At 43.8% G+C, this 121140-nt stretch overlaps 2 protein-coding genes and 1 non-coding gene across 5 annotated transcripts; 1 reads left to right on the top strand and 2 right to left on the bottom strand.

The window, feature by feature from the left end:
- Nucleotides 1–2696: 2696 nt before the first annotated feature.
- Nucleotides 2697–38167, bottom strand: Cd101 (CD101 molecule). 3 transcript variants are annotated; one of them, XM_048814567.1, is made up of 10 exons: nt 38028–38167; nt 28816–29196; nt 26994–27410; nt 25043–25429; nt 20910–21287; nt 19822–20226; nt 16174–16584; nt 13034–13429; nt 5020–5308; nt 2697–4984 (listed from the first exon to the last, which is right to left on the bottom strand). In XM_048814567.1, the coding sequence occupies exons 1-9, from the start codon at nt 38068–38070 to the stop codon at nt 5067–5069; spliced, it is 3060 nt and encodes a 1019-aa protein (XP_048670524.1). In that variant the 5' UTR covers nt 38071–38167; the 3' UTR covers nt 2697–4984; nt 5020–5066. The 3 variants fall into 3 exon arrangements, with proteins under 3 accessions (XP_048670524.1, XP_048670523.1, XP_048670525.1); XM_048814566.1 differs by having other exon boundaries at nt 2697–5308; XM_048814568.1 differs by lacking the exon at nt 13034–13429 and having other exon boundaries at nt 2697–5308.
- Trnaa-ggc lies at nt 7840–7912 on the top strand. Its single transcript has one exon. It is a non-coding gene; the product is annotated as a tRNA-Ala (tRNA).
- Nucleotides 38168–50711: 12544 nt separating the features above from the next.
- Ptgfrn (prostaglandin F2 receptor inhibitor) lies at nt 50712–91328 on the bottom strand. The gene is made up of 8 exons (XM_015502153.2): nt 90872–91328; nt 87811–88224; nt 83106–83486; nt 69660–70085; nt 64928–65347; nt 57922–58029; nt 53969–54274; nt 50712–52477 (listed from the first exon to the last, which is right to left on the bottom strand). The coding sequence occupies exons 1-8, from the start codon at nt 91311–91313 to the stop codon at nt 52311–52313; spliced, it is 2664 nt and encodes an 887-aa protein (XP_015357639.1). The 5' UTR covers nt 91314–91328; the 3' UTR covers nt 50712–52310.
- Nucleotides 91329–121140: the final 29812 nt, after the last annotated feature.

Below are 121140 nucleotides of genomic sequence, written 5' to 3'. Positions count from 1 at the left end.
CTCCACCTTCCCACCCACCACCACTGTTGACTTTGAAGGAGCAATACATTTGGATTTTCATATACTGGTTAATTACAGCATACAGACTTCTTAATCACTATCCTTACCCAATGTGTTCTTTTATCTCCATGAATGGTTTAATGTGATAATCATGCTTCTAGTCAAAACATCTCTATTTGGCAGTCAGAGCTCACCCAGAAGGAGACTTGGATTCAGAGGTGACCTGGTAGCAACTTCAAATTTCTAACAAGTAAATTAAAATAAAAACAAGTATCAAAAATATAAACAGAGAGCTAGTTAAGATAGTGAATATATGTAACTTTCTTACCTCTATACCTATCTGTAGAAAATTAGGTTAAAAATTTTTGAACACAAGAGGAATCTCATAATATGTGTTATTGTATTTAATATATAATTGTACATATAAATCTACTTCTATAAACCTGATAGCATGCTCAAAACTGTCTTATAATTTTGTGCTATACTCAAACACTTGCAAAATTAGTGTCATTTCCATTATACAAAGCAGGAAAGTAAAAGTTGTTCTCCAGCTGGCTGTCCAATCTCACTTTGACATTTCCACCTTCCTCAGCCTAACCCCATCCAATATCTGTGCTGTTATTTTTTATTCTCCTAAGCCACAGCTTCCCCTTCCCTATTAAATAATATTCAGTGGCTCACCATTGCCTACCACATAAAGTCCATGTTCTTCTACATGTTCAAGATCTGTCCTCCTGGCCCTTTCCACCACCCCCAAATTTTGCTCGAACTCCCTTTCCTGATTTACCTCCTAGATCACACACTTAAATCAAACCAAAGTTATTGTATGCACTGCATTGTACTTTTCATTGCAAAATTTTCCTAGACCATTTACTCTAATTGGTCCTATTATTCTATTTCCTTACTTTTAAAGCCCAATTCAAATATCTCCTTGTGAAGTTTTCTCTCATTTCTAAATGCCTAAGAAGTTAGTGCACATGTTCCTGGGATCAGAGAATGAGAAATGGAGAGATTAGCCTGAAGTCTGTCTCCCAGTCTGATCCCAGTTGGTGTCTGGACTCTACAAAGGAAGGAGACGTTGGGCAAAAGTTAGTAGTCATTTTAACAAGAGAATACTTAAGAGACATAAAGCACAAGCAATCTTGGATTCATTCCCCTATAGCAGAGCATAAAGCAAAGGCAGAATGAGAGTAAGATGTTACCTCTGAACACGTGCAGACTAATATCTAGTTCTCCTCCCTTCCAGCTGCAATGAGCCTGTTGGAACCCACAGAGCTAGAGAGAGTAGCAAAGAATTATGTGGGAGTGACCTTGTTTTTGAGCTCATATGAATTCTCAGAATCTTCAGGAATCCCCAGAAATATTTGAAGGACACTGTACATGGCTGTTATGATTTAGATATAATGTGTCTCTCAAAAGCTCCAGCCTTAATGCAAGAACATTCAAAGGTAAACTGATTGGATTATGAGAGCTGTAACCTACTCAGTCCATCCTGGTTCGAACCGACTAATTGGGTGGTAACTGTAGGCAGGTGGAACATGGCTGGAAGAAGTGGGTGTCTGGGAGCATGTTCTGGAAGGGTCCATCTTCCCCCACTTCCCCTCTCTATCTCTCTGCTTCCTGGCCACCATGGAACAGTGCTCCTCCACCACCTGCTTCCACCATGATGTGCTAACTCCATTGTTCTGGGCCTTACCTCTGACCCAGAGCAAGGGAGTTAGCACACCAGGGACTGAACCTCTGAAACCATGAGCCTAAATAAACTTTTCTTCCTCTAAGTTGTTCTTTTTGAGTATTTTGGTCACAGCAATGAAAAGCTGACTAATACAATGGGCAAGACCCTGCGTAAGCAACCTGTGACTAAAACCTATAGAATATGAATTACTATTATTGATATCATTTCATTTATGATTGATATAATTTCATTTATGTGCACAGGCAGTTAAGACCTGGAAAAACATGGGTTACACTGACATTCACTTACAATTTTTTTTTTTAAAGAGAGAGTGACAGAGAGAGAGAGAGAGAAAGAGAGAGAAAATTTTAAATTTTCGGTGGACACAACATCTTTATTTGTATGTGGTGCTGAGGATCGAACCCGGGCCGCACGCATGCCAGGCGAGCGCGCTACCGCTTGAGTCACATCCCCAGCCCCATTCACTTACAATTTGACATGGTTTAAAACTTATCTCCACATAAGAACCTGATCTTATGTGGAGATAAGTTTTAAACACACACGTGAGGAGGTATTATTACCACCAGGTTTTCCCCATAGTGCTTATTGTGGAGAGAGTCCAGAACTTGTTAGCAGACCTAAATTTTGGCTCTTACTTTTTTGCATACGGTTGGGGGACCCTGGATAAATCCCAGCTTCTTTGAGCTTCAATTCCTTACTTGTAGAACAGGAATAATGATCCCTTCTAGAAGGGGATTCCATAAGACTCTGAGATGATGAAGGAATCCTGTTCAAGTATGAGAAATAATTATGGCAGGTGACTTTCTTGCATTACATTCATTTTCTGCCTTGCCTCAATAGACTGAAAATAATGAAAGGGTCAACCATGGCTTTCTGGTCTTGACAGAGTATGTTCACAGTATGATGGTGTGGAATACTGCGGAGGTAGTGAGCTGTCCATCTCTAGGATGAGCCTGGTGGGGAAGATTCAAAAGGCAGAAAGTCTTAGACTTGACACTGGTCCTCAGAACCTAAGATTATTTATTAAGTCAGTCAGGTTCAAAACAGATTCAGATATAACAGGTCAAATCAAGCTTCCCAGGAACAAAATACATGGGTAAAATGGACAGAATATTAACTATCAGGATGAAAAAGTTGAAATCAATGCGTTGAAAGTGAAGGTTTCCATTATACTTTGAACATTAAAGTTTGAACATTAAACTGGAAAGAGGTTTCATGTAAAATATTTGTTGAATTGGATCAAAGCAAATTTTATTCTAGAAGTTCAAAAGTTAAAAAAAAAAAAGGAAGTAGAAGGTAACTTTGGGGTTTTAGTTGCCTGACAACTCACTATGGGACAATAGTGTGATGTAGCTTCTAAGAAAATCGAGGTCCCATTTATGGCAGAGAGCATCTGCAGAAACAAGGCAATGGTCCCAGGGGCACAAGGCCATGTTTGAATCATCACTTGGGCCCTGTGTGCCTGTTACAGTGGCTGGCAAGCTGCAAGGGCTTGCTGGGAATCCTTCCTTGGCTTAGTGCTCAGTTTGATAGCACAGTCTCTCTCTGTGCAAGCCCTGTGCTGAGTTCACTGTGCTGGGTTCAAATGTGAAGGAATGGTATTTGGGCCAAGAAAGTTGTATCCAGGTGAAGAGAGGTGGGACAGAGGAAGGGAGCTCCGGGCAGCCGGGCAGATCCACTGTCTATTCTGTGATTCTCTGGCTGGGGCTCAACTGTACTTTCTTTCCTTCCCAAATCCCAATTAAAATACAAGTTTCTGGGGGAAAAAATGCAGGGAAAGGGTTCATCAGACTTTCTAAGAAGTCTTTATTTCTGTTTTGTTTTCAGTAAAAATATGCTCCCTCACCTGGGAGAGAAGTAGTAAAAGTATTGACACGTTTAAGAAAATATTTGGAGTATTTCAAATGAGGCTAAAAAAGGAGATGAATTTAAGAAACCTGCAGGTCTAGAGTAAAGGTTCTCATAGCCACCCATAATCTGCTTGCAAAGGAGCAAAGGAACTAATTAAATTTGGAGAGGATCACGCGCCTGATAAAATAATTAAAAATAAATTGCTCTCCTTGGAAATGCAAATTGCTAAGCCATAAAGCAACCCTGTTGGTCACATTGACAATAAATAGACGTATTTTCTCAGGTCTTTTAGGTGGCATTGATTGATTTCCAATTCTGGATAAAACAGGGCCTGAGCAGCTTTTGAAACAAAGGTGAGAAGACCCCAGGCCTGAGGGGGACAGCCTTTGAAAGCCTCAAGCCTTAAATCCCCCCACCTTTGGAATTTTCCAGGCAGAGATTAGGGGATCCCCAGGAATCAGACTTGACCTGCTGCTTGCCTTGAGAACATAGGAGGACCTAGTGGCACTACTGACCCCTCCTCCTCCACACGTTACCACAATGTTTTCCTGCTGCCCAGAATTGTCAGGTCATGGGAAAGATGCCCTGGAGCCAATGGATGGGTCCTTTGGTGGGGGAAGAAGGGGAGCCGGCCTTGGGGGCCTAAGTGTAGCACTACTGCATGAAACAGAAAAAGCTTTTTCTCAGCAATGACTTAGTAAATCTTATGGCATAAAAGCAAACACCCTCCCCCTTTCCTCCCCAAATCCTCAAGCTACAAAATGTTTTATAGAACCAGTATTGATTCACCTACTCTTAAGCTCTTGAGTAGGGATTTGTAGATGGGATAGGGGGAAAAAAATTGGATTTCTGGTCTAGAAAGATGTTACATTCTGGTTGGGAGGCAGTCTTTAGGTAAATGAATGAATGTTCCCAATTCTTTCTGCCTTGCTGACGTTGGGCTCTTTCCTGTACCTCTTACCTGGAAGAAAGAGATTACCTCAAGCCAATGTTAACTGGGCTACCAGTGTTTCCAGGAAATTAGTAATGAAGAGAAGACCCAAGAAGAGGGAGAGGGGAAGGGAAAGGGCAAGGAAGGGTTGGACCCACCCAGGACTCCACCATCAGGGCTCATCTGACCCTCCAATCTGTGTGAGGGAGGCACTTCTCTACCTACAACCTCTAGGGGGCGTGGTCAGGGAGAGCCTGAGTAATGATGATGCTATCTGCGTCTGAAAGTTGCAAGGGGTAAATAACCTGGCACCATATAGTTTTAATTTCTTTCTCCATTACTGCTAAGGTTGTTGAACATTTTTTTCATGTATTTGTTGACCATTTTTATTTCTTCTTTGAAAAAAACAAAAAAATGTATATTTAAGAAAAAAAAAGTGCTCATTAAATGTTCCCTCTGATTCCCAGGCAACTTGCCCAAGGCCACAGCTGTAGGGAAGGACAGGACCAGGATTTGTTCACACCCAGGTAAGTTCACTTCAAAAGTCCCCATGTGCTCCTTCCACCAGATGCAGGTGCCTCTCAGGAGTCAGTTGTCTTCATCTTCCTCTTGGTGCTTCCTCCTATCTGTGGTCCAGCCTTCAGCTCCGTTCAGACCCACCCAAAGAGACTTGTCTTTCTGCGCTCTGAGACTCAGCTGCGACAGCTTTTTGGCTTTCCAGGATAAGCAGAGGAGGGAAATGAGCAGAAGAACAAACATGACCAAGGGACAGATGACAAGAAAGTAGAGTAAAGGTGTCGAGGAGCAGATCCGGGAAGGAAACGTGGTCTCTGCAATGAAAGGGAGGAAAATACAGAGAATGTCATTCTCCCACCTATCTGGACTAACCAGTCATGCACATTTCTCAATTTAATGTTACAGGCAAATATATGTAAACACAAAGGGGTCAAGTGACATGTGGGAGCCCAGGACAGGGTGCTTGCTGGGAGAGGCCTTTGGAATGCACAGCTCTGCTCACCTAATGCTCGCAACTCCCCCTTGCCCAGCAATTTCCAACCACTGGAGTTTCCAATGACCTACTTAAAACTACCAGCACAAACCAAAGACAAAACAAAAAGAAAAAGAAAACCTCTCCTTTAATCTTCCTTCCTCAGAAAAGATATCTATAATTCAGCCCTCGTTCTCAACTATGTTGCCAGCCCTGAATTTTTAACTGAGTTATTCCCACTGCTGCTTCTGAAACACATACCACACTGCACTGTCCTCGTAAACATCTGAGCCTGCAGAGAGAAGCACTTCCCTCCCTGACCCATACCTGGCCTCCAAGCAGAACCCTCTTGGGCTCCTTTTCTGGGCTGCTCAATTGTCCCTCCCTGTACCTAATTCTCCAGGTCCTTCCTGCCTAGCCAGATCACTCTTCCTTTCCTGGTGCTCCTACCTGGCCTTGGGCACAGGTCTCTGCTTATTCCCCTCTCACACAGCCCTTTGTTTAGACCTCTTTCCTCCCCTTTAACCCATCTCTTTGTTTTATTACAGCTATCGAATACATCTGATAGTGTCATGTGTTTCTACACCCCCTACAGTGCCTAGGACACATGTTCAATAACTTCTGCTGATCTGAATTAAATCAGGTTGACTGCAACCACCCAGGCCAAAGATACTATATAAAGTCGTGCTGAAGTATGTGATCCTCCCACAGCTGCAGTCCACAGGGAAGCACCATCAGCAGACAGACACGTGGAGCACGCACAAGCAGCCTCAGAGTGGCTCCTGGCCGCTCGCTCGGTCAAGGGAGCAAAGAGGAGAGGATTGCAAACACCACAGGTTCCAGCAAATGATGCCCTGAGCTACAACCGGTCAAAAGACCACGTTTACAGACTCTTGAAGCAGAAAGTCATAGGCTTAAAGACATACCGACCACTAATTATAGCCTACCAACTGCATTTATTTATGACATGATATTTGAAATCAGGGCCATTCAGAAAAAATCGCATGCTATCAATAGCTGTGCTTTTCTTGGAAAATTGTAACGACATAAGCAATCTCTTCTTCAAAGGTTAAGCTATAGGATTCATAGAATTATAGACTCTTCGAGATGAAAACAGGTTTATAGGTCATTATGACCCATCTCCTGCTGTAAGAATTCCATTTTGGGCATTGCTAATGCATTTTACATGTTGAAAAAAAATGAGAAAGAATCTGGACATTTGCTCAAGTGCTGTATTGTGTGTTCCTTGAAGGTAAGGCCTGTGTCTTATGAGTCTTTTTATCTTGTGCAGCACTTTATCCACAGGACCTCAATGGAGCCTAATGAATGCAGTATTGTATGAATGCATTTCACAAGGGAACAAGGGGCAGCCGCCATTGTATTATGAAAAGTAAGGATCCTCCTGAACTTGAGGCTGGCAGCTCTGAATGGGCTGGCAAAGAGCTACAGGGGTTTGTGGCCGGGATTTTTTCTGGTCTCACTTGCATTCTCCATGCTATTTTTTTTTTCTTTTTGGAAGTATGAGCAATGGCAGTGCCAGATTTTGAATTCTTTACCATCTCCTCTCCACATTCTACCAGCTCCTCTCCCAAATGATCCAGCTTGATTACAGTTATTGTCCCAGGTCTCATCTGAGCACACTGAAGCCATGGTTAAAAGGAAGCATAGATAATGCTGAAAGAGAATGGAGCCGGGACTAGGTGCAGAGGTCACTGGCCATGGGCATTCATGCAGAGTAACGAATGAGCACCTACTATATTTCAGAGAGCTGGGTTCAAATCATTATGCTTCAACTTACTGGAAGTTACTTATCCTCTCTAATCATTAGTTTCCTCATCAGACAAACAGGGATAATAATGTCTAGAGTTATGATGTGATAATGCACAATACAACATTTAACATAATGCTTAATAGCATTTGTTGACTCAGAAAACAATCAATATTAGTTAGAGTGCTACTGAGAAAGCTGAGAAAAATTGCAGACAACTTACTCTCAAAAGACTATATAGAGGATTCCTGTTGCTTCCTCATTCAGGCATCACATGTGCCATAGTTTGGATCTGGAATGTCCCCCAAAAGCTAATGTGTTAAAGGCTTGGTCCTTAGCTTGGCACTACTAGAAGCTGGTACAACCTTTAAGAGGGGGATCTATTGGAAGATCTTAGGTCACTGTGGGTATGCCCTCAAAGAGGATCATGGGACACCAGTCTCTTCCTTTTTCTTTGCTTCTTGGATGCTATGAGGTGAGCAGCTTTCTCTGCTGCACACTCCTGCCATAATGTACTGCCTCCCAACAGGTCCAAAACAATGGACCAACTGATTATGAACTGAAATCTCTAAAACTATGAATCAAGAGAAAACTTTCTTGGGGCTGGGAATGTGGCTCAGTGGTAGAGTGTCTGCCTGGCATGCACAAGGCCCTGGGTTCAACCCCCAGCACCACACACACAAAAAAGATAAACAAAGGTTTATCTGAGGTATTTTGTCACAGAGATGGAAAGCCAGTTAACATGACAGTCTTGGCCAAGTTCTTCTACCAGCTAAATTCTCTTCAATCTCATCCTTAGCCCCAAACCTGGGCAACCTTCAGCTAAAAGGCTCTGGCTTCCTTTCTAGTCACGGGAGGCCGAGAATTTGAGGTGGGAGTTGGCTGTACCAAGTCTCACAGTTGCTAAGATGGTGGTATGATGATGGTGAGATGGGGCTGGCACATGGGTGGTGGGAAAAAGAAATCTGGTACTGAACTTCTTTGCCCCTGGGACTGTAATCTTCTGCATGAAGGGACTGCCAGAGGCCTTGATGGTCTTAATGGGGAGGAGGATGCTCTGCTTAGAGCAATCTGCTATCAAAGGACGGCAAAGTGCACTCCTCACAGCGCTGAATTAGCCAGCAGCTACCAACTGTCAGCTCCAGTGCTTCTAAATTACCTCTCCTGGGAGGGCAGTGTTTTCTCTGGATCCCACATCACCATTTCCCACCATCTGCCTCTCACCCATATTTGGATTAGAATTGGTGACACTCAAAACCATCAGGGTTTGGCATTTTGAGTCAATCAAAGTGTCCAATGCTCAAAGTACAAGCCCTGCAAAACAGAGCCAAAAAATTTAATGAGAATACTTTATCATGAGGCTTAGTTTATAACTTGCTCCTCCCACAGCCATAGGGAGCCTCCTTTTGGATACTATCTCAGAAACACTGACTTCTGAGAAGTGTAGGATGATAAGGGGGCTCCCAATTCCTCTCCACCCCTCAATCCAAAACTTGGGCAATTGGCTATACCACACATGCAAGAGTGGTTCCTGCCAAGAAATAAAAGTGGGGGAAGGCCTTCTGATATCAGGTGCATCTCAGAATCAGTAACACCCTGTCAGCATTCCATTTCAACTTAATGGAAGACTTGCTCATTCTTTGATCAAGCATGTGTTGAGTGCTATGTGCCAGGCCTCATTGAAGGCAGGGGTGAGAGGTAAACAAATGACATGACCTCTCCAGGAACATCAGTGTGGTAGGATGTGTGTCTCCTTTAAGAATCCACCTTCTCAATAAATCCTCACCCCAAAAGAGCTGGGAAATGGCTACAAGTACTACACTACTAAAATAATCCAGTCCCCAGAAAGCCTTACAACCTGGCCTATCAATTAATCCAGACCATTCTTCAAAAAATAAAGAACTTCATATGTAGGGCCTGAGGATGAGGCAAACAGACTCAGGCAGCTGTAAGCCCTGTCCTGGCTTGGCCATTGGTAAGGAAGTAAGATGGAGAAGAAAAGGTAAGGTCCGTTCTCCCAGGGAATGCCTCTTAATTATTCTGCCTTCACTGGAGTTCCCTGCTCCACGACTCTAATGTGTAAAACTAACCCAACCCGGGGTGCCCATAGAGGGGGTGGAAAGCCACTGAGAAGTGACAATTAGCAGTATATTATATGTGACCTGGGTACTTTTTAACACATGGAACTGGTACTCTCCAGGAATGGGATTGTGACTCAGTAAGTATCTGAGCATCTCTTGCATGCCAGATGGAGCCAGATGGGGACAAGACACGCATAGTCTTTGTCTGCTCAGAGGGTCAGTCTAGCAGTGGTGGTGGGTGAATGTGGTCGTGATGACTAAGAGAGCAAGGTGGCTCACGGTGACAGCAGCAGCTCAGTTGGTGGGTGAAAGATTAGAGGTTGACCAGGGAAGAAGGTGTGGAGGGGGCCGTGAGGCACTACCAGTGCCGGGTGTCAGCCGTGTCTAGTCTCTTCTGCACTTCGCCTTCTTCCTCTCTACAGTGTGAATGTGCTCAAGTTCCTACCATCTTTGAAGCAACACAGAAATAAAGCAGAACGAAAATGCTCTCCCTGACACCTCTTGCTATGTTTGTGGTCTTCTCTCTTTCCCGTTATAGCTCTTGAGAGAGTCATCTGTACTTGATGGGCTGCTTGCTCATTTCTAGACCAGTGCAATCTGACTTCTCTCTTTACTGTTCTGCAATTGTCCTCCTATCTTGTCAAATCCATGGAAACGCCATTCTTAGCTAAGATTTCTTTGCACTGTCCAGCACGTTGCCTCTCCCTTCCCTCTTGATGCCCTCTCTGTCCTGGGTTTCTGTGATAGCACTGAATTCCAATTTTCCTCCTACTTCCCAGCCATCACAGTCAATCTCCTCCTTCACAGTCTGCTTCTCTGTTCTCCTGATCAATAGTGATATGTCTCAGGGACCCATCTCTGAGCATCATCAGTTATAAATTAATAGCCCCTAATGTACAACTCTGCTGCATATTCCATTTAGAAGCCCCCATGACTATCAGACATATTATTTTTGATAATTCACACATAATCCAAACTCAATGCCAGCTCCATTTACTCAAAATTGAACTAATCTCCCCCTATAAACCTTGCTCCTGTGTTACCTTGCTTGGTCAGTGACATCACTGTTCACCTAAGCCAGCATCCAAATAGTCATCCTCGATTTTCCCCTTCCACTCATTGCCCACATATATCTAATCAGTATCTAAATCCTGAAGATTAGGCCTCCTAATGCCTCATGCTGTCCTTCTCTCAGTCTCACTGGCACTGCCTTAATTCATCTTGTCTCATCGGGTTCCTACAATTTCAGATGATTCTCCCTGCTCTGTCTGCCTTTGCTCCAATTGATCAGAAATACTACTGCCAGTGGGAACTTTCTATAAAATGCAGATCTGATGCTGTCACTTCCCTCTTTGGACTTTTTCAGCAACACCCCATAACTGCATGATAAAGTGCCCTTCCTTAGCTTCAGATACCAGATGTACCCAAGATCTGTGCCTTCCTCATCTCACTGGTCTCAGCTGTCACCATTGTAGCACAGTCCTTATACCTAGGGGACCCTCCCAGATCTCCTTCCTACCCTGCCCTCACCTAGCTCAGTTGTTCCTTTAACACCCTGAGAATGCTTCTTCAACAACACCTGTCATGTTGGACTTGACTTCCCACTCTGGACTCCAAGTCCTGTATATACCTCGTAATATACATTTTTTTTGTATTCTCAGAACCTCATGTAAATTTAATTATTGAACAAATGAAATTATTTTGTCAGGGGATGTAGCTCAGTGGTAGAGCACTTGCCTAGCATGCGTGAGGCCCTGGGTTCCATCCCTAGCATCACAAAAGAAAAAGAACTTGTCACATAGGTGTACATACAACTATGTATATATGTGCATATATGAATTATATACATACATGTGTGTAACATGTTTGGAGGCATAAGAGGAAAAGGAGTTAGCATTTGTTTAGCACCTGTAATGTGCCAGGGATTATACTGGGTACTTTAAAACACATTTACATTTTGATCTTCATTTTACAAGAAAGCTGAAGCTCACAGAAGTCACGTACCTATGGTATGATTTCATGGCTCATAGGTGGCAGAGCTGTGATCTGAGCCCAGGCTTATCTGACTTCAACCCCTGGGAACTTTTCATCACCCAGACTGTCTCCCCAACCACCAGAGAGGAACAGTGAGGCGGAGGATTCAAGGTGCTATATTATAAGGATTTCCTTGAGAATCCTTGACATTAGTCACGCTGAAAATCCTCAGTTGGTCATGGCACAGGCTTTTGAGCTTTTTCAGTTGTGAAGAATATAAATACCACTAAATTTTTAATGTTTCCTTTCCAGAGTTTGTCTTTTTAAAACTTTACACCTGTTTTACAAGGATTCCACTGAGATTAACAACATATATATGCTATGAAGGATCTCGACTGCCCCAGAGGAGCTGTGCTTTCTAGTCACAGAATATGTACTTTTTACTGTTATTATCTATTTATTCTACTGAAAAAATTGCTGATTCTACAAAGCCTTAGAATTCCAGTGGGAAAACATGTATGGAATGTGCTCAGGGGTTGTGGGACCTCCTATAAATGTTGGAACAAAGGGCTAATAAGAAAAAAAGTTCTATCTGGACATTTGAGAGAAAAAAAAAATCTGAAGAAGGGACAGGGGTTGAGGATGATGGAGCCCTGGGAGTAATCACATCACTTTGACTTCCACTTTAGAGCCCGGCTGTGGCTGAGATGCAACTGTCCTAATTCTGAGAGTTGCCTTATGTTCTCGATAGCAACTTTCTCTCCTACAGAGCATCACTAAAGCAGCTTTACCTTATTGATCATTTCCATTTATCCTCCCTGGTGTGGGGTCCCCATCTATACCTCTACTTCTCCAATGGCCCTTTCCCATGCTAAGTTTATTTCACAGTTCACCTCTCACCTGCTTCTTGAACCTCACTGGAAAGAAGTGGCTAAGAGAATGAGCTGCACATGTTGTACCCAGCCATCGAACACCAGCGTCTAGTTTTTATTATGAACACATGCTTAATAAGTGACTATCATATGCTGAACTGTACTAGGTTGTGCATAGAAAATGGTCAGTCCCTGACCAAGGGTTTTTGAGTGGCTGCCCTCCTTTCTGGAACCTGTAAATAAGTTCTATAGGGCACACTTTTTTCCTTGATGCCTTTCAAGGGACAACAAGAAGGAGCACACCAAATGACCATTGCTACAGTTTGGGTCTGAAAGTGTTCCCCAAGTGTCCGTGTGGTGAAGGCCCCTCCAGCTTGGTGCTCTTGGGAGGGGGTGGAGCCTTTAGGAGGTGGAGCCTAGTAGGAGGTCTTTAGGTTACTGGCAGTGTGCCAAAGGGGAGAGTGGGACAATAGTCCCTTTATCATTTTCTCTTTCACTTCCTGGTCACTAGATGAGCAGTTTTGCTCTGCCATATGCTCCTGCCATGATGTACCACTATAGACCCAAAGCATCTGATCATCTGACTAAAATCTCTAAAGCTTTAGGCCAAGTTATACCTTTCCTCTTTATAAGTTGGTTATCTCAGGTCTTTGTTACAGTAATGAAAAGCGTTAACGTGACCTTCATGATCAAAGTCCCAGTGGTTTGTTACCACTGAGAGTTATTAATGAGAGATAGTGAAGTCATCTTCTTTAGGAAATCTGAGAAATGCCTTCAGCCTGAAGGAGGAGCAAGACAGCTGGGAGAGAAAGCACAAATGGAGAGCCAAATATTCTCAGGACACCAGCCCACGGAAGATCAACCCCTGTTACCTGAAGGCAGCACCCTGAGCACTATTTGCTGCGACTCGTCCGATGCTTGGCTGACCCACTTGCCTGGGTGACCATAAAGTTGCCATTCGGCCACCCTGCACCAGTACATGCCGGCGTCCTCCATCTCCACTGCATGAAGCTTCAGGACAAAGTCTGTAGGGGAAGCACGGGCACAGTGCAGGTGCCCCCTGCGCCCCTCTTCTCCATACTCCAGCAAGCCGTCATGGTGCAGGTGCACCAGCATCTGGCTCCCCGTGTCTCCTCTGCTCCTGAACCACGTCACAGAGTACAGGGAGGCCTCGCTGCCCCAGCTCTCCAGGCTGCAGCTGAGGGCCACCTCCCTGTGCTCGGTAGCATTTTCCGTGTGGTGAACTTTGGAGACTTGAACCTTACTTCCTAGAGGACGAAAGGGCAATAGGTTAGAGAAGAACACAGACTTCTAGGTTGGATGCCTCCTCTGGAAAATCCAGTTTTTGCTGGAAGGATCCTATCTGGTATTCTTTAGACACCAGACTCATTCTTCACCTTTAATATTTTTCCTTGATCTCTGCCCTTTCCTTCACAACTGCGGGAACATTCTCGGGCGTGAATCAAGCCAACCACTTCCCTTCTTATTCCTGCCGCTAGCCTGGTGGACCCTGCTATGGAAAACCACCCGGCTGCCGCCAGGCCCTTATGGCTGCTGCTTTCACTTCCCCTTGGTCAACATCTGACTCAAATTCCCAGAGGGGCTATTCAAAGCTGCCAGCTCCCCTTCAAATTGCCTGTCACACCATTAGCCCTCATTCTCAGCAAACTGCCTTCCTCTGAAACACCCAGGAATCACTCAGGTATAGACACAGAGAGAAGAGGCCATTTGAGAGACCGACATTTTGATACAAGTGGTAGGATACCACCCAAGGGAGCTATTTAAGTTATTTGATTAGACTATGGTTTAAAAAGATTTTGATGTTTTTCTCTCCCTTCCCACTCACCAGCAGGTAAGGATTAGGAATGATATAATTACAAAAACTAATATTAATCAAGAAATTATAGTGTGCGTTACATTTTCAACTCCCCTCTCAATGCACTTATTAAGCTATTTAAAGAACAACTTTGTCTGATATCAGACACTTGTAACTGTCTTTGCTCTCCCCTTTCCTACATGGAAAAGCATGTAAAATATTAGTTTATGTGAAACTGTTTCCTCGCTGACTCCCTAATTGATTACAATCTGACTTCCAGTTCCATCACTACACTTGTGGTGGGGCCCAGTTTCCCAGCTCAAGGGACCCTCCAGTGTTTTTCTGTTCTCTCTGTGGTTTTATCACTAAAATCTATTTTCTTCAAAAATATTTTTCTTCCTTGGCCTCAGAGAAAGTTTTCTTCCAACAAGGCTGACTGTCCTTCTGAATATCTTTTTTGTTTTGTTTTGTTTTTTGTTTTTAGCTTTGTCTTGGTTTTCTTTTTTTGATATTGTGAATTGAACCCAGGGGTGCTCTACCACTGAGTTACATCTCCAGCTCTTTTTATTTTTTATTTTGAGACAAGTTCTTGCTAAGTTGCTGAGGCTGGCCTTGAAGTTTCGGTCCTCCTGCCTCAAGCCTCCAAATCATTGGGATCACAGGCATGCACCCCTGCACTTGGCCTTCTCGATATCTTTTCTTGAGGTTCTTCTTTAATTTATTTTCCTAAGCCAGGATGCATAATCGCAACCCACAATCACACCTAACCCGCAAAGAGGCTTTATTTGACACCTTCAGTATTTTAAAAGAATTTGAATAGTTGTAAATGTTCTCAAACTGGGAGATATCAAAAAAGACTGTGGAAATTTTTTTATATACTAAAAAGTCTAACGACACTGACCCCACATTTCCACACAGAAAGTACTGGCTCAAGACAAGAGGTGTCTGCCTCCTTGAAAGGGGCATACACACACTGTTCAGATTTGGACCAGGACATCTGGGAGGCAGTGATGTCAGTCACACAGATTCCAAATGCAGAAAAATGTCTGAGTCTTGTGGGTTGGCAGAGAGGAGAAGTGCAACTGGGGCAGGCTGAGGTTGGAGGTTTCTGGGGTAACCAAGTAGAAACGTACAGCTGGCAGCTGGGTCTAAAGGCCCAGAGCTCGGGAGATCAGGGCTAAGCATAAAGGCTTAGAGTTATCACCCTGAGGTGGCAATTAGAACCAGGGCAGTTTAGAAAGTTCTGAGGAAAGCAGAGAATAAGAAGCAAAAGGGCCCAGAGTGTATCCCTGAGGAACTCTCATGCTTAGCAGGGAGAGGAAGAGGGGCCCAAAGAAGGAGACAGGGATCCAGAGCAGCAGGAAGAAATCCTGCTACCAAGCTATCCCCTGCTGCTCCCACAGACTGTGAGCTCCTTAAGAGCTGTGCTTTACTTATCTTTTCTTTCCCATTGCTTAATCTATAGTAATCTTCGATTTTAGTCTTATTTTTGATGTTACCTCGAGAATAGTCTTTTGAGCACCCAGTTAGCTTGACTTATCTGCATTATGCTATATGGATCTGGTCAAGTTCCCAAACTTTAGCTGTGACATTCATTTTAATCAACAGTGGAGGTGACCTAACCAATGCCAAGAGAGCCAATCAAGCCTGTCCACAGTTATACAGCAACACTCTTAGACCAGTGTAAATGGATGGAACTTCCATTACATTTTTAAAGATCTCCCGAGGAAGAGGAGATTCCCTCAGTCAGCCATTCCAACAGTTAACTACTCTTATTTGCCTTATGTTTAGGCAGCCAAATGTTGAAAAGCAATTTCTCCACACATCCCCATAGAGTTGTACAGTTTCTGTTCACAGTGGGAGAAATATGCTTTGCATTACTCTTTCTCTGCCAAATTACAGTAGAGCCCCACTGGAGTGACACAGCTTGTTATTATAGAGATCTGGAGATACGATGCCCTGGGTAGCTGCATAGACCAGGCTGCCAGGCTGATAAGCAAACCAATCGCAGGGATCTTGTTCCTGTCTGAGCTCCTCAAAACCTCAGACTGCCTTAAGTGACCTCCCCTGGCAGACACTATTCCTATGACTTTAGGTCATATTTCTACTTCCACATAATCATTTCATAGAAGAACTGCCTAAGAGAAGGTGGCAATCTTACAGAAAGACATGCGTCAACACATTCACAAGAATTACCTGTGGGCCTGAGCTTCAGTTCTGTTAGTCCTGACTTCTTTCCTCCCAGCTTCTTCCAGGTACCATCTGTAGACAAGAGCCATTCCTCCACGGCACAGTAATATCTGCCCTGATCACTGTCTTCCACACTTAGAATATGTAGCTGAAACAAGTCTTGGGAAACTTTCTCCATATGAAATTTTTGTTTTTTCTGTGGGGTATGAAATTCATTCCCATATTTTACAACACTGGTTTGGTCCATCTCCAGGATCCTGAGCCAGGATGCATTAGAAGAAATGGGAGAAAAATACCAAATAATTGCTAACTGAAGGTTTCCAATTGTCCGAGATAAGATGTTACATTCTATATTGGTGTTGGAGATGATGGAAATCTCTTGGGATTGATTCCTTGAGTTCACTTTTAGCTTGCTCTCTGAATGAAAAGAATGAAAACAGTTACTTTGCTAGAAAACAGAATTTTCAGGTAGAAGGGATATTAGAAGTCAATGAGGCCAACCCTCCTGTGACCGTCATATGTGAGAATTCCCTCTCAGCGGCCACATGACCTGCTCATTCAGCCTTTGAACAATTCTCCAATGATGCAGATCATTCCATCTGGGAACAACTATGCCACTGGAGAATTCTGTCTGATATCAACTTGAGTTTTCTCTCTTTGTAACTTGCACCCACTGGTCCTAATTCTTCCCTTACTGGGTGGGGAAGGGAAGTATCATATAGAAAAGCTCATTCTCTTTCCAACATGATGATGCTTTAGTGTTTCAGCACAGACACCCCTTCTACAGCATTTTGTGTTTCAAATTAAAGAAAGCGGCATTCCTAATGCTCTGTGTGCTTGCTATCCAGAGTATTTCTGGTTTCACAATTTGTCAAAGTCTAGTTATTGCTGCCTTCAAACATGGGTAAACAAAAGGAAATTGTGCAGCCACTCCACAGCGAAGCATCCAATAATATGGAGTCCATCTCCTTTAACCTCTCCTTTCTGCTTTGTCAGAAAGATGCATGATAAACTTCTTTTCAAATCTTATTTTAACTGATGTCACTGAGCCTACTTTTATAACTGCTTGTTGATGTTGCCAGTCCCTGTTATGGTTTGGATGTTAGGTGTCTCCCAAAAGCTCATGTGTGAGACAATGCAAGATGGTTCAGGGGAGAAATGACTGGGATATGACAGCCTTAACCCAATCAAGTGAATCAATCACCTGATGGGATTAATTGAGTGGTAACTGAAGGCAGATAGGGTGTGGGCATTGGGGGGTGTATATATTTTGGAGTATATATTTTGTATTTGGTGAGTGGAGTCTCTCCCTCTCTGCTTTCTGATCATCATGTGAGCTGCTTCCCTCCACCACACTCTTCCACCACAATATTCTGCCTCACCTCAAGCCCTAAGGAATAGAGCCAGCTGTCTATAGACTGTCTATAGACTAAGACCTATGAAACTGAAACCAAATAAACTTCTCCTCTAAAATTGTTCTTGTTAGGTCTTTTGGTCAAAGCAATGAAAAAGATGATTAAAACGACCCCTTTACTCTGTTTCACCAAACATTTATTTATCACATACTGTATGGCATGCAAAACTATTCCAGGTTCTATGGGTACTGCTCCTTGGTGGCTCACTTTTAGAGAGAAAGGGACAAATACAGGGACAGAGGGTTATAGATCATAGCAGGTGTTACCTATGTGGGAAGTACTCAAAGTATCAGAGCATCCAGGAGCCCACCTAACCCACATGTAGGAGTGAGGGGAGACTTTTTGGAGGAGACCACTGTGAGCTAAGTCTTAAGGGTTTACAGGAATGATCCTGATGATGAAAAGGCAAAGGAATTCCACATAAAAAAGGAACTTGAATGAAGAAAATTTAAAATGAGAGAGAACATGGATTATTGAGGAACTGCAAGTAATTTGGTATGACTTGAGCTCAAACCCAGGATGGAAAGTAAAAGGAGATGATGCTGAGAACACATAAATGTCTTTTATTATAAAGGACCTTGCATGTCACGCCATGAGAATTTGAACATGTGGAGGGCATAGAGGATTGTGAATGACTCAGGTTTCCAAATTGGGCCACTGGTAGGTGGTGGGGACACAGGGCACAATGTGGAAGGAGTAGCTTCAGATGATAGTGGTGAGTTTATGTTTTGACACAGTGAGTGTAGACATGGCTTGGAGGCAATTAGGTGTGAGTCTGGAGATCAGAAGAGAACTCTTTCAGGATAGCGGACTTGGGAGTTGTCAACATATAGGTATAATTATAGGTAGGGTTGAATCTAACTCCAGAGAAAGTGTAGCATCATGGGAAGAGAGTAATCCAAAGGAAGAATTGTCTTTAAAGAATAAATCGGTGGAGGAGGAAAACCGTGTAAAAGAAATTGGTAAGGAACAGTCAGTGTTAGGAAAGAAAGGAAGAAAATCTTCTGTCATAGGAACAAGAAAAAAAGAAGTTTCAAGAAAAAAGGTTTTGGGCAACAGTAAAGGAAGGCATGATTTAATAAACAAGAAGATCATTACTTTTATGGAGAGTATTGCTCAACAGCAGAAAGAACATGACAGCTACTGTGTTTGAGCATCTGCTTGGTATATCAGGCACTGTGCTAGGCACATTATATATGTCACCACATTTAAGTTGCACATGAGCAAATTAGAGAAGAGGAAACTAAAACTTGGACTGATTAAGTGACTTGTCTGAAGCCAAGCTTTTATCTAGTGCTTGTCAGATCTAAATTCCTTGTCCTAAGACAATGCGAATAATAAGGAGAAGATACACAACATAACAGAATTTTTTCCAGGTTGTGTCTTACCTTTAACCTCTGTTTTTATCAGCAATTGATGAGGTGGATTATATTTCACTGTAATCATAAATTCTTTGACTCATATATGTTTTTAAAATATTTTGTTTTAGTTGTAGTTGGACACATACTTTTATTTCATTTTTATTTTTATGTGCTGAGGATCGAAGATCCACACATGCTAGGCGAGTGCTCTGCCTTTGAGATACAACCCCAGCCCCTTGACTCATACATGAATACATTAAAAAGAAGTAGATCAGTGTTGTTGTTGTTGTTTTTTCCCCAGTGCTGGAGGTTGAACCCAGAGCCTCACACATGCCGGACTAATGCTCTACCACTGAGCTACATCCCCAGCCCAGGTCAGGGTATTATAATGGAATTTACATGGTCCCTACCACTAGGAAAGACATTCCAAACATTTAATAACTGCTAGGACATGGGAAGAGACCTACCAAAAAGATTGCCTCTCTTCTGGAGCTTAGCCCTCCAGGTCCCTGCTATGGTAGGCAGTACCCTTTAGTTTCTGGGTGGGAGAAACTTTTGGGCAGTTGGGGAAAGAGCCCAGAGCAGTGGTTATCAACTGGTGTGGAGTAGTTCAGTGATTTGACAGCCAAAATGGCCACCCTGTGCATATTAACTTAATGTCCTCTCATTTTAGGTAAGTTGGAGAAATACACATAAAGAACCCTGTCCCCATATCTGTACTGTATAAGTAAGAACCCTATGTTGGGGTAGCGCTCAACATATGGTTCTCACTTATACAGTGCAAATATGGGGACAGGGTTCTTTATGTGTATTTCTCCAACTTACCTAAAATGAGAGGAATTTTTTAAAAGCAGAGATTAATTTCAAGTGTCACTTACCTGGTAAAGTGACCACTATCCTCAATGGGTGAGAGACGGCAGAAGCCCTGGCTGGGCTATTTGTGGGTAGGGAATTTCTGTCATAAACTTCCACTTCACACTCATACTTTCCTGTCTCTTCCTCAGAGGCATCATGGATTAGGAGTTGAGAACGAAATGAAGACTGTGAAACCTTCATCTTCTTTTGGAACTGGGACAGGGAATCCCCCCATTCGATAATGCCATTGTGAGTGACTCGAATTAGCTGACGAAAGGCTTGAGACCCATCTGGCTGGAACCGCCACCTCATAGTGAGAGGCAGTCTGAGGTCAGAGTAGTCAGCCCCCGCTATGCAGGACAGGTCAAAGGTGTCCCCTAACTTCACTTGTGGCTGACGGCTCAGCAGATTAACTTGTAAACTTGAGTCTGCAGACAGAAAAGTGAAACACAATTTCTAATATGTTTACCAAGTCAAAGAGCAGATCTTTCAAGCTTTTTAGTGCCATCTTCACACGGGACTGTGCACCCATCCGTTCATTCCGAGGGCTGTGCATTTGGGGCTAGAAGCTGATTCACAGTTCAGTCTGTCCTGAAGGCTGATCTATTTTCCCAAGCTGACCTACCACTGTTCTCAGCCCTGACAACAAACAGGCAGGGTTTCTCCAGTCTGCCGCTTGGACAGCTGCTGCCGGGTGGGTGGAGCACTAGGGCCCCTGTGGTCTGGCCTTCTTCCTCCCACCCCCTCACCCTGCTCCTGGGGGAAGGGTCAGTCTCTCTTGCCCATGCCAGAAGAGACTCCAGTAGGCCAGGCCTGCAGCTGTCATAAACCAGAAGGTGTAAGGTTCGGGGCACTCTCAGGTCGACTCCAAATCATCGGACTTTCTTTTTAACCATGAACAACAACTTATGAGTTGCACTCTAAAGATAATCCTTGTAAAGATAAATAAATTTTAGAGGTTAACTGACAGACCTGGTAGCCCGAGACTGTGCTCTGTGTTCCTGAGGTACACATTTGCTTCCTGGGGGACTCAGAATGATACCCAACCAGATTGCACCTCAGAATAAGGGACTGATGTGCAAGTTCAGAAAAGGGTTTCTTGGGCACTTACTCAGAGATCTGACGGTGACTGAAATCTTGTGAGTCCAGTGCCGACCTCTGGCCGGGTTCTGGGCCCCTTCGGACACTCTGCACTCATACACACCGCTGTCCGAGACAGTGCTGGAGGCGATCTCCAGCTGGAAGGTGGCCCAGTCCAACTTCGCCAGCCTCATGTTGCCATGGTAACCGGGGTCCCCAGAGGAGACACCCAACTTCACAGTGCCATCCTGCGCCATGCCAGCCACAAGCTTGGGCTGGGTCTGGTCCTGTGGGATGTGCCACCAGGTCACGGATAGAGGACTCTCAACCCCATCGGTCTTGCAGAGAAGGGCAAGCGCCTCTCCTTCCCACACAGCTTGCTGTCTGGTAGATATGACCACGCTTCTTGCTGTGGATTACAGATTTAAGAAGAAAAAAGTGTTTCAAGTAAACAAAAATATTTTCTAAGATGCAGAGAAATCTCATGACTGAGGACTTGACTAGCTTGAGACAAATCAGATTGGGCTGTTTCTTCACTTTCAGGAAAAATGTCTGCTAAACCTTAAAAAGGCAAACAAATCAGCAGAAAGACTATCAGGAGAACCTACTTACACTCAAACAATTTCTAGTTTGCACATATTTTAAAAATCATTTTGTTAAATCAGCCTTTCCTAAAGAATAGGTAGTTAGGCAAACATCCAATAATATTTTGTTAGATTAATTAGGGTGGGTGTATGAGCCTGAAAATAATGAAGCTGTGCTCATTTAAATTTTTAGTTTTTCAGAATTTAGCCTTCAGAATTCAAAATGATCTTTTTATTGCTATGTATCCTTCCCTAATCAGCCCTAATTAGTTTATGATGTGTCTTATACAGAACAAAACATTGTTAATTAGATCCTGCTCATAATACTGTCATAAAAATAATTACTTGGGGGAAAATTATATGCGTACATATGTGTGTGTGTGTGTGTGTGTGTGTGTGTGTGTGTGTGTGTATATATATATATATATATATATACATATAAATCTATCTATCTATCATCTGTTGTAAATGGGGAACCTGGTTATGTCCAAATTATGGTGTAAGATTACAAATGTAAGGCCAGCGCCCCAATGGGAAATTCAAGATATGTAGAAATGCAGACTTGGATTCGACAACTGTTTATTGTGCAAGGTCTCATCCTGGTTGCTTTGTGGGCAATGCAGAGATACATGAGGGATACATCAGGAGCTCCTGTGTCCTAGGCAGCTGGCACCAAGTTTAAGACCAAGACCCCTGGAGTCAGAATTACCCTGGGCAACACATTTGACCTCTCTGAGCCTTAGTTTTCTTTCCCATAGAAATGAGGGTAGTAATAACACCCACCTCATTGCATCTTGAGAAGATTGAGCAAAGGGCACACATAGAGGGCTGAGGCCAGCTGGCTAGGGAAAGTACTTGGTAAAGTTTAGCTATTTGCTTTAGTGTTTAATAAGAGGCACTGGGAAAAGCAGAGGTAGTTCAAAGCAAAAAAGAAAAACAAAATAGAATTAGCATTAGACATCTAAGGAGGAACTAAATGAATCTGCAAATTGCTTTTCCCTAAGGAGGAAGGACTTCAGTCTTTAGCTGCTTTATGAACACATATGAATAAGTTATAAAGGCAAAAAAAGGTTAGTGTCCATAAATAGGTTAAAAAAATAATGACAAACCTGCTTCTAAATTTTGGATATTGGAGGTATGATTATGCTTTAAATTTTTTTTCAATATAAAAATGATTCAATGACTCACAATAGAAATTTAGAAATTAGAGGGGAAATTATTACTCATACTCTCATCACTTTAACATAACCAATATGACTAGATTAAACTAACATCATTTTTTTTAATTAAGTTTTTTTTTAATTCATTGTGGTCATTAGTGCCTTATAGGAAGAAACAATAAATTTACTAAGTGTGTGTAAGTTACACATTCACAGTGATAGTGGATGCCCCCTTCTGTTTAAAATATTCATAGAATGATAAAACTCTGCTCATACTTCAAACAATGGTTTGAGTTTCAAAACAGAATGTTAAATAAGATCCTTAATAAATATGCTAATAAGTTTTCCTATCGCTACACATTAGGCCCAGCTTGGACTCCAGTCTATGCAAAGAATTATTTTTAGCTTTGGAAGATAACCCCACTGATAGGATTATGAGCTGCAGATCACGAAGCACACCATTGGATCTTTTTGGCACAAATTTCCACATACTGGGCTTAAGAAAGGTTGCTGACATGTTCCAGGGAGGTTGAGAAACACAAAGGAGAGATTTAGCTCTGTGTGAATATATAAACCTGCCTACATTGTTTTCCTGAATCCTAGAAAGTTAGACCAAATGTTTAGAGTGAAAACGACACCAACACCCTTCCTGGCCTATCACTCCAGACTGGAGTTTGTGCATCTTCATTCCTAGCCAGTGGGGAGATGGAGAAGAACACAAAAGGGAAATTTATCTATCCTTGGAAATGCCTCTAATGAGCAAGTGCAACAAGAATAGCTTTATCCTTAGTTTCATTCTTTAAATTTTTTTTTTTAAATTTTGTTTTGCTTTTTGGCAATTATTCTTTCTAGACTTTGAACTTAACACTCAGCCCAGAGAATCCTAAAATCAGTTGTGAATTTGTCTGTTTTCACTCCACACAAAGAGCACTGATTATTCAAACATGTTTAAGGTCAGCCAAACTTCACAAAGCAAAAGCAAACTGAGTGGCTATCTTAGTCTGTTTTGTGTTGCTTTAACAAAATACCTGAGGCTGGGTAACTTAAAAAGTAAATAGGTTTATTGTGCTCAAGGTCAGCTGGTAATTGGAGGGTCCAATCAGCATGGTGCTGGCTTCCTGGCAAGGGCCCTCTGGCTGCATCAGAACACCGCAGAGAAGCAGAAAGGGAAGTAGAGGGGGAGTGGATGGGGAGGTCTCACTTTATAACAATCCACTCTCCCAAAATAACATCAATGTGCTCACAAGGGTGGCCCCTGTGATTTCATTACTTCAACACTGCCACACTGGGGGCCAAACTTTCAGCACATGAACCATTGGTTTATAGGACAAACCATATCACATCAATGGCAGTGGCTTTCCCTGTTTCACACATCCGGACACTCAGACAGACATCTCACCACATAACACCAAAGGGCAGGGAACTGAGACTGTCACCCTCATTTTCCTCTTCATTTCTCGAGTGAGTCAGAATTATGAGTAAGTATGATTCCCCACAGCAGGTTCCTGTAACAGGGGACTAATAGAAGGCCCCTGAAAGATATCAGCCCAGACTCAAGGTCATTTAATGTGGTTGTTTATTCCCAAGAAAGAGGGATACAGCAGCCAGTAGCTAGCCCTTTACTCTTTATTATTATTATTATTATTATTATTATTATTATTATTATTATTTAGTTTGGGATGAAACTTTCTTTAATTTATTTATTTATATGTGGTGCTGAGGATCAAACCCAGTGCCTCACACATGCTAGGCAAGCGCTCCACCACTGAGCCACAGCCCAGCCTGCCCTTTACTCTTAACCCACTCATCTCTGCCTTCCCCCTCCCACGCACACACAAGTACACACAAAGACAGAGGGCTTCATTAATACAGCTTTTCAAGAGAAACTCAATTATAAAAATGAGCACTAACAAGTCAGGCATACTGGTGCATGCCTATACTCCTAGCTATTTGGGAACCTGAGGCAGGAGGCAGGAGGATCACAAGCATCAAGACCAACTTGAGCAACTTAGTTAGACCCTGTCTAAAACATAAACTTTCAAAAGACCTGGAGATGTAGCTCAGTGGTAGAACACTTGCCTAGCTAGCATGCACGAGACCCTGGGCTGAATCTCCAGTACTATCAAAGAAAAAAGAACAGATGGAAAATAAATAGAATCAAATAATCTAAAGCAGCCAGAAGGGACTTGACCATGTAATTGTGTGCCATCATTTTACAGAGGAAGAAGCTGAGATTTCGAGAAATAAAGAAGTGTGTCCATAGTTAGGGCCCACTTAATGGCTCAGAAATGGGATCCAAAGATTTCCTGTTTCCTTTTTTTTTGCTCCACTTCACCTCCAGCATGGTCTGATGGGCATCCAACTCTAAGGGAAGACCTCCACTATGCCCATGAAGTCTGCCCAGTCCTGACTTCACATACCTGCTGGCTCCCTCAGGCGCACGTGGCTGACTGGTGACTGCTCCCTCTGCAGCACCTGCCAGGAGCCCGTCCGAGCCCTCACCACCTCTGACACTGCACAGCTGTAGTCGCCTTCATCCTCTGGGCCCGCAGAGAAGATCTTGAGAGAGAAAGCCTTAGGGTTCATCTTGGAAACCTGGAGCCGTCCTTGACTCGCTCTGTCTTTGTAGCCCATCCTCAGGTCCAGGACTCCACTGGCATCAATGCTGGCAATTTCTGTCCCATTGAGGAACCAAAAGCCCTGAAGCTGTGGGTCCCGCACACTGCCCACCACCAGGCAGGCCAGCTCCAAGGGCTTCCCTTCGGCAGACGTGCTCTCAGTTGTAATGCTGACTTTAAAATCTCTCCCTGCCAACAAAAGCAAGGCAGGTATTTAGAAGGCCCACTGCATCTGTCCTGTCTGAACCAGAGGTGAGACCCCAGTACAGATACCACGGAGACTGCATTTTATGTGGTGGTTCAGCTCTACAGTTCAGGTAAGCTCCTCAAGGCCTCCCAAAGTTTCTAGAGTAAAACATGCCCATGACTATTCCTTAAGTCAGGAACAAAACAAAACAAAACAAACAAACAAACAAAAAAACAGCACACATGATTTTCTGAATGCAACCCTAGGAAGCAAGAAGTATGCACAGATATATAAAGTATATAGTTAAGTATGCATTTTAAATTAAAAAATAAAATCGTTTTGATATGTGGGATTATTGTAAATGATGATGTCTTTCTCTCTCACTCTCTCTTTTCATTTGGGCACTGGGGATTGAACCCAGGGCCTCATGCATGCTGAGTATGCACAGTACCACTGAGCTACACCCCAGCTCTTATTTCTTTCTCTCTCTTTTTTTTTTTTTGGTCTGGAATATCCAGTGGAACTTTCCTAAGTTGAAAGTGTAAATGATGTGGTTCCACAGGACTCACTGAGATACCTGAGGCCAACAGGACCATTTTATAATGGAAGGGAATAATATGCTTCTTAAAAAAGAAAGAGCACTTCAATGACCCACCATTGGAGCAATACTTTTAGCAATGGATATATATGGTTTTAGCAACTCCCTTCTATTGGATCAAAGCCTCCATAGAAAGACCAGAAAACAGACAAGGTTCTTCTGCCTACTTTGACAAAAAATGTCAATGGATCACGAGGTGTGATGCCATTCCAACATGGACAGGGGTTCAAGTGGAAGGAAATTTTAGCACCGACAGAGACAAGGCGTCCTGTTGGAAACTGGAACTCCATTAAGGCCCAGCTGTGGTGGTTGGTGGGCTTTGGAGAGAGACTGGTTTGCCTTTGAATGCCAGCCCCTGTGCTAACCAGCTGGGTGACCTCAGAGAAGTACTAGCATTGGCTTCAGGTTCCTCATTTTTAAAATGGGAGTTGACTCCTTACCTCATAGGGTGAATTGTAGGACTCAGTTAAATAATGTAGATAATGTGCTTACAAAGTGCCTGGCAAAAATGGTAACAAAACCCTGGCTATCTTGTGGAATCAATCTAACTTTTGTGGGATTTTTTTGGAGGAGTGGGTACTAGATTTGGAACTCAGGAGCACTCTAGCATTGAGCCTTTTTTATTTTTCAGTTTGAGACAGGGCCTCACTTAAGTTGCTCAAGCTGGCCTCAACTTTTGATCCTCCTGCCTTAGCCTCCCAAGTTGCTGGGATTACAGGCATGTGGCACCATGCCTGGCTCAATCTAACCACGTAAGATGCCTTGTCCCATATAGAATCTCCTATGAACAAAGCCAAAATGAGCATCCTTCTTTTTAGTTATGCTGCCTAGATGACAAAACCAAAACTGGTTCAAATTTTCTAGCTAAGCAATTTACAGTCTACCTAAGATTAAAAAAAAAAAATAGAAAGATGTTCGATAAATACTCAGTCCTAGTGAATTCACGTATTTCCGGAGATGATAATTACCTGCTGGCTGGACCCTCAGAGTTGCTTGATCTGTCTTCTTTTTCGTGATGAATGTCCAGGTTTCATCTGGATCCTGGATCCACTCGGCTGCTTCACAGAACAGTTTGCCTTGATCTGAGGGCTGGAGATGGCCTATGGACAGTCTGAAGGTGGCAGTCCCAAGCTTGTGGAGCTGCACATCACCAGCTGCAAACCTCTTTGCATATGAGGGCCCAGGGGTCAATACAAAATCTCTGGAGAGAGAAATAATGCTGGTGGCTTGGCTCCTTCCTCCTTCCTGCATCAGGTACCAGGTGATGGAGAGATGAGTATGTTGAGCTGTGGCTTTGGATGCCTCACAGGTAAGTTCTAGAGGCTCACCTTCCTCCTTACTGAGAGTCTGGGAACTCATGGTGGCAGAGAGGGTATCTGGAATGACTAGAAACAAAGGAATGATGATAACCTGACAGACCCATGCTTGTCCAATTAGCCTCTGGAGGTGGAGAGGGTGCATCTTCTGGGTTGGTTTCTTACTAGCCCTAGGCTTTCCCTCTTGCCAATGGGAACATTGGCATTTGTGTTTCTATGGAACTTAACAAAGCACATATCTCAGTGCCGTATGGACCCTGGCTTTGTGTCATTAGCATAAGCTGTAACCAATTTAGCTACTCCACATAGAAAGCTTATAGGGGAAAACCAACCGATAGCTACCAGACCTAGATTTTGACCCTGATTGTCCATCCAACTCCATGAACTTGGGCACAACACAATAGTTCTCTGGGCCTTAACCTGCTTCTTGTGAAATAAAAATTCTGAAATCTCTGCTATGAGTTATCATTCACAGCTAAAAGACAATCCTTATCTAAGTTTCTGTAACTCTCCTACTACCTTACCATTTTCTTCTTCCTCAAATGAAATTGAACAGCAGAAACTCATGTGAAAGCAACTCTTAGACCAGTCATTTAATATGGTTGAGCATCTTACTCGATGCAACCATTGTGGTAGGAGCTGAGATGAGCATTCTCTTTTTGAGAAGCTCAGAATGTGGTGGGAAAGGTGGGTACACAGAGCTAGTCGCCTTGGGTGGGTGGTAAAGACAGTGGTGTGAATTGAGCATGGAGAAGAATGACGGTGGGGGCACTGCCTGAGGCAGTCTACATGGTGCCATGGAAGAGGTAATAACACTGCCTCCTGAAGTAAATGTAGGAGTTTGCTAAGCTAAAAATGTGCTGGTATTGGGCTGGAGTTGTGGCTCAGTGGTAGCGCACTTGCCTGGCATGCATGAGGCACTGGGTTCGATTCTCGGCACCACATATAAATAAATAAAATAAAGGTCCATCAACAACTTTAAAATATATGTATATAAAAGGTGCTGGTATTTCAGGCAAAAGTTTCGAGGATCCTCTCCCGATGGGTGAATGTGTTGGAGAATAGTCATTTGGGAATAGTCATTTCCAAGCTATGGACAGATCACCTGTGATATTAATACCAGATCTCTTACCAATTTACTGTTCTACCTCCAAGAAGAGATAACATGGGTGGGGGACCCTCAAAGATCTGTGGAATGCTGTTGCTATTACTAACCTATGTATACCTATGGGTGAGGCTTCAGGAAGGCCTTGCACTGTCTAAATCTTCATGACACAGAAGACTGGGAAAACTGAATTGATGATTTTTAAGAATAAGAGATACCTATTTGCAACAAATCTCCAAACTATCTGAGGGTGGGGACTTTTTTTCCCAAAGCAAACAGAACAAAATAAAGTCTGTCACATTGCAAGGCCTGTGGTGGCGAAGACTGGCTTCTCGGGGGCTGGCTAGCAGAAGTGGACAAACAGCTTACCAGTTAGGTTGGTCTTCGCACTGTAACTTCCATAGTATTTTTCATCAGTGTTTGGAGTGTGACACTCATACTCGCCAGCGTCCTTCATCTGGAGCTTTGAGATGTGCAACAGGACTGAGTTGTCCTGCAACCTCTCCACATAGATGTCCTTGTTTCGTACCCGCTGAGCGTACATTGCGTAAGAGAAGGCGTCATCCTTGGTGCTAATGATCTGGACTTCCCTGGTCGGGGCTGTCAGCAGGTAAACAGACCACTGGAAATGCTGCAGGGAGGGTCCCTGATGGCCAGTGACATTGCAGCCAATGCTGACTGGGTAACCTGCAGCTCTATACAGCGGTCCTTTTTGAACGGTTACTTCCCTCTGGCCGACGCTGAGCTTAGCTTGCAAGTAGGAGAAAGAACGGGGAATAAAAATAGATTAGTGCTCTGGTTCCCAACGTACCCCATTATGTAGTTCTCTTTATTACAATTCTGGTAAATGAGATTGCAGGTTATTAGCAATAATCAACTTGAATGTTCACCACCTTCTTCAGGCTGAGCAGCAGTGGAATGACTTAATGAGTTAATTGTTCTTTTATAACTTTAACTTCCATAGTCATTTCTAGTCTTTTAAAAAAATTTAGCTTTGCTGGGCACGGTGTGGCATGCCTGTAATCCCAGCAATTTGGGAGGCTGAGGCAGGGAGGATCACAAGTTCAAAGCCAGCCTCAGCAACTTAGTGAGGCTCTAAGCAACTTAGCAAGACCCTGTCTCAAAATAAAAAATAAAAAAGGATTGCAGATGTTTCTCAGTGGTTAAACACTCCAGGTTTCCATCCCTGGTACCAAAAAAAAAAAAAAAATCACTTTATCCTTGTAACATGGCCACATCTATAAAAAATTCAGCTTACTTAAGTGCACTCATTTTAATGTAAATGCAATCAGTGTATGATAATTGACTTTTATATTATTTTATAGGACAAATCAGCATGTAGCTCCTCAAACCTCAAATTCCAGGGTTATCTGTTATTCCCACAGAAGTGGTTGTTGGAGAGGCAAAATCTTTGGCTCTGCCACGGGCAATAATTTTCCTACTGGTTGGTTGGAAATATTTGTAGTTCTTAGTCAGATCTTATGCAAGGTGGGCTAAAATTAGTATCTAAAGTGAAGTGGCAGTAGTACTTCCCTTCTACACTGCAGTTTTGTTTTGTTTTTTTAAGTTCCTGGAGAGTCACTGTAGCTTTACTGAAAAGCTTCATAATGGATGACTATAAAGTCCAGTGTGATTTGGGATCGGAATTTATTTTAGTTCTTTTCTCACTAAAGTTTTCAACTGGGACCACTGTGGAATGTTTTCTACTGAAACAAATCTTAAATATTAGGTCTAAAGGGGAAAAATGGGATTAAATGGTAGCACTTTGTTAGAAAAAAATTTGAAATCCAGCATTTTGCAGAAATCACACGGTATGTTTTATTAATGATTAATATTAAAGGACCAATTCCTTTTGTGTTTCAAAAAGAACACAGACCAATGACAAAGGGGCCACCAGGGTGGGCTAGATCTTTCACTAGGGTCAGGGTTCAGTGGATGGGGGAAAACAAAGTGGAAAGCATCAGAAGGGTCCAAAAGGGAGCCATGGCTGGTAGCATGGAGTTAATAGAGGTATAGAAGGTCCCCCCCTCCCCATGCTGGGGATCAAACCTAGGGCCTTATACATGCTAGGCAAGTGCTCTACCCCTGAGCCACATCCCCAACCCAGAATAGAGAGTTCTTAAAAAGAAGAGAATTCACAAGAAGCAGAACATCTGCTGGTTTTGTGCCTCCACAAAGAGTAAAGGAGACTACAATGGGGGGTGAAAGAACGAACAAGGCTCATCGTTGGAGAAAATGCCCGTTTATTGAGGAACAGCTCTGCATATTTATAGAGCCGGGGGTGGTTTGACAGTTATGACAGTTTAAGAGTTTAATGGTTTTTACAGTTGGCATGGGGTGCTTTCTGATTGGTGGATAAGGATCATGTGCACCAGCAGGGCTAGTCTGATTGGTGGGTAAGGATCATGTGAGCCAGCAGGGCTCACCATTGGATGGCTCTTCTCAGGGAATGGGGAAGTTAGTCTTTGGATCCAGGGTGACTCCCAACAGGGGGAAAAGTGAAGGAAAGGAAAAATGACATTACAGAGTCCATGAAAAGGCTAAGTATAAGAATTTTAGATGAAATGGAAGCAATCCTAAGGGATAGAAGGGACCTATAAAACATAAAATGGGCACCTGATATAGTAATCTAAAAACTATGTGTATGCTCAATCTGAAACTGGTGAACAAGCTAACCACACACAACCGGTCAACTAACCATACACATTGCCGATAATCATTGAAAATACACTAATTTATTCATGAATCCCAATTAATGTGATATATTTATATTGTACTTTTTGTAATACCTAGAAATCAGAATTAGACCACTTGAGAAAAATTTAAATTATTCCTTACCAAAAAGATACACTGCAGAGGCAATTTAAAACATTTTTAGCAATGTCATCTTAGAGAAATGTGTGCACTCTTCATTAAGCCTCATGTAAGAGAATATTTATACCCACACTGTTCATTATAGCCTCAAGCAAAGGGACTATGGTTATGTCCATCAACAGAATGGACACACTATGGCACATTCATAAAATGGAATATTACACAAAAATAAAAATTAATGAATGATAGCTATTTGACATAACATGAATGACTATATTTAATTAAAGATGCAAGATACTTTTGAACCTTTTTTTGCCACATACAGACTGAGTCTACTGTTTATTACAAAGTTTAAAAGCAAGCAAAACCACATTGTATTTTTTAGTGATGCATATAAGGGTTAAAATTGCTTTTTTTAAAACTAATCTTTTTTTTAAATGCCTTTATTTTATTTGTTTATTTTTATGTGATGCTGAGGATCAAACCCAGTGCCTCACGCATGCAAGGCAAGCGCTCTACCACTGAGCTACAGCCTCAGCCCTAAAATTGCTTTTTAAGAAAAGCTAGGAGGTGGTTATAGAGAGAATCAGGAAAGTGATTGTGCAAGGAAGGATTGTGATCTGGTGGGAAGCAGAGCAAGATGGGTAGGACTTCCAGGGTCCTGACAATGTTCTATTTCTTGACCTAGGTTGTGATCACACTGGTTTTACTTTTTATTTTGCTAAAATACGTGTTTATGTCTTATTAACAGTTTCTTATATATTTTACCATTAAACATATATTTTTTTTTAAATGTGGATTTTGAGGTACCGCTAACCTGTTTATATCAGGGCATGTTTCTGGAAAATGATGTCAGTTTTGGTGTCCAGGCAATACTTGTCCAACATTTTCCATCACTTATCAGTGAAATGAGTACCACATTTGGAGAACTTTATTGTGAAAACCAGCACTTCATTTTCTACTGCTTTCTTTGCCGATTCGATACATATTTATTCAGCCACTTATAGTATTTCTGATGCCCGAGAGGCTAAGAAATGAAGATGAGTTTGGAACAGTCTCTGACTTCTAGACTGTGTAATCTAGTCAAGTAGGGTGGAAGTCATCTCTCTTTGAGAAAGACATTAATAAAAGGACTTTGAGAAATTTGAAGAAAGCAGATCACATTTTTTAGGGGAGGGCAGTAGATGAGGCTTATGGAAGATATGGCATTAGAAATGACTTTGAAGAATTGGAAAGATTAACAAAGTCGGGAGGAGATAGGGGCTTTTTAGGTGAAAGAGATTTTATGACAAGATGATATGTAGGAATCAAAAAGACTTTTTCAGACAATAAGGAGCAACCAACTGGAGTGGGGAGAGTTGCATTAAGGTTAATAGGAAGGGGTAAGACTAGCTAAGAATTTTGGATCCAGCGCATGAAGGAATTGACTATCATGTTTAAAAGTCTGGACTTGATTCATGAGGGGAATTCAAAGGGGGAATCCACTGAAAGTGTCTGGAAAGTCTCAGAAAAATTAACCTGTTAATTGTGTGGAGAATGATGAAAGTTAGAGCCCAGGAAAGAGGTGACAAAGGTACAGGGATGAAAAGAAAGGGACTAACTATAGAGTTAGTGAGGAGATGAAATTTACAGAGTTTTCAGTGTTTTGGATGTTTAGAAATAGCAAGGTTAGGGGTTGTGGCTCAGTGGTAGAGCACTTGCCTGGCATGTGTGAGGCCCTGGGTTCGATCCTCGGCACCACATATAAATAAATTAATAAAAGATCCATTTACAACTAAAAAATATTTTTTTTTAAAAAAAGAAAGGAAATAGCAGGGTTAGTAGAGGTGTGGGAAGTAAGAAGAAATCAAAGGCATTGGGTTTTATAAGATTGGGAAAATAACGGTACTCATCAGAACTAAGGACATCAAGAAGAGTTACTATTGTTGCTGTTGTATGTTCAAGGGTGAGGGAGAAGATAATGTATGTAATTTTTGGAAATCCAAAAGTTGAGTGCCATGGGATAAATAGGAAGGATATCTAGCAAACATTTGGAAATAATATTTGGAACGTGTGAATGTGTGTGTATTTTAATTTAAAGTCTACTCAACCTATTGAAAACATTTGTCATTTAATCCTTTCCAAAACTCTGTGGTGTCCCCATATTTAGTCATGTCAAAACTCATAAGTGAGCAAGATCATGGGGCTAAAATATTCCAGAAGATGAGCCAGCATAAGCAAGAACAGAGAAAAAGTATGGATTTGAAAAAAAAAAAAACAACTAATTGTGATGGTCTAGTTTGGTTATATTATAGAATATGAGTGGAAGGACCATGGAATAATGACTGGAAACATTGATCAGGTTATATTCTGGAGGAACTTGACTAATAAGACTAGGAGTTTATCCTTCATTTAGGAAATAAATTTTTTGAAAAAGTTGTAGTGAATAAACAAAACGCATAAGTGGCTGAGTCAAATTTGAACCCAGACCTTTCTCCGTGAAACATTTGAAGCAATTGAAGCACAAGCCAAGGCTGTGTGCATTGTGTTTTCACTGCCTTCTGTAAATCCTGTTTGTAACTAGAAAGAGTTCTGAGCAATAGGTAAAGGTCAGGTCAGTTCCATGTACGTGTTGAGACATGTTATGAAATATAAGGAAGAAGGTGCAGGAGAGAATCCTGGAGAGTCTCTCTTTAGAAGATGGGATGAGGACCAAAACCTACAGGAGGTTTTGGAATGGTAGGAGGTTGGAGGGCAGCCAGGACACAGTGGCTTGGAAAGCAAGGGCAACAGAACATTCCAGAAGGAAAGGGCTTGTCAGCCCCGTGGAAGGCTGCTGGGAGGTTGGGGTTCCTCAAGGCAGAGGAGACTCCTTTCAGTCGGACGAGGAGCACGCCGTGGAGACCTTTGTAAGAGATTTCACTAGAGCAGAAGCAGCTTCTTCCAGGGTGGGAAGTGACTGCAGGAAATGTAGATTGCCTCAAGATGTTTCATGGAGAAAGGGAAGAGAAGATGGAAGGGCATCTAGGAAGTGTACTTGGGTGGAAAAGTAGCGAGGGGTGGAGAGGACACTGGCGTCTTTGCTTGTTTCCGGGCAGAGGCAGCAGTAGGGGGGTGGAGATGGAGGAAGCCAGAGAGGAAGATGAATGGAGTAAGGCCCTGGTGGAGCCTGGGCTCAAGAACATGATTGTGCTGTGGGCTGAATGTTTGGATCCTCCAAAATTCATACATTGGGATTAATCGGGAGGTGGGGCCTTTGAGAGAGGTAATGAGGGCTCTGAATGAGATTCGTGACTTTAGACAAGAACTTGGGGAGCTGGCAGTCCCTGTGCCAGGTGAGGACACAGCCAGAAGATGCCATCTATTGAGGGAATGAGCCTTATCAGACTCCAGATCTGCTATGCCTCCACCTGGGACTTCCCAGCCTCCAGAACCGTGAGAAATACTGGTGGATGAGCCGGTCAGTTTTTGGTATTTTTGGTACTGCCATTGGAACAGACTAAGATGTACTACCTTCTCAGACAAGTGAAAGAAACAGTGTGGAGATTTCATAGGTTTTGTCAGGGCGGGAGGTGGGGAGGTTGGGGATCAAACCTAGGGCCTCAGGTATGCTGGGCACATGCTCCACCACCACGTGCTCCACCCAGCCCCAGCACAGCACAGCTATTTTTGAGGTGCAAAGGAAGGACTGTCAGAGATCAACTCCAATGGCTATGCTCTGGGATCACACACTGAAGCACCTTATCATAAACACTGTCTTTGTGGCTGTTTCAAGGACATACCTCTCTTCCTCCTAACAGTGAAATGCCTCCGAGGGATGGCCCCTTACTTTCTCTTTAAAGGGACAGAGGATTAAGTCACTTTGCAGAGTAGCTAGTTTCTTTTCTGATGAATATAGAGCCTGGCACTGACACACTATGTCAGGAGTCTTGCTTTTGAAACAACAAGAATTCCCTTGATGATATGGGTTTTCTTTAAAACATGTCCCTGGAATTGTCAAATCACCATTTCAGTATTATTTGAATGGAAAGTATTAGTTTGAAAAATACAAAATGGCCCATTATTCAACTATTTTTGATACCCAAAATGCAGCAATTTCTAATAATTCCACTTTATACAAAACCTACCTAGGGAACAGTCAACATACCAAACAACTTATTTTTCTTTACACATATAAAAACTCCTATGTGCTTAGAGACTGAGATAGCTTGAATCCATAATTAAGTGGAACCTTTTATTTTTCTTCTATGAATACAAACTCAGTGGACAAAAATAGCCCCTCTCCAAAGCTCTCTCCTGTTAATGTCCTTTATTTGCAGGATCTAGCAGGTGAGGCTCAATGCTAAGTCCAAGGATGGACTTACCCATCATTACACTAACTCTACCTAGCACCATATTCTAAACTGTGAGTCAGTCTTTATATTTATTGGGAAAAAAAATAAATGGAGGAGCTGACAGTGTAGCTCAGTGGTAGAGTTCATGTTTAGATGTGCCAGACCCTGGGGGCTAGACCCCAGCACCACAAACACACACAAAAGAATAGGGACAAGTTTACATTTGCTAAACTTCATAACTGATTGATTTATTATCATTTAATTAATTTCTTTCATTTCCTTTTATTTGTTTTTTTGTTTGTTTATTTATTTATTTATTTACTTATTTATTTATTTTTGTGGTTCTGAGGTTTGAACCGAGGGCCTTGTGCATGCAAGTCAAGCACTCTACCAATTGAGCTACATCCCCAGCCCCTCCCTTTATTTTTTTGTAATAACAAATAACATATTTCCAAAACCTTTTCAAGTTACTTCCTGATTTATGTACTCTTCACATTAAAAACTGTGGTTCTGTGAGAGCTGGGGTTGTGGCTCAGTGGTAGAGTGCTTGCCTAGCATGTATGAGGCTCTGAGTTTGATCCTCAGCACCGCGAATAAATAAATAAAGGCCCATCACCTACTAATAAAATATTTTAAACAAACAAATCCAAAAACTGTGGTTCTATACAAAACTAGTGCTCACAGGAGTCAGAATTTAGAAGAAATAAATATGTAGCACAGTTTAAGTAATTGTTTAAGTAGATTAAGGAAAAGTTTCCAGCTTTCCCCTTTTTAAATCTTAATTACCGCCTTCTTTCCCCTCGATATTCTAGCGGCTTACAAAAATAAATAAACAAATAAATAAATACCCCAAAGCAGCAATGACTGGAGCAACACAGTGTGCGTGTGAGAGAGAATTTGCAATTCTCTGAATTATTGCACAATGTAAACCTAGTTTCCTCCTTTACACAAAGCAAACATACAATCTAAACACGCAAAGCACATAGACTTGAGAATCAGAGTCAGACAACTCAAAAGGACAAAAAGAAACACTCCAGCCCCTGAATGATCCCAGCAGGCACCTATCCATCAACACCTGCCACAACAACCTGGCAGACATTGATTGCCCAGCATGTGGTCCTAGTAAATTCCCCTGCAGGTTGCCTCTCTCCCTTCAGGGCCCAAGTCTGGTCCTCACCAATGTGTCTCTTGAGTCATCAGTCTAGTTCAATTAAACCAATGTTTACTGAGCAACTCCTTTATGCCAAATGCTGCACTCTTATTTTTTGCTACAACCTTGGTTACACTGATTACAGCTTGGTTAAGTTACCCCCATCATCCCAGCCCTTAAGTTTACTGTACTGACTCCATTCAAGTCTTCCCAAAGCAAAAGTTCTTGATGTGATAAAAGGGTCCATGAACTAGGGTGAAAAAAAAACCCTACTTCTTTATTTAAATTAATCTGTAATGGAAATTTAGTATTTCCTTCAATTATGAATGTAGACAACAAATCACAGATATTCACGTATCACATACCAGTTGTGGCAGCCGAATTAAAAATAGTATTCTTAGTCATCACTTCTCTTCAGTTTGGTGGTTAATAGATCTATTGCTAGATCTTGTTAGATGATACATAAAGAAACAAATTAATCACTACATCACAGCTTATTAAGATATTTTGATAACTATTCCAATATAGCTGATTTCCTACACAATCCTATGCATTTTATTTTATGCATTTAAATATTTATTCTGAGATGGGGGGGTCTATAAGCATCACCAAATGCTAAAGATACCTGGAGCACAAAAAGCACCTTTTTCCTGTTCTACTTGGTCTCTGGAACTGTTTGATTCCCTGCCCAATTCATCTGACTCTCCCCTCTACCTCCAAATTTCCTTTTCTCTACCCTGTCCTAACATACATAAATAGATGTTCCCAGACCAGATAGGACCTTCCATATGGCCTTGGGCACAGCCAAGTGGCTCTTCTTGTCCGCTTCTCAGTTTCTCAGTAGTGAAAGCCCACTTTAGTCCAGAACCTTCTTTTAGCTTTGCTCTCATAACCTTCCCTTTCACCCAGGAACATGTCCAAGGTGCATTTAACTAATCAAACTCTTAACTTCAGGCAAGCTTTAAGCTCTCCTCTCAGGCTGGGGAGCAAAGCTCTCAGTCTCTCTTGGGATGTTCAGCCCATGAAGAAGAAGGAGAGGCTAAGGCCTAGGCCAAACTGTCAGATCAGGCAACATAATATATATATATATATATATCTCCCAACAGAATCAGGTGCATGGGACCCAACCAAGCATCACCACTCCCTGCAACTCAAGGATGTCTGGGGAGGCAAGCACTGTTACATTGCCAATGCTAGAAGCAGATGCCACAGTTAGCAGCTGTTCCTGTAAAGACCAAATTGCTCCATCGCCCTGGACTGGACTGGCTCCTGCGATGATAGAAACACAGAATTATGAAACTTACTTAGAAAGAGAAAGAAAGGTGCCACGTAGAGAACGTGTGCCATTTGGACCAGACCTCTCCCAGCGGCGCCCGCGAAATCGCTCAGAAGCGGAGTGACAATTGTTAGGCTCTCACTGCAAAGGTAAAGAGGAAGTGACAGTGTGGTTTCCAGTTCATGAAAAAACAGAAATGGCTTGCAAAAAGCAAAGTTGGTTATCTTATATGGTTCTCTGCTAATCACTTAGATGTGGGTGTAAAAAAAATGATCTTCATGGTTAATTAAGATACCCATGTAAAAACAAGATGGGACTCATCCTGGCTAAATATGTATCATTTGGCAATGATGGGGGGGGGATTTAAGTAAACCGAATAGACAAAAAAGCAACCAGAAATGATCTCTTCTTGACCTTTCCTCTTCTCCCATCTTGAGAGAGGAAACAAGAGAAGGATCCCTAGGAAATATGAACTTGGGGTCAAATGAAGTGTGAAGACGAAGGTTCTGGGGTCAGGTTGCCTGGGACTGCAACTACTTTTAGTAGCTGTGTGACCTTAGAAAAGTTAATTCACCTTCTCAAACCCTCACATGTGATATGGGGACACTCATAAGATGGCTGAGAGAGCTGAATGAGCTAATTTGTTTAAAGTACTTGGAACAATATCCAGTCCACAGTAAGTGCTCACAAACATTGGCTACCAACATCACCATCATCATAGACATTTAAGGGAGTCCACCTGTCCCACGTGGGTCCAACACCTAGGATGACACATGTAACCACTGGCACTGAACCCAGGACGATGTATCCTACTCCAGTCCTTAGAAGGCAAGATCACACAGGGATGCACTCACTGAGGATATCAGTCTCAGCCTCTGGGCCTTGGGCAAGGCTAGATTTAGATTAGCCAGTAACAAAGTCGTCTGTCTTAGGCCACAGATTCAGGCAGATCCCTGCTCTATCCATCCATCCACGCAGCAAGCCGGTCAGCCAGGGATTTTTTTTTTAGTCCTCCTGTGTTCTGGGTGCTGAGGTAGGGTTTGCTCATACAAAGATGGATGCTCGAAACCACGCTTTTATGGTCAGGAGACTCCCATTTAATCAAATATCGCAATGCAATGTACAACAATCAGTGTGGCGGAAGAGTGGGAAAGTTGGTGGGTACGAGGGAAGGCAGATGGATGAGACTGGACCAGGGAGAAGCAGGGCAAGGGACAGTTGGAGAGAAACTGTCCAGTGTGGATAGTGACCCACAGGCTGTGTCTTTCGGTTGAAGTAGATTGAAGTGTGAGGCTGGGGTGGAAGCACAGAGTCTGTATAGCTTGGCTGGGGCAGAGCTTACTGGCCTTTGTATGCCAGGCCCAAGAGCTTGGCTTTTGTCTTAAAAAAATGTGTGTGTGGGCTATTAAGAATATAGTCTGGTCAGATTTTCTTTTAAAATGGAATTCCATACTTGTGTATTTCTAACTGGTTGAAAGGTGAGGGAAGGAGACAGGGTTATAAGCAAGAAGGCCAGTTACATGATTTTTTTTCAAAATATATTTTTAAATTATAGATGGACACAGTAGCTTTATTTAATGAATTTATTTTTATGTGGTGCTGAGGATCGAACCCAGTGCTCCACACTGCGAGGAGAGCGCTCTACCACTGAGCCACAACCCCAGCCTTAGTTACAAGATTTTTGTAATTGTTTGTCTGAGCAGTGATGAAGGCCTGAATTAGGGCATTTAAAATAATGACAGAGAGATAGATAAAACAACCAAATACTTACTGAGTACTCCATAGGAAAGAAGTTAAAGTGCTAGAGATCCATCCGGGATTAAAGCAGAGCCTTTCATAGCAATGAGTTTGTGATGGAGGAGTTTGGTGGAGGTGAGTAGGAAAGAAGAACATGGCTGATTGTCACACAAAGGAATTAGATGAAGCCTCCTAGGAGACAAAGAGATATGGACATTCCAGAGAGGGAGAGGGTCTATCTAATTCAGGGCAAACGAACAGAAGGACAGGAAAACCTTCAGGGCAAAGGTGGCATTTTAAGGTAAAATTTGTTTTCTCAGTGGGAACTATAGTGGACGAGGGTAGCCGTCTACACACTTATTCCAGAAGCTTCTAACTTCATTCACTCTTTCTGTTATGGTTTAGATGTGGTGTCCCCCAAAGTTCACGTGTGAGACAATGCAAGAAGGTCTGGAGGAGAAATGATTGGGTTATAGCTTTAGCCTGATCAGTGAATTAATAATCCCTGATGGGATTAATTGAACAGTAATTGAAAGCAGGTGGGTGTGGCTGGAGGACATGGTTCATTGGGGGCGTGGCTATGGGGTATATATATTTTGTATCTCCCGAGTGGAGACTGTCTTTGCTTTCTGATCACCATGATGTGAACTGCTTCCCTCTGTCACACTCTTCCACCATGATGTTCAGCCTCACCTTGAGCCCCGAAGAATGGAGCTGGCCTTCCGTGGATTGAGACCCCTGAAACCATGAGCCCTCAAATAAACTCTTCCTCCTCTACAGTTGTGCTGGTCGGGTCTTTCAGTCACAGTAGCGAAATAGCTGATTGAAACACATTCCTTCTGCCATCCATCTACACACCCACCCACCAAGCCATCCCTCCTGTCCTCTGGTTCTCTATTCATTAGGAATGATACTTAACCCTCAGTCTCCTAATACTAGTTAACCTACCCGTGTTAAAGTTTTTAGCGAAAAACTCTGCACTTTCCTATGGTTCTGTGCAAGGCAATGGAGGATACAAGTGTAGGAAGGGTTCTGCCCTCAGGTACATGGAATCTAGTTTAATAAACAACTGTAGATAAGGAACAGTAGCCATATAAGACAGCATGTGTCCTGTGGCCAATTCACGGTCTAGGCAAGAAATCCCTAAAGAGCATTTAGAAAAGCCTGGTTTTAGGATTTGGTACTATTCAAATAGGTAGGGAGGAGAGGAAAGGACATCCCAGGAAGGAGACAGAGTGCAGAGAGGGAGAGGCAGACATGTGTAGGGTATATGTAGAGAAATATTGAAGGGCAGTTTGCTTAGAATGATTTCAAACAAACTCTCTAATCTGTTGACTATAGTATCAATGGGACTGAAAGTACAAGAATACATTCACTGTTTCAGTTCGAGAAGTCATGGGTCACGTCTACACACCAATGTCTTGGGCAAATGCACTGTATCAGTTAGTAAGTGCTGTGTAACAAACACAAAACTTTCATGCTTCTACCAGTCAATACTTATTTTTACTGACAAGCCTGTGGGTCAGCTGGGTTCAGGGGAAGTATGGTCCAGGAGGGCCTTGACTGGACACATTAGCTCTCTTCCATGTGTCTCACATCCCTCCACCCAGGTGGCTTTTGCATATTTTCATGATAATGTCAGGGGTCCAAAAGAACTAGTGAAAACACTTCAGCCCTTTTTCGCTGGTTTGTTTTTGTTGCTGGGGATTTCGCCTAGGGGTGCTTTACCACTGAGCCACATCCTCAGCCCTTTTTATTTTTATTTATTTATTTTTTTAAATTTTGAGGCATGATCTTGCTAAATTGCTTAGAGCCTCACTATGTTGCTGAAGCTGGCTTTGAACTTGTGCTCCTCTTGCCTCTGCCTCCCAGGTCGTTGGGATTACAGGAATGCACCACGGCACCTGGCCACCTCGGCACATTTTGAAGCTTCTACTTACATTATGACCACTGACAACCTCAGTCCAAAGCAAGTCACGTGGTCAAGCCCAAATGCAAGAGATGAGTTAATAGGACTCTGCATCTTTAATGAGGGGAACTGACAAGTGACATGGCAAAGGGAAAGATGTAAGTAAAACCTGGGGGTCAGTACAATCAATTTGCCATGTGCACCAAAAAGAGAATGGTTTTAGAAATAAGCATTAACCACAGAGACAGTCATTGCCAAGAATACAGAGTACCCGCAACCCTGAAATATATACAACCCAGTGAAGGCTATGCAACTTCTTATTCCTGGCTGTTGCCAAAATATTTTTTTTCCTCTTTCTATTTTAGTGGCTCCATTTCTGCCAGAATTTAACATTGACAGGGTGATGTCGCTTCTTTTCTTAGAGGGAAAAAAGAAGCTTTTTGTTGTCAAGGAAAAAAAAAAGTAGAAGAAAGAAAGAAAAAAAATAGAGCTGGCAAGAGACAGTTCTTCTATTGCCTTGGGAATCACTGCATTGCAATTGTACCAGCTGAAAGGAATGTAAAATGTGGTTCCTGCTCCAAAGGGAGGGAGGGAGGGAGAGGGCCACTACTGGACAAAGCAACCAGGAATGCACAAAAATGGAAAATTCTGTTCCATTTTCTGCAAAATTAATAAAAAGAGTTTTTTTTTCCAGGTTGATGTGCTCCAAAATTAGTTACAGAGATTTATAGAAATTGCAAGTATTGTGGTCTCTCATCATAAGCCTTTAGGCCCCAGGAATAAACAGGGACCTTATATACCAGGTTCTGTGCAAGGCACTTCATAGGCTTAGTTTTATAGGGTAACTCACACCACTGTGTGGTCGGCATTGCCAATCCCATTTCATAGATGAGCAAACTAAGACTTTTGTCATGGACTCACCTGTCCCCCAAATCACAGAGAAAATGGCTGGATTCTAAGGCACCTCTTCACGTCAACACATCTGCTAGCTTGCTACTTATGAATTTTGGAAGGCAAAGGGTGGGATAATGAGTGGTTGGAGGAGGCAGGAAAACATCTATAAACAGTCAGCAGGAAGTGTATCATTATTTTGACCCTTTTCCTATCCAAGTTTTTGTATTTGAGGTTAAACTGATTGCTACTCTACAGGTCCTGGACTTAGCAATGTACAGGAAGCCCTGCAGCTGAGCCTCAGGTCTACATGTAGCCAGAGCATCAAGCTGTCATCCCACTAGATGGGACCACAGCAGTCTCAGTCGACCCCTTCATGCGACTGAGCCCAGGTGTGGCTCAGCCCTGTGAGGGAGGAGGGCGCCCAGGTCTCTGCTCCAGACCTCTTACTTTTCTCTGGCTCGACTTCACTAGAGCTGACAATTCCTTCTCCAAGGCAGAAGAGGTTTTTTAAGGTGGGCAACAACACTTTATCTATGGGAAAAAGCATGAGCTAGATTTTTGTGAGCAGAGGCAAAAGCCAGGGCATGGGGTGGGTTTGGGGAATAGGGATTTGCTTGGCTTCCTGTTGAAACAAAGGAGCAGTGGATGGGATTCCTGGGCACTCTCTTGTTTTCTAAGCAAACATGTCCTTGGGAAGGGCTATTCCTTAAGTTTCCTATGCAGGCTCAACTGACAACTTTGATGAGAACAATGTGTGGGGCCCAGTGTAGGCTCCAAAGAGAGGGGGGGGGAGGAAGGAGAAGGTACCTCCCACCTGCTTAGGAACAAACGCCTCTCCACTGCTTAGCTCAAGTGCTTCTTACTAAATCGCCAACTCTTACCCTAGTTCCAACAACCCCATCAGTGCCTCTGACCCCTCTCTTCAAACTTTGCAGTTTCCGGGTGGACCCTCTGTCTTGCTTTTCTCTCACTGGCACTGGAGTCCGTTAAAATCTGGGCTTGGATTCATGCAAACATCCAAGGTCACAACGGTGCCCATTGCTCTCTTGACTTGGTCCTTGTGTGGCATGAGATACAGCTGGCCACTGGCAAACCTACTTGAATTCTTTCCTCACCTCTGATACCACTCTCTGCAGGGTCTTCCCTTCCGCCTGCAGAAGTTCCTTCTCACTGGGTCCTCGTCCCCAGGCACCTCTGACACTGCGGCCTCCCATTCCTCAGGTGTACACTGCCGTCCCAGAGGCTTCCAACCCCAGGGTCTCCCTTGAGCTCCAGACCAGTTACCAAGCTGATGCCCCACAGCTCCACCTGAAGGCCCTTTAGAAAACTTAAGTGTGAGTCTACCATCAAAACCATTGTTTTTCTCTTTCACTGGTATTGTCCATGGTGGTTTCCACTCAGACACACGGTTCCAATTTGGCCGCCATGCTGTATCCACATCCAGTAATGAAGTCCTATCAGTTCTCCTTAAAATATTTTTATTTCATTTATTTTTGAGACGTGGTTTTATTATGTTGCTAGGTTGGCCTCAAATTCCTGGGCTCACATGATCCTCCCACCTCAGCCTCCCAAGTAGCTGGGGTTACAGGGGCTTGTCACTGTGCCCAACACTTAAGTCCTTTATGAAGTGATTCTGTCTGTTGCTGTCACACTTGGGGGTCCTCATTTTTTTTTAAACCTGGACTAATGTAGAACACTCGGTTTTCCAGCCTTGTCCTTCCCCCTTCTCCTGCTCCAGAGAGACCTAAAATACAAATAGTTCTGCGCTTTTCAGACCAGACTTTTCCAGAGGCTCCCCAACTATTTCTAAAGGGTCAAGTTCAGACTCCTTGACGTGAACTTTATAAGCTACCTGCCTTTGGACTTTCACCTTCAGAAGTACAGGGCCATCTGTATTCCTCTGGACCTGTCTTACCAGTGTTTCCCTCTTTAACTTTGCCAACACTCTTCCTTCTGCTTAAAATCTTGCCTCATCCCTACCTGCTAAATGTCTTTTTGTTTAAAAATTTAAGTAGCTGGGTCTGCATCTCCTTTGTGAAACCTTCCTGAGCTCTTTGGATAGGGCTCACCACTCCCTCTGTGCTGTCAGTGAACTTGTATAATTTCACTTTTGTATAGTAATCAATTATTCACACGACTCTCCTAAGACCGTGCGTTTTCCTAAGGGTAGTTTCTAATTCTTATTCATCTTTCTAGCGTTTCAACAAATACTTACTGAATGTCTGGAATACCAGGCACTGAGGCTGGTATAGTGATTAAGAACATGCAAAGACTTTGGAGTCAGATTACTCAGGGCTGCTAGTTTGTGTGTGTGTGTGTGTGTGTGTATTTGTGGTGCTGGAGATTGAACCCAGGGTCCCATGAATGCTGAGAATGTGCTCTACCACTGAGCTTCACCTCCAGCCCATAGGGTTTTTAGTTGATCAATTAGGAGAACTTACAGGTAAAGCCAAGGCCATGTCTCTAAGACATTTGTTGCCACCTAAACCATACACGTGCCCATTTATTCACCAATTTCTTGACACTGACCCAGGTCTTTCCTTTGAACTTGGGTCTGTAGCCTGGAGTGTCTTACCACTTTCTCGCACAGACAAAACCTATGTTGTCTTGTCTAAAAATTTCAGGTTTGATTTTTTTCAAGGGGAGAAAGAACTTTAAAAATTGTTAAGTCAATGAAGTATAAAATTCTTCACGGTTTGGTTATCTCCTACTTCCACCCTTGGTCTTTTTTTTTTTTTTTTTGGTGCTGGGGATTGAACCCAGGGGTGCTCAATCACTGAGCTATATCCCCTACCCCTTTAAATTTTTTTATTTTGAGACAAGGATTTGCTTAGGTCCCCTTACGTTCCTGAGGCTGGTCTCAAACTTGCAATCCTCCTGCCTCAGCCCCCCAGCTACTGGAATTACAGGCATGCACCATGGTGCCTGGCCACCCTCAATCTTTTATAGTTGTTTTGCCTATACCTAATTTGGTAGCATGTTTTTTTCAAAAAAGCAATTTGAGTCTTCCCAGAGAAGTCATCTTTTTTATTGATACCTCTTTTTTTAAATTAGTGGGTTAAAAAACACATAACATTAAATTCATCATCTTAACCCCCTTTAAATGCACAGTTTATTAGTAACTATATACACATCATTGTGTAACAGATCTCAAGAACTTTTTCATCTGGCAACACTGAAATTCCACACCAATTTTCCCTCCCCAGCTCTTGGCAACCACATTTCTACCTTCTGTTGCTATACATTTTATTTTAGATACTTTAAATGAAAGGAACCATACATATTTGTTCTTGGGACTTGGTTTATTTCACTAGCATAATGTCATCATGGTTCATCCACATGGTAGTATATGTAAGAAAAATCATCCTTCTTGATAGCTGTATAATACCACATGTTCTTTATCTGTTCTTCTGTGGATAGCAATTGAGGTTGCTTCCACCTCTTTACTAGTGTGAATGCCATCATGAACATAGACATGCAATGTCTGATATATGACTTTGGTTTCTTTTGGATATATGTACCCAGAAGTGTGATTAATGAATCATTGGGTAATTCTATTTTTAATTTCTTGAAGAATTCCCCCTATTTTTTTCTATAATGGCAGCACCAATTCACATTCTCACCAACAGTGCATATTCCAATTTCCCTTCATTCTTGCACAAGAATGACACTTTTCTCTTGAGAGTGGGCCATCTCAATACTTGTCAGGTGATATCTCATTGTGGTTTTGATTTGAATTTCTCTTATGATTACTTATGCTCAGCATCTCTTCATGTGCTGGTTGGCCATTTGTATATGTTCTTTGGAGAGTTGTCTTCTCAAGTTCTTAGCCCAGTTTTTAATTGGGTTGTTTTTTTGGCTGCACAACAAAGTTCCTTACATAGTCTGGGTATTAACCCCTTATCAGTCATATGTTGGTAAATATTTTCTCCCATTCCACTGGTCAATTTCACTCTGTTGATTGTTTCCTTTGACATGCAAAAGTTTTTTAAGTTTGATATAGTCCCATTTATCTATTTTTGGTCTTGCTGCTTATGATTTTAGTATTATATCCAAGAAATCATTGCCAATGCAGCGTTCCGAAGCTCCCCCTCCCCTTGTTTTACTTTAGGATTTTTATAGCTTTCGTCTTACATTTAGTTTTTAATCCACTTTGAGTTAATTTTTATGTGTGGTGTGAAGGGTCCAACTTCAATCTTTTGCATATGGAGATCCAGTTTTACCAACAGTTCTTCCCTTCCTCCCTCCCTCCCTCCTTCCTACAGAAGGACTGAGCCCAGGGGTGCTATACCACTAAGCGACACCCCAGCCCCTTTTGTTTTTTTGAGGTAGCATCTCACTAAGTTGTGTAGGGTCACAGTAAGTTGTTCAGGCTGGTCTTGAAATTGCAGTCTTCCTGCCTCAGATCTTCTGAGTTCCTGGGATTATAAATGTGTGCCACTGTACCTGGCAAGAATATTTCTTGATGACTTTCGTTAATGTTGACATTTCGGTGGTTTACATGCTATTAAATAAATTTATACAATTATGGCACAAATAGATTTGGGAATACAGAGAACAGAGATGACCCAGGTGAGCAGCACCTCTGTGGGTGGAGCTGGGTCACGTAGGCCTATCTCAGCAGCCTATAAGCCCCAAACGGTCAGTGTGTACTAACCATGTCATTTTATCTAGCTTTTCGGTGCTTTAACATCTGAAGTTTTGCTTCTTCTGGAGAGACCATCCTCCTGGGGCTAGCCGATTACAAAGAGGGTAAAGGACTCAACAGAGAACTTGCCTTTGCTATGCAAACCAACCAATCCAGAGCTCACACCCGCCACCTTCTCTATCACACTCAGGACCCTGATCCTCGCGCCTTAATCACCCCAAGGTCATGTCCCAGACAGGGACAGTTCCTATGTCCCAGAACATGCTGAAATCATTCAACTTAGCCAATCCTAAGTCTGCTTACTTGGACTTTCCAGTTTCTTCCTGGGAAAAGAACCACAAAGGCTCTCATCTGCTTTTCCTTCTAATCGACCTTATTGCTCCTCTATTGCTTCCCCAGGTGTCTGTCCCCCAACCCTCCGCAGTGTGGCATGCCTCCTGATCTGTTGGCCCTGCCATACCAAATAATAAAATCTTAAGAGTGGGCCAGGCACACTGGCCTGCAGGTTAAAGGCAATGGGAGTGGCTTTCATTTGAGAACTTCTGCTGCAGCCCCCTTCGGGGTGACTCAGACTGTGACCACACCCACAAGATACTGGGCACCTTGTGAGAATCCCAGTGCTAGTTATTATCACAACTTGGTACTGGGGCCACAGTGTTGAACGGTCCCAATCCTCAAGACACTCTCAGACCACCAGACCATTTGGTGAGGGGATCCTCATTTAGCCTGGAAGGGCAGGAAAAGGCTCCCTGGGGCTGGAAGCCGCCCAGATTAGACAGGTGGAAAGAGGTTTCCAGGCCAGCAAGTGGGAGGTGCCAAGGCCACTGTGGCAGGTGCCTGTGCTTAAAGGCCCAGGCACATGGTAGGTGTACAAGTTAAGTTTTTGCTTTTCATTTAAGTTGAGGAAGGAATAGGTTTAGTAGTCGGGTTAATAGGGTAGGGCATTGCCAAAGGCCAGCTCTGACTGCATCAGGGTTTTGACACGAGCGGATCCTCCTGGTTCACTGACAAGCGGGTAATGACAGGTCATTCTCGACAGCAGACCGTTGAACTGTGTGTTTATGAAGTCCGAGTACCTCCTCCAGGACTGGAACAAGGCCAGTCATGGGGCAGTGAGTGACTAGAACACACACCCAGCCCTTGAATAACTCACAGCACGAGGTGGGCCCAGAGCAGGACACAAAAGACACAGGGGATACAAGTGAGGCCAACAGGAGAGTCGGCAGGCGAGGCCAGCCCAGTGCGGTGGCCAGCCCAGTGTGGCCTGCCTGGAAGTGGAGCTCTCAGCACTGGCTCCTGCCCAGGTCTGCTGAAGCCAGTGGCCTGGGGAAGAGGACTGTTTGTACACTGCGGAGGTCAGTACCTTATGTCCCTGTTTGGCTGCAGACTGCATTGCGACTCAGAAAAACCTCTGTGCTCCAGTCACAATATGGTCACAGAGCTTTGGTGTTTGTTTCCTCATCTGCAGAGAGGAACAATATCTAACTTCTCTTTCCTAAAAGGAGGCCTATAAGGTCATGAGAATTCACCAGAAGACCAAGAGACCTTCCCTAAGTAACAGGATCCTTGCCCTTAACGTTCTGATTGGCGGGAACCTCAACACGGACCCTGTGAGATCCAGTTCTTTTCTTCTAGTTTGTGAAAATCCATAATGTTTTGTAGGGTTCAAAGAGATCACAAAGTGCTAAGGTTGCAACTGGGATTCAGCCACAAACAGATAACAGAGGCTAACATCAAGTTCCTCACACAACTTCAATTTAAATTAAACTTCCTTTAATGAAATAAAAAACAAATGGTTCGTTGCATAATATTTGTGGTCACAGTATAAAACAATACAATTAGTTCATATAACATTGGATATGGACAAAAATACACAAGACCCTTTCTTTTTTTCTACTGAAAATTCTGCAGATCCTTATGTGCCACACTAAAAAAAGAAAGTCAACCTTGTTCTCCTAGTGATCTGCACATGTATTTATCACTGAGAATTTGGTCAAACAGCGGAGGAGAACTTACCCAAATCCCAGTTCCCTTCTTCCTCTGTTGTCATCGGTGAAGCTAAAAAAAAGTTTTCTGAAAGTAGCAAGTTGTGTAGTATTGCTTATTGTTCCTGCCAAAAAAGGCTCAGTCTTTGGCTCACAGATGTCAGTGACAATATCATGGCTGCAGGCAGTCTGCAAAGCAGGAGGCAAGAGCCCCCAGGGAAAGAGACAGAGGTTTGGGCAGGAGGGAGCCACGTGGCTAGGAGGGGGGACACACAAACACACACACGCACACACACACATACACACATAAATACATTTCTAAACTAAGATTTAATCCAGCTGGTGAGTCAGAGTTCCACCGTCCCATGAAAAAATCTGAAAAGTTGTTTAGGAAGCCAGAGTTTTGCGTTTTTCTCTTTTTAAAAAAGTGAGACATGTCTGTAAACATCATAAAGTAAACAATTTGAAAGCAATTTTGAGGCTTCTATCTGAACATCGTTCAGGCTCTTTGGGGGAATATTTTTGTGATTAGGAAAAAAAAAAAAAAAAAAAACACCCAACCTTCTCTAAAGTTGCTTTAAGAAGTGCAATTTCATCCGCGGGAGGCCTGGCCAGGTCCTTCTTTGCTCATACAGTACCGCTGGCAGGAGCCTCTCCCAGAAGAGCACTTTGCGACATGGGAGCCCTATTTGGTACCAGAGTGTATCTCACACTTTGAAAAGGACACACATCCCAGGCAAGTTTACATCCCTGGAAGGAACCAGCAATGTCTTGGAATTTCTCGCCCCTCGCCCAGCCCCCAGGTGACTTGTGGTTAGGCTGGCCCAATGGACATGGGGGAAGGGGGAAGGCCAGTGCCTTCACGACTCAGCCTTGAACCTTGACATCAGTTTGAAAGGGAAAGGTATGATTTGTGACCACACGTCCCTTTTATTACCACTAAGTGCCTGGTGTGACCTGGTCCCTGGTTTTACACACACCTGGGGGCCACCTGGTCTTGTCCAAAGCTAAGTGTCCCATCTCCTACTAAGAAGAGCCGTCGCTGCAACAATGAATCTTCCTATGGTAACTGCAAGGGCCCTGGGGCACTAGCTGTTACTACTACAGCACCAATTTATTGTTGTTCTCCCTTAATTCCTGCTTGTACAATCACCCGTGTCCCTCCTTCTCTGAAATAGCACAGTTGGGAAATGACATTGAGAAAATACCCGAATCTAGAGCCATCAAGGCTTCTTCTTCTTCCTCTCTCTCTCTCCCATTTGGGTGGGGCGTACCTGCTCCCAGTCTTCCCACCATGGGGTCCAGGCCTGGGACGGCCGTCCTGCAACCATGACATGACCTACAGCGTGTGTCATAGGGGCGGTCCACGTGGTGCACAGAACAAAAAGCAAAAACTGGGTGGAAATCTGCTTCCAGGGGCAACTTGGTGATAAGCAAGCACTTCAGAACCAATCAAGAGCAAAAGAGAGGGGAAGGAGAGCTGGTGAGCTGGGAGGAGCTCAGTCACCCGGCCCACAGTGACAAAGAGCTGCACATGAATGGCCATCATTTTGTATTACTTTATTGCTCAAAACAAACGAATCTTTTTTTTTTCTTTCCCCCTTTGGAAGACAGAGCAGTGTTAGAGCCTTCAGAGCCAGGATAAAAGCACAGAGGATTGCAATTAGGGCATGAGTCACCAGTGAGCCTCAGAAAACCCCACTGGAAGCTTCTGGAAGGCCAGTGCCGTGCAGGGGGCCAGACACTTCAGGGAGCCAAGGCTCAGAGGGGTGCACTATTAATGAAGAAGTCAGGGACCCGGAAGATCTCTTTCTGTCGGCTGTCCTACTCCTGATGGAAGCAGTCAGGCAAAGCGACTGCTCTCAATCCTACTTTACAGGCTGTTCACATGACAGTAAATTGCCGGGTTTCCTCCGTGTTCCTAATAGGAAAGCAAACATACCACAAAGTATACCCTTTCTCACTGACCCCCTGAAGGGGATCTTAAAAAGTCCTGAAGGACTGTAAAGGTCATTGAAAGCGCACGGCTCCTCTGGGTAATTTCAGATTCCATGCAGTCAGTCAGTCTTCAAGCAGCAATTTGCCTTCATGTGAAGGAGCCCAAGTGGGGTGTGAAGGACATGGCATGTCTGTGGGTCCCTGTAGGCCCCCTGGTGGCCCACGCCTTTGCCTCTCAGGAAGGGCAGAAGCGGGGGATGGAGGGGCTTCCACGGCCCAGCACAGCCCTGGCGCCCTGGCCCTCCTGGCTCGGGCCGTGTGAATAGAACTTCCTAGGATCCCTGGAGGCACAGAGGCCTCACAACTATTGGCAAAAGCGTCTGTCCCTCTCCTTGTCCCCAACCTTCTCTTCCTCGCAGACTTTCTGACTGCCCTGGACAGAGGTGGCTGTGTATTTTTTCTTCATATTCATTCTTAAGGCTAAGGTGGCAAGATAAGGTGCTCGGTGGAAAGCCAAATTCAGATTCCAGGGCTGCCATTTCAGCACGCTCACAGAAAGCAAATACAAAAGAAATGGAAGAGGGGCAGAGAAGGACAAAAAGAAAAAAATGCACTTGGGCTCAAAGAGAAGTGACATACTCCAAGTTTAGATTTCAAATGTAGTCTACGCCCTGGAAAATGGGGCATGGGTTAGAGCAGGAAAAGCCACAGATCAGCCGTGGGCACAGGCCTGTGGCATCTCTAGGCTGGGGTTGAGGGTCACAGCAGCTGTCCTCATGGGAGCCCCCACCGAGGACCCGGGTGCCCAGGTGGCAGGCACATTCTCGCCCAAGGTAAAGAACTCTGAATGCCATCACCCCTTCCTCACCGCAGCCCCTCGCCACAAAAGCGATCGACACACACAAGTCGGAGGATCGATAAGCCAGTAGGAGAAAAAAAATTAGACAAAGGTTAACCGTTAAAAAACTGCAGTTGGGAAAACACACACTCGATTGTTATATATCAGAAAGTGCCGTGGGAAGGAGAGCCGTGTGCTGGTAGACAGGTCCGCGCTCAGAACTTGACATGCAGGAGAGAGAGCGAGCGCCAAGTCCCACCTGAGATTAGAGAGGACTGGTCTTAGTGTAACACACTTGGTTTTAAAATCTCACTGTCCTCTTCTCACCCCCACTGTCCCTCTGTCACTCCCAGTCCGGCTGTCTAGTCCATCTCCATCGACATGAGCCGGCGGCGCTCCCGCCGCGTCTCCTGCACCTCCTTCTTGCAGCACCAGTGGGAGCTGCAGTACCCGATGAGGCAGGACAGGAGCCCGATGACCGTGGACAGACCCACGCCGATCAGCAGAGGATACTTGAAGGCATTCAGCACTGGCAGGGAGAGATCAAAAGGGGAAGCCGTTAGTGCTGCCAGGGAGGCCCCTGGGGACTACTGCCGCCCTGTCTGCCCCACTCAGCGGGCTTTCCCTGAGGGATCAGATGTCATAAATCCAGCACCCAGCACTGTGCTCACACGGGAGCAGCTCAACCACGTTAGTTGGAAAAAATGCACAAATATCTCCCCACACCCAGTTCTGGGGGAGGGCATTGTGTTATAGGAAAAAAAAAAAAAGATTCCATTCAATGCTTCTGAATGTCAGCTGGCTTTTTGGGGTTTTGGCAGGAGATTGATTTTTAAAAGTCAGTATAAGGGCAACGCACGTTCAGCAGCAGATGCATCCTTAAAAAAAACTGTGCATAAATCAACTCCATGCATCAAATAACTGAAGTGTACTAAGGGAGCTATTTTAAGTAACACTATAGTAAATTATCTAGCAAAGTGAATAATCACTCCCCTCCTTGTTTGGTAAATCTGGGTTTTTCATGTGGAGTTACTTCAAACGAGGACTATCTACGATGCAAATATGGTATAGATGACAGAAGTTTTAGATATGCACAAGCTGAGATTTTAGATATGCACTGCTGAGATTGCACCCCGGAAGCCCCAACTCTCCTCCTTGCTAGATGCCGTGAATGGATACCACTACTGGACGAAGTGCCTTACCTTTGGTGTGGTTTGGTTTTCACAACAGCCTCATGAGAGATTACAAGAGAGGAAAAGGATCAGGAAGGCTAACGATTTTGGAAGAGCTGGAGTTCCCAGGTCCATCTCCCCAAACAGAAATCTCACTAGGGAGACACTCCCAAGGCTTCTCCTGGTCCGTGGAGGCACTCGAACTTTAACTCTCTCCACAGTGTTACTCCTTTTGACATTTACTTTCGGAAGCTTTTTGCAGGGGAAACATACTTCTTGGGAACAACTGCCCTGGCATGCTCGGGGGATGGAGGTCTGACCGTGGAGTAGGTTGACTCTGGGGTGGGGAGGCTGGGAATCGCCCTCCTACCTCGGGGCTCTGTGAAGTCACCGTGTGCCTATGATACCAGGGGGGGCTTCCCTTTTCCAAGAAGCACAGCAGTGGGAGGGCAAGTAGGGCAGCACGGGCACCCCAGCTACAGCTTCACCTGGAGACCGGGACCCTCCCTCTCAATGCCGCCCTCTGCTGCTGCCCCGCAGAATCCACGCCAACCTCAGGGCCTAGTAGTTTCCACAGAATTTATGGCAAAGCCTTGAAAATCTTTCCAATGAATCTTGAAAACCATTTCGTGCTGGTGCCACCAGCAAGGGGCAGCGAAGCTGGGAACTGGCAAGGGCTGCCTGTGCTTTCTGGCTGTAGGCCCAGGCCAGGCCTAGAGAGAAAGCAGGCTGGACACGTTACGGCACAGTCGTCAAACCCTGGAAGCCTGGATTCTGTCAGCTGTGGCATGGAACAGAGAGAGGACATTCCCCAAACACAGAGAGAAAGGTCTGTGTGTCACTCTTACCATCCATCTTCACAGTTATAAAGATGGGCTTGGAGTGGATCTCTGCCTCTCTCTGCCAGGAACCTGTTGGTGACTTCACCCACGGAGTCACGGAACAATAGTAGTTGCCAAAGTCCTGGTCCTCAGAGCCATGTACTTGCAGTAAGAATTCCAGCACACTCACGCGCTCCAGGCTGAGGTCACTCTTCCAGTCCCTTCGGGCGGTGGTCACAATCCCCTTCCGATCCAGGGAGGACAGGAGGACAGGAGCCTTGTCCAAGCCAAAGGAGTGTATAGCAAACCAGGACACATCAAAGGCCATGTCATCTGTGGATCACCAAGCCAAAACCCTGGGATCAGCGCAGTGAGCAGAACTAATGCAAGTAGCCCCCACGTATATGACGCTTATCACAGGCCTGCTCGGCTCCACACAGCCTCACAGCAGCCCTGTGATAAAGGTACCACTGTATTTGCCCTCTATACAGAGACCACCTTGGAGACCACCTTGTTCAAGGTCACACAGCCAGAGGGAGCAGCATGTGCAGCTCAACCCAGGGAATCCAGCCCCAGGGTCCAGCCTCTTACCCATCCTGCTGCTGCCACCCAGCCTAAGGAATCCCAAGGAATCCCGGGAAGATGAGTCAAAGTGCTTCCCAGAGACAGTAAAGGATGTAAAGCTGGTATGCAGTGACATCACGCTCTGTCTCTTAAAGAAAGCAGGGTCCTTTGGCACTTCAGGCAGAAGAATACAAGAGTGAGAAGACACTAAAGTCATAAAGAACAAAATGTACACAAAATGAACGGCACAAAATTTAGAGTTGTAAACTGTTTAGATTTTATTGTTCACTGTGGTTTTTTTTTTTTTCTTCTTCTTCCTCTTTGTAGAAGTACTTAAGTTCAAAACAAGAGGAAAAAGATGTCAAGCTGAGAAAATTGAACACAGTTTAGCAGTCCCAAGGAGTAATGCTGCTGGATTGTAGAGTACTCTGCAAAATTAAGGCTCTAACAGCCTCCAATAAGTTAATACAGGCATAAGAGAAAGAAGACATTGGCACAGTGGTAATTGTCAGAGAATGTGAAAACCAAGCACATGTCCTAAAACCCCTGACCTCTTCCTCTTGACTGAAATCAACTAATATCAGTTGGGTGAGTTCTGAGGTCATCCAGCAGCCAAGTAAGGACCATAAGCCACAAACATCATTCCATCTTAAATCCACTTGACAAGACGTTTATATAAAATGTTAAAGAGGGTAGTTTTTGCTGAACAAAATGTAACATTCATTCATTTAGTAAAAGTACACTAATAACTTCGAAAAGTATAGTATAAAGCAAATAAGTGATGTTCAGATGATTACACATTTAAAAAGACTGTAAAACAAACTAAAAGACAGAATTTCTACAAAATCATCCAAATGATAATTCCTTTCTGATTCCCTCTGAAAACACAATATCTCCTTTTTTGTCCCCAAGGAGCCACTGTAGTACTTGATGATAAGATTTTGTTCCCAGAGTGTGAAGTTGTCTCTATTCAACAAGACCAGTTCTGCAGGGGTCGAGTGGGTACCATGAGCTGCCTCCTACCCTCACAGAGTCAGGGGCCCAACAAGCAACTGAGTCAGACTCACAACTCAGTGGAAACTTTAACTCAATGCCGCTGTCACCTCCATGTGCTGGGTGGATACCAGCAGCAGCAGAAGACACAGCCGTGTTCCCGTTGCTTGTGCCCAGACTCTAGCTCCTGATTGCTCACTGCACTTTGCAGGGTGGGCTACCTGGGCTAGAATCTGGGCACCCGCACTCACTAGCCATGTGATCTGTACAGATGCTGCTGGTGCCCTGAGCTCCTGCTTCCATAGGTGTTAGATGCTGAGCACTTGTACCAGACAACAGCTGACCACTGCAGGATTATAAAAGTCCAGTCCCTTGGCTCCAGGTGGCAATAATCTGGTCTCTCACAAGAGCACCGGTGGGGGTAGACTTGTTCTGAATTCACATCTCCACTGCCTTCTTCCCTATTTATTCTACCTGGATCCCCTCCCTTCTGGCAGTATTCTCCCGAGAGTGCTCCCTCAATGAATCACTGCATGCCTATCTCAGCTTTGCTTCTGGGAGGGCCTGAGCTGAGACACCGTTCCAGAAGGGCTGTGCTCTGCTGCCCCCTCCCCACCTTGGCACAGGAGTGCCTTGGCTCTCAGCCCACTTATGCAACCGTCCTTTCCCAACAGGAATTCCCTTGCAAGCCATAGGATGCATGAAAAAATACTAAATTACAACTTGTGTTTAATTATTCAGAATCCTCCACCTACATAGTCCAAGAGTGCAAAGTTCTGAAAAATTGTGACCTGCGAGATATCAGATACATATAGCTTTTGCAATTACACTGGAGGAAAAGATTTTTATATTAAATTTACAACTGGTGACCCTTTTCATTTACCAACAAAGAACATTTAAAAAAATTTTTTGTGTGTGTGTATTATACATGAGCTTTAAGGGTAAAAATGGCATCTCAGCAAAGTCGAGCCTACTCATTTAAGGCCTAGGCCCCTACTTTCTTACCCCCATGAAAAGAACTAACCAAATCCATTGGTTTCCTTTTCTCACAAATGTAATCTCACAGTACCCACAGACATCTTTTTCCTACCTCTAAAGCTCATCCATATTCAGCTTTCCTAAGAGAGCCAGTGTTGACATCAATCAGTAAACTACAGCCTTCAGGTCAAATCCAGTCCACACCTGTTTTTAAATACAGTTCCACTGGAACACAGCCATGCCCATTTGTTTACATTCTCATCTACAGCCGCCTTCCTGCTATGGTGGCAGAGTTGAGGAGCTGCTGCAGAGACCATCTGGCCCACAGAGCCAAAAATACTTCTTACTGGGTCATTTACAGAAAATCCCGAACTAGTTACCACCTGAACCTTCAACTGGAGGTCCTGCAGGAGCCAGACATCCACCTGGATGGTGGCGGCCACCCAAACCTCTGCTCCCAGATGCCAGAAGGGCCTGGTGCCCAGCCCAGGGTGCTCACTCTGGCTTCACTCCCTTTGCATTATTAGCATAGCCCCTTCATACAGAAAGAAACCTGATTCTTGTTCCCCCCAGAACCACATTTCCAGCTGTCTCCACACAGAAATGTGAGCACCCTGCATAATTTGGACTTCTCAAGGTGCAAATCTGCCCCAAACCAGGGTCAAAGTGGGTAGAGGAGATAAGGGCAGCCCTTAGTAAGATGCTTCTTCACGAAGTCTTTGGGAAAAGGCAGAGGTAGGTACAACCATGCTCAGCAACAGAGATACCCTGCATTTAAGGTTCTTTCAGGCCCTAAGGATCCAGATACAAGAGTGGGGCCAAGGATAAAAGGTGTGAAATGAATGGGTCCCACAGCTGTTAAGCATCCTGTTGGCAATGCTAATATTTTCTGTGCAGAAAAGTATTATAAAAATTTCCTAAAAATTCTATAATAGCACTGCCTGGTCACTTGCTACTATTCTCTTATTCTTTTGTATTTCTTCATAGCATTAATGGCTCTCATTTTGCCTCTGTCCTTAACAAGGTTGCAAGTTCCAAGGAGAAAGACTTTGAATATTTTGTACTTTCCTCTATTCTTAACATCTCCAGCATCACTTATGTATTGAAGGAGCTCAGTAATATGTAAATGAATAAATGAATGAAAAAAAAAACAGAGAAAGAATAAACTCTGCAAGTATGTTTCACAGCAGTCTAACCAAGCCTGGAGGGGACCCATTGCCTGCCCTCACAACTCAGGTTCAGATGTCTGAACATGTTTCCAAATCACCCAACAGACACAGGCATCCAATCAACCAAACCAGTACCAAGCAGGCAGTGGGGATAAATAGTCAATCTAATCCCCAGCCCTCCCCCGACATCTGCATAACACAGTGGGGATTGATATGAAAAATAATTTTCAAAAGGCAACCTGGGAAAGGGGAAGGGGATAGGTTGGTGGGAGGTACCTGGATCCAGCACTGCTCCTTCAACAGTGATGATGCAGAATAATTTGATCAGATCTCCCCGGATGACTGATGGAGTGTCCGAATGCACCGAGGCATTAAATATGGGACCTGCAAGAAAGTAAGGTCAGCCCTATTATTTTCTTTCATACTTTTTCAAATTCCATTCTTGGTGGCATCTAAATTGGTTCCCTTTCCTGGGAACTGGTTTGAAAACTCCCCCAAAAAAAAAAAAAAAGCGTTCTAAGAGTGCCTTTCTTCTATACAAAGCAACGTGTGCATTAGGCATGTCCAAATGAATCCTGTCTTAAGATGAAGCCAAAATACAACTCTTTCTAAAGAGCTACTTTTGCTTCTGGCTTTTCCCTTTACCTGTTTTCTGATAAAATCTCATTTGAAGGTCATCCCCACCTGGTACAGATTGGGTTATTTCTGGTTCATGGTGATTCACTCTAGGCCAGGGTAGTTTGGAGAGCAGAGGGACAGGGACTGAACCACAGATGCTTTTTGGTCCTAATAGTATGAGAGACCTCACTGCCTTGTGCTGGGTGCTGGGGACAGGGGCCCTGCTGTTAAAAAGCTGAAATCCAGTAAGGATTCAGACATGCCAACAATGATGTTTCTGTAAAGTACTGAAGTAGGGCTCCGGGCTGCCAGGGGAAATTGAGGCAGCCTGGATAGTCCTTCAAAAGACTATCCAAGTCAGGAAGGCAGGGTGCACACGGGGACTCTACTTTCTGCTCAAGTTTGCTGTGAACCAAATGCTGCTCTAAAAAACAAAGTCTAGTAAGAAACAAATAAACAGAAAGCCCTGGACTCGGGCAGGATTTGTCTCCCATACCTCCCTGAGAACACTATGATATGATGATTACTTTTAACCTATCTAAGAATCCCTCTTAGGTGACAGCATTTCACAATTTTAAGCCAAGCTGATCCCAAGAAGTCAATGTTAACCTTATCATCACAGCTCCTAAAACCCAGGAACAGGCAGACTTGAAAGAAGGTTCCAGAACATCAGTGCTATGGAATTCCTCTGAGAGTTCCTGGGAAATAATGATAGATGGCCCTAGATGTGGATTCCAAAACTCGTTAAAAGAACACAGATGTTACTATTTTCTTGTTCAGATTAGCAGAAAGGAAAGAATACCCGAAAGTATATCAAAACAACATCAACAACAAAACATCCAGAAGAAATGACCATGGGGAGAAAAGGAGTGTGTGTGTGTGAGAGAGGGAGAGAGAGAGTGTGTGTGAGTGTGCACGTGCAAAAGGTCACACCATCTAATGAGGCAATTAATTGCCATGTTATATTTTCATTTCAACTTGATAACTACTAAGACAAATTCATTAGACTCCTTTCCTAACACTAAGTTACATAAATAGTTTGTGTTTTTCTGGGAGAAAGGTAAAGGATGGTTATAAAATATGGAACACTAGCAGGGTTTAGGCAGCCGTGGATGGGAACCACTGAGTTCCAATTAGCCAGAGAGCAGCCAGGACAGGGAACACAATGGCCCAGCAGAGGGGGGAAAGAATGAAAGCCAGAGGACAAGGACTCGGCCCTCTTCTGGACATCAACTCCTCCGTTGCTCAGCTCTCAGCCCCTGCAGTGAGGAGGGGCAGGACTGGGCTGACCGCACTGAGCCAGCTCTGTGGTGATGACTGGGGTGCTCTATGCCACAGGTGGCCATCTGCGAGTGCAGGGTAGTCGTGGCCATGGTGAACAACGGCTCTTACATTGTTCTCTCAGATAAGAATTTCACAGTAACAAATGGGACTACAATCAGGGGCTTTCTTGAAAGTATTCGGGCCCCTTTTAAGAGAACACACAATAAAAAAAAAATGCTAAGAAATACCCATAATAGATTTATGTTTCTATTTAATTTGAAATAGCAAAAAAAAAAAGACTCATCGAGTTTGGACAAATGTCACTTTTTCTTTATATTTCCAAAGAAAACCCCAAATGTCTTCTAGGTCACAAGTTACAGTTCTCATTTTCCCCACTGGACGTGGCTGTGGGAATCAAGAGCGGGTTTGTGCCGCGGCTCACAATGTAGACAAGGATGGGGAAGAAGGCCTTCATTGTGGTGAAGGAGGCACAGGAGTCGATTTCCTTCTAACGAAATCAGCAGCTCACTGTTAATATGGGTCATTATCCCAGGCTTAGAAATATTTTCATTATGGTCAATTTCTGTGGTAATGCTGTTTTTGTGAGGGGATTTGTCTGGTCAACTTCACAGATGACAGACTGGCACAGAGAATTTAAGTGAACAACCAGAGTCACTAGGGGTCCCTTGATTCCTGGTCTGCAGAGAGTAAGGAAACCACTTAGCTTTTTTAAATACAAACATTCATGCAAACCATATTCTAACCCCCAGCCCCAGAAAAAGGCTTAATGGCAATGTTTTTGTGAAAGCAAAAAATTGCCCATCATCCGCATGTCTGTCAAAAGGGTCATGGTTAAGCAAATCCTACTGTATATACTCATTAAAGTTAGTGTTTACCTAGAATTTATTGCAACGGGAAAAATGCTTATCTTCTAACATTAAAGGGGAAAGAAAGCCGGTCATAAAATTATATACGCAGCCTGATCTCAAAGTCGTAAAGAAAACACACAAGGGAAAAATTCTAGGAGGATAAACAACACAAATTAGTTTCTGGTAGCAGGACAGGATTCCTTCTTTCTGTTCTTTTACTCTATTTTCAAATTTTCCATGTGAAAGAGAAAAAAAATTCACTAATATTCTTTTCAAAGGCCAATGCCTAAAGCATCACATTTAAATCTTATTTCCCCCTTGACACTTGAGTCAGCAAAAGTCATGACTTAGTAGGCCCCTTGAGAAACAGGTCTCAATCATAAAGAGGCCAGGGCCCTGCCAGCGGGCCAGGAAGATGGGCACTGGAAGGACTCTTTGTTGTGGGTCTTAGGGAGCACTGCAGATTTTTAGGAAGCAAAGGCTCCGGTTTCAAATCAATGTTTGCTGGGGGCTACTTAGGGCTACATTGTTGTGCTGGGTACTGAATTTGATGGCAGCTTCTTCTAATTAAAATGTGAACTGGCTATGACAACTCCACAGATTAAAAATAGAAACCTCAGGCAGTCTATTCAACCTGGAAGCACAGTGAATTTATCTGTTATATTTAGTTTTTAAAAACCAAGAAATAGATTCAATATCCATTCCTCACCCAGAAATACATACAGAAGATGTTATGTCTTCCCTCTTCCACAGAAGAGTTTACAAGAAAGATCAAATAACAAATGTCAAACATGATGGAATTGACTCCTACAGATAACAAAACATATACAAATAGAGGACAAACACAACACGACCATCTCAACAGACACAGAAAAAGCATTTGACAATACCCAATACCCTTTTCATGATAAAAAAAAACACTCAAAAAATTGAAATGGAAGAAAACTTTCTCAACCTGATAATGGGCATCTATGAAAAACCCAGATTTAATTGGGTGCGGTGGCACATGCTTATAATCCTGGTGGCTTGGGAGACTGAGGCAGGAGGATCATGAGTTCAAAGCCAGCCTCAGCAACGGTGAGACACTAAGCAACTCAGTGAGATCCTATCTCTAAATAAAATACAAAATAGGGTTGGGAATGTGGCTCAGTGGTCAAGTGCCCCTAAATTCAATCCCAAGTACCCTCCCCTGCCAAAAGCACCCCCACAACCCAGATATAACATGACGCCTAATGGTGAAACACTGAATGCTTTTCCCCTAGGATTAGGAGCAAGATGAGGATGTCCATTTGAGCTATTTCCATTCAAAATGGTACTGAAGACTCTAGCCAAGGAAATCAAGCAAAAAAGAAATAGAAGGTATTCACCTCAGAAAGGAAGATGTAAAATCATATTCTCAAATAACATGATCTCCTATTTTAAAAATTGTAAAGAAAAAATTAATTGTAAGGAATAAAAAACTATTGGAACTAATTAACAAGTTGAGCAAGGTTGCAGGATACTTGATCAATGCACAAAAATCAGTTGTATATCTTATAATTGCAATGTCCAAACTGAAAAGTAAATTAAGAAAGTGGTTCTATTTCCAACAGCTTAAAAAACAAATTACAAAATTAGGATGAATTTAACAAAAGAAGTTCAAGATTTGTTCACTGAAAACAAAATACCAGCAAAAGAAATTAAAGATGACCTAACTAAATGGAAAGACATTTCATATTAATGAATTGGAAGGCAATATTATTAAATGGCAATGCTTTCCTAATTGTTCTACACAATCCATATTTTTATAGAAATTAATAGTTTGATCCTAAAAGTCACAGGGAAATGCAAAGGATTCCGAGTAGCCAAAACAATTTTGAAAAAGAACAGCTGGAACACTCACATTTCTTGATTGCAAAACTAACTACGAAGCTACAATAATCAAATAAGATGACACTGGTTTAAGGACAGAAATACAAGATCACTGGAACAGAAGTGAAAGTCTAGAAATATACACTTATGTTTTTTATTAAATGATTTTTGACAAAGGAAAAAATATAGATTCTCCAATAAATGGTGGTAGGACGAGTGGATATCTCCATGCAAAAGAATAAGATGAACCCATTCCTCACACCACATACAAAAATTAACTCACAACAGATTACAGCTGTAAATGTGAGAGCTAAAACTAAAAAAATTCTTAGAAGGAAACATGCATATGTCTTCATGACTTAAATTAGGCAACGGTTTCTTAGATCTGACACCAAAAAACACAAGCAACAACAACAAAAATACAGATACACTGGACTTCATCAACATTGAAAGCTTCAGTGTTTCAAGGGACACCAATAAGAAAGTAATGACAACCCCCAGATCGGGGGGCATTATTTTCAAATAATAATGTTGATGGCAGCCTTATTCAGAGTAGCTAAGAAGTCAAAACAATCTAAATGATTTGACTCAGAGGAAATATCCACAAGAAGCCAATCTATAGAGACAGAAAGTAGATCAGGGGTTTCCAAGTGAAAGGGAGTATGGGGGTTGGGCCAGATTACTAATGGGAACGGGGTTTCCTTTGGAGTGATGAAAACTTTCTGAAATTAGAGAGGTTATACAACACTAAATATATTAAAAACTATTGGACTGTATACTTTAAATGGGTGACTTTTACAGTATGTGAATTTCATCTTATAACGTGGGTATTGTAAACAAACAAGCAAATACACAATAAGAGAGGCTTGTGTCTTAGCTATTCCTCACAAATCTCAGAGTTTAAATCAATATTTATGTTTTATTAATTTAAAAGTTAAGAGATGCTAGAAGATTATTTCTCTAACACCATAAAAGGTTAAAATAATACAATATAGATAACATGCTTTATGGGAGTATAGCTTACCTGTAAAGTAAATACAAATAATTTAATTCAACAAACATCTTGGATTTGTTATGGTGATTCACTTAAATGCCTGAATTTTTATAGATGAACATGAATTTACACAGACAGAAATTTCTAACTGGAACCCAGAGCAGAGTTAATAAAAATGTTCAGTCTAAAACTCACAAATGATAATCCTTCACATTGATACTCTAAATAAAACTGGGATTTAAAACTTTTAAATCTCCTTCCTGCTGAAACACACACACACAGATCTGTCAGAGGATCTTCATGAATTACTTAGATGGGAAAGAAAAATCTCCCTTTTAGAATGGGCACCTATATCTATGCTATCAACAAAAGAGGATCCTTCTACCTTACTGCATAACAGTATTCCAGTTACCAAAGACAAAATCACTTCAGAATAGATGTGAAAATGTTCTTGTCTGAATTAACTTTCCCACAGATAAATACAATTAACAATTGTTCTTAACAAAACGAGTTGGGCAGATACATTTGACCAGACCACAGCAGCTCTGATAACTTGACTAATTGTAGGAAATCTTTTCTCCAATCCAAAAGCCAGGTGAGGAATAAGATGCAGAATCATATGGAAACACTGCTCTGATTAGTTGGACTGAGAAAAGAAGTCACAACCTTCATTCCAAGAGGGCCCTAAGCACAAAATGCCATGCAACTGGTGCAGACTGGGGTCCTGGATCTGGATCTTCCACTTTTAGCATGTCACTTAACATCCCTACAGGCTTAGTCCCCTCCTCTTCTTTTATTCCCCACCATGTTTCCTAAAGAATATCAAGTAGCTAGGTTTATTATTATTATTATTATTTGTTTGTTTGTTTTGTTTTTGCTTTTTAATGAGAACAGAAATAAAAACTCACATTTGCAAAAAAATGTGAATATTTATAGCAGCATTGCTTATAATAATCAGGAACTGGAAACAGCCAAATGTCATCCATCAGGTGATGAAAGGATAAACAAAGGTGACATGTCCATACAATGCAATATTCAGTCAGAAAAATGAAGTAAGTACTGAGCTGGGCACAGTGGTGCACACCTGTAATCCCAGTGGCTCGGGAGACTGAGACAGGAGGATTGTAAGTTTGAGGCTAGCCACAGCCACTTAGTAAGGCCCTAAGCAACTTAGCAAAACTCTGTCTCAAAGTAAAAAAAGATAAAAGGGCTGGGGATATAGCTCTGTGGAAAAGTGTCCTAGTATATTAAAAAAAAAAAAAAAAGTACTGATACATGCAACAATATATATGATCCTAGAAAAATGCTCAGAGACATGAAGGTCACATAATATATTCCACTATTTGAGATGTCCAGAATAGGGAAATCTATAGAGACAGAAAGTAGATTATTGGTTACTATAGAACGTGACATGGGAAAAGAGAGGCAGAATTGGAGGATATTGGTTAAGGGTCAGGGTTTCTTTTGAATGTCATGAAAACATTTTAAAATTGATTGTGGTGATGGCTATACAATCCTGTGAACACATGAAAGGCCACTGAGTTATGAACTTTAAATTGGTAAATTTATTGAATTCTATTTCAATAAAGCTGGGGTTTTTTTTGTTTTGTTTTGTTTTTAAAAAAAGGACATTTGATAAAAATCCTCTTCTAGTTCAATCTTTGATTCCACAGAATTCCCTGCTCACCTGAGGTTTGGAAGTCTATCTCAATAGGATTGGAGAGACTGGTTGCTGCTTCTCGCCATAGGCTGCCCCCAACAGGAGACCAGGCTGTCACCATGCAGCGGTACAGTCCTGCATCTGAGACCTGAGTTTGGTACATTCGATATCGAAATTCATCCTCTTGCACTTTCTCTAACACAACTCCATCCACCCGCGATGCATCTGTCCAATTCTCCAGCTTCACTACAGAATCCTGGTCCAGGGAGATGATGTACTTGGTTTCGTTGGGACTGGAGAGGTCCCCAACAGGCTTCTCGGCTGTGATGAGTACAGAATAGCGTGGAGACTTAATATTCTTGGCCGACACCTTGCAAGTCATCTCAAACGTATTCCCGGCAGCAAAGAAGGGTTTTGGCTGCCTCGCCTTCACCACGAGCACGGAATCTGGAATGAAGCACCAGAAGGTGATTTCCAACAGGATCAGTTAAAATGGATATGCATCTAAAAGCAAAACATCAAGGAAATGGGAATTTATTTGCAAACTGCCACACAAAGGCACTTATGAAAATTGGAAAACTCAGAAAGAAAATCAAGTGTAACCGTGACCCGGCTGAAAACCAGCACAGTGGAAGCAGCAGTTTGAAATGACTGAATGGGTGGAACTGTACAGGTAATGGATGGTGAGAATTTGGTTTGGAGGAACTTCAAGTCCTTAAGATGTTCACCAAGAGAGAAAAGCCAGGGAGCTAAAGTGACCCAAAGATGCACAATGGAATTCACTCTTAGTGAGCTGGGGAGGACTAGAAATCCTGGCCAGACTCCTGGCTACACCATTCACTTCTCCTCCCCTGAGCATCTGCTGAGCACAGAGAAGCGCCCCCTAGCTGAGCTAGCCTGTGTGGAGGAGGACAGCAGGGAAAAATGGCTTCTCCCTGTTTATCCCTATAATGCTAACGCTACAGACCAGATAGATTACTAAATGACAGGAGCATACGCACTTGTAGATCTAATCACTTCCACCTGGTTTACACTTTAATTTCAGAGGTGCTATTTTAACAGTCTGAGCCAGTGTCTATGGCTACACTAATGTTAGGTTTAAGTGTGTTCTCTCTGCTTCTGTGTCAAAACAATAATCCCTACGCATATACACATTAGAATTCATCTATTATAATGGCACAGCATCAGGCACTTGGAAGGTACTTAAATATTTGCTGAATGGGTGAATAAATGAATTAGACCCATTCTTTTTATCCTTTAACACAATTATTAATCTTATAATCTGTCTGGTTCTTAGAGTTTTAGGTTGGGTTCTTTGGAATACTTGTTCCTCAAAACCTATTAGCAGAATATGAATGTTACATTGTCTCTCCAGAATCACTAATTTCTGAGATCCTGTTGGATCACCCACACTCTTTCTTAATACCTTTATTTTTATTTATTTGTTCTTATGTGATGCTGAGGATCGAACCCAGTGCTTCACACACGCCAGGCAAGTGCTTTACCACTGAGCTACAACGCCAGCCCACACTCTTTCTTGATTGTCCTGTCTGTTTGCTCATTCAGTCTCCCACATTCCAGGCCCTGGGAAGACAACAGTGCATAAACATACAGAAATCCTTCCCTCTACACTGGAGGAAGGAGACAAACAAAATGAATAAGTGAAATACATGGTACAGTTAGAGGGTGATACTTTAAGAAGCAAAACAGAGAAGAGGGTATTTTTTTTTTTTTTTGCATGTGGGTTGTGTGTGTCAGCCAGCACATGCAGAGAAAAGGTAACATTTGAAATAAGGACCTGAAGGAGGTAAGGGACCGAGCCTCGTACCCACCTGAGGAAAAGCTTTCTGTGCAGAGGAAGAGCACGTGGGAAGCTATACGGCGGGAGCCTGGCTGGCCCTGTGGGGAGCCGCAGGAGGGCAGAGGGCTGGCGTGCTGTGGGCATGGGGGAGTTACATGAGGCCAATGGCAACAGCACATGGCACCAAAGGCCAGTGAAAGGATTCGGGGTTTTGCCCTGCAAACGGGAGCCTGTGATGGTGTAGAGTCCAAGAGCTTCATGGTCTGACTTGCATCTTAAGGGCGTGGGTAAGGGCCGAGTGAGGAGACCAGTTAGGGAGCTGGTGACAGAACACAGCAAGAGAGGACGACTCCCGGGTACAAGTGAAGTGGTTAGATCCTAAGACGATTTTGAGAATGAAGAGTTGGAGTTTGGGGGTGCAGTCAGCAGTAGAGCACTTGCCCAGCATGCACAAGGCCCTTGGTTCAATACCCAGAACCACCCCCCCCCCAAAAAAAAAATGAGGAGTGAAGGATGAAGGTTTTGGATGAAACAATTAGAACAATGGTGCTAGCTAGCTCGAACAGGCTGGGGAAGGCTGAGAGAAAAGGGTCAGCAGAGACTGGATCTCTGCTTTGAACAGAGGTTTGAGATACCCATTAGATAACTAGAGGTGGACAGAAGGCAACATAATACTGGATCTGGAGGAGCTGAGGTTGTGGCTCAGTGGTAGAGCACTTGCCTAGCATGTGTGAGGCACTGGGTTCGATCCTCAGCACCACATAAAAATAAACAAATAAAATAAAGGCATTCTGTCCATCTACAACTACAAAAAAAAAAAAAAAAGATTTAAAAAAAAATTGAATCTGGAGTTCTGGAAAGATCTCCGGAGTAGGAATGTAAAACTGGAAGTCACTGGTGTCTAAGTATTAGAATTCATGAGATGAAAACAGACTATCAAGGGGGCACATTAAATAAAAGTCTGAGGACAGTGTCCTGAAGTTGCATAATGTTTGGGGATTAGAAAAAGGAACAGACGCCAGCAAAGAAGGCTGAGGAAGCATTCAGGGAGGTTGGAGGAGCAATCACCTGTGTTAAATCCTGCCAACTTCAGCAACATAACTGACAGGTAGATTTTGCAATATGTGGATCCCTGGTAATCTTGTAAGTGCAATAGAGGGAAAAGCCTGATTAGAACAGACACCAAAGAGAATGGGAGGAGTGAATTTGGAAACATCCCAAATAGAAAAATTCAATGCTGTGCGCGGCTATAGAAAGAAAGAGAGTAATAGGCAGGTAAGGGTTGTAGGGAACAGAAAGATGGAGGAAGAAGAGGGATCGGGATTAGTTTAGCTCCCCCACCACCTTGAAGGAGATCTGACAGCATGTTTTCAGGCCAATAGAGAGGTTCAGAGAAGAGAGAACTATTAAAGTCATAAGAGAGTGTGAGGCTGAATATCATAGGCTCAGGTGCTAGGGTAGAGCACGGGGGAATCTTTATTTAATTTTTTTTTTTTTTTAAGAGAAAGAGGAAACAAAACCAGTAGCTGATAGAGAGGTGGAGAAGGAAGTGAGCAGAGAGAAAAGGTGGAATGCAATAATCATTTAGGAGAGTGGGGAAGTAAACAGATTTAGGAAATGCAGAATGATTCCCAGGCAGTGTTGAGGACACACTTGACATAAGTGATCCCAGATTTAAAGGCAGGCCAGTCAGCATTGTTTGAATGTTTTTCTCTACCCACACTAAACTCTACAGACATAGGTCAGCAAGTAGCAGAGAGATGGCCTTGAACTGGGCTGTAGTATGGTTAGAACATAAGGCAGACCTAGAGAGGGGAAACTCCTAGAGAGAGTTCAGGATGTACACAAGGGAGTGATGTGACTGAGACTTTAGGCCAGGTAACAACAGGTGATCACATAACCTATCCCCACCTACCACCCCAGACGCATCTAAGATGATAGAGTGTGCTAAAGTGACTTTGGGCTACCCCAAGCCAACGGTCATCCTAGCTAAGAAGGAAGTGAAGGCACAGTAGGAGTGAAGGAAAAGAGAAGGAAGAGGAGCAGATCATTGGTCCCTGTAGGTTGAAGGGCTGTTTTCTGAGTGCCGGCAGAAGTGATCTAGAAACACAGAAGACACGTTAGGAGAACAGGATGCTTGAGACTGAGACTATGAGGGGTTTCAGTTATCAGAAGTGAGCCAGTCTAAGGAGCATACAGGGGGGAAGGACCACAATAGGCTAGGAGACACGATGCCTAGAGAGAGGACGAGGGGCTAAGGGTGAGAGGATTACCCACATTAGGCTTCTCAACCTGGCCACACATGAGAAGCCAAATTCCAGCGTCCAGATTGCATTTATTTCCCACCAGCTGAAACAGGGTTTCTGGTGGGCACCATGCTCAGCATTTTCTTTAAAGCTACAAGGGTGATTTGTAGTGAAGTTCTCCTGATAGGAGCAGCAATAGAGCAGCTATGCAACTGCAGCTAGCATTTCCAACAAAGGAGCAGAAGACCCAGGAGTCAATGAGCAACAGCCATGAGAGTCAAAGCTAGATATTCTAAGGGCCGAGAGAAAATGGTCTGGAAGCTGCAGGGAGGAGAAGGGAGGTGCCCGCCCCACCTCTAGGCCCAGTGATCTGAGCAGTGTGGGAAGAAATGCCACCGTAGGAGAGCTCCAGAGGCAACAGTGTCCTCAGAGAGTGAGCTGGTAATGCTAAGTGGAAGAAGGCAGAAGGGGAAAGGAACACTCAGACTTGAGGATCAGGAAGCAGGAGATTTTGTTAAAGACAGCAAGTTGCAGAGGGCCCTCTATGGGGCAGCAGTGAGCCCAAAGAGGGTGTAGGGGTCACGTGGTGATTATGGGTCCCCAGTGAACAGGCACAGATTCCTCGTGTAATCTGCAGGCTGAGTACATCTGAAAATGCACTCCTTAAACAGAAACAAAACAAAAATGAATGATAAACAGAATAACACTCTACCTTCTGATACCCAAAATATGTTGACAGGTTTGGAGAAGATGTCCTTGCTCTTCACCCAGCTGTTATTCCGCTGTTTAGTCCAGGCAGACACAACACAGTAATAATTGCCTCTGTCTTCCTCTGTAGTCCTTTGGATCCGGAAATTGAATGCGTCCGTGTGCTCCTTAGAAAAAATAAACTCTCCATCCTGGGCCCGTTGCTTGCTTCTCTCTCCATATCGTAGCGTCCAGTCCCCGTCCATGACCGCCAGCAGCTCGCTGGTCACCACGTCATCACTGCGCCGATTCATTCTGTAGTACCACGACACTGTGAAACGGATGTTGGCCTCTGCATTCTTCAAGTCCACTACCCGGCATTCCAGTTCCGTGGGCTCATCTGAAAACCCAGGGACCTTTGAGGCGTTCAGATATACCTGATAGTCTGGTTCTGAACAGGAGAGAGGCCACGGGGGAAAACATAAAAATTAGGGCCACATACCAAGAATCAGCATTAAGGAATGAGACAAGTACTCAGAATAAGAAAATTAAATCGTGTCCCCTACTGGCTAGGAATGTGTCCCCTACTGGCTATCGGTCTGTGATTGGATGAGAAGGAGAGTATGTTTACAAAACTTGCAAAATACTTCCTCTTGTATTTCCCCAAGAAAACTCCCAAGACCAGGTAGTCAAACGTCCTCCATCAGAACCCTAACCTTTCAATAGGAGTGGGGTCAGCTGCCTCTCCAGGAGGTTAAAACCTAAAGATCTCATAAGAAGCTCAGTGTCCATACTTGACCAAGACTGTCTCTCGAAGGCTGTGCAAGCCCACAACCTCCAAAGCCCCCACCGGAGCAGTACTGGGAAACTCTGTCCCAGACAAGTTCTGGAACTCTAGGCCCACCATGGCTCAGCCCCTGCCATCCTCGGCCATGCCCTGAATTCCAGGCTCTCAGGGTGCCATTCCCCTGCATGGTCCTGACTTCTCTTTGCTGCTCCTGACTTTTCTGCTGGCTCTGTATTCAGTCAATAGACACCCCCACCCTCAAACTCCCCACGGGATGTTCTTTCTGCCGTCACACGAAACTCACCCTACAACTCTGCCAACCCTGCAGCCTTCTGACTGTGACCCGGCTTCCCTGTGACCAACCGCTTCCCTGCTCAGATTCCAACAGAGGGTGGGAGGAAAGCTAGTGCTGCTGGCCTGTCCCCTGACTCTGCCACGGTCCTGTTGGGTTTCACTTGTAGAAAAAGAAGCCCTCCTTCCTCTGATGTTTGCTGCCTTGGTGTATCTATTTGGCACCTCCACACTTCTGTCCTCGTTGACCCCAAGCCTCCTCCACACCTGCCCAGGAACTGGTTCTGGAGCCCCTTTGTAGCCTCTCTTTCTCCCCATCCTCCTCCTGTGGAATCCCTGATCACCAAGGTTCTCACACCACTGTGGAGCCCTGTTTCAGATGCCTGCACACTTCCACTCACTCTTCACTGTCACCCAGGTCCCAAGACCTCAGGGGTGACAATTTCTCTGCGACCCCATGCTGTATACTTGCATATCAGTTATCCATACCATGATTCCTCTTTGCATGAGAGTCTCATTCTCAAGCTCCAAATACACCCTTGTGTACAGTAGGCACTCAATATATGTTTGCTGCTTTAATGCGAAGGTTTCTTTTTTAAAAAAAATCATTTTTATTTGGTAGCACTCTGCCCTCTGGGAGAAAGACAATTCTGCCTGAGCAGAACTTCCCCTTTGCCCACCCTGCCTTTGCCTGCCTTCATCAGTTCGGTTTTATTTAACATTGCTTTTATTTATGACTCATACAGATTATAAACTGCTGAGGTCAAGGAACTGTTCTTCTGTGATTTACACTTCTAATGAAATTTATAACATCATGACTTCTCCAAGAATGATTCACTGGGCCAGGAAATGGAAAGAACTCAAAATCCTAATTCCCTCAAATGTCATCTTTGCAAGCATTTAATTGTGAGTGAGGATGGACGCGGCTGTAGAAAGTCAGGCCAACAGGGCCCCTGGCCTCTGCCTGGCATGGGAATACATCCTACTGCGAGGCGGTGGCTGTGGAGAAATACCGAGCTATATGCCTCCTCCTGCACAGGCGAGGGTGCTGTCTGGGGCCACCTCGCTGGGGTGTGTCCTGGCTCGCAGGCAGGGGACACACAGCAGGCCTCCCTAGCAACAACTGACTGCGTATGTGCACCATCACATGCAAGGACAAGAATGCTCGAACCCCGTCCCCACCCACTTCAAGGTCTCAGACGTCTGCCTGCTCATGTTAAATTCTGGATGCAGACCCAAATGTAGACCAGGTCAACCCAGTTCATCTATTGTGAAAAGGGCAGATTCAAACTGGCTGTGCAGACAGCAAGATCACACCCCTTAGGCCTGTCAAGGCCAACCCGGAGCCGGGCCACATCAACCATCTGCGACAACTTAGGGAACCTCAAGTCCATATCAAGTACCACAAGGAGGACCCTCCTGCATGTCACCCATTAACCTGACTACAACGAGGCAGTACAGAGCAGTGGGGAGGGTCGGGGTCTGGTGCAGACTGTTCAAATCCCAGCCCTGCCACTGATATGGAGTGTAGCCTTGGGTAGATTACTTAACTTCTCTGTGCAAACGGGGATAAGTAACAACAGTAACCATACCTCATGATCTTAATATGAGGATTGAGAGTTAAAATAGTCATAAAAATGCTAGTCATGATTTCCATTTCATATCTGAGAAGAGGAAACTTTTAAAAAGTTAACAGCTTGCCCACATAGCTCAAAGCAGGCAGACTCGGACCCAGGCTTACCCGCTTCCCACCACCTTCCAAGAAAACCCTCATCTCTCAGATGAACCAAACTTATTATCTTCCAAACTCTGTGTTTTCTAAGTTCCACTGACCAACACTGTGATTTGAAGAAACACTAAATGCTGTGCCAGAAATGGCACTGATAAATCACCGCCACGGGGAACGTGACTCCGAAGATATCTTCCCACGGGGACCTCACTTCAGCTTCAACGACCCATGAGTTTAAAATGCCACGATGCTGCCTGGGGGCTTCTCTTCTGTCCCCTAGTAGATAATACACTCTTGAATAATAAGCCCTTCCATTTTTTCATGGTGGACTTACAGCCCTGGGCATATTCTTCCAAAGTGACACCTTTTTGAAGGCTGCTAAAATTATGACGAAAGACCAAAGGTGTTCACTGAGGCACTATTCACCAGGGCCAAGAAGGGGAATCACCCAAGGTGTCCGTCAGTGGATGAGTAGATAAAGTCAATGTGGTACACATGCACACATCAGAATACTATTCAGCCATAAAAAAGTAGGAAATCTCTTATTCACAACAACATGGACAAATCGGGAAAGCACCACATTAAGTGATACAAGCTGGGCACAGAAAGACAAAGACAGCATGATCTCACTGTTCTGTGGAACCTAGAAAAAGGTCAAATTCATAGAAGCAAAGAACAAAATGGTAACCAGAGGCTGGGGTCAGGAAGGGTGGATGTTGGTCAAAGGACACAAAACTTCTGTTAAATGGGAGGAATTATTCAGGAGGTCAACTGTACGACGTATTGACTACAGTTGACAATGGACTGGATGTAGGTACTTGAAAACTGCTGAGGGAATAGACTGTCAATGTTTTTACCACAAAAAAAGGCATGTCGGGTAATAGGTATGTTAATTAGATTAACTTCGCTATTCCACGACAGAAATATGTATTAACACAACCATTCTGTATACCACAAACATACACAACTTTAATTTATCAATTAAAAAAAAAAGATGTTACAAAAGAAGTGACATGATTGAGCTATTAGTGGTCACAACAGGAACACACGGACAAGCTCCACCAGAGCTGCTCTCTCCTCCTCGTCTTCCTCCTCCGCCTCCACCCCCCGCTTCCCCAAAGCTCACTCACCCACGTAGGAGAACCCAGCTGGCCCCCTGCTCTGGCCCCGACTCTTCCTTAGCTCCAGACCCACACACACTGGCACAGAGCTCGTAGCTCAGTCCCAGGCATCCTGCCAGCTGTCTCCATGGCGTCTCAAGTGCAGCACATTCGCAACCTAATCCACCTCCCTCCTCATCCCCCTCTGCCCATACACAAACACCCAGTGAAAACCGCACTCAGACAAGCACAGCCAGCTCCTTCCAACCTTCCAACGACGGTTCTCTCTACGACATTCCCCTCCTCAGGCTCCTGCTCCCCCAGCTTGAAATATGTGCCATCTCCACCTCTCCCTCTTCCCTTCCACCTCTCGGCTTCGAGGGTTCCTACGTCTTACACACTCTGCGTCCTTGGTCTCTTCCACTGCTCCCATTCCCAGGCCTGATGCCTGGTAGCGTTTTACAAAGCTTCACCATGGACACCCCGATCTGGGCCCTCACAGCCTCCAGCCCAGACTGTCAATAGCCTCCCGGCGCCACCTCCAGGCCGACATGCCTGCCCGGTCCCTCCTGGGTTTCTCCTCTCACCCACAGGGTCAAGAACTCTGTCCTGGCCTGGCACTCTAGGCCCTTCTCCACGTGAACCTGTGAACCCAAGCCGCGGGGTACCGCCTTTGCAACTCCACTCTGACAGCGCCTCTGAGTGTACCCCGGTGAGTCGAAAGCTTCCGGTTTTTCTGCTGCCTTCCCACTGTTCCCTTTGCCTCAGCACCTGGAACACCTGCTCAGTAGGTTGCTGAAGAAATGACTGAATGGATTCTCCCATTCAGTTCCATCCTCTGCCCTGAAATGGATCTGTTTAAATCCCACAAACCCAAATTCAGAAAATGAGAGCACGGGGGAGTGGCAGAACGTATGCGTCTGCTCAGAGCAACCTCAGCGTGGCAACACAGAAAAATATCACTGACTCTAGTGGCCGGCCTCCTCATTCTCCTCCCAAAAGGCCTCAGCTTTAACGCAAAGATAGAAATGAGTGACTTGCGGCTGGTGAACTTAACGAGGTGCAGTTTTGTTTGAACTATCTACCAGCCTTGCCGGTAACTTTAGGCCAACACCGCTACAGAACACAGGATTCTACCCACCCTGTCAGAATGGCAGGAGTATGGGTGGCGTCTTATTTCTTTTATTGTTCTGGTGCATGTGCAGAGACCGTCCTTTCATGCTGTTTTACAGTTTCAAAATCGGCTTGCCAAGACTGTGCCTTTCCCAAGGCCCGTCTGCACAAGCCTTTCTGTGCAGCCCCTCCTCCCTAACAGGGTGCCTCCTTTGAACTAGCTCGCACATCACACCTCTACTTCTTATTCAGCGAGTGTTCACACAGATCCTGCCACCTGCCAGGCTCCCCACTCTCCAAGGAGTTTACTTCAACGCTACCTTGAACTTCAGTCATTTGTATGGGCGTCTCATGAACCTTCCGTAGGACTCTTTCCAGGGACAACCCATGTCATTCATCTGCACGTGCAATGCGTGCTGTGCCTTGTACATCAAAGGTATTAACATACTTGCTGAATTGAACTAATTTTAATATTTTGCATAAAAATGCTCATTCTGGGCACAAGCATTTCACCACTGATTACTGCCACATTCTGTTTGATCTCATCAAGAAATCAGCACAGAACGCAATGGTGGTTATGTTTTAAAAATGCTTATCAGTTAAGATGCATGCTGAGGTATTTAACAGTAAAATGATACGATGTCTGGGATATGTTTTCTGCTCTTGCAGATTAAAAAAAAAAGTGTGTGTGTGTGAGTGTATGTGTGTGTGTGTGTATCCATGGGAGGGAAGACAGATGAAATAAGATCAGCAAAATATTGATAGCTGTTCAAGCCGGTGGTTATTACTCCCAGTATGAACATTTGTAAATTTCTGTTTTTAAAAGTTAAAAACAAACAACAATCCACACAGATAGACCTTTTGCAGAACACTGAGGCCAATCCAAGAGTGATGTCACCAATATTCCAAGAAAGGGGATCTGCTTGCTAATCTGGATACCAGGATGGTGTCTGCTCATATACACACCATCCCTGAAGCTATAGACTCCATGGTGATCCTGTCCAGAAGAAAGACTTATACAAATAATATTGGTCAGGGCTTAAGATGTAGAGTGGTGGCACAGTGCTTGTCCAGTGTATTCAAAGTCTGGGTTTGATCCCCAACTTGCGGGGGGCAGATTCAGAGGTGGGGGAGAGGCAGTCATTAAACTCCTTTGTTATGACTTTCAAAACAATGAAAAGCTTTCGGAATCATTGACTAATTGGTAAATCAAATATTTTGTGGGTTAGTCTCTGTGTCCTCTATTCTGTACCATTGGTCGACCAGTCTGTTTTGGTGCCAATACCATGCGGTTTTTGTTACTATTGCTCTGTAGTATAGTTTAAGGTCTGGTATAGTGATGCCACCTGCTTCACTCTTCTTGCTAAGGATTGCTTTAGCTATTGTGGGTCTCTTATTTTTCCAGATGAATTTCATGACTACTTTTTCTATTTCTATGAGGAATGCCATTGGGATTTTGATGGGAATTGCATGAAATCTATATAATACTTTTGGGAGTATGGTCATTTTGATAATATTAATTCTGCCTATCCAAGAGCAAGGTAGATCCTTCCATCTTCTAAGATCTTATTTGATTTCTTTCTTTAGGGTTCTGTAGTTTTCATTATATAGGTCTTTCACCTCTTTCATTAAGTTGATTCCCAAAGCCCCAACTTCCTTAATAAGACTCCTATCGCGCATGAATTAAAATCAAGAATCAATAAATGGAATGGATTCAAACTAAAAAGCTTCTTAGAAACAATCAGTGAGGTGAATAGAGAGTCTACATCTTGGGAACAAATCTTTACCCCTCACACATCAGATAGAGCACTAATCTCTAGGGTATATAAAGAACTCAAAAAGCTAAACACCAAAAAACCAAATAACTCAATCAATAAATGGACCAAAGACCTGAAGAGACACTTCTCAGAAGAGGATATACAATCAATCAACAAATATATGAAAAAATGTTAACCATCTCTAGCAACCGGAGAAATGTAAATAAAAACTACTCTAAGATTTCATCTCACTCCAGTCAGAATGGCAGCTATTAAGAATACAAACAACAGTAAATGTTGGTGAGGATGTGGGGAAAAAACGCACACTTACACACTGTTGGTGGGACTGCAAATTGGTGCAGCCAATATGGAAAGCAGTTATAGAGATTTCCTTGGAAAACTTGGAATGGAACCACCATTTGACCCAGCTATCCCTCTCCTCAGTCTATACTCAAAGAACTTAAAAACAGCATATTACAGGGACACAGTCACATGAATTTTTATAGCAGCACAATTCACAATAGCTAAATTGTGGAACCAACTTAAATGCCCTTGGGTAGATGGATTAAAAAAATGTGGTATATATACATAGTGGAATATTACTCAGCAATAAAAGAGAATAAAATCATGGTATTTGCAAGTAAATGGATGGAATTGGAGAAGATAACGCTCAGTGAAGTTAGCCAATCCCAAAACAACCAAATGCCAAATGTTTTCTCTGATATAAGGAGGCTGATTCATAATGGGGTAGGGAGGGAGAGCATTGACGAACTCCAGATAGGGCAGAGGGGTGGGAGGGGAAGGCAGGGGGCATGGGGTTAAAAATGATGGTGAAATGAGATGGACATCATCATCCAAAGTACATGTATGAAGACACAAATGATGTGAATATACTTTGTATACAACCAGAGATATGAAAAATTGTGCTCTGTATGTGTAATAAGAATTGTAATGCATTCCACTGTCATATGTAACAAATTAGAATAAAAAAATATTTTGTGCCTACTGTGATCAGGAATATGACCTGAGGTTTTTCACATAGATTTCCTCTCTTTACTCTCATGTTTCTATAAGGCTTGGGTCACTTTCCCCACTTTACAACAATACTGTTAACATCTGGCCTCAGGAGGGCTGTCTATGTGCCAGACACCATGCTATGTACTTCCCTTGCATTTTTGCTAAATCTTTATAACAATCATGTTTCCTATGACAATTATTTTCATATACACTTCCAAATGAAAAACAAAACAAGCAAAAATGAAGCCTGGAAGAGTTAAGTCAGGAGATAAGGATGTGCACAGTGTGTGAGAGCAGAATGACAGGAGAGGCTCCCACTATGAGCAAATTGCACACGTTCATTCCGCACCCAGGTGAGGTGATCAGTGCCTTCTCAAAGCTTGCTACTTCCCAGACCAGAGGAGTGTCATGTCAGTGGAAGTTCTAATCCTGTGTGTCATGGGACTATGTTACCCGCTCTGACACTCAGTTACTTTGATACCGCTAATGAGAACAACAGGCTGGATATGTGAGTTAGAGAAAACAGGAGGAATCCCCTGTCTCTGCTCGTGATTTACTTGAAATGGGAAGTACTTTAGAGGCAGCAAAGTGTATGGTCAAAGAGTTACCCAAATCATTGCTTTTATAACAATTAAATATTCTCCAACATTTAAATAGAAATGGCTATAAATAAGAAAATATTGTTGGGGGGGAGGGCGCTTCACTGCAGCTTAGCAGCACCATTATCATGGGGATGCATTTAGCATGAGACATTTGGGAACAATTAAAAAACAACAACAACAACTATAATTTGAATGGAACACTAATGTCCCACACCCAAAGTAAGACTCAGGAAAGGGCTGGAGGTGGCCAGCTCAACCTATGTTCCCTAGCTCCTCTCGGGAGCAGCTGTTTCCAGGACACATACATCCTAGTTCCTTTAGGTGGGGCTTCTCCAGGCCCTAAGAGGCATTCCTGCATCCCAACTGGTTAAGAATTTGGTGGGGAAGGACTCTCCAACAGTAATAAATCATCATCACTACAGCACTTAAGTGCTAGTTACTGTGCTTCTCACTTAAAATGCATCATCCCATTAAACCAAGAAAACCAAACCTTGGACATGTTAAGCAACACCCTGGAGACAACACACCTAGATGGTAAAGTGGGACTCAACAGGTCTCCCTGGCTCCAAAACTTGGCCACATGTTCTTCTGTCCTCCAGGGATAATCCTGGGCAGACAGCTAATAACAGTCCATCTAAAAAACTGCACAGATCTAAATATTATTCCTTATAGATGGCACAGAACTCCAAAGTTTCTACCAAGTACTTAGCAGATTAACAGCTCCTTCTAAAGAAGAAAATAATTACCTTCCTCGCTGGCGCTCTGCTGGAATAGGGGCCGGTCCTCCAGTGGGGAAGAATGCAAATCAGGTTCTTAAGACTGAATAGCAGAACTCAAGCTCTGCCTCCTCCGGCTCTTGTATCCAAAGCCCTGGAACCCTCTCCAATTAACACCAAAGAAGCATGGTACTTGGGGCAGAGAGCTCAACCATGAACTGATTAGTATCCAACTCCTGCCAAAGGCTCATTTAAGACATCTGATAGCAGAGAGAGATGGCTTAATGTGCAGATTAACTGGCCATTCTGCTAGGCTCCCTAAGTTTCAGCTATACACTAAATTGGATCAACACAAAGCAACATTTGTCCCCCACGGTAATTCAGCTTCTTACAGAAACTCCTTCACACACTTAGGATTTATGCCCTCAGCTTTTATAGAGGGTGGACATAAAAAAAATCCATTTAAATAATCATTTAGGGCCTTTTTTAAAAAAGAACAGTTGAAAGCACTGTCCATAATGTTACCCAATGCTCCCTGAAATGAAAAAGCACATGATAAATTCAGGGCCAAGAAAAAGTCTGTCTCTCTGAAGGAGTTTATGTTTTCCTTCCTCAGAAGAGAACTGTACAATCACATCTCTTTTTGTCTCAACTCTTCAAAACTTCAGAGGCAAATTCAAGAATGAATTCGCCCCAACCACCTTGCAATACCTATTCTCAGATATTTTTCCCCACTCCTTTTGATCTTGGTTTTATTTTTATGTCTCCTGCTTTGTGTTTCACTCTGTAAGCCAACTTAAACCTTTTCCCCCTCTGAAGTAAGACATAAATCCTAAGTAAAAGAGGAGTTTCTCACTTAAAAAAAAAAAAAATCACCGTGATCACCTGCTCCTTGAGATGCCAGACCATTCCCACTAGTGCCCTGGTGTCTTCCCAGCTGGCACAACAGAACTCGAGAAGACCCCGACCAGTTGCACGCACTCACTGACCTCAGCACTCCAATGCTGAGCAAAGGAGAACAACGACTACCCAGCTTCTAGAAGCCAATGCTCTGATGTTCTCAAGTGAAGCAGGTCCCCAAGGCCAAAGGTGACCATACTTAGAACAGACTTGACCTTGGGCCATAATTTTAAGCCATCCCCAGCATCTTTTTTGAAACTGAGAGAGGGGGGGGGGGGAAGCAAGTGTTCTCCACCATGGTAGATTCTATTTTCCAAAGATGGCTGTAAGGGGATCTTTTGTTACCCTCCCTTTTAGGAGGTCTCTTATATCCCTTTGAAATTGGGATGACTTGACCCATAGAAGAAAGCAGAGCCTGTAATGTTCTAGTCGGAGACTTTGCGTTTAAGTGGTCTAGTAACTTCCATCTCCTGCTTCTTAGAAGGTATCCACCACATAAGAAATGTGACCTACTCTGAGAAGATGGAGCTGCGAGAAGCCCAAGCCCTGTGGAAAGATGTATATGAGGAGAGAGGCCCAGGATCGTGGTGTCACTTCTACAACAAAGTTACCTAGAAGGCAGCCCGAAGTCCTAAGTGCCCCAGCTGTCATCACTGTATTAGAGATGGACCCCACTGAGTCCCTCCCTAACCCCTGACCCTCAAAATCATAGGCAAAATGAAAAAAATAGTGATTTTCAGACAGGGATAGGGAGTGGTACCTGACTCATGGGATTGTTATGGGATTAAACATTTAATGCCTATGAAGTCCTTTAGTACATGTCTGGTCCACAGTACTAAATAATTGCTCAATCAATGGAAATTATAATTCTGGATCTGTTAAATGGCAACATCGAGTTTTGTGTACGTATCAACAAAACTCAAGTTTGCCACATGACAAAGCTGGGGATCCAGCTTTCTTAAGAATGCTTCTGTGACAACATTCCACAGTCATATAACCTAAGATGACCTACATACCTGGCAGGTCACCTGTCTTCCTGCTTTTGGGGGCAGGGGGCTCACTTCCCTGTTACCTCATGCAGGCCCCAAGTTGCATCTGGCATGGAAGGCACATGCACATACACACATGTTACATTTCTAGAGATAACCATGTAGGGTGAGGTCAGGCACATCTGTTTCTGGGCAGAGAACCCAGTGTGGAGATCCTGACTAAATGTCTGCTGCTGTACTCATGCCCAGCTCGTCTCCTGACAAGTGTCCAAGCAGCTGCAAGGGTATGAGTCACAGGCACAGGGAAGAAGAAGGAAAAAAGAAAGGAAAAGAATGAAGTTTTTTTTTTTTTTTTTATATACCACTTAACACTCCTAGTAGGTTCATCTGTGTGCAAATATCCCTGAATACTCTGACTTAAGCAAAACTGTTTGCAATTCTGGTTTACCTGTGCACGTATTTTAACATTATCCATGTGCTGGTCCTGGATGATTTGCTTATCCAGCCAATCAGCCAATATTTATCGAGTGCCTATTCTGCGTAAAGTGAGGAAAGGCACAGGGTTCCATATGCATTAGCATCAGTCAGGGAGAAGCACGCTGATGATTTTCACGACAATGGTGCCGGCACTCCGCAGGAAAGCAGACGACAGGATCCTTAGGATAATAACTGAACCTTTTCCACAATTTAGTCTCTTTATTTCTTCTTGCTCTCTGGAGAACAGAGCCACCAACAAATCCCTTCCAGTTAAAAGAGCCCACGCTCTCCCAGAGTTCCTTTCCTGATGTCTGACAGTCTCTGCACCTCCCCCGGGGCATGCCGGGATCAATACGTGAGTACTTCAAAGAAACCCTCAAATTGGAGTGCACGCAGCACTTTCGGAAAAAAAAAAAAAATCCTCGAGCTGGGACTCAGAAATTGGAGGGGGAGGGGATAGGGAAAGGTGGCGCTGGAATTTGACAGCGCCACACAATGCACTGAGGATCAGAGCTATGAGACAAATTCAGCTCCAGAGATGAAAAATCTTCTTTTGGTGCTGACAACATCTGTTTTATTTTGAAGGTTGCTAAGGAGAGTTCTAGCTGGGCCAACATTGTTCCAGTTCAGTACTTCATAGTGAGTCTCTCACACAAGGCTCAGACGGCAGGAATAAAAAGCTCACCAGATAAACCTTGCTGCTTTTACTTTCCCAATATCAAAGGCTCACTTTGTTAACAGGGATGACTAACACCCTGCCTAGTCACAATTGCAATTGGATTGTCCTTTCTGCTTACTCTCTTATTACCTTTCTCCCTGCCCCCTCTGTCCCCACTTGCCAATCCCCCACCTTTGCCAAATAAAGGCTTATTAAGGACAGACAGACAGTGAACACAGCAGTCCTCTCACAGAAGATTTCCATGCAGAGAAGAGCCAGGAGTGAGTGGCATGTCATGGCAGGAAAATGTCTGGTAACAGACAAAGGAGGAAATCATTCTCTGTCCTTGAAAGATGTGTTTTGCCTCCTAATAATCAAAGTTATGCCTAATGCCTTCCTCAGAGCCCAATGCACTCACGGGATAGTAGCGAGGCAAAGCTCTAAACAGAAAGAGCTTGACAGGTAGGCCCTTCCCATCCTGGTAATAATGCAGGTGGGAGGAAGGCTTTCCACACCCCATTGGACCCCATCCCTCCTGAGTTGACTTGCAATTACAAGCCATTAATGAAAATTAGGAAGAGCCCACACACATTTCGCTCAGTGAGAAAACACGTAGGAAAACAAGGGATGGGGAAGATGAGCATGGTAGAAAAAGAAAACACGAGGTCAGGCCAGGGGTCACACATATGACAAGTTGAGGAAACGACGATGATCTTTGCACATATGACACACTACTAAAAATGGGGGGCGAGGTGACCAACTCTGCTTCTCCACCAAGGAAAATGTACCCAGGCTGAGAGAGCCCCCAAGAAGAGCCTGGGGAAGCAGGAAGCCCCCTATGTGTAACTGGCAGCAGCAGATAAAATCATTTTGGGATTCCAGGGCATTTAAGTGGAAAAAAAAAAAAAGCCTCCTATTAGCTGAAGGAATTCTGCACAGGGCTTTGGAAAGCAGCAGCGCCTGCCAAGGAGTACCTAGGAGTGTCGGACAGGAAGGGAAAACGGCAGTGCTCGCCCTCCAACAAAGGTCCATTTCAAAGCCATCCATCCAGCACAGCTCCCACCCTGCAAATCTCAACAACAAAAGGAAACTATGCCCTCTCAATTGAAGGCACTGAGACAACTGAGGCCACGTTATCTAAACATTCCCCTTGCCTGCCAGATTCTATTTCAGCCAGTTTTGCTTTCACCTCCAGCTTTAGATCTCTCTAAAGTACACTTCTCCCAATAAAAAGAAGGTCTAAATAATGCAGCACACCCAGCACCCAGACTCCTCCAGACAGCTCCAAGGAGGGATTAAGCCAGAGAGGCTAAAAGCCATCCTCCCAACACTCACCTAGCCAGGTCACACCCACGCTGGCAGGTGCAGACATGGTCTCTGCTACCTTGTGCCAGCTCCTGTTGTGTCCAGGTACCCAGAGCGCCACGTGGCAGAAATAGTAGCCGGAGTTTTCTTTGCTAACATCTCGGACCAGTAAATGGTAGGAGCGTGCGTCCACATGACTCAAGGCCACGTGAGGCGAGCCGTGCAGCAGGGAATCACGGTCCAGTCGTGCCAACACGTGGCGGGCAGGAGAGGAGCCATCAGGTGTTCTGCTGAAGAACCACGTCACCTCGGCCCGTACCTCATCCACCCGGTCTGTCGTGATGTTGCAGGACAGGTCCAGGTCCTTTCCTTCAGGCACGGACACGTTCCTGGCCACGGCTGCTCGCAGAACTTGTAAATTAAACAACAAATAAATCTAAGTAATCTGGATTAGGTCTGCCTCCTCCACCTTTCATCTCTCCTACCCTGCTTCCCTTCAGATCATCTTCTTTTAAGTTCTCATTTATGGCATGAAAATTAGTAGGCTTTGTACAGTTCTACATACTTAAGAGGTATTTAATGGATAAATTCATGAAACATGCTGCATTTCTCTTTATTTAAAAAAAAAAAACAATTGCAAATACTGATACACACTATATCCCAATGTTCTGAGGATAATACTCAAAATAATTCTATTAGAAGATACTATTATTATCCTCATTTAACTGATAAGGAACCAGAAGCACAGAGAAGTAACCTGCCCCAAGTCACATCGTTAATATAGGTCACAGCTAGAATTCAGATTTAGACTGCCTGCTTCTAGGAACTCTGGTCTTAACTGTTAAGCTATTGTTTGTTTGATAAGAAGAAGTCTGCTGAAAGTCACAACACCAAAATTAAACTTTTTTCCATTTGCATAATAAAACTTGAGTGCTTTTAAGAAGGACAGCTTAGTTCTGATATGTGTGCACAGTCAGTTTGAGACTGAGAAAGAGAAGGTAGGAAGTGAAGGTGAAACCATTTTTCTAGAAAAAAGGAAAAAAGCCTTAGCTGGGGGTATGGCTCGGTGGCAGAGCCCTTGGCAAACATGCATGAGGCTCTGAGTTCCATCTCTACAATGGAAAAAAAAGAAAAAGAAAGAAAGAAATACCCAAAGCAGAGAAGAAAGTAAAGTGTTCCTTTTGAATCAATTCAGAGAAATATTTATTTCATTAGAATTCCCACCTAAAAGTCAAACATAAGACATACTCTATAGCCAGAACACAATGATTTTTGGATTATCCACGCTACTGCCCTCTCTCATTAGTGTGGGTAATTAAAATAAGACTATATTTAGATGAAGCACTGAAGTATTTGGTGCCACAGATTCCAGGGGATCGAGTTTCAGCATTCCCCTGTCAAAGCTTTTATATGGAAACATTTTACTCTATTCAGGGGATTTTTGAAAAGGAGTCAAACATCTGTAATCAGAGTAGGAAAACACTGGACTTGTGATAATGCTCTGGGAACAATTACTTAGATGGTAAATAGTTGACATCACCCAGGGGATGGGAATGGGGGCACAGCCCTGGCCTGCTAGCAAGAGCCAGTGCGTCAACCACTGTCCCCAGGAAGTTCAGGGACAGAGTCTGGTGCCCAGTTCAGAAAAGACCCAACCGAAAAGCCCAAGCCCTTTGGTGTACATTGCGTGCACATGAATATTTCCAGAGTTTCACAAAATTTCAAACAAGTCTTTCAAGCCAAGTTCAACATTTACTGTGAGAGATGACAGAAAAGAAGGTGGGTATAGCATCAGAAAAAGAAATTTAGAAGTCCAGTTTCATCCTTCAAATTCTTCCTCTTCCCTCGTCTCTTTAAAAAGAAGCCAAAAGTGACTTGAAGGCATCTTTTGAGAGGACTCACAGAAACTGCCACGCTGAGCCAGGTTCTGCAGTTTGAACCACCCCACTTACAGTACAATGCTCGTGGACAGAAACCCTGAAGTCGGCTGGGGGAGCTGCTATTGGGCCAACAGCTCCCCCAGGGAAGACTGACTCAGGAGGGTGTCAGGTCAGTGAAGGAGTACTCAACATGGAGCTGAGGTATGTGTATATTGAGAAAATAGATCCTTGGGTCCTGGAAATGTTGGCAGAAATGTCTTTTCAACTGCATAGTTCACTTTGTAATTTTATTTGTGCAAGTGGCTAAACATCTTGTCATATCACTAACCATAGGCCTCACACATTCTGGATTCAGGAGTTTACCACTGGAAAACAGGCTGGAGGGAAATAAAGAAGCAGTTCTAAAGGATTTGTAGTGCAAGAGGGGACCTAGGCAAAGCCTGTGCTGTAGGAATTCTCCCTTGTAATACAACTGCATCCATAAACTAGACACCAAGATTTGCATCACCCAGTCTACCCGGTACTATAACTGTGGGGAATGGGGGCGGGTAACTACCTCATCCGGAACACAGCTTCATTGTCTAAGTGGCTCTGTGCCATTTATAACAACAATGTGATCAGAATATTTAAGCAGGCAGCTATGGATAGTACAAGACAAGAGAATAACCATAACTTAGACAAGATGGAAATGACTATAACTCAAGTGATTCTTAACCTGGGGTCTACAAAGAGAATTTATGGAATCTGTGAATGTGTATGGGAAAAAAAATCCATTTTACCAATGTTCCCTAAAATAGAGTACCTTTTCACAATGTGAAAATGAGTAGGGTAGTACTACCTGCCCCTGGGACTTCGCTCCAACAGAAATCACAGTTATTTTCATATTACATTATAGGTTTATAGTTGTTGCAGATATTGTAAAACATCACTTACATTCATTGCTACCTAGAAATTATGATAGTTTGCTAGGTCTACCATTATATCTTATTATTAACGTGTTAATAAAGAAGCATAATATTATTTTAAATTTGTCTTCAAGTATTTTGATAACTATTTCAACATAAGTGCTTTACTCTGTCATCTGGTGTATTATGTTTTAAGAATTAAGACATCTTAATTCTGACAAAGAAACTTCAAAGGACTCTCAAGGAAGCCCATGGCATAAAAAAGATTATGAACCCTTAGTCTCAGGTGAGAGCTAGACATTATTACCTGCCTAGTAGGCTCAGTGTTCCAGTCTTATTACAAGATACTATGGGTTTTGTGGTATTTGAAAAGGAAAAAAAAAAAAAAACTTTACAATTGAAATTCCTGCATAAAATGGTTAACTTGCTGCAAAGCTGAAACTCTTTTAACCCTCCTGTCTCATTAAAATAGCTGTTTGATGCAGGCTGAATAGCTGGAGATTTTGTAGGGTAGCTTCTCGACAGATCACTTCTGCTAAGGAAGCTGACCCGAGGGCTGGAGATGCAGCTCACTGGTAGAACACTTGACTAGCACGTGCAGGGTCCTGGGTTCCAGCCTCAGCACTGAGAGGGAAAAAAAAAGTGACTTGAATCCATCTGGAGAGTGATTTCTGTAACGGTGATGGGTAGCTCTTCTCCTTGATGGCCACAGTCACTCAAGAAGCTCAGTCTTGTTTTTCACACCTACTTCTACTGAATCCAGTTCTGAGGTGGTGGCATAAATGCAGAGGAATGTCCCCAGGACAATATGTCTAACAGAGACAAACACGGTGCACATTGTTTCCTTCTTTCCTTCCCATCCAAGCAACAGAGCAGCCACACACTCACATTTCTGCTCAGGAAATGAGCCTAGCCAAGGTCTTCCCAGTTTAAAAAACAGGAGGCACCAGCAGCAGTAGCAGCAGCAAAGCACTCTGAGATCTGTCAGTCACACTCCGAGAACACAAAGTCCACCCACTCAGGCCCAGCAATGACACTACCCTGCAATGGTCTTTCTGCAGTCCATCTCTGCTGAAACTGCAAGCTCCATGGGGCCTGGGAATAAGTGTCCTGCCCCTGGGCCCCTGGGCCCCCAGGCCCCCAGGCCCCCAGGGTCCAGCACAGAACTGAGCCACACACGTTTTCTGTCAATGCTTATTAAACAATAAGTCAACACTGGCTTTTAAAAAAATATATATATTGTTTTCTTCTAATTTTTGTGTATTTTCTAACATGCTTTTTCTATTTTCTTAATTATTCTGTATTTGGAATAGGGGGTTAAAAGGGGGGGGGGGGTAGATTCACAAATGATAGGAAAAAGGACTTCTTGAACAGACCCAGGGCTAGATACTCCTGGGATATGGATGGTAGAGGAAGCAAGGGGCCCAGCCCTCCAGAATACCTCACCTGATGGGTTGGCACAGCTGAGGGGACCCCAAAGGCAAGCCTAGAGAATGAAAGTTAGGTAAGAGGTTCGGGGGTGATCCTGACCCATCCCAATATCTGTGGTGACAGGCAGATTGACTCAGAAAACACAAATTAGATAAAGCCAAGGGAGCAGGTGTGGGCAGATCCACCCCAAATCCCCCTTGCACACCAGGCAGGGCTTCCCTCTGAGAGGAATTGATGTTCTCATCTTTGAGTGAAGTACCTTGAATAATGTGCTGCAGCTTCCCATGGGTATAAGATCAGATAAGTGCAGCTGCCACACAAAAAACGATGGCATAGAGCTCAAAACCAATGCACCTCTGCCCAAACCATCAGCACCACCCTGTTCCCTTCACCCCCAAAGGAAGGCCTCACACGAGAGGCCCATGGTTCTTCTCAAAACTCATGGGCTCCCTGGCTCAGTTCTGTATCCCATCACGGGTCACAACACACAGTCTATGCACACCATTTCTGGAAGCTCACCTGTTGGCTGGATCACCAAGGTGGCAACTTCCACCGCCTTTTCCTGAATTTCTTGCCAGTTACCCTGATCTGCGATCCACTCGCTGACCACACACCTGTAGGAGCCCTGGTCGGCAGACAGCGCCCTGGACACCAAGAGGCGGTAGGAGTCGCTGCCCACGGTGTCAAAGCGCACGTCCCCGCTGTGGTAGCGCTGCTCATAGCCTGGGCCCGGGTGGAACCTGCCCTCGTGGGTGAGGGCGAGGATGTTCCGGCGCGAGGGCCCGCGGTGCAGCTCCCACAGCAGCGCCAGGTGCGTGTGCAGGGGCGAGGCAGTGGAGGCCACGCAGCGCAGCTCGAAAGGCTCCCCCTCACGCAGGCTCAGGCTGGGCGGTGGCCGCGCACTGGGGCCCACGTGCAGGGCGTCTGCCAGCACTGCAGAGAGAGAACACATCTGGGTCAGCGGACGTGGGCCCCCTTGTGGCAAAGGCCAGCCACCTTCCAGGACTCTGGCCTTGAACCATGCCTGCAGCCATTACCAAAGTCAAATCCTTTCTTCCTTTCCCGGTTCTAATGCCCAGATGGGCAACTTTCCCATTTTGACTCATCTATCTCAAGTGACTTAAAAAAGGAAAAGAAAAAAATAAATAAATAAAAAGGAAGAAGAGACTACTAAACCCCCGGCTAGAACTGGGGTGGGGAAGGAAAACTACCTTTGGTAGCTGAGTTTTCAGGGATGTGCTTCTGTCACCCTGAGGCAAGTTACTTTATTCTTTTGTGACAGTTTCTTTAAAATAGACCTTCCTCATGCGGTTGACCCGAGAGTTCCACAAGTTAAAGTGGGCACGTTCCCAGGACAGTGGTTGACATCAGGATAAAACAACTGGTTATCACTGTCAAAATACTTCTCTGGTTAGGACTCTGGGCTAGAACAGGGAGTCCGCAGCCAGCAGATGAGGCATTCTCAGAGTTAAAGCCGCCAAGATCTGCTGGGGGACAGGATGGCATGAGCCATCTGTGGCTCACCACCTGGGAACTGCCTGAGATGAGCAGGGGAAACAGCGTATCCACAGGACAGACCAGGCCAAAGAAAGCTGAGGGTCCAGCTATTGCTCTCCCAGGGCTCACTGGAAGAAACAGCACTTCTACAAGGTCTAGAAAGGGCAGGCAGGGGTCAAGGAATTATTAGTGAGTGCGATTTAGGAAGAGAAGGGAAAAGCAACCAACATTGGTACTCTAGTAACCACAGAGGGGACCTCTAACAAGGGGCATGGAAAATCTATCAGTCTAGTCCAGGAGCTCATCTCTTTGGTTTTTCTCTCAGTTCCACTCTCAGAAACTAATTCAGTGTCCCTGAGAAGGGAGTACTCTAGATAACAGAAAAAACCTGCTATGACTTTAGAAGGGCATATTCTAAAGATCCAGCCCTTCTACAAAATAGATGCCATGACTTTCTAGCATTATATATCAATCTGTGAGTCTGGGCTAACACGATTTGGTTCTCAATGTCGGTTTCTCTCTGGGTATAGATGAATAGTTTCATGACCCATGAAGTTGAAGGCCAGAGAAACCCTGGAATACAAGCAGCACCTGCCAGAGGCTCCATCTAGACAGCCAGTCAGTCTCTCTCACGGTCATCCATCTGCTTTCTCAGGCCAAGAAAAGCCTTCCTTTGCTTCTCCTGTCTGCTAAAGACTAGAGAAGAAAGAAAGGGAAAAAAAAAAAGATACTAGGGATGGTGACTGGGGTGGTAGTCTCCTGCTGCCCTCCTGGTCCTCAAGATGAGAATCACAAGGGAAGTCAAGGCTGCATGTGACCTAGAGGAGAAGAGATATGTCACACTGCATTGTAACTCCAATGCAAGAATGACATGAGACTTCTACAAAACACACTCAGGATTTACTCCTCTACTTTATTCCTGTGGGAATAAAGTAGGGATTTATTCCTGTAGGAATGAAGTAGAAGAAATGGAAGAGGTAGATTAGATGTGTTAATGCTTTAAACCTACTTAACAGACATGGGTAGCTGTTTCATTCCTTCATGAGTTTCTAGTGCGGGGATAGTGCCCGAGATGGAAGGTTCTACCAATCATAGCGGATACAAACGCCTGGAACAACCCTCTCTTTTTATATCCTCGTGTACATTTTTCACTGTCCTGATAATTACATACATTTCTATCCTTTTGGGAACAAGGCAGGGTACAAATGAAATGCATAATTAATAATAATAACAATAATAATGTTTCTATTTTGTTAGCCTCCAATTAAAATGGCTTGTTCTTGCTCATTTACTAATTAGCTGTGTGATTTTAGGCAAGTAATTAACCTTTGCTCTTCCATTTCCTCCTGTTCAATTAGAGAAATATCCTGCCCTATCTTTTTCAGTGGAGTTAGAGAACTGAATGTGTGAGTAAATCTAAAAGGTCTTGAAAGATGGAAAAAATAAAATAAAACCCAAGACAGATAATACAAGATATGATTCTTTACACAGCCAGGTCAATGAACAGCAGTGACCAGATCATTTTGGGGGTATATACAAACATACAACTTCTGTTACAAATAGGTATTTAAACCATACAGGTCACAAAGAAAGATGAACTTTGAAATAAGGGCTATTTCTGTACGACTTATCATTGTCATCGTGACCAACACCTTCTTGTCACTAACCCCTGAATGCAACTTGCTATTGGCACTGCTCTAAGGCCTAGCACATGTTAACTTACCTGTCTCACACCCTTTGAGGTACATACTGTCACAGCGAGGAGGAAGTGAAGGCATGTCACATGCCCACCGCCACACAGCTAACAAGTGACAGAGTCAGAACTGGACTGAGCACAGGCGACCTAGCTCCAGAGCTGGCTCTCCCACCACACCATGCTGCCTCCAACTCCCTGGCCCCTGAGATGCTTCAGAACCATGTAGAAGAGAAGAGAAAGGGCACTTAGAGGTCACCTGGTCCCTCCTCTGCTTTTAACCAGGTAAGACACTAGCAGTCCCCTGGACATGGGTATTGTCTCTGGACACAGCCAAATGGCAGAGGAAGGTCTGGCCCCCAGTACAGTGACCCCACATGAGGACTGTACCTTTAACCTGCACTGTGTCCTCATAGTTGCCCTGGACAGTGGCATCTGTGCTGGGGGTGGAACATTTGTAGTGGCCTTGGTCGGAGGGCTGGACATTCTTTATGTGGAGCTCCACGGCGTCGTTGGCGGTTCGCCTTAACTGGATCTCGCCCCTCTGCAGCCGCTCCCGGTACAGCTGGGCGGGGAAGCCCACCTCCCAGGTGCTTGCGAGCTCCACGAAGCTGCTCCCCGACGATGAGAAGCTCCAGTCAAAGTTCTGCTCACTAGGGCCGTCGTAGTCACTGACGTTGCAGGGGATGACCAGCTCAGTGCCCACCACCCGGACCAGGGTCCCTGCTGGGACTCTCACCACACGCCCGCGACAAAGAGCTGCAAAACAGGAGAGGACAGGAAGGTCGTTAATTGTGGAAGGTCCCTCAGGCCTCAGGCAGAGAGATGGCATCCTAACCGTGGGGGAAAAAGGGGGAGAAGGATGCTAAGCCATCCCTAGAACTATGAGCCAAGGATACCCTGACCTGAGTGCCTCTCCCATAACCAGTTTCCCAGGACTCACAGGGAGGAAGATTAAATATTAAAGCAAGCCTAACCATAAACCTGAATAGCTGCGTCCCTCCCGTTACTATTTAACGTACTGTTATCACTCATGATGTAAAAATATTTTAGGTTCTCTGTGAAAGAAAAGGACACAGCTAATCAAGTATTTACATTTCTGCCCACCCTATGTCAACCCTCATCCCTGGAGACCATTCCCTGGGGCTCCTGAGACCTGATTTACAATGATGGATGCCAATTTTTAAATCCTAGAGCAACCTGCTGATAAAATGATTTAACTCCTGTTATCTGACATTGCCTATAAATTAATTTTAAAATATGACGATTCTACCAAGTATTAATTTTCTATTTTCTGGCTCATTTCCTTTTCTCTATTCTTTACCCTGATCTAAATTCAGAATGAGGATGGGGAAGCACAAAGGGAGGGAGGGAGTCGGGCTGGCTGCTGGCCTTGGCAGGTATGCAGGAACTTGCCGCAGGGGACAAGCTCGGTGCACAAAGCCCTGGGTTCACTGGCATTCCCTTCCCGGGAGCATGTGATCCACAGACCTGTGGCAGGACCCTTTGGGACTGGCACCCGTGAATCTGCTCAGAAGGCTTCCCTGCAATACTCCTAAGCATGATTTTAACTTAGTGTGTTTACTCCCTGCGTTTCAATTCAGACCAAATGGCTACGCATGGCTCCTTCTTAATGTTCTACGAACAGGTGTAACAGGCGATGGGTTGAACTGTGTCTCCCACCCCAAATTCACTGTGAAGTCTCAGCATCCCATACTTTAGAATGTGGCCTTATTTGGGAATAGGGTCACTGCAGATGTAATTATTTAAGTTGTGATGAGGTTGTCCTGAGGTAGGGTGGGACCCTAACCTAGTATGACAGGTATCCTTATAAAGGGAGAAATCTGAAGCTGGGCATGGTGGTGCATGCCTGTAATCCCAGCAACTTGGGAGGCTGAGGCAGGAGAATCATAAGTTCAAGGCCAGCCTCAGCACCTTAGCAAGATCCTGTCTCAAAAAAAAAAAAAAAAAAAAAAAAAAAAAGAGATGGGGTTGTGGCTCAGTGGTTAAAGCACTCCTGGATTAAAAAAAAGAGAGAGAGAGAAATCTGGACACAGACACAGGGAGAATATCCCATGATAATGCAGAGATAGGATAATATGTCTACAAGCCAAGGACACCAAAAAAATACCAGCAAGCCAGGAGAAGTTAGGAGAGAGGTATGGAACAGATTTTCTCTCACAGCTCTTAGAAAGAACCAACTCTGCCAATACCTTGATCTTGGACTTCCAGCTGCCAGAATTGTGAGAGAAAGAATTTCTGTTGTTGAAACCACCTGATGTGTGGTTCTTTGCTGCAGAAGCTCGCCTAAACTAATACACCATTACTGCCTGTTTTTCACCAGTTTAATTCATATTATTCAACCTATAAAGTTGCCACCCATTAAAAGCACACACCCTCTGCCACCAGAGGTGTGTGCTTTTTATAATGGAAATTTTAAATGAACAAAAACTATTAAGAGTGCATTGCATTTAGCAAGGGATAAATATTGTTTTATCATACAGTATTTTGTTAAGTAAACAAAGGTATACGTGTACCAGATTATGATGAAAAAAATAATATCTGAATTTGGGTCAAGGTTAAAGAAAATGGAACACTTTTTTTTTTTTTTTTAAGCTAGCTCTTGTTTTTCCACTCACTATCAGCTCATTTAAGAAGGGAAAAAGAAAGTATCCACCTAAGAGAACTAGTGAAGGAGGACAGTGTGTGTTCCTGAGGCTTGGCTGCCTCCCCATCCCCCTTAGACTAGCTGGGAAGGTCCAGACTGAACCCCTGTTTGAAGAAAAGCTGCTGGACCCTAGATCATACAACTCACCTTAAAAAAATAACATGACTGGGGCTGGCAACTCAGAGGAACTATGGGTCATATATCTTCCCAAGGAGAATAATTGCACCAACCTCAAATACTACTGAGTAGCGCTGGGACAGGCTACCCTCTTCCTAAGGCAACTCAGTGCCTACCAGACGATGCCCTCAACCTTATGCCTCTTACTTCTGGCAAAGGTGCAGCAGACGTGTGGCAGCTGTTTAGTGTTACTTACCTGCCCCTCAGATGGGGCTGGCCGTGCACCTCTGCCCCAGAGATGGGCGTTGGAGGTAAGACAAGGTAACTCAGAATTCTCCTGAAGCTTCTCAGAAAGTCATTTGTTCCCAGTAGAATCAAGGTACCATATAAAGATGGTTTACCCTGAAGCTGCACACGGGCAGCCCTCCTGACCACATGAGGAAGCCATCAACATAAAAAGAGACCCAGGCCAACAGCTGAACCGCAGAGGTGGAGAGAACACACCCAGTGATCTGAAGGCAGCCTTGGGGCCACTGCACCCAGCCACAACTTCTAGACCATTTCCCAGGTGCTCAGACATGTGTGCACGTGAGCACGTGCATGTGCATGCACACACACACACACACACACACATACCTCTTTCTTCCTCTGGATGTTTCAGTTTCTAGCAATCCCACTCACCTCCACTTAATGTTTCTTAAGTTAATTTCTGATAGTGGGAACTCAAAGAATAACGTTGAAATAATACATATTTCTACGTGGCAGTGACCAAGTCTCTGAAGACACCATGATCATGGCTCACAAAGGAAAGAGGTGATCACTTTCTCATATTTAGTTTTAGAGATGACCAGACAATTGTGAATCTCTCAAAGAGACCTCTCAGAGGGAAGCTCCATGACAGAGATCTTTGTGCCCTGGAGACTGCCGTCAGCACCCTGTGCACTGCGGTGAGGATTAAGTGAGCAAAAGCAAATGCATTTGGCAGCACTTGAACAGCACCCTGCATGTGGTAGGGGTCCATGGGGATCTGCAAGGAGGGCCTCCTCTACAGTAAACTTGACCATAACCATTCACCTTACTTCCTTGGCAAAGTTTACAAAGGAAATTCCAATGCGTAAATCTTTTCTATTCCTATTTTTTTTTTTTTTTATGAAGAAGTTGGCTCACAGGGCCTTCAGGCATGAGCCTACATCACTTGTGAGGTTTCTATCTCTATTCCTAATTCTTACAGCCTTGGAAACTAATCCAGCTCCTTGCTCAACTCTCCAATCCTTCTTCCACATGGTTGCCACACACAGCCCACATCACTCTGTGATCAGAAGTTTTCAGTGGCTGAATGTCACCCTTAGGTCAAAAACTCTCCCCCAACCACCGCACTGCAACCCCCCAGGTCCAAGCCACTGTTCTTCTCACCTGCACTATTGCAAGAGCCCTGACTCATCTCCTGGCTTTCTACTCATTACAAAGGGGTCTTTTTAAAAACTCAAGTTGTGTTATATCTTATTCTGGTCAAAACACTCCAATTATTCCCAATCTTACCCAGATAAAAGCCAAAATGCTTACAGAGGCCATTAAGACCCGGCCCTCATAGTTTCTTAGACCATGCATCCTGTTCCTCTCCCTTTCCAACACCCCGTCATGCTTTCTCCTAAACAAGCCAGATCTTAGGGACTTTGTTCATTTCTTCAGCATGGAACATTCTCAGACACTCACCCCACTGGCTTCTTTACCAGCATCAGATCTTTATTCCAATATCACCTTCTTAATGAGGTCTTTCTTGACCCCCTAAAATAGCAGCCTCTCCTCCATTCTTGCTCTTGCCAAAATTTCTCATCAGTTCTCACTAATATACCTCTCTGTGCACTTAGATAATTTTACTATCAAGTGCTGCCGTCTCTTCCTGTCAGAAGGCAATTCCACATGAGCAGCGCTCTCTGTTTTGTTCACTCATTGCTGAATGCTAGTGTTTAGAACAGAACCTGATACACAGTAGCTGTTCAATAAATCTTTGCTAAATAAAGGAATGAACAGAAGACATACAAGATCCTTCACAAACTGGCCCACGGTACCACTCTGGCTTCTTCTATGACTCTTCATTCCCCTAATACTTATCCTTCAACAAAAAAACAAACCACTTTCACTTTCTGAAAATGCCACCTTCCCTGTTGCTCCTAGGCCTCTGCCCCAATGCCCCTTCCACCTGGAAGGGCTTTCCAGCAATGATCTGGTGAGAGGCAGCTCCAGCACCACCTCCTGGGTGACCCCTCCCCTAACACAGACACACTCAGAATCACTGAGGTGCTCCCTCCTCCTCGTTCCAACTCATCCTGCAGAAGTACCTGTGACAACAGCAATGTTACAGTGCCGCTGGGGAAAATAAAGCAGATATGAACAGATGCTTGAGGGATCAAATTCTAATCTGAAAAGACATAAACTTGAGCCATGTCTTCCATGCAGAACTGGGAGGTCCCCTCATCCGTGAAAATCAAGATTTTAAAATTTTGGTAACAGAATTTCAATTTGCCACCAGCAATCTGGTATTTAGTACAGATTTCCATTAATATTGTTAAATAACAGCTAATGACACATAAAAATAAATACAAATTTGTAAAAAGTAAAGCATATGGCTCTTCTCAAATCAAAAAGAATATCGACAGACCCACACATTGCAAAATTTCATCAAAACCTTTTGTAACAGCTGATAACTTGAGCAAAAAAAGAAAAGAAAAATTTCCTCTGGTTTCCCAAATTCTACCAGTGTGTTTCAAATTAAGAGTCCCAAGCCTATCTGTATTTGAACTCTATTAGTGTAGCTTCCCATTAAAATTTCTTAAACAATTAACAATTTAAAATTATGGCTTCATTTGTTTGCAGGGGTCAATATAAGAAAACCAACTCATAAGAAAACCAACTCTTCTCCAGCTTTAAAAATACTACTGAGGATACCATTGGGCTGTATCACAAAGATTCACCTGATAAAAATCCATTAAAATTTAGTAGCAGGAAAAGTATACCTGCTAGGGCACCATTTTACATTCTTTCCCCCAGAAAATAAGAATTACACAGGTATCTCCTACCATGCAGGACAGTTACTACAGCCCCAGAGAACCTTCACCATATTTCACCACATAGCTGTTGAGATTTTATGCCAATTTCTTTTTTCGCAAAAAAAAAAAAAAAAAAAGTAGGGTGCAACCATGATGTGAAGTTTTTAATGTGCTGGTATTACTTAAGCATCATTTATTACTAAATTGTCTTTGGTGCAAGATTAGGATGCACAGAATACTTGTGACTAAACAGTCATGCAGTGGTGGCAGTTATGTGATAGAATACAGTAACACCTGAGACTCAATAAGGGCACTTCAATAAAACTGGTATGAAGACTTCTATGCTCAATCAGTACTACTCCCCCAATTACTAAGGGGACCAGCATCACATTGTAATGCGCTGATTAGACTAGACCCTCTGAATGGTTTGGACTTGGAATGTCCCCCCCAAACCTCATGTGCTAAAAGCATGGTCCCCAATTCAGCAGAGGTGCAGCTTTCCAGCAATGACTGGATCATGAAGGCTCTGACCTCATCAGTAAATTAATTTATCAAATACACGGATCCATTAAATGAGCTAACCCACTGATAACTGAATGCACTACTAGGAGGTTGGACCTAGTTGGAAGAAGTAGGTCACTGGGGTCATGCTCCAGAAGGGCTTTATCTGCTCCCTGGACCCTCCCTCCCTCTTCTCTCTGTCCTTTCTATCTGCCTTCTTGTGCCACACCTTTCAGCCACAGCCATAATGTTTCTGCCTTAGAGCCAGTTCAACTATGGACTGAACCTCTGAAACCATAAAACAAAATAAACTTTTCCTCCTCTAGGTTGTTCTTGTCAGGTATTTTGGTCATAGTGACAAAAAGCTAGCTAACATACCCTCTTAGGTAAGCCTCAGAACCCCCTACCCTACCCATTGTCTCTTAATCTTCCTTTAAAAGCAATAAAACAAAAACAAAAAATATCAAACAATTCTCACTGCTAACTCCATCTCTTTACTCTATCCCAACCTGCAAGTTTCCCTTTCCCCAATTAAAAAAAAAAAAAATCATGTATCTTTTTGTATTTTGGCGTCAAGGAAAATCAATATTAAACATGATGTTCAACTATGAAAACCATATGTAGTTTACATTTCTAGTAATCATCTCCTTCTTTACACCTTCCTCTGGTTTTCTGGCTGCCCTTGAACTCTGAACCTTTTACCTTATTTTAAGATTCTCACTGTATGTAGGGCTGTTTCATTAGAAGATCGCAAATATCGTGGGGAAGGGAATGAGTGGGTACAAATTCCAAAGGACCAGTAACTGAGATGTCCCTGGCCAGATTTACCCTTCATGCTATGATAAAGTACCTTGTATTGAGACAACTCCCCTTTTGATAAAAACCACAATAGACAGATAAAAGATAGGAAAAGATTACTTGGATGCACTGGTGAGTAATCAAGTGGTTAAGATCACTAAAACACAGTGAGATGACCCCAACAATGTCCACTGCTTATTCTCTTGAGAAACTTGCCAATTTCTTAGTGGTGTAGGTCAGATCAAGTAGAATTTAGTAACTCAGAGTCTCCAGCAACTTATGGGGGCCAAAATAACACAGCTTCTGAACTTCAGGGGACACTAAGAAACTCAGAGATTGAGGAGCCAAGTTCCTGGGGGAGGGGGGCAGCAGAGAAAGAAGCCCAACTCGTACCACATCACTTTTCCCCTCATGGCAATTGATAACATGAAAGATACACAAGGGGCTGAGAAGCTAAGCAGAAAATAAATACAAAGAGGCTAAACAGTTCAACAGAATCCCACAGATCAGGGAAACAATATTGGGATTCTGAGACCTCAAAGGAAGGTGGACTATAACAAACACCAAGACTGGAAGGGTTATGGTCATGGGGCAAAGCTGAAAACACAATTGGCTCACGTGAAGACTGGAATCCAATCTAAAAGAATCTCCATTCCTCATTAGATTAACGTGAGTTTCTATGTGAGTTTTTCCTACATTGTTATCCTGCCAGGAAATAGTCTACCTTTTTTGGAAGAAGATAACAAACATCTCAGAGAGCCTCTACATTTTTGGCAGTGTTCAAGGTGATAGAACCAGATGACTAAAAACAGAAAAGAGACAACAAAAACAGATCTGCAGAGATCCAGTTATTGCTGCTATCAGACACAGATATTAAAATAACTATGATGAACTTACTAAAGAAATAAAACACAAGATTTCACATCCTAAATTGGAACCTATTAAGACAGTCATATTGAAATTCTAGAACAACTACTACTACAATATCTGAAGTTAGGAGCTCTGTGAATGGGTCTGATAGAAGATTAGATGCAACATAAAAGTCAATATAAGTAATCCAAACTGAAGTCCAAGGTGCAAAAAAAAAAAAAAGTTTAAAAAATACAGACAAGTCTATGAAATACATGAAACACAGCAAAAAGGTCGAACAGATGTGTAATAGAGTCTCAGGAGAAGCGAAAGAATGAAGTAGAATCAGAATTAATTTTTAAAGAGATAATAGCTAGGCTTTTTCTCAAGCCAACAAAAGACATCATGCTATAGAAGCAAAATGTGTTAAAAAACCACAAGCAGGAAATATGCAAAGAAAACTTCACCTAAGTACATCCACAGTAAAAACTATTGAAAGGGAGAAAAATATAACCGATAGCTAATTTTCAACAGCAACAATGCTCATAAAGCCATGAAATGACATCCTTAAAGTGATAAAAGAAAATAACTGACAGAAAAAAAATTGTTTTAAAGGAAGGCAAAATATATGTGCTTTCTCAACCAATTCTCAACAAGGGGAAATGATTAACACCAAGAAGAAATACTACATGAAGTTTTTCAGAAAATGATCCCTGATGATATTTTTGGAATATGAAAAAAATTATAAGTCCAAAGAGCACCAGAAAGGATAACTATGTGAGCAAATGCACTGAAAACTGACCATGTAATATAACAGCAGTCTTTGGAATTTAAAACATATACATATATATAATTAAAATGTCTGATATCAACAATATAAAAAGTGAAGGGAGGGGTGGGATTAACTGGAGCTTAAATGTCAAAGATCTTTCCTTATGCTAAAAGAGGTAAAAAAGACCAGAAGCAGACACTCATCAGTCACAAGTATATATCATGGTAGCCATGGAAATGGAATAAAGGGCAAAAACCAAACTAATTAAGGGAGGAAATGGAATAATAAATACTTGATTCATCAAAGAACCCATACTTTTAGCTAAAATCACATATGCATTTCTCAGGTATTGATTTTGTATTCAGTTTATTATCAAATCGTCAAGTTTCTCCCAACAAGAACACAAGATAAAGTAAGAAGAGGAATATTGTTCTGTGTGTCTCTTATATACCATGCTCTGAGTCAGACACTGTTCATAGGTTATTTATTTATTTATTTTTCGGTACCTCGGATGGAACTCAAGGGTGCTTAGCCACCCACCACATTCCCCAGTCCATTTCTGGTTTTGGTTTTATTTTTTTATTTATTTAGAAACAGGGTCTTTCTAAGTTGCTTAGAGCCTCACTAAGTTTCTGAGGCTGGTTTTGAACTTTGGCTCCTCTTGCCTCAGCCTCCCAAGTCACTAGGATTCTAAAAGCATGTGCCACCACATCTGGCTCACAAATTATCTTAAAGAACACAATGATAAGGTAGAGATTATCTCTCTATCATAGACAGGAGGAAACTGAGACTCAAAAGAAGCTGGAAAAACCTGCTGGGTTCCTAAAAGCTATGACAGGAAGACTCAAAGCCAGGCTTATCTGGCCCACATGCCTCACTGCCAAGCAGCCATGGGCTGGGCTGCCTGTGCTTGCTGCTTCTGCTGATTTTGTCTTTGCAGAGTAGAGAGAAGAAACATTTCATTTCCTCCAATGGCAATGTGAACCAGGTGGGCAGCAGTGGAAGAAAGAAATGAGTCACTGAGAGAAGAAATAACATATATTCTCAATATGAAATAGATGAGAGAAATAGAGAAATGGAATTAATGTCCAGTTTCTTCAAAAGTTTTTCTCTGCTGTTCTACCTTCATTACTTGAAGTGAGACCAACTCTAACATCAGATACTATATGTTCGTACTCACAAAATTCAAAATCCTGGAGGAGGGGCTTTTAGAGGCTCTCTGCTCAGGCTGCTTAGCAGTAGATAATGAACAACCCCGAGCTCACTGCTTTCAGATTATCACTCCCCTACCTTCAGAATACTCAAGAAAGTAATTAAATGCCTTCGACTCCCTTCTGTCATGTGGAATAGATGAGGACAGGCAGGAAAAGTCGGGCAAGTTTTTTCAAGGTAAACAACTACTCCATGTTTGTTTCAGTAAGTGCTATTGGCAACCATAAGGAATCATTAAGAAAGACAAGCCAATAAAGCTAAACTTTATTTATTTCCCTCTTTCCACCTCCTCCTGAGATCCATGGGAAATAATTTCATTTCTCAGGTTATCATCAACATTATTCTAAATCAAGGCCTGCAGAGTACGGCATATCTGCAAAGGATTCCTGCAATTGTTTCTATTATTGCTCAAATTTTATCATCTCACTGAGCTGCCTGGAAGCAAACAATCTGACTTTCCAATCTGAACCATTTGGAAGATAAGTATCAGCAGTTACTGAATACAGTGGGACAGGTATTGCTGAAACGCAGGAACTAAAGAGCTTATGGAATTGCAGTCTGCCTTGTAAACGGATGCTTAAATCCCCTTCCTGGGTCCTCATAAGGCCTTTAAGTGAGAGACTGGAGGCCTGTGGATTTCCAAATGTTTGAGTGAGAAATGAAGACAGAGAAGGTCAAACTTAAACACCCTTCTGATGCCTTTCCTGGAGCACCCGACTCAACAAATGAAAAACCTTTGTCTTTTCTAGTCTGCCTCGGAGAACTGTGGCAGGAAGGGACCATGCTAACTTTCATCTGGACAGTCCCTAAGCATTGACAGTGCAGCGATGCACCCATTAAACAAGGCAGGGCTAGCCAAGTATAGGTGACAGAGTCACACGTGGCAGTGCTCCAAAACACCACCCAAAAGTACATCGGGAACTATGAGAGCAAACCTTAAAAATCATTAAAACCAAGTCCAGCTCAGACCTCACTGGGAGACACTGGACAAATGCAAGACAATATTCCTCATTCAATAAACAGTTACTGAGCAGGAAGCCCCTGTGCTAGCCATGGGTGAGAAGAAAAGTACGGCCACCTCTGGACCTTCTTGAAAGGCATACATGCTGTGACAAGAGCCACAGGCGCACATGGACACACAATAGAGGAAAGGATATAAGTACCAAACAGAGGTGCTAACCAGGGCCATGGGTTCAAAAGGAAGAGAGGGCAAAAGGATTAGTGAAGAGCTTCATGCAGCGTCATTATCTGACTTAGATTTTGAAGAACGGCTGGGAGAGGCGGAGGTTGAACAGGGGACACGGAGGAGGAAGGTGATGAGATAAAGGGAGTATCAGAAGCAAAGACCTGGGCAAAGACATGTGGGAACACACGTGGAGGGTGGTGAAGAGCAGGGTGATTAAAATGGTATCTGCAGAGAAGACGTGGAGGCCCGGAGGTCACTCAGGAGCCCTTGTCTCCCCCAGACGACAGGGAGAGGGGTTTGAAGGGTCAAATCAAGAGCAGTGGTGGGAACAGAAAGAGAGCCCTGCTGGAGGAAGGGTCAGCCGTTATACCTGCGAGGTGAGAGAGAAGTCAAAGGGAAGCTCAAAGCTGGTGAAAACCATTTCTTACAGCACAGTAGCAACACAGCCGAGAAAAACAATCAGTGAGATTTAGACAAGTGGAAATGGAAGCCCCTAAAAGATATTTGAGCCTTAACATGAAGATGGAATCACATGCACAGAAGGAGATGGGCAGAGAGGAGATCCTTGTAAAGGTGAAGATGTGGGAATCACTGGAGGGTCACCAAGAGAGAAAGGACCCAAACCAGAGTGAACTTCTCAATTTAAGATACAAGCACAAGAGAGAGAGACAGCAAAGAAAAAAGGGATAGCATCCAGTTAGGAAGAAAACCAGAAAAGGCTTATGTCCTGGCAACCAAGGGATGCAGGAATTCCAAGAGGAAGCAAGCAGTGACGCCCCTGTCTCCCTTGCAGACATGCCATTTATTTGGAAGGCTGCAGGCTCCATGAAGGCCGTGCTCTTCCCCATTCTTATCTGCACTATGCACAATCTCTAGAGCAAACCCCCCTTGTATGTTTCTGTTTGAAAAAAGATGAACAGTAACAGCAAACAAGCAGAAATGTCAAGGAAGATGGGTACCAAGAAGACAACTGAATTGACTGGCTAACTAATTACCGGGAACTCCACCAAAGAGCACATTCAGTGATGTGGTACAGGATGTGGAGAGTAAGAGCCAGGAGAGAGGGAACCATCAAAAGATGCAGGCAAGTGAGGGCCCCATCATGAAAAAGAGATGGAAACAGGTGAGAGGAGATGGTTGGGCACAATTGGGAGGCACAAGTGGTCAGTCTTTCTGAGAACCTTCTAGGCACAAGGGACACAGAGCCAGGGGCCCCAACTGCCAGAAGCTTCCATTCTAGTGAGGAGAGGGTGAGACCCCAAACCATGCATACGTCTATCAAGTTAAAATTCAACACTACGGGGGAGAAGTGTGGTCAGGAAGGGCCTCTCTGAAAGCCAGGATTGAGTCCAAAGCTGAATGAGGAGGAGACCCTGATAGAAATCCTGGAGCAAACCTGATCCAGACAGAAGAGCAAATAAAAAAGGCCTATAATGGATCAAACTTGGAGGTCTCCAAGGATAGAAAAAGGATCAAGGTGAATGAATGATAATTAATAATAAAAGGACTGGGGCCCTGGATTTCTGTAAAGGAGGAAATAAGAGAGCCTGCTTTATTTGTAAAAACTTCAGCCTGGTTGCTATAAGAAAGGTGGATTGGGTGGGGCCAATTTGGAAGCAAGGTTCAGTATAGGAGAAGGTATAGCAGATCAAGCAAAAGATGATGGACACCTGGCTTCAGGCTCCATTGGTGGGGATGCTCAGGAGTAGTCAGACTCAGGATATATCTTGCATATAAACAAAGAGACTATGGCCAAGAAAGGGAGGAATGTAGGAATGAATAATGAATGATCCATGCTTCTGGCCTGAGCATCTAGGTATGTGGCGATGCCATTTACCCAGAGACAAAATAACTGGAGGGAATCAAATCCATTTGGCAAAGCCACAGTTCTCTTTTAATCACTTCAAATTTGAGATCCCTATTAGACACCAAGTGTTGTGGTTGGATGTGAGGTGTCCCCCAAAAGCTCTTGTGTAAGACAGAGCTAGAAGGTCTGGAGGAGAAATTATTGAGGGGTATAGATTTAATCTAACCAGTGGATTAATCCCTGATGGTAATAACTGAGTGGTAGCTGGAGACAGGGGGTAGGGTCGGGGGGCAGGTATGGCTAGAGGAAGTAGTTCATTGGGGGTGTGGCTAAGGGCATATATTTTGTATCTGGAGAGTGGAATCTCTCTCTTTCTGCTTGCTGTTCATCGTGTGAGATGGTTCCCTCTGCCGCACACTTCTTCATGATGTTCTGCCTCACCTTGAGCCCCGAGGAATGGAGCCAGCCTTCTGTGGACTAAGACCTCTAAAACCATGAGCCCTCTTATAAACTTTTCCTCCCCTACAATTTTTCTGGTTGGGTCCTTTTAGTCACAGTAGTGAAAAGGCTGACTAAAACATCAAGTAAACAGTTGGACATAGAGATGTGGAGCTCAAGGGAAGTCCACACTAGAGATTTTCACTGGATAGTAATCAGCACACAGATGGGAAAGCCAAGGTGGCAGGGGGTCAGATGGAGAGGGTGTACATAAGTAGAAAAAAGAGCCAAAGACAGAAGGAGAAATGGATGGGTAAAAAATACAGCAAAGTTTTCAGGCAAAAAGTTTGAGGAGCCTTTAATTGGTCACTACTGTCTCAGTAAAATAATAGAAAAAGGTTCAGAGGCTAAAGATCATGAAAAAAGATTTAGAATCAGGACCAAAGGGAGTATGATAGGAAACCATGACAAAGTAAACAAGAAGGAGGGCTGGGCTGCAGCAAAGATGTCATGACTTTGTTGGAAATTCAGGTGGGCAGGCTTTCAGATTGTCCCCAGCAAGATGATACAGCTCGGGTTTATAGACTGTGGTCACTGTGGACTACTCAAATACGAGGACTGGCAAAGCAACGTGGCAGAGGGTCCCTGGATGTTCACGAACTCACTGCCAAATGGTGACCACCAGAGTCTACCTGCAAATAAAAGCCAAGTAAAGTAAGAATGGCCCGGGGGACTGGAAAAGAAGGCGTGTTCAAGATCAGAGGGATCTCAATAAGGACGAAGGGTGATTTCAGTGCACCCAAGGAATCCGAAGGAGTAAAGGCAAGGCGGAAAAATCAGAGTCAGAATCCAAAAGGTGAAAAACCTACAGTGATGGCAAGACCCAGGGACGGCCATTAAATCTCTCAGTCTACTCTATTGTCCTAGAGCCAAGATTACCACGGAGGACACATCAGCGTCTCACTGGCCTGGGCCTGGCTACAGAAACATAATGAAAGGGCAGAGTGACTCACAGGCTGCAGGGGTGAAGAATGGTAGCCCGGAGAGTGAACCCTTGCTCTCCCTTAACATTTACATGACAGTTTCTGGCTACGTTATCCGTAGTCATTTCTATCCAGAAATCTTGTTTTAGCCTTCAAACGCATGTTCCCTGGGTCTAATGAGAGAGAAGGGAGGTGACACGATAACCATAGTCTCCATCAGAACTGACGGGCTCTTGTAGTCAATGCAACTTTCCTTCGCTTCTGCTCCCATGATAAGCACCACCTCCTGCTCTATAGACACGGATGGCAAGGGAGACAAACAGATGCAATGCCACCAGCAACTGGGGAACCAAACTGCAAGTCACTCCTTAAAGACTGGATCATTAACTGAACTCTTGACCATGGACACTGTGACATCACCTCCAGTTCTGTGGCCTTTGAGAGATCCTGGGAGGCCAGAGTCATGCTAAATCTTGAATTCTACATGATGAAACGCTGAGGTTTTGTACCGTGTCAACTTGGCTAAGCCTAAACTATACTTCCCAGAGACGCCTTCTCTTTGCAATTCCCAGGTTAGAGTTGGATAGAACAGAACACGTGAGATTTGAGAGCAGCAGCCATTACGCTTTCACGGTCCTTGTGTTGAAGGCAATGAAAGATACGAGATGCCAGAGGGCACCAGTTTGTCCCTGCCCTTTCTGCTTCTGTTTCTAGATGCTATTCTTATGGACCAACAGGACTCAAAGAGCACAGATGCTTGGCTGCAAACATCTCAGGAAGAGGTAAGGAACAAGGCCATTGCCCTTCTTCAGACCCTTATACCAGCCCCCATTTGAGGTCCCACTCTACCTGGCTTCCAGATTCCTCTGCAAGCTTCAATGTGTCCACCCACCCAGGGGGCCTGACTCGTGACTTTTCCCTGATCCTCCAAACTCCCCCTTTCAGGCCTTCGCTTCTCCAGCCCCTTCCCAAATCCTCTGATAAATGGCTCTCCATAGTGTTTACTGAGGCTTTGTTTCCCTGATGGAATCCAAACTGATACAGCAAACCAAAGTAGTAAGAAGACTGCTATGCCCTTAGAAATTGACAAAAACCACCTTATATTTATAGCACTGCCTTACAGTTTGCAAATTCTGCTCACAGGATTTACTACTCAACCTTGAGAGGATTAAATAAGGAAACTGAGGTTCCGAGAAGTTATGTGACCAAATGATAATGATTTAGGGAAAAAAAAAAGATGCAAAAACCACTTTGAGGCAGTGGGTACTGATGAGCAACCAAAATAACTCAATAAACATGAAATGATTTAAACAATTCTCTGTCCGAGAACCACAGACAGAAAAGGCTGAGCCACAATCTATCCATAAGGATTATTTTAGAGCATTCTATAAAATCAACAGCTGCTAGAAGCCCAAGGACTGCCCAGCATCCCTCACCGCTCAGCCATTTTCAATCCTCTCCCTATACAAACTGGCCAACACAGCCTGCCAAATTCTGTGTGAACACCTGGTCCTCCTCTGAGCCTCTAGTTGAAAGAGAACAGGGGATTTACACTGGGCTTAAACTTGCATCTGGACACGAAAGGCACCTGAGATGACTGCTGGTGAAATTCTCCTCTTCCCTACCCTGGACAGCTTTGTCCCATCTCCCTTTCCTGCTGGTCCTTTGCCTTGTCCATCCCTCATCCCTCAACAACACCTGAAGCCTGCCCTTGACCTTTACAGGCCTTGCCATATACTGTGGCTGGTGTGGGATCTGTGCTAAGCTTCCCAGATGAGGCTCAGTAAGGAGTGTCATAGCCTGGCTGGTGTGGTGGTTTGGATGCGAGGCGTCCCCCAATAGCTCACATGTGAGACCATGCAAGAAGGTTCAAAGGAGAAATGACTGGGCTGTGAGAGTCTTAACCCAATCAGTGAATTAATCCCCAATGGTAATTAATTAATCCCCACTGAGTGGTAACTAGAGGCAGGTGGGGGTGTGGCTGGAGGAAGTGGTTAATGGGGTGTGGTTATGGGGTCTATATTTTGTATCTGGAGCTGGAGTCTCTCTATCTGCTTCTCCATCACCATGATGTGAGGTGCCTTCCTCCAGCACCCTCTCCCACCATCATGTTCAGCTTCACCTCGAGTCCCCCCCCCCCCCCAGGATCGAGCCGGCCTTCTCTGGACTAAGACCTCTGAAACCATGACACAATTTCAATATTCCAAATCCCAAATTTCACCACATCGATATTTGAGAAAATAAACTTTTCCTCCCCTACAGTTGTGCTGGTCACATCCTTTAGTCATAGCAGTGAAAAAGCTGACTAAAACAGCTTGCAGGAACTGAGTAGAGAAAGACTCTAGGTTCTGGTTTCACATGTCTCTTAAGACAATCTGACAGGAATGAAAATTCTTCTTCGTTCTGCAATTCTTTACTCACACCTACCATATGCACAGCCACATCATCACATGAACTGCTGAGCCAACCTGCAGCCAAGTGTCAGACAGTGTTCCTGGGACAGTGGCAGCTTTGCAGACAGGCAGCTAGAGTGTCATGTTCAACTACTTTCGGTGACATGGGAGACTCTTCAAAATCATGTGGCTTTCTCTCCAGTCCAAGGTTTTCTCTATAAAGACCTTACCATTGAACCCTCCTCTCCAGAGGCAAAAAAAGAAAAAAAAATTTTTTTTCTTCATACATTAAAAATCAACAGGCTTGGGCTGTAATTGTGGCTCAGTGGTAGAGCGCTGGCCTAGCATGTGTGAGGCACTGGGTTCAAAGCTCAGCACCCATAAAAATAAATAAAGTTACTATGTCCATCTACTGCTAAAATTATTATTATTTTTTTAAAAAATAGACATGTTTTTATAAATTGGAGTATATCTTTCCCTACACTCTTCCCTCTGCCTAAAACAAACTACCTGCCCAGCACAGAGGTATGCACCTGTAAACATGCCTGTAATTCCAGCTACACTGAAGCCTGGAGCAGGAGAATCACAAGTTCCAGGCCAGCCCAGGTTCAGAGACCATGTTCTTTTGAATAAATAAAAAAGGGCTAGGGCTGTAGCTTAGTGGTAGAGCACTTGCCTAGAATGCTAGAAGCTCCTGGGTTGAATCCTAGCAACAAAAAATAAACAAATTACCCACTCGTTCTCACCAGAAAAAAAAAAAATTACTACTGATAGTCAAGAATTAATGAATTCAAATGAATTCATGGTGCTAAAACCATTCCTGATCCTTCTCCAGCCTCCGCACCAGCCCAGGCAGAGTTCAGAGAGCCGGCTCCCCCATCATCCCTGAGCTTATTTGCTGGTCTGCCTCCCTTGCTGGACTGTGTGCCTCGGGAAGGGGCAGACGGCTCCCTGCTCGTCACCACATCGCCAGCCCAGCTCCAGGCCTGGAGACATAATGACTGTGATCACTCCTATCTCAATGAGCTTCTGGAATTTTAGAGTCAGAATTGACCTTTGCATCATCATCATCCAGGTGGGTTAACCGGAGTTACTTAATCTTATTAATTTCAGAAACAGTCCCTCATTAATACATTTTCAAAGAAGCTCTTTGCCAAGCTCATCCTGGAAAGTGAAGGGCATATGTTCGGAGCAATTATGACATCCAGCACAGTCAAGGGACTAGGTCTCAGCACCCCAGGAAGTGACACAATTTCAATATTCCAAATCCCAAATTTCACCACTATCAATTTTATGAACACTCCTCTTTGGGGTGAGTGAAAGCCAAACTACCTGTATGATTTGGATCCCTCTGAAAGGTTCTCAATCCAGACATGGCACTATAGTCTTTAAAAATACATGCACCAGTACGTATTCTTACATACATAGAGGTGCATACCTCTTCTGCAAAAGCACCTCTGTCTGAAGTGGCCCAGAACACTCCTCCTTTTCTCTAAACTTTCAGGGTTCTTTTTTTTTTTCCCAACTAGTAATGCTTGGATTCTTCTCTAATGCCACGTCTTTTCCTGTGTATATGTCATTCCTCTACATGTAACTGACAGCTACGGAGACAAAGGACTGCATCTATGTTTTTATGTGCCCAAGCTATAGAATAAGGCCTGGCACCGGGTAGAGAATAAACAGCAGTAAACCAGGCAGTGAGATGAGACGCATGCTGCAGGAGCAGCACCACTGTCCCTGCCTGAGCCAGGACTCAGCAGGCTGCTCCTGGAACAGTGAGGACAAGCAGGTGGTCTGTGGTCTGGACCGACCCCGCCACGATGCTCTTGGAGCAAGCGCTGAGACTAAAGATGTCCAGTTCTCTGTACTGTGAACATCAGGACCAAGCCCAGGAAGGGAGCAGATGCCATTCTGGAATGGACCATCCTACAAAGGAAGGAATGGGTGGAGGGAGAGAATAGGCAAGAATAAGAACCCACGAGTCCTTCGTCTTACACACAAGCCACCAAGGAAAAAACAAACTCCACAGGGAGGAGAAGGGAGACTTTCTCATCCCTTTTTCATTTTTCTTTTCTTTCTCATGGTACTGAGGAGTTCATCTCTTCTTTCCTTCTTTTTCATGTGTGGATTCCATTTTCTCCTACTTTACTGTACAAACGTCTCTTAGAAATGAAGTCATGGGCAATTCTTCCTGAAATATTATGGTAGTCACAAAAACAGATAAAAAGCACACATACAAAAGGTAGTAAGGACACAGAGATCATTTCTACCCCTTTCTGAGTTAAGGCCTACAATTTCATATACATATTATGTCATGTATTACATATGTATTTTACATGTCTATTATGTACTATTAATATATACTATATAATACATAAGTGTTTTTTCTTTTTCTTTCTTTTTTTGTCCTCATACTACTGGGGATTGAACTCAGAGCCTTAAGCATGCTAGGAAAGTGCTGTAACACTAAGCGACCTCTTCAGTTCCCTTTTAAATTTTACTTTGAGACAGAGGCTCACTAAGTTGCCAAATCTGGGCTCAAACTTGAGATCCTCCTGCCTCCGCTCTCAAGATGCTGGGATTATGGGCATGCACCACCAGGTCTGGCTTCCATTGTTTTCTAACCACATAAATCAATTCAATCATTCAAAGATCCAAGATCAGTGAACCCAGACATATTTGTTATAGTCATCCAGGGTGAGACAGGCACCCATCCTGAGACATTGGTCATCGTAAACTGGTGGCTGGGCTCCGAAGGTATGTGGATCCATGAGAGCCATGACAGAGGCCTGACGCAGGCTGGCCCATGCTACAGGTAGCAGCACTCCACCCAAGGGTCCAAAAGTGTTTTCATCTTGGTGAAGTGAGGCTTCCCTCAAGACCCAAAGAATCAACCAGAAATAACTTGAAGACAAATACATAAACCAAAGAAGGGCAATGTGTTATATATATTGTATAGTCATTTCTAAGGGCATGGGGGGAGGGATGCTTGGGGAAAATTGCAAGGACTCACCAAAGCTTGATTATGTGCTGAGTTTTCATACTTGTTGGAGGCCCAAACACCTTAAAGGAACCTACCGACAGGAACAGACCCTGCCTTATCATTGTGGCTTTCTTAGGACTTAGATCCTGGCACATGCTGATTACCTTTGTGTCCGAGGTGTAAATGAGCTCAGTGCTGGTCCCGGAGGGTCCCCTGGGCAGCATATGCCACTTTGCTGCCTCTGTGACACTCCAGAGATGCCCTAATGGAGGTAGCTTCCCCAGTTACTTATGTGCTAGGTAGCACACCAGGCTTTCTGGGACTCATACTGATGTTTGAGCTGAAACTTGTTTGTGGCATAAATGGTTATTAAAGTGGGACTCTGAAGAATGAACCACATGATTGCATAAACCTTGTTTCCGTAGAACACCAACTAAAATTCCCTATCCTTCCTCTAAAACTTGTCTGTGTCTATTATCAGATGATAGTCCTTTGAAGAAATGCTCTGATAAACTACCTAAGGGGAACATCAGTAATTGTTTTGTGAGCTGTTTTCCTTGGAAGAAACAACCCAAAATAGGATTATGGCCTGACTTATCACCTTAATTTAGCAGCCTTGCTTCCTGCAAACCCCAACAGACCTCACCAGTGGTGTGCATGCAGCTCCAAGCTGCTCTGTGGGCGCTGATGAGGCTGCCAACACCTTTCAGGGTGACTTTGGCCACATTCTTCCTCTCCACCAGCTCCTCTCCCCAGAATTTAATATCCAATTATTCCCCGAGGTCTCTCTTATTTATTCAGCTTAAGTCATCTGATTCCCAAATGGGACACCAACCTGGACACTTTCATCTACTCCCACCCCTGAGAAACTGCACTGGTCATTTTGATATCTGAAATGCCTTTCCTGCTCCTGGCTCTCTGCCAGAGAGCCCACCTGCTCTATGGAGCTTTTCCAGAGTAACAGTCCCTGACCTCAGTTTCATTCCTATAGTTCTGACAGCCCCATATGCACAGTGATCTTATAACTCACTCAGACCCTTAAAAAGCACCTCTGATCCATTCTGCTGTCCAAATGGAACTGTTCTGTTTCTATTTTGGACTCCATTTCCTAATTCCTTTGTAATCTCCCAGTGTCAGAAGCATGGTAAATATTCCCCAAGTGCTGCTTAAGTACTATAAGATAAGACCACAAGGAAAAGTAGGATCATCTCATATTTCAGAGCAGAGTAAAAGTTGGGCACAGACTTGCTCCTCCAAGGTTCACAAACCATGTTCACATAGACTGTAGCCTAAGTGCCCACCAGGTACCAGGCTCTGGCTTAGGCATCATGGACTTAACTTGGAATTTACTGTATGGATTTCAAGCAAAGATGATGGACTGTAATGTCTTCGAATAAATAAGAAAACATTTGGATGTGCCAGCTTTCAGAAAATGGAAAAAGAAATAGCTGTGCCAAAAGTGTTTTTTTTTTTTTTTTTTAAACTCCTCACTGCAACAAAAGCAAACTGGCAGCATCCTGGACAGACATCAAGTCAGATAATATGCTGTTCTTGGTACACCGTGCAGGGACAATGAATTTATAAAGCACCATGTACCCTTTGACCTCTGGAATGGCACATGATAACAAGCTACTTAAAACTCAGCCCAGAATTCACTCCTAGAGAGCTCTAGGTAAGCCTCAAAAACACCTGCATACAAGCAAATTAGATCCTATCACTGGTTTTGGCAGCACCACCAATAACACCTCAGTGTGGCCAGGGAGGGCTGGGCAGCAGCCCTGATGCAACAAGGACAGAGGTCAGAAACAGAGGTCCCTACCAACAAATACCCTGGTTTTCTAGAAGTTATCCTGCTAGCCAGGATGGTATTCAGCATTATTTTGAACTTTCACATTCAGACCAAGGAAAAGAAAGTAAGTCCCCAAATGCTAGAACCTATTTCTCAGCCAATTAAGACTATTGATTGGAGAAGCCTGAACTTCAGCTCTCCTGAAAGGTACTTCAGGAAGAATGTAAAATCCAAAGTGGTGTCAATATTTAGACACATCTAAAGAGGTCTGCGTCTCTTCTCTCAAGTCTGCATTGTGCTAGGAAAGGACAACCTGTGGAGCAGAGCCAGCAACCAGGCTCCTTCCCAGACTGAAAGGCTAAAGGTGGTAGAAAACACAAGTCACATTTATGAGGACAGAGACGTGATGCTCAACCCCAATTTACGCAGGGCTGACACCCTCAATCACAACTTGGATGCACACAAAAGATGAGTAACTGTAAGAAACAGCCTGTCCATCTAGAAATGCCTTGTTGGCTTTACTGTTTCTGTGTCTTGCCTAGAAGTCTATCTGGAAGCCCAGTTAGCGTGGTGGTGGGGACACCTCATACCCTGGGGAACCACAGAGAAAGATGCCCAGTTTCTCAGCAAAGGAAATGGGCTGGAATGAGGAAGTAATTGCTGATACAAGGGCAGAATAGCAAATACTTCCCAGATCCCTAGGAGGCACTGCCAGCCTGGTGGTGGAGAGGTGCTAGGCAGGTGAGAGACAACAGGCACAGGCTGTAGACCTGAAGAGTGCTCAGGAAGATGGGCCTGGAGCCAGGAAAGCCAGGCCCCACCTAGAAGCCCATATGGCCAACAGCAGGGGTCAGCAAGGCTCACAGAATTCTGGAGATGGAACGGGAGACCTTCAGGATAGCTAGACTAGTCCTTATTTTACAGGGGCAAAGAACTAGTCAGCATCTTCTTCAAGGTCAGGAAACTACTGAATGGAAGAACTAGAGCCAGAATCCAAGCCTCACATCTTAAAAGACAAGGAAACAAATGTTATCACACTTTAGCTAATTGTATCAATTCCTTCCAGTGTTTGCAAAGATACATTTTGACTCTGAGTGATTGAGTCTCACACAGAAGGGCAGGGCAGAAGAGTCCACTGTGGGCAAGTGCCCAGACTGGAGCCAGACTGTCTGGGTTTTAGTCCTGGCAGCTCTGCCACTTACTATGTGACCTTGACCAGGTTATTTCACAGTGCCTCAACTCCCTCACTATCCACCAGAGGTAATAGCGGTACCCACCTCATGGGGTTATGAAACCTACTAAATGAGTCAACACATGCAAAGTGCAGTGCCTGGCACAAAATAAATGCTATATAAAAGGTAAAAAGATTTCTTTTTCTTTTTTAGGAAAGAAATGATTTTTATATGGCTCTTCCCTAGCACACCTGCTCCCCAGACCCTAATTCATCTTAGTCACAGGTTACCACTTTACCTGCAAAATCTGGAACTAATGCTTCGAAAAAGTCACACCTGTCTCCTAATCCATTTGGGCCCAACCCAGTCTGATATAGAGCTAAACTGGCCAAAGTAGCAGAAAGGCCCTGAATCAAGTGCTGTTTAACTACTGGCCAGCCTGCCTATCTGAACTTCCACTTCCAAACGCTGAATTATCATGTTACCTCTTTTGACCCCACCTCCTACCTTTTTGGACCACCTCCTCTCTTGAGCCTCTACATCTGCTTCTTGACCCTCATCATGTGTTCCGGTCTTCGAAACCTGCAGATGTACCAAGTCTTGAAGCCTCACAAAGCTGCTGGTCCCATCTGCACTCCTTGGCCAATCTTCTGTGTCATTCTCATCAGCAACTAGATTCCTTCATCCCTTATCTCTCCACTGTCTTCCATGGAAAGACACGTCATCTCTCCTAGGTGCCAAACTTGATAAATAAAGCCACAAAAACAACTGATGGCCTCTACCACAGACCTAACCTACCCATCTTTCACTGCAAACTGAAAGTCTGCCACATTCCCATGGAGCCCAGCCCTAGTCCACTCCCCTCTAGCACTGCCTGTTACCATGGCTTTTGCATCAGTACTCACTGAAAAGCCCAGGCCACCAAGTAATCTGTGTGGCAAGCACAGACTGTGGACTAGGTTTGCACATACGGTTCCTCCCTAGCACACTTGCTCCGCAGTAAACTTTGGCATGTGTTTGAATTCCTGGGGAGCCTGTTCAAACGCAGCCTCTGATTCAGCAGGTTGGATTGAGCCCTGAGAATCCACCAGGGACTATGATGCTGTTGGTCCCCAGACCACACTAGGAATTTACATTCATTGTTTAATGTTTTCATTTGACTAGAAATATTATTTTTAATCTTCATGACAATCCTCAAGAGAGGTATTCTTCCCATTTCACAGAGGTCATAAGTGAGGTTCAAAGAGGTGGAAAATCCTGTCAAGATTCACACTGCTGGAAGGCAGAATTCAAGCAGAAGGCCAATTCCAGAACCAAAGTCCTATTTTTTCTTTATATAAGTATATTTCATTGCAGAGTTGGGATGGGAGTGGGAGGAACATAAAGAATAGAAACACTTAAAAAAAAAAAAAAAGAAATGTTTTTTTTAAACACACATGTAATCATTTATCTATAATACAAATTACTGAAGTCTTCCTAGCTGATGTGGATAGGAAGAAGATGGATAATAAAACAGGACAGAGTCCTGGTGCTGGAGACTCTGCCCAACCGCAGAGACCTAAAAGCAACTATCAGGGAGTAAGCTAATTCCACTAATCCACATGGAAGATGACAGCCAGGGAGGTCCTTAAAGGTGTGCCAGGAGGAAGCAGATATTCAGATGACCACTACCAAGCATGTCTGGGACTGCAGGACCACTGGGCTGACGGCACTGTGGCATGTGCACTGCACACCACACTGTTCCCTCCAAATCACCCCTCCACCTCTCCCTTCCCTCTTCTCAGATCCTCCAAGACCAAAGCCTCTATTTGAGCTCTTGTCCCACTATCCCCTTTCTCTAGAGTATACCCACATCCAGCAGCCATCCAGCCTGTCCCTCCACTAGACTCTAGTGGACTCCCACTCCACTACAGTGGCCCTTGCTCAGGCAGGAGTCTCTTGGACCCTGTCCACGTCAGTCTGCTCCTGCGGTGCCCCAAGCTACCACCCTCACCATGGTCTTCTACTTGCAGCACTTGAAAATGGGTGACAGTCTCTGACTCAGAGTTCCATCCCCACCCCCACTTATTCCTGAGCTAGTGTGATGTTCCTTCCTCCTCTACTATTTGCTTGAACCTCAGTGTCCAAATCCAAGAGGTCTTCTCTGCATTTACCCTTTGGGTTTTCCAGCAGCATGTGGCCAACCTCTCTTTAGCAAGTCCACTCCCCACCATCTCTGCTTGGCTTTCCGCAGGGTGCTCTCCTGGCTCTCTTCTCGCCCCTCTGACTATTCCTTGCAGAACTTGCCCACCCAGTTCCTATCTCCTAATGACGGCATTCCCAAGAATCTTCCCTCAACCCTTGTTTCAGCCATCCTCTTTCTGAAGATGGCCCCCAGCACACATCCAGCATCTGGTCCCACCCTTCAAGGGCAGATCTGAGTCTGCTCTGCTCTGTTCACTGCAGAATTCCCAACACTCGGAACAGTGCTTGGCCCATAGTCGTAGGCACTGGCCCAGTAACTGCTGAATGGATAGATGAGCGGTTCACACTGCCACTAAGCTTCTCAGCTTCCACCTTCAGTCCATCCCAAGGTAGGGTTCACCCAGTGAAAGAGACAACTGCCAACCTTCATCAATCACAGCACATGCAGGCAGTCATACTACCTGTACAGCTCCCTGGGTAACTAACTTTCAGATTTAGAGGCTGCCTCTGACTCCTGGGCTCTAGGAGCTGAAGGTATAGTCTAATGATATACCTGTAACCTACCTGAATCCCATGGGGCATCCTTTACCACAGCCAACAAGCAGGAAAGCACTGGCCGAGCCCAGCTCTAAATAAGAATGAGGAAGAGCCATTCTTAGAACATCCGTGGCTTGGTGTTACTTTTAAGGTCTGAGAAGTAACCCGTCTGACTGAAAGCTGCCTCTATTTCAATAGGATTCAACTCTTCTCCTCACTGTTTGGAGCCAAATTCATCCAGGACAGAACAGCACTAGCCACACTACTCCACTCTACTTCCCCAAAACATTCCTAGTGATGAAAATGCTCTTGTGATCTAGTTGCTTTAAAAGGTGTGAAGCCCGGTTCATCATACTTAAACTTCAATCATGACATTCAGTGACTTTACAATCTATCACAAACACTTGGAGAAATAAGCATTCGAAGAACAAACACATACACTGTGCCATTATCTCTTGTCTACTGGAAATCACACTGCCGGTAGGCGACAGCATTAACCACTGGGTCTAATTCTGTTGCTTCCCAAAGACTACAGTTGGTGTGGAGAAAAATATTCCAAAATCTAAAAAAACCACTGACTGTGCCAACTGCAGCACATCGCCTTTTCCAAAAGATAAATTATGAAGAATTTTTGCCAGTGCAAGTTATTTTCCCAAAGCAGAGTCAAATGGCCTTGCAGCCCTGCCTTAAGAAACCAATGCAATTAAACTGAATAGCTATGAACTGCCCCTGACAGCTTCCCCCTCAACTTCATTTGATAAAGTGAGACGCAGACACACACCGACAGACAAGCCCACACCTTATTTAACTGCCAGACACAGTGCCAATATGAAAATGTGCATTCAATCTATGGGGGGAAATCAGCCCAGCAGCCCATCACTAAAACAAAATAGCCATATAAACACCGACTAGCCCGACTGCCTTGTAAGGAATGATCACTGACAACCAGAGATCCTATTCAGCAGGCTAAAAAGAATAATTATAGCCAGGGCAGGCATTAATCAGCTTGGCAGATACAGGAATTCTGTTAACAAGGCTAAAATGAGTGCCAAGGAATCTCTGAAGGCCACAGCACTTCAAAGACTGAGAAGCTGGATGCATTCACTAGGGTTCTCCTGTGAGCCCTCTTTCTCCTGCCATGCTTCCTTTTCTCAGAGCAGGTGTAGTGACCTGCTAGAGGCTGCAGGTATGGCACCCAAGAGGTGCATGCTGGCACTGCCACTTCCTTCGGGAACTGCCTGATCACCCCAGATCTTAGTTTTAGTTGCATTCTTGCTTGCAAACCACTATCATCCTTTTTTGCCTACATTAATCTCTAGCAGTACACGGCACAAGGTTGTGTGAACATGGATCAGCTTCTCCTTCACAGAGACAGAGTAGGATCCTGAGATCAAATTCTGGCTCTGCTGTATCGTTTTATGCAATTGGGCAAGTTATTTAACTTTTTCTAGGCATTGGTTTCCTCATCTAAAATAAGGAGAAAATAATGTTCACTTTTTGCAAATTTGTTGCTGTGAAAAAATAAGTGACAGAATATATACGTAAGAGCCCAACACTTGATATGCAGTTTATAACTTACCTATTATTATCTGGGGCCTCCTAGGTGCAGTCCTATCCAGAAGCTATGGGAAAAGAAAAGGGCTGGGGATGAGGCTCAGTGGTAGAGAACAAGGCCCTGGGCTTAATCCTCAGCATTGAAAAAAAAAAAAAAAATCAGTGTACAGAGATATAACACACATATGTTATACAAAAGTGTCTATGGCTAGGCAGGATGAGTGCGTTTCTCATTTTATATCCCTTATAACCGACACAGCGACAGCGAGCTATCCCCCTAAATTCGTTCCTCCTTTCTCCCCCAGTAGCTGGCATATGGCTGCCAGGCTTCTCCACATCTCCCAGCTTCCCTTGCAGCTAGTGTGAGATGGAACTAAATTCCTTCCCACAGAATATATGCAGAAATGATGGTGCCATTTCCAAGCTTGGCCCATGAAGCGGCCACATATTCTACTACATGCTGTTTCCTTTGTGGGACCACAGTAGTGATGAAATCATGGGCTGGAGATAGCAGAACTGCCACCAGCCTGGTGCCACAACAACTGTGTGGAACAGAGTCCCCCCGAAGCCTACTCTCTGAAGCATCCTGTGGACACTGTTATAGAAGACACACTGTTTGAACGTCTAATCTTTGAGTTTACTTGGTAGAGCAGTTTAGTCTTCCTAACTAATATAATACTCTCCTGTAGTATTTGAATTTTAAAAATATAGATGTAATGTTTTTGTCATTTTAAAAAATATTTCAATGGATTTGCTGAAAAAAAAAACAAATAAAATTTAAATAGACATGAACAGAATTCCCGTCCACAATCTCCAGGCCTTCCACCCTCCAATTCACACTGTATACTAGTTGAGGATTTATCCTCCTCAAACATCATCCCCCTGTTGCGTTAATCTCACCTGGCAAACTTTTAATGGCAACTCATATCCACAGATAAAAAGATATATCTATGGGGCTGGGATTGTGGCTCAGAGGTAGAGTGCTCACCTAGCACACATGACGCACTGGGTTCAATCCTCAGCACCACATAAAAATAAAATAAAGGTATGTGTCCACCTATTACTAAAAAGATAAATATAAATAAAGACATATCTATTCATATATATTCAGTTGGCCAATATTTATCAAGAACCCACTATGTGTTATATGCCCTATTAGTAATAGGACAGAACAGTGAGCAAGACCACATGGTCCCTGCCCCTAGGGGATATAATTAGGGTAGGGATTTAGACAGGGGACAGACAGTTACAACCAGTGAAATAACACAGGCTGCCTGGCAGCACCCAGGAGCCAATAAATCCACCCCTTACAACCTAGTCTTCTCAGCACAGTAAGCAAAGCCTCCAGCATCTACCCCAAACCCATCTTACAATTTACTTCCCCTTTTTCCTAATCCTCCAGAACCTCATTACATGAAACTCATGCGCCGCTTCTGAGTGAATCATGCACTTTCACTCATCCACTCTTTACGCTTTTCCCCAGAGCCCAGAATGCTCTTCTATCCTTTCTTTCAAAATTCTAATTATCCTCAAGGCTCAGCTCAAATGTCACCTCTTCAGCAAAAGCAACCCCAACCCCCAAGTCAAAATTAATCATCCTCTTCCTTGCTTCCTACCAGCACTTGGTTTCTACTGGGGCATCTCATTCTGTCTGGTAGTTAGTTGTTTTATCATCTGTGCACTCCCCCCGCAGCCCACCAACCACTCACTCAGTGAGAAGCTGTCTTGGTTATTTGTCTGGGACACCCAGTACTGAACACACTATTATGGACAAAGGGAGCACTCAAGAGATGCCAAGCTGGACGGATGGACAAGACAACTCAGACACAGTCAAGAGAAGTGAATAGCTGCCACAGGAAGCTGAGTGGTACTGGTGAGGTCCTGCTAAGGTAGGCTTCGCTGGGAAAGCTTCATGGAAGAAGTGAGTTTCAAGCAAAAAAGGAGATACATAAACGAGATATTCTATATATCCTATGCAAAGAAGAGCAAATGAGTCACTTAGAATGACATGTCTGAACCAGAGAGAAGACCGGAGGGGAGAGAACACAAGGGTCAGCCCCTCCCTAGCAGAAAATCATAAGGAAATGAAGAGAAAAAGTGGATTAAAAAAAAAAAAAAGATCTTTTAGGAAAACAATGAACTTAGAAGAGAGGCTGGGGGGAAAGGATGTCAGAAATTACCTAGGTGGGAACCTCCAGGACCTGGACTAAAACTGTGGTTAGAGAAACCAGAAGGATAGGAAGCAGCTTGATCCTGTGCTACAGGAAAAAAAAAAAATAATAATAATAATAATAATGAGAGATAGTGTGAAGGTGAAGGTCACAGAGAACAGTGACACCAAGATTCTATGAAGGCTGCAACACTGGAGGAAGATGATTGTGCTTATCAATGTATTACATTTCAGGATAAGTACAGGGCTAGAAAGGTGTTAAAAAAAAAAAAAAAAAAAACCTTTCCAGAGGTCAAGCTGAGACCAAAGCACAGGAAATACTGAGAGTCAGAGTTGACAGGTGGAACACCAACAGTTCAGAGAACCATTGGCAAAAAGGCATTGGCTAGAGACACCACAAATTCCTGGAGTAGTTAACATGAGACACCTAACCAGGGCAGGATAAACTAGGGTACAATCAAGATTTCCCAAAGCTCTGCTTTCCCACTTACATTTTATTTTTGCCAGTCTCTTTCTGCCCACTCTCCCTTTTTCTCCCATGCCCCAGTTACTCAAAGGCATTCTTTTCAAACTTTCTACCTCACCGCACCCTTTTGACTGATGTGCGAGCTGTGAACTGCCCAACTCTAGGGAGAGTCGTTCACATAAACTATGATGAACAGGAGCTCCTAGAGTAGTGCAGTGTATCGCATGTGCAGCCATGGGTCATGGCCCTGCTTGACAGCAGACACATAAGTCAATTAAACTGTGTGAACTATGGCCAGCAATGTGCAACAAATGTGGAACTTACAAGGGAACCAGAGTGCAGGAAAGATTAAAAGCACCAGGATGGTGGACCACAGGGGAGATGCTACAAAACTAAGAGGAAGATCCAGAAGCTTCCTGAAGATGGGTTGCATCTCAAGCAATGTGGCTGGATGAGCTCTCTGAGGGAGTGAGTTTGAGAAAACACCTCCCAGGTGGAGGAAGAACACAAAAGCAGCTAGAAAGTCTGGCTTACTGGCTGTAGGAATCAGGGGGCTGGGCCCTAGGGCCAGCAGGAGGGAAGTGGTGTGGAAGGCCATCACTGGGACCCTCTGCATAAAATACACAGTAGTCACTTAACCCTGCAGTGCAGCTGGGGCCTGGCTGGGGACAGACAGCACCACGTGCTCTGCAAAGATTCAGATCTGACTTCTCTAGGGGATTGGCAGAGAACCTGTGACCAGGTCTCAGGATTCAGCTTGTCCTGGTTGACACTTATATAGTGACCCAAAAAATATCAAAGCATTTAAGGGCCCGCCCTCCAGTACCTTGGTGGACACTTAACAAACATATTCCCTTAGCTGGTTAAGATCATCATGTGTATCTATGTGGAGATGGTGACTGTGTATAGACTGAATGGAAAATGGAGAGAGAAAAAAAAATTCATGAATGATTCCTTGAGTGGGGGGAGGGAGGGCGCTGGTCCATCAAGAGCCACCGCGGGTTTCCAGAAGGTGAAAAGCTAGGGACAGTGG

The sequence above is a fragment of the Marmota marmota genome, unplaced genomic scaffold (genome assembly GCF_001458135.2).
Source record: "Marmota marmota marmota unplaced genomic scaffold, marMar, whole genome shotgun sequence".
Classification (NCBI taxonomy): domain Eukaryota; kingdom Metazoa; phylum Chordata; class Mammalia; order Rodentia; family Sciuridae; genus Marmota; species Marmota marmota.
The sequence above is the reverse complement of the archived record's forward strand: the minus strand, read 5'-3'. Positions and strand labels throughout refer to the sequence as shown.

What these genes read in the sequence shown, in the direction of transcription:
- Cd101 (XM_048814566.1), bottom strand. Translation starts at nt 38,070, where the DNA reads ATGGCACACGTTCTCTACGTGGCACCTTTCTTTCTCTTTCTAA. An exon ending in ACCTTTCTTTCTCTTTCTAA is followed by an intron (nt 29,197 to 38,027) that starts GTAAGTTTCATA and finishes CCTACTTGCAAG; the next exon opens with CTAAGCTCAGCGTCGGCCAG. An exon ending in GCGCCTGAGGGAGCCAGCAG is followed by an intron (nt 21,288 to 25,042) that starts GTATGTGAAGTC and finishes TGTAATCCACAG; the next exon opens with CAAGAAGCGTGGTCATATCT.
- Ptgfrn (XM_015502153.2), bottom strand. Translation starts at nt 91,313, where the DNA reads ATGCCATCTCTCTGCCTGAGGCCTGAGGGACCTTCCACAATTAACGAC. An exon ending in AGGAGCAGTGCTGGATCCAG is followed by an intron (nt 54,275 to 57,921) that starts GTACCTCCCACC and finishes GGTGATCCACAG; the next exon opens with ATGACATGGCCTTTGATGTG. An exon ending in TATAACTGTGAAGATGGATG is followed by an intron (nt 52,478 to 53,968) that starts GTAAGAGTGACA and finishes TCTCCCTGCCAG; the next exon opens with TGCTGAATGCCTTCAAGTAT.